Here is a 107500-nt window from a genome sequence, read left to right as displayed (position 1 = left end):
AAAGAGAGTCATGATACGGGAAGGGAGGGGGCGCACCGTGCGGGGGGCGGGGGGGGGCGTAATGTTGTAACAAATAATATTTCTATTATATAGGCTATACTTTGCATGTTAATTAACGTGGGATTATTTTTTGTATTTAGAAATAATAGTACCAACTTTTTTTTTTTTTTCTCCAACAGTTGTGGCACTGGCGTGGTGCCCCCTCATGGACGGCGCCCTTAGCATTTGCCTATACGGTCTATGCCACGGGCCGGCCCTGCCTGTAAGAGTCGAGACCAAGACCAATTTTAGGCTTGTTCAATAATGATTCGTGGAAATGTACTAAATGTGATATTCTATGAGCGAAATGTGCACAATTGGGTGTCATTATAATGTCCCCTGTTTTCTTAAAAGGCATCTCCACTCGTACTGAGTAGGCTATTGGTGTCCTTTCAGTGTAAGAGCACATTTAGATTCTAACACAGGCAGTGACAGACTGAAGTGTTTCAGGTGTGGACATCTATCATGGCTTAGAGCTCTCCCCCCCAAAAAAAGTTGTGTGTCACTGTCAGTGTCATGGACGTATTAAATGATCTCTTCCCCTGTCATTATAAGGACAAACAAAGCACGCCATGCATGAGAGAAACCACACAGTTGTGGTCTTCAGATGAAATCCTGAGTGTGCGATAAAACAGAGTGAGAATATAATTGATTCCGAGATGAGACAGAAGGGAATTTAACCCACGCTGGTGCAAGAAAGTCAGCCCAGTGATTCACGACCCGGCCGATGCCACACAACATTGTGTTTTTTATAGTTAGTTAATGGACGTTAGATAAGATGTTGGAAACAATTAAATGTTATTGGTGCCAGATATATTTATCATTACAGCACAGTAAATGCACGATACGTACAGTATATATATATATATATATATATATATATATATATATATATATGGGAAAAAAATCACAAGGCTATTTCATCTCTACAGGCCTGTTTCATGAGGGGGGGTACCCTCAATCATCAGGAGATTTTAATGGGAGCATTCGCATACCATGGTTTATATAGGGCACAGAGTGGGTGGGTACAGGCTGGCCTAGGGGCGTGGTGATTGGCTCATGTGTTACCTAGGAGGTGTTTCCGTCTATGGCGGCATGTTGTTACAATTTCGCTGCGCTTGTTGAGGGATGACAGGTCTGGACGGTAAATAATAAACAGTTTCTCTTTCAAGCATAGGTTGCATCTTTTATTACCACTATTGTAAGGTGTGCTGGATGCAAGAATTTGCCATGTTATTGAATATTCAACATTATTGTCTTTGAGGTCCCAAATGTGTTTGCTGAGTTCTGTGGTATTTCGCAGGTTTTTGTTCCTGAAAGAAGCCTTGTGATTGTTCCATCTGGTTTTGAATTCTCCCTCGGTTAATCCTACATATGTGTCGGATGTGTTAATGTCCTTGCGTATTACCTTAGATTGGTAGACAACTGATGTTTGTAAGCACCCCCCGTTGAGAGGGCAATCAGGTTTCTTTCGGCAGTTACATCCTTTGTTGGTTTTGGAGTCGCTCTGTCTGGGGGTCGACGGCTCATTGGCAATTGTTTTGTTGTGGTTTGAGATGATTTGTCGTATATTGTTCATACAGCTGTAGCTCAATTTAATGTTGTTCTTGTTGAATACTTTTCTTAGGGTGTTGTCTTTGGGAAAGTGTTTGTCAATCAGATTGAGGAATTTGTATCCAATGTTCGTTGAGACGTTTTTGCTGTATGGGGGGTTGTACCAGATGATGTCGTTTCGTTTTCTGTTCTTTTTTGGCTGGTTTCCTGGCGTGGGTTCATAGGTGAGGGTGAAAATGTATCCGCTTTCATCAAGGGCTTTTTGGTACGGGGGGGTTGCTTGGTCAAATTCAGCTTTGCTAGATGACAGCATCGATAGCCTTTTATTAATTCCGGTAGGTATTCTTTTCGTGGTGGTGGGTGGGTGGTTGCTGTCATGGTGCACGTATTGGAGTGTTGTGTTGGGTTTCGTGAATGGTTGGTATATATATATAAATATATATATATGTATATATATATATATATATATATATATATATATATATATATATATATATATATATATATATATATATATGTGTGTGTGTGGTCAAAAGTTTACATACACTTGTAAAGAACATCATGTCATGGCTGTCTTGAGTTTCCAATCATATCTACAACTCTGTGGTCAGATGAAACAAAAATTGAGCCACAATACCCAGCAATATGTTTGGAGGAGAAAAGGTGAAGCCTTTAATCCCAGGAACACCTTTCCTACCATCAAGCATGGTGGTGGTAGTATTATGCTCTGGGCCTGTTTTGCTGCCAATGGAACTGGTACTCTCACTATTATGTTAGATCCACTATGGACTGGACTCTTACTATTATGTTAGATCCACTATGGACTGGACTCTCACACTATTATGTTAGATCCACTATGGACTGGACTCTCACACTATTATGTTAGATCCACTATGGACTGGACTCTCACACTATTATGTTAGATCCACTATGGACTGGACTCTCACACTATTATGTTAGATCCACTATGGACTGGACTCTCACACTATTATGTTAGATCCACTATGGACTGGACTCTTACTATTATGTTAGATCCACTATGGACTGGACTTTCACAATATTATGTTAGAGCCACTATGGACTGGACTCTCACACTATTATGTTAGATCCACTATGGACTGGACTCTCACTATTATGTTAGATCCACTATGGACTGGACTCTCACACTATTATGTTAGATCCAATATGGACTAGACTCTCACTATTATGTTAGATCCACTATGGACTGGACTCTCACACTATTATGTTAGATCCACTATGGACTGGACTCTCACACTATTATGTTAGATCCACTATGGACTGGACTCTCACTATTATGTTAGATCCACTATGGACTGGACTCTCACACTATTATGTTGGATCCACTATGGACTGGACTCTCACTATTATGTCAGATCCACTATGGACTGGACTCTCACACTATTATGTTAGATCCACTATGGAATGGACTCTCACTATTATGTTAGATCCACTATGGACTGGACTCTCACACTATTATGTTGGATCCACTATGGACTGGACTCTCACTATTATGTTAGATCCACTATGGACTGGACTCTCACACTATTATGTTAGATCCACTATGGACTGGACTCTCACTATTATGTTAGATCCACTATGGACTGGACTCTTACTATTATGTTAGATCCGCTATGGACAGGACTCTTACTATTATATTAGATCCACTATGGACTGGACTCTTACTATTATGTTAGATCCACTATGGACTGGACTCTCACTATTATGTTAGATCCACTATGGATTGGACTCTTACTATTATATTGGATCCACTATGGACTGGACTCTCACTATTATATTAGATCCACTATGGACTGGACTCTTACTATTATGTTTGATCCACTATGGACTGGACTCTCACTATTATATTAGATCCACTATGGACTGGACTCTCACACTATTATGTTAGATCCACTATGGACTGGACTCTCACACTATTATGTTAGATCCACTATGAACTGGACTCTCACACTATTATGTTAGATCCACTATGGACTGGACTCTCACACTATTATGTTAGATCCACTATGGACTGGACTCTCACACTATTTTGTTAGATCCACTATGGACTGGACTCTCACACTATTATGTTAGATCCACTATGGACTGGACTCTCACACTATTATGTTAGATCCACTATGGACTGGACTCTCACACTATTATGTTAGATCCACTATGGACTGGACTCTCACACTATTATGTTAGATCCACTATGGACTGGACTCTCACTATTATGTTAGATCCACTATGGACTGGACTCTCACACTATTATGTTAGATCCACTATGGACTGGACTCTCACAGTATTATGTTAGATCCACTATGGACTGGACTCTCACGCTATTATGTTAGATCCACTATGGACTGGACTCTCACACTATTATGTTAGATCCACTATGGAATGGACTCTCACTATTATGTTAGATCCACTATGGACTGGACTCTCACACTATTATGTTAGATCCACTATGGACTGGACTCTTACTATTATGTTAGATCCACTATGGACTGGACTCTCACTATTATGTTAGATCCACTATGGACTGGACTCTTACTATTATGTTAGATCCACTATGGACTGGACTCTCACTATTATGTTAGATCCACTCTGCACTGGACTCTCACACTATTATGTTAGATCCACTACGGACTGGACTCTCACACTATTATGTTAGATCCACTATGGACTGGACTCTCACACTATTATGTTAGATCCACTATGGACTGGACTCTCACACTATTATGTTAGATCCAATATGGACTGGACTCTCACTATAATGTTAGATCCACTATGGACTGGACTCTTACTATTATGTTAGATCCACTATGGACTGGACTCTCACTATTATGTTAGATCCACTCTGCACTGGACTCTCACACTATTATGTTAGATCCACTACGGACTGGACTCTCACACTATTATGTTAGATCCACTATGGACTGGACTCTCACACTATTATGTTAGATCCACTATGGACTGGACTCTCACACTATTATGCTAGATCCACTATGGACTGGACTCTCACACTATTATGTTAGATCCACTATGAACAGGAATCTCACACTATTATGTTAGATCCACTACGGACTGGACTCTTACTATTATGTTAGATCCACTACGGACTGGACTCTCACACTATTATGTTAGATCCACTATGGACTGGACTTTCACACTATTATGTTAGATCCACTATGGACTGGACTCTCTCACTATTATGTTAGATCCACTATGGACTGGACTCACACTATTATGTTAGATCCACTATGGACTGGACTCTCACACTATTATGTTAGATCCACTATGGACTGGACTCTCACTATTATGTTAGATCCACTATGGACTGGACTTTCACAATATTATGCTAGACCCACTCGAGGTCCATTGCATCCGGTCTCCCCTAGAGGGCGGAGGGGTCACCCACATCTGTGGCCCTCTCCAAGGTTTCTCATAGTCATTCACATCGACATCCCACTTGGTTGTGAGTTTTTCCTTGCCCTTATGTGGGCTCTGTACCGAGGATGTCGTTGTGGCTTGTGCAGCCCTTTGAGACACTTGTGATTTAGGGCTATATAAGTAAACATTGATTGATTGAAGAATGTAAAGCGACCTAAGTTCATATTGGTATATAAAGGTATAGACGAGCAAATATTTTTGGCAATTTAGAGCCTGATCTACAAAAGGTTTGCGTGTATTAAAAACCTGTGCAAACTATATAGCACGTGCAAAGTAGCTCTACTAAGCTTGAGAGGAAAATCATTTAGCACTCACAATGTGATTATTTATTTATTTTAGCCTGAAACTGTTTTGTGTCAATATTTAGCATGTTCGGTGTGCAAACAGGCACAGTTACGCACAAACGGCGCAGAAGGAACGCATCATCTTTGCACAATCAACATTATTTCTGTCATAAAAATTTTAAAAAATGGATATATTGTCTGTCCAGCAATTCCATCTTTAAGCTGTACCATTTGTAATTGTATGTACCGTATTTTCCGCACTATAAGGCGCACCTAAAAACCACAAATTTACTCAAAAGCTGACAGTGCGCCTTATAACCCGGTGCGCTTTATATATGGATTAATATTAAGATTCATTTTCATAAAGTTTCGGTCTCGCAACTTCGGTAAACAGCCGCCATCTTTTTTCCCGGTAGAACAGGAAGCGCTTCTTCTTCTACGCAAACAACCGCCAAGGTAAGCACCCGCCCCCATAGAACAGGAAGCGCTTCTTCTTCTACTGTAAGCAACCACCCGCCCGCGTAGAAGAAGAAAAAGCGCGCGGATATTATCATTTCCTTTGTGTGTTTACATCTGTAAAGACCACAAAATGGCTCCTACTAAGCGACAGGTATCCGGTTCATGAAAAGACGCAATCTCTCCATCCACACACGGACTACTATTTCACAGCAACTGATATTCCTGTGAACCGCACTGTGGATACAACGGGAGCACGTACGGTGAATATTCGCACCACAGGGAATGAGAAGTCATCCTTCACTGTGGTTCTAGCTTGCCATGCTAATGGCCAGAAACTTCCACCCATGGTGATATTCAAAAGGAAGACCTTGCCAAAAGAGACCTTTCCAGCCGGCGTCATCATAAAAGCTAACTCGAAGGGATGGATGAAGAAAAGATGAGCGAGTGGTTAAGGTAAGTTTAAGTTTACGCGAAGAGGCCGGGTGGCTTTTTTCACGCAGCCCCGTCCATGTTGATATACGACTCCATGCGCGCCCACATCACGCTGGTTTTTAATATATTATTAAAGTTTGACTGACCTATCTGACTGTTTTTTTGACATTCCTTTAGCGCAGTTAGATGCGGCTTACAACACGGGGCGGCTTATAGGTGGACAAAGTTTTGAAATATGCCGTTCATTGAAGGCGCGGCTTATAACCCAGGGCGCCTTATGGTGCGGAAAATACGGTATGTTCGATACAAACAATAACAAAACCACGACAGAAGCATAGCATAAAGTATCCAGCAACAAACTTAATTTAATGCGCCGTGAATTAACTTAATTTTTTGTAGTCCCTGGGTGTTGCCAAAAAAAAACAGTCTACCACTCCACTTCAACTTAAAGACAGCATAAGTCCATCCCGGACATTCGTCAATATACACAGGTTAGTGTTTTCCAAACCTATCATTCTTCTCTGTTCGACTAAATTCACTTGATCAAACACTTTTCTACAAAATAATAAAAAATACGGATCATTCGTAGTGACATCGCACCGGCCAATACCCAAAGCTCCGATATCGGTAAGTTGTACGGGGTAGAGATGCGCGGTTTGCGGGCACAACCGCGGAGTCCGCGGATTATCCGCGGATCGGGCGGATGAAATTTTAAAAAAATTAGATTTTATCCGCGGGTCGGGTCGGGTCGGGTCGGGTCGGGTCGGGTCGGGTCGGGCGGTTGAAATAAAAAAAAATTAGATTTTAAATAGATTCAGGCGGGTGGCAGTTAAACCAATTCGGAAATATATATACATAGTTAAATGTTGTTACCCACATACGAAAAACGAGCAGGCACCTGCTGCATATGCCACAATAGAAGAAAGAAAAAAAAAAGAGCTGGACACTTTTACGGAGCGGAGAAGGCCCCCGACGCCTCGCCGGGGTCCGGGACCGAGGCCCCTTCCCCCGAGAGGGCCCCACCGGGAGCCGTAGCTGAGGCGATCCGCGAGAAGGGCCCGACGCACGTCCAGGGTCACCACCGCGCCCACCGCACCGACACCCCGCCGCGGCCGGCGTCACGCGCAGCAGGTAAGCAGCTTACCTGCCCGCCACCCCCGTGGCCGGGGGCTCGTAACAGGGGTCACTCCGCGCGCTCCGCCCGCGCAGCTTACCTGCCCGCCACCCCTGTTGCCGGGGGCGCGTAACAGGGGTCACTCCGCGCGCAGTGCGCTCACGAAAGGGGTGGGGCTCACCCTGGTTGATATAGACAGCAGGACGGTGGCCGTGGACGTCGGAACCCGCTAAGGAGTGTGTAACAACCCACCTGCCGAATCAACTAGCCCTGAAAATGGATGGCGCTGGAGCGTCGGGCCCATACCCGGCCGTCGCCGGCAGCGAGACGCGCTTGCAGGTGTGCTCAGCGCGGCTCCCATATGATTGCGCACTGGTGTGCGTCTGGGTCGTGACAGCGTGGCACGCGAATGTCTCTGCTGCATTGGATCAGTCTCCTTTCTTTAACAGGCAAAAGCTTTATATCCTCACTAATGCCTTGCATCGTCTATATTAGATATATAACAACGGGCGGGTGCGGGCGGATGGCGGGCGGGTGCGGTTCTGATCAAATGTTACATCGGGTGGATGGCGGATGGTTGACGACTTTCTGATGCGGTTGCGGATGAAATAATTGCCTATCCGCGCATCTCTAGTACGGGGCGATCCCTGATGTAAATAGGAGCACATTTGAACACTTCCAGAGGCGAAGCTTGAAAGATGCTGATTAAGCGCTAATGTTGAAAATCTTATTAGCCTTTGAAGTGATTGAATTCCTCATCTAATTAATTAACTGGAGCTCTCAGGAAATCAACAGCCAAAAAAGGCCGCGGGTTATCATCACATTTAGGTGTGTGAAACTGACATTGGGTAATACTCACACAACTGTAATGTTATGTTGCATTTTATTACTATCATATTATTATGGGCCTGCTGCAATGCAAGCAGGCCCATATTTGTATGGCTCATACTTCTAATTGTATTCTTCTTCTTCTTCCGCACGTTTCTCTTACCGCCACTACGCGACAAACCGGCCAACAAACCCCCACATATGTTATACCGTCGGAAAGGTCTCGTTCGCACCGATAGCGGAAATCTAAATCGGGATGCATTTCGTGTCACCATGGCAACGCTTTTCACGAACAAAACGAAAATGGGCCAATTGAATAGGGAATCGCCTTTTGTCTAATACGAGACGAATCAGCCAACGAACCCCCACATATGTTATACCGTCGGAAAGGTGTACTTTCCAGATATAAATGTATTTTAAATGGGGAACATTTCAGGTTACCATGGCGACGCTATTCACAATTAAAACAAACTTTGCGCCAATTTTTTTTTGCTAAAATGGGCCATCCTACTTTGTCTAATACGAGACAAGCCTGCCAACGAACCCCCACATATGTTATACCATCGGAAAGGTGTACTTTCCAGATATAAATGTATTTTAAATCGGGAACATTTTAGGTTGCCATGGCGACGCTGTTTACTATTAAAACAAACTTTGCGCCAATTTTTTTTTTGCTAAAATGGGCCAGCCTACTTTGTCTAATACGAGACGAACCTGCCAACGAACCCCCACATATGTTATACCGTCGCAAAGGTCTCGGTAAGGGCAAAAGCGGTACTTCAAGCGGGGTACCTTTCGTGTCACCATGGCAACGCTATTCATGAACAAAACGAAAATGGGCCAATTGAATAGGGAATGACCTTTTGTCTAATACGAGACGAACCAGCCAACAAAACCCCCACATATGCTATACCGTCGGAAAGGTGTACTTTCCAGATATAAATGTATTTTAATCTGGGAACATTTCTGGTTTTAGTCTGTCCGCTCTGGACAGACTAACCTCCTCCAACCTCCGAGGACAAAGCTACGAACAATGGGAGACCGGGCTTTCTGCTCCGCCGCTCCAAGTCTGTGGAACGCTTTCCCTGACCAGCTGAGGGCACCGCAGACTGTGGATGCTTTTAAAAAAAGGCTTAAAAACCCTTCTTTTTAAAAAAGACTTCTGTTTTTTTTTTAGATATATGCATACTAGTTATAGCTATTAGGCTGTTCTAGTTTTTATTTTTATTTATTTTTTTAATCATTTTATTTATTTATTTTTTAATACACTGTAGCACTTTGAGGTTAATCTGTCCGCTCCGGACAGACTAACCTCCTCCAACCTCCAAGGACAAAGCTACGAACAATGGGAGACCGGGCTTTCTGGCTCCGCCACTCCCAGTCTGTGGAACGCTCTCCCTGACCACATGAGGGCACCACAGACTGTGGATGCTTTTAAAAAAGGCTTAAAAACCCTTCTTTTTGAAAAAAAAAAGAAAAAAGAATCTTTTTTTTTTTTAGATATATGCATACTAGTTATAGCTATTAGGCTGTTCAAGTTTTTATTTTTATTGATTTTTTATTATCATTTTATTTGTATTTTTTTTAATACACTGTAGCACTTTGGGGTTAATCTGTCCGCTCCAGACAGACTAACCTCCTCCAACTTCCGAGGACAAAGCTACGAACAACGGGAGACCGGGTTTTCTGTTCCGCCTCTCCCAATCTGTGGAACGCTCTCCCTGACCACTTGAGGGCACCACAGACTGTGGATGCTTTTAAAAAAGGCTTAAAAACCCTTCTTTTTTAAAAAGCCTTCTTTAGATACATGCATACTAGTTCTAGCTATTAGGCTGTTCTAGTGTTTATTTTCATTTATTTTTATTATCATTTTTTTTTTTTTTTTTTTAATACACTGTAGCACTTTGATATTAGTCTGTCCGCTTCGGACAGACTAACCTCCTCCAACCTCCGAGGACAAAGCTACGAACAATGGGAGACCGGGCTTTCTGCTCCGCCGCTCCCAGTCTGTGGAACGCTTTCCCTGACCACCTGAGGGCACCGCAGACTGTGGATGCTTTTAAAAAAGGCTTAGAAACCCTTCTTTTTGGAAAAAAAAATATATATATTTTTTTTTTAGATACATGCATACTATTTCTAGCTATTAGGCTGTTCAAGTTTTTATTTTTTATTATTTTTATTATCATTTTATTTGTATTTTTTTTAAAACACTCTAGCACTTTGAGGTTAGTCTGTCCGCTCCGGACAGACTAACCTCCTCCAACCTCCAAGGACAAAGCTAAGAACAATGGGAGACCGGGCTTTCTGGCTCCGCCGCTCCCAGTCTGTGGAACGCTCTCCCTGACCACCTGAGGGCACCACAGACTGTGGATGCTTTTAAAAAAGGCTTAAAAACCCTTCTTTTTTCTTTTTTTTTTTAAACATTTTTTTAGATGTATGCACACTAGTTTTAGCTATTTGGCTGTTCTAGTTTTTATTTTTATTTATTTTTTTAATCATTTTATTTATTTATTTTTTAATAAACTGTAGCACTTTGAGGTTAGTCTGTCCGGAGCGGACAGACTAACCTCCTCCAACCTCCGAGGACAAAGCTACGAACAATGGGAGACCGGGCTTTCTGCTCCGCCGCTCCCAGTCTGAGGAACGCTCTCCTTGACCACCTGAGGGCACCACAGACTGTGGATGCTTTTAAAAAAAGGCTTAAAAACCCTTCTTTTTAAAAAAGCCTTTTTTTAGATGTATGCACACTAGTTTTAGCTATTTGGCTGTTCTAGTTTTTATTTGTATTTATTTTTTTAATCATTTTATTTATTTATTTTTTAATACACTGTAGCACTTTGAGGTTAGTCTGTCCGCTCTGGACAGGCTAACCTCCTCCAACCTCCGAGGACAAAGCTACGAACAATGGGAGACCGGGCTTTCTACTCCGCCGCTCCCAGTCTGTGGAACGCTCTCCCTGACCACCTGAGGGCACCGCAGACGGTGGATGCTTTTAAAAAAGGCTTAAAAACCCATCTTTTTAAAAAAGCCTTTTTTTTTTCTTTTTAGATATATGCATACTAGTTATAGCTATTAGGCTGTTCAAGTTTTTATTTTTATTTTTTTTTAATTATCATTTTATTTGTATTTTTTTTAATACACTGTAGCACTTTGAGGTTAATCTGTCCGCTCCGGACAGACTAACCTCCTCCAACCTCCGAGGACAAAGCTACGAACAATGGGAGACCGGGCTTTCTGCTCCGCTGCTCCCAGTCTGAGGAACGCTCTCCCTGACCACCTGAGGTTACCACAGACTGTGGATGCTTTAAAAAAAAAAAAAAGGCTTAAAAACCCTTCTTTTTTAAAAAAGCATTTTTTAGATGTATGCACACTAGTTTTAGCGATTTGGCTGTTCTAGTTTTTATTTTTTTTTTATTTTTTTTTAATCATTTTATTTATTTATTTTTTAATACACTGTAGCACTTTGAGGTTGGTCTGTCCGCTCTGGACAGGCTAACCTCCTCCAACCTCCGAGGACAAAGCTACGAACAATGGGAGACCGGGCTTTCTGGCTCCGCCGCTCCCAGTCTGTGGAACGCTTTCCCTGACCACCTGAGGGCACCGCAGACTGTGGATGCTTTTAAAAAAGGCTTAAAAACCCTTCTTTTTGAAAAAAAAAATAATAATAAATCATTTTTTTAGATATATGCATACTATTTCTAGCTATTAGGCTGCTCAAGTTTTTATTTTTTTTTATTTTTTTTATTATTATTTTATTTGTATTTTTTTTAATACACTGTAGCACTTTGAGGTTAATCTGTCCGCTCCAGACAGACTAACCTCCTCCAACCTCCGAGAACAAAGCTACAAACAATGGGAGTCCCAGTCTGTGGAACGCTCTCCCTGACCCCCCGAGGGCACCACAGACTGTGGACGCTTTTAAAAAAGGCTTTAAAACCCTTCCTTTTTAAAAAAGCCTTTTTTTTTTCGATATATGCATACTAGTTCTAGTTTTTATTTTTATTTATTTGTATTATATATTTTTTTTTTTTTAAGTACACTGTAGCACTTTGAGGTTGTTTACTCAATGTAAATTGCTTTTTTTTTTACAAATAAAATCTATTATTATTATTATTATTATTATAGGCGGTTTATTCCTAGGTATTTTGACAAAGGGATTATGTTAAAGGCATCACAACAGGTAACGAAGCGACTAATAACACACAAAGATGATATCTTGCAGAAGTAAAAATAATATTTCAAATTAACTTTATTTGGTAAGGGAAAAAAAAATAGCCTATTGATTCATTTAAAAAATCTTTAGACTTGAGATACTTCCAGGTGATTCTTTATAGTTGTAGTCAGAGTGCCCCCTGCTGCCGAATGACTGTTATCACCAGTGTTCCAAGTCAGATACACATTCTAATAAACAGAAATAAAACATGTCTTGGTCCAGGTTGATCCTTTTTCTTCAAATACTCAACCATGGAACTTACTCCTCGCCGCTAAAAAAATAAAAACAAATAAATAAAAAATCCACTATATACATTCTATTTTCCGTCGTCCCTTACCTTTTTGTCTCACGGTGTACGTGGCCACCGTGCCGGCCTTGATGTGGTCGGTCACGTGACAGTGCAGCATCCAAGTGCCCGGGTACTGCGGCCGCATTTTTACCGTCTAGGCAGGAAGGAAGGAGACAAAACGTAGGCGTAAAGACGACAACAGCAAATGTAAGTCGTTTTTTTCTGGGGAAATGCTGCTGCACCCAATTGGAGTGTCAGCTTTACCTGGAAGGTGGCTGGGAAAAGCTGGAAGACATCAGTAGTATGCGGGCCTCCGCCCAGCTGGGGGAAAAAAGTACACATGACATATGTGGAACTTGTAATATTATGAATTAGGGTGGCATTATATAGAAAAGTTTACCTGCAATAAGGCGCTTTTGGTAGCCATCCACAAGCTTCTGCTTGACCACTTGACCACAAAATTGGTGCAGTTCAGCTAAATGTGTTGCTTTTCAGACATGGACTTGTTTCTTCAGCATTGTCCGCACGTTTAAGTCAGGACTTTGGGAAAGCCATTCTAAAACCTTCATTCTAAGCCAGATTTAGCCGTTCCTTTACCACTTTTGAGGTGTGTTTGGGGTCATTGTCCTGTTTGGAGGTAATCCTCCTTTTTCATTGTCCCATTTACTCTCTGTAAAGCACCAGTTCCATTGGCAGCATTTTCTTCCTGATCGTGGCAGTGACAAAACTGTGCCATGCATTTTATACTTACCAACAAATGTTCAGTTCAGCTAAATGTGTTGGTTTTCTGACATGGACTTGTTTCATCAGCATTGTCCGCACGTTTAAGTCAGGACTTTGGGAAGGCCATTCTAAAACCTTCATTCTAGCCTGATTTAGCCATTCCTTTACCACTTTTGAGGTGTGCTTGGGGTCATTGTCCTGTTGGAACACCCAACTGCGCCCAAGACCCAACCTCCGGGCTGATGATTTTAGCTTGTCCTGAAGAATTTGGAGGTAATCCTCCTTTTTCATTGTCCCATTTACTCTCTGTAAAGCACCAGTTCCATTGGCAGCGAAACAGGCCCAGAGCATAATACTACCACCACCATGCTTGGCGGTAGGTTTGTTGTTCCTGGGATTAAAGGCCTCACCTTTTTCCCTCCAAACACATTGCTGGGTATTGTGGCCAAACAGCTCCATTTTTGTTTCATCTGACCACAGAACTTTCCTCCAGAAGGTCTTATCTTTGTCCGTGTGATCAGCAACAAAATTTAGACGAGCCTTAAGGTGTGGCTTCGGGAGCAAGGGCTTCCTTCTTGCATGGTAGCCTCTCAGTCCATGAAGATGCAAAACTTTGCAAAACAATTTTCTCTCAGCAGCATTTTCTTCCTGATCGTGGCAGTGACAAAACTGTGCCATGCACTTTATGCCAACCAACAAATGTTCAGTTCAGCTAAATGTGTTGGGTTTCTTACATGGACTTGTTTCTTCAGCATTGTCCGCACGTTTAAGTCAGGACTTTGGGAAGGCCATTCTAAAACCTTCATTCTAAGCCTGATTTAGCCATTCCTTTACCACTTTTGACGTGTGTTTGGGGTCATTGTCCTGTTGGAACACCCAACTGCGCCTAAGATCCAACCTATGGGCTGATGATTTTAGGTTTTAGGCTGATGGTTGCAGGGGGCGGCATGGCGTAGTGGGTAGAGTGGCCGTTTTTTTTGTTTCATCTGACCACAGAACTTTCCTCCAGAAGGTCTTATCTTTGTCCATTTGATGTCAGATGAAACAAAAATGGAGCTGTTTGGCCACAATACCCAGCAATATGTTTGGAGGAGAAAAGGTGAGGCCTTTAATCCCAGGAACACCATGCCAACCGTCAAGCATGGTGGTGGTAGTATTATGCTCTGGGCCTGTTTTTGCTGCCAATGGAACTGCTGCTTTACAGAGAGTAAATGGGACAATGGAAAAGGAGGATTACCTCCAAATTCTTCAGGACAAGCTAAAATCATCAGCCCGGAGGTTGGGTCTTGGGCGCAGTTGGGTGTTCCAACAGGACAATGACCCCAAACACACGTCAAAAGTGGTAAAGGGATGGCTAAATCAGGCTAGAATGAAGGTTTTAGAATGGCCTTCTTAAAGTCCTGACTTAACCGTGCAGACAATGCTGATGAAACAAGTCCATGTCAGAAAACCAACACATTTAGCTGAACTGAACATTTGTTGGTAAGTATGAAATGCATGGCACAGTTTTGTCACTGCCACGATCAGGAAGAAAATGCTGCTGAGAGAAAATTGTTTTGCAAAGTTTTGCATCTCCATGGACTGAGAGGCTACCATGCAACTTTCCTCCAGAAGGTCTTATCTTTGTCCATGTGATGTCAGATGAAACAAAAATTGAGCTGTTTGGCCACAATACCCAGCAATATGTTTGGAGGAGAAAAAGTAAGGCCTTTAATCCCAGGAACATCATTCCTACCGTCAAGCATGGTGGTGGTAGTATTATGCTCTGGGCCTGTTTTGCTGCCAATGGAACTGCTGCTTTACAGAGAGTAAATGGGACAATGAAAAAGGAGGATTACCTCCAAATTCTTCAGGACAAGCTAAAATCATCAGCCCGGAGGTTGGGTCTTGGGCGCAGTTGGGTGTTCCAACAGGACAATGACCCCAAACACACCTCAAAAGTGGTAAAGGAATGGCTAAATCAGGCTAGAATGAAGGTTTTAGAATGGCCTTCTCAAAATCCTGACTTAACCGTGCAGACAATGCTGAAGAAACAAGTCCATGTCAGAAAACCAACACATTTAGCTGAACTGAACATTTGTTGGTAAGTATGAAATGCATGGCACAGTTTTGCCACTGCCACGATCAGGAAGAAAATGCTGCTGAGAGAAAATTGTTTTGCAAAGTTTTGCATCTCCATGGACTGAGAGACTACCATGCAACTTTCCTCCAGAAGGTCTTGTCTTTGTCCATGTGATGTCAGATGAAACAAAAATGGAGCTGTTTGGCCACAATACCCAGCAATATGTTTGGAGGAGAAAAGGTGAGGCCTTTAATCCCAGGAACACCATGCCAACCGTCAAGCATGGTGGTGGTAGTATTATGCTCTGGGCCTGTTTTTGCTGCCAATGGAACTGGTGCTTTACAGAGAGTAAATGGGACAATGAAAAAGGAGGATTACCTCCAAATTCTTCAGGACAAGCTAAAATCATCAGCCCGGAGGTTGGGTCTTGGGCGCAGTTGGGTGTTCCAACAGGACAATGACCCCAAACACACCTCAAAAGTGGTAAAGGAATGGCTAATGAAGGTTTTAGAATGGCCTTCCCAAAGTCCTGACTTAAACGTGTGGACAATGCTGAAGAAACAAGTCCATGTCAGAAAACCAACACATTTAGCTGAACTGCACCAATTTTGTGGTCAAGTGGTCAAGCAGAAGCTTGTGGATGGCTACCAAAAGCGCCTTATTGCAGGTAAACTTGCCAAGGGACATGTAAGCAAATATTAACATTGCTGTATGTATACTTTTGACCCATTTTCAGTAGACCCATAATAAATTCATAAAAGAAGCAAACTTCATGAATGTTTTTTGTGACCAACAAGTATGTGCTCCAATCACTACATCACAAAAAAACAAGAGTTGTACATTGTGACATGACTTACCTTATATTCCACACTATGACCATGCCAGTGTACACCATGTATGTCCACCTCGTTGCCCATCCCCATCAGGTACCAGTAGACCTTATCGCCGACCTCCATGTTCAAGCCGTTGAGGTTGGCATATACCAAACCATTAATGGCTAGCAAATCAATGCATGGACACCAGTTAGTATTGTGAAACACATTTCTGTGAAGGTGGTGTTTGGGTGATGCAGCACAAGAAGTGTTAGCGCACATACAATGGTGTGTTTTTCCTCACCATGCATTTTGTTGCTTTCTATAAAGGTTTCGTCATCCTTCAAGTTCTGTCGTGGGTTCCTGATGTGAGTCCTGATGTTGTCATCCAAATACCTGGTGTGCAAACATTGCAGATAAACAAATATCACCTTTTCAGAATCAGAATCAGAATCAGAATCAGCTTTATCGTCATTACGCAAGGTAACGAGATTGAGGCCATTCCATACAGTGCGATGTGTGCATGCTAGAAAAACAATGTGCAAATATATAGAAATATAAAAAATGTAGAAGTGCAATGAATATGGTGTGAAATGAATATATACATGAAAAAAAAAACAACAACAAAAAAACAGGGTGGTTGGTGGAATGGGTTATTGCACCGAAGAGAAGGCAGTTATGAGGGACAATGGGGCAGTCCGTTCAGGATGGTTATGGCCCTGGGGAAGAAGCTGTTCTTTAGCCTGTTTGTGTTGGTTTTAATGCACCTGTAGCGCTTCCTAGAGGGCAGCAGGTGGAACAGGTCAGAGCCAGGGTGGGTGCTGTCCTTGATGATGGCACTGGCTCTGTTGAGGCAGCGGGAGGTGTAGATGTCCGTCAGAGAGGGGAGAGGGCGGCCGATGATCTTCTGAGCCGTCTTGACCACTCTTTGCAGCCTCTCCCTGTCTGCTGCAGTGCAGCTGCCGTACCATACCGTAATACAGTAGGTCAGCAGGCTCTCGATGGACGAGCGGTAGAAGGTCAGCAGCAGGTCAGGCTTCAGGTTGTACTTCCCGAGGACTCTAAGGAAGTGTAGCCGCTGCTGAGCCTTCTTGATGATTGATGTGGTGTTGACTGTCCAGGAGAAGTCATTAGAGATGTGGACTCCAAGGTATCTGAAGGTGTGGACCCTCTCTACACGCTCGCCGTTGATGTAGAGGGGGGCAGGGTCGGTGCTGCTCCTCCTGAAGTCGACGATGATCTCTCTGGTCTTGCTGGTGTTGAGAGCGAGGTTGTTCTCCGAAGACCAGGCCGTCAGCTTCAGGACCTCCTCTCTGTAGGCAGCCTCGTCACCCCTGGAGATGAGCCCGACCACTGTGGTATCGTCGGCGAACTTGACGGTAAGGTTGTCACTGTGGGCCGGACTGCAGTCATGGGTGTAAAGGCAGTAGAGGAGGGGGCTCAGCACACAGCCCTGTGGGGAGCCGATGCTCAGCGTGCGGGAGGATGAGAGGTGCGGGCCAAGTCTCACATTCTGGGGTCGGTCCGTTAGGAAGTCCCTTATCCAGGCGTTTGTGAGAGGGGGGAGGCCAAGAGTGTCCAGTTTATTGCAGAGTCTGTCCGGGATTATTGTATTGAAGGCAGAGCTATAGTCCACAGAGAGCATCCGGACGTATCAGGTAATGGACTTGGCCATTGAAGAATATAGCATTTATTTTGCCATTTTAAAGCCGGTAAATATGTATTTATTTTTAAAAGTTTCAAAGGGGGGGTTGAATAATTTAGCATATGGCCGCTTGTCCAAATATTTATATTCTTGAAACAGAGGCACACTGCGTGATAAATTGCAAGGGTAAACAACACTGTGGAGGGAGAGTGTGATCAGCGCGCCTGCAGGAGCAAAGGTCACCGCCTCTGTCGATGGCGTTGAGGGCGGAGCACCATCGGATAGGGGCGGGGCATGTGCTGACGGCGAGACACAGCTGGCAGGTGATTAGATTTCACAGGTGGTACGTGTTAATCTAATCTATGGGCGGCATGGCGTAGTGGGTAGAGCAACCGTGCCAGAAACCTGAGGGTTGTAGGTTCGCTCCCCGCCTCTTACCATCCAAAAATCGCTGCCGTTGTGTCCTTGGGCGGGACACTTCACCCTTTGCCCCCGGTGCCACTCACACCGGTGAACTGAATGATGAATGATAGGTGGTGGTCGGAGGGGCCGTTGGCGCAAATTGCAGCCACGCTTCCGTCAGTCTACCCCAGGGCAGCTGTGGCTATGAAAGTAGCTTACCACCACCAGGTGTGAATGATTGATGGGTTCTACCGTATTTTCCGCACCATAAGGCGCCCTGGGTTATAAGCCGCGCCTTCAATGAACGGCATATTTCAAAACTTTGTCCACCTATAAGCCGCCCCGTGTTATAAGCCGCATCTAACTGCGCTAAAGGAATGTCAAAAAAACAGTCAGATAGGTCAGTCAAACTTTAATAATATATTAAAACCAGCGTGATGTGGGCGCGCATGGAATCGTATATCAACATGGACGGAGCTGCGTGAAAAAAGTCACCCGGCCTCTTCGCGTAAACTTAAACTTACCTTAACCACTCGCTCATCTTTTCTTCATCCATCCCTTCGAGTTAGCTTTTATGATGACGCCGGCTGGAAAGGTCTCTTTTGGCAAGGTCTTCCTTTTGAATATCACCATGGGTGGAAGTTTCTGGCCATTAGCATGGCAAGCTAGAACCACAGTGAAGGATGACTTCTCATTCCCTGTGGTGCGAATATTCACCGTACGTGCTCCCGTTGTATCCACAGTGCGGTTCACAGGAATATCAAAAGTCAGTGGAACCTCGTCCATGTTGATAATGTTCTCTGGCCGGATCTTTTTTTCAGCTATCTTGTTTTTACAATATGCATGGAAAGTAGCCAGCTTTTCTTGAAAGTCTTTAGGCAGTTGCTGTGAAATAGTAGTCCGTGTGCGGATGGAGAGATTGCGTCTTTTCATGAACCGGATCCCTGTCGCTTAGTAGGAGCCATTTTGTGGTCTTTACAGATGTAAACACACAAAGGAAATGAAACGTACGGTAATATCCGCGCGCTTTTTCTTCTTCTACGCGGGCGGGTGGTTGCTTACAGTAGAAGAAGAAGCGCTTCCTGCTCTATGGGGGCGGGTGCTTACCTTGGCGGTTGCTTGCGTAGAAGAAGAAGCACTTCCTCTTCTACGGGGAAAAAAGATGGCGGCTGTTTACCGTAGTTGCGAGATCGAAACTTTATGAAAATGAATCCTAATATTAATCCATATATAAAGCGCACCGGGTTAAAAGCCGCACTGTCAGCTTTTGAGTAAATTTGTGGTTTTTAGGTGCGGCTAATAGTGCGGAAAATACGGTACTCAAAGCGACTTTGGGTACTTAGAAAAGCGCTATATAAATCCCAGTTATTTTTTTTATTTTAATTTTATTTTTAATCATCTGTTGTCTTTAACAGTGAGCAGCCGGGAGCAGAGCGAGAGAGAGGATACGGACGTGACTGAAAGGTCGCTTTCTGCTGGAGAAAACTTTTGTGAAAAACCTATGTTTATTAAAACCTTGTTAAAACCTGCACGCTTGGCTCCTGACAGTGGAGCTGCTGGGAAGTGACTTCCACAAACATGTTTCTGTTAAACCTCTCAAAACACCGAATCACATCTTGTATATTTTAGGTTAAATACGTGTTGGTAGTGAATCTTGAAAAAATGTGTTTGTATTGTTTAAACTCTTCCAGCCTTAAGTTTTAATTTTTCGCAGTGATTGACAACACACACTTACTCTTAGGATCCAAAAGGGCCCCTTTCATAAAGGTGTCATAAGTTAAATCAAAATGTTGTTTTACTTTCAATGCTTAAAATCTTTTAACAACTTCATATTTATGTATTAATATACAGTTTTGATGTTTTAAAAAAAAAATGTATTATGGCCTTTTTGTCAAAAATAACAATGCAGAATATGCAATATAATTCAAAAAAATAATTTGCTGAGTAGATTAATTGAGAAATAAACAGATAATTTTGACAGTGCCCACTGAGCTAGAATAAGAGAGAAAACAGGCCGGACTTGGTTGATTTTATTGAATTTTATATACATATATGTATAATAAATACTGTATATATGGTCAAAAGTTTACATACACTTGTAAAGAACATCATGTCATGGCTGTCTTGAGTTTCCAATCATTTCTACAACTCTTATTTTTTTGGTGATATACAGGTAAAAACCAGTAAATTAGAATATTTTGACGCTGGATCTCAGGAAACAGAGTGGACCGACACCAGCTGGACTGCTGCTGAGTGGTCCAAAGTCATGTTTTCTGACGAAAGCAAATTTTGCATTTCCTTTGGAAATCGAGGTCCCAGAGTCTGGAGGAAGACAGGAGAGGCACAGGATCCACGTTGCCTGAAGTCTAGTGTAAAGTTTCCACCATCAGTGATGGTTTGGGGTGCCATGTCATCTGCTGGTGTCGGTCCGATCTGTTTCCTGAGATCCAGGGTCAACGCAGCCGTCTACCAGCAAGTTTTAGAGCACTTCATGCTTCCTGCTGCTGACCTGCTCTATGGAGATGGAGATTTCAAGTTCCAACAGGACTTGGCGCCTGCACACAGCGCAAAATCTACCCGTGCCTGGTTTACGGACCATGGTATTTCTGTTCTAAATTGGCCCGCCAACTCCCCTGACCTTAGCCCCATAGAAAATCTGTGGGGTATTGTGAAAAGAAAGATGCAGAATGCCAGACCCAAAAATGCAGAAGAGTTGAAGGCCACTATCAGAGCAACCTGGGCTCTCATAACACCTGAGCAGTGCCAGAAACTCATCGACTCCATGCCACGCCGCATTAACGCAGTAATTGAGGCAAAAGGAGCTCCAACCAAGTATTGAGTATTGTACATGCTCATATTTTTCATTTTCATACTTTTCAGTTGGCCAACATTTCTAAAAATCCCTTTTTTGTATTAGCCTTAAGTAATATTCTAATTTTGTGACACACGGAATTTTGGATTTTCATTTGTTGCCACTTCAAATCATCAAAATTAAATGAAATAAACATTTGAATGCATCAGTCTGTGTGCAATGAATAAATATAATGTACAAGTTACACCTTTTGAATGCAATTACTGAAATAAATCAAGTTTTTCAAAATATTCTAATTTACTGGCTTTTACCTGTATATTGTGGCCAAACAGCTCAATTTTTGTTTCATCTGACATCACATGGACAAAGATAAGACCTTCTGTGGTCAGATGAAACAAAAACTTTGGCCACAATACCCAGCAATATGTTTGGAGGAGAAAAGGTGAAGCCTTTAATCCCAGGAACACCATCCCTACCGTCAAGCATGGTTGGTGGTAGTATTATGCTCTGGACCTGTTTTGCTGCCAATGGAACTGCTGCTTTACAGAGAGTAAATGGGACGATGAAAAAGGAGGATTACCTCCAAGCTAAAATCATCAGGTTGGGTCTTGGGCGCAGTTGGGTGTTCCAACGGGACAATGACCCCAAACACACGTCAAAAGTGGTAAAAGAATGGCTAAATCAAGCAAGAATGAAGGTTTTAGAATGGCCTTCCCAAAGTCCTGACTTAAACGCGTGGACAATGCTGAAGAAACAAGTCCATGTCAGAAAACCAACACATTTAGCTGAATTTTGTCAAGAGGTGTCAGAATAATTGTATCTAAGTTATCACAAAACCTTGTGTTTCAATGAGTTCCCGGCGAGCAGACAAAAGCTGTCTTTGATCTTACCAATCAAAAGGCTTGTAAAACTCCACTGTGTAGGATGGGCAGCGACATGAAGGCGTCGGTTTCTTTGATCTATTGTAATCCACGGGAAGATTTTGTCTTGACCCGAGATCTACAAAGCGGAAGGGAAGCAGGACCTGACCCCCCTCCAGGCATCATTTCTTTGACCTGTTTTGTAACCAAAGGCGACGGCTGTTTACGACCCCCCTTCCTTTCGAAACAGCTGTTGCCATGTAATCAGGGAAAGTCCAAATAAAAGAGGAGGCGTGCAACCTTTCGTCAGAGCGTGGTGGAAGACAAAGAGTACAGCCCAGGCGTTAGAGATGCGCGGTTTGCGGGCACAACCGCGTAGTCCGCGGATTATCCGCGGATCGGGCGGATGAAATTAAAAAAAATTAGATTTTATCCGCGAGTCGGGTCGGGTCGGGTCCGGCGGTTGAAATAAAAAAAAAAAAGATTTTAAATAGATTCAGGCGGGTGGCAGTTAAACCAATTGGTAAATATATATACATAGTTAAATGTTGTTACCCACATACGAAAAACGAGCAGGCACCTGCAGCATATGCCACAACAGAAGAAGAAAAAAAAAAAGAGATGGACACTTTTACGGAGCGGAGAAGGGACGCCTCGCCGGGGTCCGGGACCGAGGCCCCTTCCCCCGAGAGGGCCCCACCGGGAGCCGTAGCTGAGGCGATCCGCGAGAAGGGCCCGACGCACGTCCAGGGTCACCACCGCACCGACACCCTGCCTCGTCCGCCTTCGCCGCGGCCGGCGTCACGCGCAGCAGGTAAGCAGCTTACCTGCCCGCCACCCCCGTGGCCGGGGACTCGCAACAGGAGTCACTCCGCGCGCTCCGCCCGCGCAGCTTACCTGCCCGCCACCCCTGTTGCCGGGTGCGCGTAACAGGGGTCACTCCGCGCGCAGTGCGCTCACGAAAGGGGTGGGGCTCACCCTGGTTGATATAGACAGCAGGACGGTGGCCATGGAAGTCGGAACCCGCTAAGGAGTGTGTAACAACCCTCCTGCCGAATCAACTAGCCCTGAAAATGGATGGCGCTGGAGCGTCGGGCACATACCCGGCCGTCGCCGGCAGCGAGACGCGCTTGGAGGTGCGCTCAGCGCGGCTCCCATATGATTGCGCACTGGTGTGCGTCTGGGTCTTGACAGCGTGGCACGCGAATGTCTGTGCTGCATTGGATCAGTCTCCTTTCTTTAACAGGCAAAAGCTTTATAACCTCACTAATGCCTTGCATCGTCTATATTAGATATATAACAACGAGCGGGTGCGGGCGGGTGTATGTGCTCCAATCACTACATCACAAAAAGTAGAAATGATTGTAAACTCAAGACAGCCATGACATGATGTTCTTTACAAGTGTGTGTACACTTGTATGTAAACATAGTAATATACTGGGATTACAGTATGTTAAAAATAGCAGTTACAATGGGAGTCAATGGGGTGGAAAGAATTGATAAGAGAGTGTGTGATACTGTATTTGTATATCCTATCCTAACAACGTTGCAATCAGAAACACAATATGATTAAAAAAAACTGATCAATGATATGACAAAACGTGTAAATAAACTACTGCTACTACTCTTTCTTTGTACTGTGAAATATTGGTAGATTGTCACTGTTTCTACTCATATAATCCCAATTTATTTATTATTTAGCATTAAAAGTCAATCTAATTCTGAATTTTTATTAGGTTTTCCATTTCTATAGTATTGTTTTTGAAAAGACTCTTACTCACCAGCTTTCATTCTCATCAAAGACCAGGAACAGCAGCGCAAACTCTTCAATTTCCTTCTTCAGGCCCAAAGTCCTTAAGCAACATAATTCATCAACTTCAGCATAAAGTGGTATTAAATGACGTCACACAACAGATAATTGATTACTGTACCTTTTAATCATTGGGATAATTTAAACTGTGTTTAAACAGAGGTGTCAAACACATTTTCACCAAAGGCCATATTAGCATTATAGGTGCCACCAAAGGGCCGAAAGACAGTAATGAAAGTAAATACAATGTAAAAAAAAAAAAATATATATATATATATATATATATATATATATATATACATATATATATATATATATATATATATATATATATATATATATATATATATATATATATATATATATATATTTTATATATTTATATATATATATATATATATATATGTTATATAAATATATATATATATATATATATATATATATATATATATATATATATATATATATATATATGTATTTTGTAATAACTAAAAGACAGTAATGCAAGTAAATACAATGTAAAATTATATATATATATATATATATATATATATATATATATATATATATATATATATATATATATATATATATATATATATATACGCATGTATTTTTTAATAACTAATAAAAATACATATATATATATGTATTTGTATTAGTTATTAATATATATATATATGTATTTTTCAATAACTAATAAAAATACATATATATATATATATATGTATTTGTATTAGTTATTAAAAAATACATACATATATATATATATATATATATATATATATATATATATATATATATATATATATATATATATATATATATATACATATATATATATGTATGTATTTGTATGTATGTATGTATTTTCAATAACTAAAAGACAGTAATGAAACTAAATACAATGTAAAAAAAAATAATATATATATATATATGTATTTTTAATAACTAACTAAAATACATATATATATATATATATATATATATCATCCATCCATCCATCTTCTTCCGCTTATCCGAGGTCGGGTCGCGGGGGCAGCAGTCTAAGCAGGGAAGCCCAGACTTCCCTCTCCCCAGCCACTTCGTCCAGCTCCTCCCGGGGGACCCCGAGGCGTTCCCAGGCCAGCCGGGAGACATAGTCTTTCCAACGTGTCCTGGGTCTTCCCCGTGGCCTCCTACCGGTCGGACGTGCCCTAAACACCTCCCTAGGGAAGCATTCGGGTGGCATCCTGACCAGATGCCCGAACCACCTCATCTGGCTCCTCTCGATGTGGAGGAGCAGCGGCTTTACTTTGAGCTCCTCCCGGATGGCAGAGCTTCTCACCCTATCTCTAAGGGAGAGCCCCGCCACCCGGCGGAGGAAACTCATTTGGGCCGCTTGTACCCGTGATCTTGTCCTTTCGGTCATAACCCAAAGCTCATGACCATAGGTGAGGATGGGAACGTAGATCGACCGGTAAATTGAGAGCTTTGCCTTCCGGCTCAGCTCCTTCTTCACCACAACGGACCGATACAGCGTCCGCATTACTGAAGACGCCGCACCGATCCGCCTGTCGATCTCACGATTCACTCTTCCCTCACTCGTGAACAAGATATATATATATATGTATTTTTATTAGTTATTAATATATATGTACTGTATATATACGTATTTTTTTATAATTAATAAAAATACATATATATATATGTATTTGTATTAGTTATTAAAAAATACATATATATATATATTTATATATATATTATATAAATGTATATATATATATATATATATATATATATATGAATATATGTAGTTTGTAATAACTAAAAGACAGTAATGAAAGTAAATACAATGTAAAATAATATATATATATATATATATATATATATATATATATATATATATATATATATATATATACGCATGTATTTTTTAATAACTAATAAAAATACATATATATATATATATATATATGTATTTGTATTAGTTATTAATATATATATATATATATATATATATATATGTATTTTTTAATAACTAATAAAAAAATATATATATATATGTATTTGTATTAGTTATTAAAAAATACATACATATATAACATATATATATATATATATATATATATATATATATATATATATATATATATATATATGTATGTATGTATTTTCAATAACTAAAAGACAGTAATGAAACTAAATACAATGTAAAAAAAATATATATATATATATATATGTATTTTTAATAACTAACTAAAATACATATATATATATATATATATATATATATATACATATATATATATATATATATATATATATATGTATTTTTATTAGTTATTAATATATATGTACTGTATATATACGTATTTTTTTATAATTAATAAAAATACATATATATATATGTATTTGTATTAGTTATTAAAAAATACATATAAATATATTTATTTATTTTTTAATAACTAAAAGACAGTAATGAAACTAAATACAATGTAATATATATATATATATATATATATATATATATATATATGTATTTTTTTTAATTTTTTTTTTACATTGTATTGACTTTCATTACCGTCTTTTAGTTATTAAAAATACATACATTTTTTTTTTACATTGTATTTACTTTCATTACTGTCTTTTAGTTATTAAAAAATACACACATATATATATATATATATATATATATATATATATATATATATATATATATATATATATATATATATATATATATATATATGTATGTATTTTTAATAACGAAAAGACAGTAATGAAAGTAAATACAATGTAAAAATAACTAAAATAAAATAAATTTAAAATTACAAAAAAAAAAAAAAAAAAAAAAAATATATATATATATATATATATATATATATATACCACTACGCAAGTTCCATTTAATGGTACGCCAAAGAATCACAGTGTTTTATTTTCCTATCTTCATACACAGTGTTACTGTTCAAACCGTGCGTAATGGTACAGTGACCAAAAATATGGAAAATAATAATTAAACAAAACATTTGCCTTGTTTTAAATGAATACTTAGGCCTACTACGCTACTGTATTTTAATGTTGGTCATTCCGGTGGTACTTGAAGAGCTTAATGAGGTGGTACTTGGTGAAAAAAGTTTGAGAATCGCTGATTTATTTAATCACATTAGCCATAAAACTTATTCATTTAGCAGTCAGATGCTATATAATAAATTGTCCAATTTTGATGAAATTATAAAAATCCCCAAAATTTAAGAAAATGCTTGGAATATTTATTTTATGACGTTAGACTACGATTGCATGGGGTGCAGGGAGGGGTGGGGGTGGAGTTACCTTATGTAACATAGGGGGGAAAAAACACTTTAAAAGGTTTAAAAAATAAGAGTGTCCGCAAAATTGCTATAGAAGTAACACACCTTGCAAGCTCTTGTGGGCCACATAAAATGACATGGCGGGCCACGTATGCCCTGGGGGCCTTGCGTTTAACACATGTGCAGTAAAATAGTTCCTTTTAATCCATTTCCACACGTAACAGTTGCTCAATAATAGAGATGTACTCACCTGGCCCAGCTACGGCGACAGATGACCAAGGGACCAATTAGACCACTGTACAGATCCTGGCAGGGAGGGGTGTAACATGTCAATGTGTGTGTGTGTGTGTGTGTGTGTGTGTGTGTGTGTGTGTGTGTGTGTGTGTGTGTGTGTGTGTGTGTGTGTGTTCTTGTATTTCTACCCATCATGGTCCCAATACGGAAAACCATTGCATCTAATAGAGAGCCAAATACTAGAGTCCGTGAACATTGCTCCAAAGTCAGGATTTTTTGTTGATTTAATGTGCATACAAAAGTAAACATTGACAGGTGCAAAGGCAGCAATATATGATTAAACAAGACTAAAGAAGGACTTCCCTATTCATCCCTGGAAAAAAACGCCAGGTGAACAGCTGATTTTACCACTTCTGTTGCTGCCGTAAGACAACCCGCGTCCCATATGTGACCATAGGATGAACAAATAAACTACGGTACTAAGACTATAGTGGTCATTAACTGTTAGCTTCTACAGCTGGGTTGCCCAAAGTGCGGCACAGGGGCCATCTGTGGTCCATGATTCCTTTGTTATCGGCCTTAAGCGCATTACAAAACACTAAAAATAGAGATCTCATTTGCACCCCTAGTGGTGAAATCCATCAAAATGAGGGTGGTTCTAAAAAGGAGGGATTTTGTCAAATTGACTGTGTCGCTTTTAAAAGTGGTCAACATATGAAATAACAGGTGCGTGTAAAAATTTGAAATGCTCCTCCTCTGGCCAACATATGTAACAACAAGTGTGTGTAAGGAACTGAAATGCGCCCCCTTTGGCCAAAATGTATTGGAAAAAAAATAATATATGTATATAGAGACTTACTGTAATAACTTGAAGTAAATAATGAGGAATAAAAAACAATTACAAACAAAAATCCGAAAAAAAAAACCCATCTTTTTCTCAAAATGTGTCGACTTTTTTCTTATAAAATTGGGAACAATTTCTCATATTCTTTCTGTTTCTGTAATATTGCAATATTTTCTCATAAAATTATTACTTTTTAATGCAAAATGGTGACATTTATCATATAAATTTTGACTTTTATCACAATATTGACAATTTTTTTGTTGTTCTTGTAAAACAGTGACCTTTTTTGAGTAAAAAGATGACTTTTGTCACAGTTTTGCCAAGTAAAATTCCGATTATTATTATATTGCCAAAATGTTAAAGTTTTCTTATAAAATTGTGACTTTTGTCGAGTAAAATTACGAATCTTTTTATAGAATTGCTAAAATGTTAAGCTTTTTTGTTAAAATTGCGACTGTTATTGAGTAAAATCCAACTTTTATCATAATATTGCACACATGTTCCGTTTTTCTTGTAAAATTTTGACTTGCGTTTAGTAAAATGACGACTTTTATTATAATACTGCCAACATTTCAAGTTTTACTTGTGAAATTGTGACCTTTTTCTTGTGAAATTCCAACTCATTTTTCACAACAAGCTTTTTTATATTTGCATAGTATGTATATATTATTAATGTTGTAAATACACGACTAATGCAGAATGTCTCATTTGCACCCCCTGGTGGTGAAATCTATCAAAATGAGGGTGGTCCCAAAAAGGAGGGATTTTTCTAATTGACTGTGTGTCGCTTTTAAAAGTGCTCCCCCTCTGGTCAACATATGAAATAACAAGTGTGTGTAAACATTTGAAGTGCTCCCCCTCTGGTCAACATATGTAATGACAAGTGTGTGTAAGAAATCGAAATGCGCCTTCTTTGGCCAAAATTAATTAAAAAAATGTAATAAATATGTATATAGAGACATACTGTAAAAAGTAAATAATGAGGATTAAAAACCAATTACAAATAAAAATCCGAAAAAAATACATTAACTAAAAGCAGTCTTTTTCTCAAAATGTGTCGACTTTTTTTAAATAAAATTGGGAACAATTTCTCATATTCTTTCTATTTCTGTAATATTGCAATATTTTCTCGTAAAAGTATTACTTTTTTTATGTAAAATTATTACTTTTTTATGTTAAAGTATTACTTTTTAATGCAAAAGGATGACATTTGTCATACAAAATTCTGACTTTTATCACAATATCGCCAATTTTTTGTTGTTCTTGTAAAATAGTGACCTTTTTTGAGTAAAATTATAACTTTTGTCATAATTTTGCCAAGTAAAATTCCAATTATTATTATAATATTGCCAAAATGTTAAAGTTTTCTTAAAAAATTGTGACTTTTGTCGAGTAAAATTACGAATCTTTTTATAAAATTGCTAAAATGTTAAGCTTTTTTGTTAAAATTGCGACTGTTATTGAGTAAAATCCAATTTTTATCATAATATTGCACAAATGTTCCGTTTTTCTTGTAAAATTTTGACTTGCGTTGAGTAAAATGACGACTTTTATTATAACACTGCCAAAATTTCAAGTTTTACTTGTGAAATTGTGACCTTTTTCTTGTGAAATTCCAACTCATTTTTCACAACAAGCTTTTTTATATTTGCATAGTATGTATATATTATTAATGTTGTAAATACACATCTAATGCAGAATGTCTCATTAGCACCCCTGCTGGTGAAATCTATCAAAATGAGGGTGGTCCCAAAAAGGAGGGATTTGTCTAATTGACTGTGTGTTGCTTTTAAAAGTGCTCCCCCTTCCGTCAACATATGAAATAACAAGTGTGTGTAAACATTTGAAGTGCTCCCCCTCTGGTCAACATATGTAATGACAAGTGTGTGTAAGAAATCGAAATGCGCCTTCTTTGGCCAAAATTAATTTAAAAAATGTAATAAATATGTATATAGAGACATACTGTAAAAAGTAAATAATGAGGATTAAAAACCAATTACAAACAAAAATCCGAAAAAAAGACATTAACTAAAAGCAGTCTTTTTCTCAAAATGTGTCGACTTTTTTTAAATAAAATTGGGAACAATTTCTCATATTCTTTCTATTTCTGTAATATTGCAATATTTTCTCGTAAAAGTATTACTTTTTTTATGTAAAATTATTACTTTTTTATGTAAAATTATGACTTTTTAATGCAAAATGGTGACATTTGTCATATAAATTCTGACTTTTATCACAATATTGACAATTTTTTTGTTGTTCTTGTAAAACAGTGACCTTTTTTGAGTAAAAAGATGACTTTTGTCACAGTTTTGCCAAGTAAATTCCGATTATTATTATAATATTGCCAAAATGTTAAAGTTTTCTTAAAAAATTGTGACTTTGTCGAGTAAAATTACGAATCTTTTTATAAAATTGCTAAAATTTTAAGCTTTTCTGTTAAAATTGCGACTGTTATTGAGTAAAATCCAATTTTTATGATAATATTGCACAAATGTTCCGTTTTTCTTGTAAAATTTTGACTTGCGTTGAGTAAAATGACGACTTTTATTATAATACTGCCAACATTTCAAGTTTTACTTGTGAAATTGTGACCTTTTTCTTGTGAAATTCCAACTCATTTTTCACAACAAGCTTTTTTATATTTGCATAGTATGTATATATTATTAATGTTGTAAATACACATCTAATGCAGAATGTCTCATTTGCACCCCTGCTGGTGAAATCTATCAAAATGAGGGTGGTCCCAAAAAGGAGGGATTTTTCTAATTGACTGTGTGTCGCTTTTAAAAGTGCTCCCCCTCTGGTCAACATATGAAATAACAAGTGTGTGTAAACATTTGAAGTGCTCCCCCTCTGGTCAACATATGTAATGACAAGTGTGTATAAGAAATCGAAATGCGCCTTCTTTGGCCAAAATTAATTTAAAAAAAATGTAATAAATATGTATATAGAGACATACTGTAAAAAGTAAATAATGAGGAAAAAACCAATTACAAATAAAAATCCGAAAAAAAGACATTAACTAAAAGCAGTCTTTTTCTAAAAATGTGTCGACTTTTTTAAAATAAAATTGGGAACAATTTCTCATATTCTTTCTGTTTCTGTAATATTGCAATATTTTCTCGTAAAATTATTACTTTTTTATGTAAAATTATTACTTTATAATGCAAAATGATGACATTTGTCATACAAAATTCTGACTTTTATCACAATATCACCAATTGTTTTGTTGTTCTTGTAAAATAGTGACATTCTTTGAGTAAAATTATAACTTTTGTCATAATTTTGCCAAGTAAAATTCCAATTATTATTATAATATTGCCAAAATGTTAAAGTTTTCTTATAAAATTGTGACTTTTGTCGAGTAAAATGACGACTCTTTTCATAAAATTGCCAAAATGTTAAGATTTCCTTGTAAAATTGCGACTGTTATTGAGTAAAATTCCAACTTTTATCATAATATTGCACACGTTCAGTTTCTCTTGAAAAATGTTGACTTGCGTTGAGTAAAATGACGACTTTTATTATAATACTGCCAAAATTCTACGTTTTTCTTGTGAAACTGTGACCTTTTTCTTGTGAAATTTTTCACAACAAGCTTTTTTTTATATTTGCATAGTATGAATATATTATTAATGTTGTAAATACACATCTTTATATATCTAGAAAGGGTGGTCCTAAAAAGGTAGGCATTTTTCAGAGGTCTCAAGAAGGTAAGAAATACAAGACTGTGCATGTGTGCGTGTGTGTGTGTGTGTGTGTGTGTGTGTGTGTGTGTGTGTGTGTGTGTGTGTGTGTGTGTGTGTGTGTGTGTGTGTGTGTGTGTGTGTACAGCACACCTTGGCAACATCCACCGTGGAGTAGTATGCTGACACGGAGCACTCCTCCTGCTCAGTGGTAGGTCCTGTAGTCTTAGTAACATACCACTCATAGATGTGAGTCCCACCTGTGAAGCACATTTAATAATTCATGTTAAGACTTTGTAACAAATATAATATCTCCTCAAAAGGTTGTCTTGTAAGCCACTCTCCAACTTTAATGAATACAAACGGATACCGAGTTATGTTCCTGAAAGAGAACCACATGTTTCTATTAATAATCAAAATTAGTTTTAATGACATTCAGACTTTACTTCAATCAACAACGGAGCAGCGTCTCCTCATCCGGAAACAACAACGCCCGAAATGTGTCCCGTGAAAAACCGTCCGACCGGAACTCTCCAAAAACTAAAGTTCCTTGGGTGAATAATGTAAACTCACTACACCGGTATGTTTTAGCGCTTTCATGGCGAGTTTACTGACAGATATAAGTAAGAACTTTACACTACTTTATATTAGAAATGGCAACAGTGGAGGATGAATGTCACATAACAAGAAGAAGCTTATCCACTACGGGTCGGCACGGACTACACTCTTAGAAATAAGGGTTCTAAAAGGGTTCTTCTACAAGGGCTGAGGTTCTAACTGGAACCATTTGCTTCTGAAAAACCCTTTCCCGAAGAAAGGGTTTTTCAAGGGTTCTTGGTAACGCTAATGGTTCCAGTAAGAACCATTTTGATCCAGAGAACCCTTTAAAACCCCTTTTCTGAATAATTGGTTTTAAAAGGGTTCTCACTAACACTAAGGGTTCCAGTAAGAACTATTTTGATCCAGAGAACCGTTTTTGGAAGAAAGAGTTCTTCAGGGATTGTTGAAAGCATGGGTAAGATCCTGTGTCACCAGGGACATACTTCCTGATAACATGGTGCCTATCTTTAAATAAATGTTTTTCTCATTAAAATGTTTTGAATGTTTGTTCAATGTCAACATGATAAATGACCACAATATAATATGAACTAAACTGATCTGTAGAATACAATATGGTTCTTTATAGAACCCTCAGAAGACAAGACGGTTATCGGTGAAAACCTTTGAAAAGGGATGTTTTTAGAACCCCCTGTGTCAGGTCTAGATGAAACCCTTGAAACATGAAAGAGTTCTTTGTGGAACTCCCTGTGTGGGTTCTAGATGAAACCCTTGAAACATGAAAGGGTTCTTAGTGGAACTCCCTGCATGGGTTCTAGATGAAACGCTTGAAAAAGGAAAGGGTTCTTAGTGGAACTCCCTATGTGGGTTCTAGATGAAACCCTTGAAACATGAAAGGGTTCTTAGTGGAACTCCCTGCATGGGTTCTAGATGAAACCCTTGAAAAAGGAAAGGGTTCTTAGTGGAACTCCCTATGTGGGTTCTAGATGAAACCCTTGAAACATGAAAGGGTTCTTAGTGGAACTCCCTGCATGGGTTCTAGATGAAACCCTTGACAAACGAAAGGGTTCTTAGTGGAACTCCCTGTGTGGGTTCTAGATGAAACCCTTGAAATACGAAAGGGTTCTTAGTGGAACTCCCTGCGTGGGTTCTAGATGAAACCCTTGAAAAATAAAAGGGTTCTTAGTGGAACTCCCTGTGTGGGTTCTAGATGAAACCCTTGAAACATGAAAGGGTTCTTAGTGGAACTCCCTGCGTGGGTTCTTTGTAGAACCTCTCATGGGGGGGTTCTGGGTGGAACCTTACACACACAGTTCTAGGTATAACCCTTCATGTTGGGTTCTAGGTAGAACCCTCCAAAAGGGTTCCAGGTGGAACCTTTATAAAAAGGTTCTACCTAGAGCCAAAAAGGGTTCTCCTATGAGGACGGGCCGAAGAACCTTATATGGTTCTACTTAGCACTTTTATTTCTAAGCGTGTACAAAGGTGGACACGCATACATTTTCAGGACTTATACAGATCCCAAATACAGATCAGCAGGTACCAGAAGGTAAGAAAAGTTGCTTTTGCATAATATTGTGAAACAAAACGCCAGATAATATGTCTTACCTTATACACGCACCATAATAATACTCCTATGTTGAAGCACAGCACAATCCATCAAGTGGTGTGGCTTCATAGCTTACCAAAGTCCTACTAAAACATTTTGATGGATTTTTGAGCGTCATGTGTAATGTTCTATATTTTCAATGGAACATGTAAAATGTTGGTGTCGTTTACTGTATTCATATTGCAGTCTACATGTATCTCTTATGTGTGGCTGCCATCTCCTGGTCACACTTATTTCGCCATGTACCAAATAAAATAGCTTCGAGGTCGGTAAGCACAACCAAAAGTATTCTGTACATAAGGCGCACTGTTGAGTTTTGAGAAAATGAGAGGAAAATACGGTTCGTTTGTGAGAATATTCTGCCTCTTCGGTCTTTTTACATTGCATTCTAATCTTGATTGTGAAGTGAAGTGAATTATATTTATATAGCGCTTTTCTCTAGTGACTCAAAGCGCGTTTACATAGTGAAACCCAATATCTAAGTTACATTTAAAGCAGTGTGGCTGGCACTGGGAGCAGGTGGGTAAAGTGTCTTGCCCAAGGACACGACGGCAGTGACTAGGATGGCGTAAGCGGGAATCGAACCTGGAACCCTCAAAGTTGCTGGCACGGCCACTCTGCCCACCGAGCTGTACTCGTTTGACAAGAGAAGAACGTGTTTTACTTTACATTGTTTCCATCAGTCCATTTTCTACCGCTTGTCCCTTTTGGTGTGACGGGGGGTGCACTCGGGGCGGGAGGCGGGGTACACCCTGGACAAGTCGCCACCTCATCGCAGCTTTACATTGTTTATAAATTGTTATTTTTGACACTTTTATGAAGTGCTGGCTGTCCAGAGTCGGGACCCAGGGTGGACCGCTCTCCTGTGCATCGTTGGGGACATCTCTGCGCTGCTGACCCGTCTCCGCTTGGGATGGTCTCCTGCTGGCCCCACTATGGACTGGACTCACAATATTATGTTAGATCCACTGTAGACTGGACTCTCACACTATTATGTTAGATCCACTATGGACTGGACTCTCACTATTATGTTAGATCCACTATGGACTGGACTCTCACACTATTATGTTAGATCCACTATGGACTGGACTCTCACTATTATGTTAGATCCACTATGGACTGGACTCTCACTATTATGTTAGATCCACTATGGACTGGACTCTCACACTATTATGTTAGATCCACTATGTAATTGACTCTCACACTATTATGTTAGATCCACTATGGACTGGACTCTCACTATTACGTTAGATCCACTATGGACTTGACTCTCACTATTATGTTGGATCCACTATGGACTGGACTCTCACACTATTATGTTAGATCCACTATGGACTGGACTCTCACTATTATGTTAGATCCACTATGGACTGGACTCTCACACTATTATGTTAGATCCACTATGGACTGGACTCTCACTATTATGTTAGATCCACTATGGACTGGACTCTCACTATTATGTTAGATCCACTATGGACTGGACTCTCACACTATTATGTTAGATCCACTATGTAATAGACTCTCACACTATTATGTTAGATCCACTATGGACTGGACTCTCACTATTACGTTAGATCCACTATGGACTTGACTCTCACTATTATGTTAGATCCACTATGGACTGGACTCTCACACTATTATGTTAGATCCACTATGTAATAGACTCTCACACTATTATGTTAGATCCACTATGGACTGGACTCTCACTATTACGTTAGATCCACTATGGACTTGACTCTCACTATTATGTTAGATCCACTATGGACTGGACTCTCACACTATTATGTTAGATCCACTATGGACTGGACTCTCACACTATTATGTTAGATCCACTATGGGCTGGACTCTCACACTATTATGTTAGATCCACTAAGGACTGGACTCTCACTATTATGTTAGATCCACTATGGACTGGACTCTCACAATATTATGTTAGATCCACCATGGACTGGACTCTCACACTATTATGTTAGATCCACTATGGACTGGACTCTCACACTATTATGTTAGATCCACTATGGGCTGGACTCTCACACTATTATGTTAGATCCACTATGGACTGGACTCTCACTATTATGTTAGATCCACTATGGACTGGACTCTCACACTATTATGTTAGATCCACTATGGACTGGACTCTCACACTATTATGTTAGATCCACTATGGACTGGACTCTCACACTATTATTTTGGATCCACTATGGACTGGACTCTCACTATTATGTTAGATCCACTATGGACTGGACTCTCACTATTATGTTAGATCCACTATGGACTGGACTCTCACACTATTATGTTAGATCCACTATGTAATAGACTCTCACACTATTATGTTAGATCCACCATGGACTGGACTCTCACTATTACGTTAGATCCACTATGGACTTGACTCTCACTATTATGTTAGATCCACTATGGACTGGACTCTCACACTATTATGTTAGATCCACTATGGACTGGACTCTCACACTATTATGTTAGATCCACTATGGGCTGGACTCTCACTATTATGTTAGATCCACTATGGACTGGACTCTCACACTATTATGTTAGATCCACTATGGACTGGACTCTCACTATTATGTTAGATCCACTATGGACTGGACTCTCACACTATTATGTTAGATCCACTATGGACTGGACTCTCACACTATTATTTTGGATCCACTATGGACTGGACTCTCACTATTATGTTAGATCCACTATGGACTGGACTCTCACTATTATGTTAGATCCACTATGGACTGGACTCTCACACTATTATGTTAGATCCACTATGTAATAGACTCTCACACTATTATGTTAGATCCACTATGGACTGGACTCTCACTATTACGTTAGATCCACTATGGACTTGACTCTCACTATTATGTTAGATCCACTATGGACTGGACTCTCACACTATTATGTTAGATCCACTATGGACTGGACTCTCACACTATTATGTTAGATCCACTATGGGCTGGACTCTCACTATTATGTTAGATCCACTATGGACTGGACTCTCACACTATTATGTTAGATCCACTATGGACTGGACTCTCACTATTATGTTAGATCCACTATGGACTGGACTCTCACACTATTATGTTAGATCCACTATGGACTGGACTCTCACAATATTATGTTAGATCCACTATGGACTGGACTCTCACTATTATGTTAGATCCACTATGGACTGGACTCTCACTATTATGTTAGATCCACTATGGACGGGACTCTCACACTATTATGTTAGATCCACTATGGACTGGACTCTCACACTATTATGTTAGATCCACTATGGACTGGAATCTCACACTATTATGTTAGATCCACTATGGACTGGACTCCCACACTATTATGTTAGTTCCACTATGGACTGGACTCTCACACTATTATGTTAGATCCACTATGGACTGGACTCTCACTATTATGTTAGATCCACTATGGACTGGACTCTCACTATTATGTTAGATCCACTATGGACTGGACTCTCACAATATTATGCTAGACCCACTATGGACTGGACTTTCACACTATTATGTTAGATCCACTATGGACTGGACTCTCACAACATTATGTTAGATCCACTATGGACGGGACTCTCACTATTATATTAGATCCACTATGGACTGGACTCTAAATATTATGTTAGATCCACTATGGACTGGACTCTCACTATTACGTTAGATCCACTATGGACTTGACTCTCACTATTATGTTAGATCCACTATGGACTGGACTCTCACACTATTATGTTAGATCCACTATGGACTGGACTCTCACACTATTATGTTAGATCCACTATGGACTGGACTCTCACACTATAATGTTAGATCCACTATGGACTGGACTTTCACACTATAATGTTAGATCCACTATGGACTGGACTCTCACACTATTATGTTAGACCCACTATGGACTGGACTTTCACAATATTATGTTAGATCCACTATGGACTGGACTCTCTCACTATTATGTTAGATCCACTATGGACTGGACTCTCACTATTATGTTAGATCCACTATGGACTGGACTCTCACTATTATGTTAGATCCACTATGGACTGGACTCTCACAATATTATGTTAGATCCACTATGGACTGGACTCTCACACTATTATGTTAGATCCACTATGGACTGGACTCTCACTATTATGTTAGATCCACTATGGACTGGACTCTCACTATTATGTTAGATCCACTATGGACTGGACTCTCACACTATTATGTTAGATCCACTATGGACTGGACTCTCTCACTATTATGTTAGATCCACTATGGACTGGACTCTCACACTATTACATTATATCCACTATGGACTGGACTCTCACTATTATGTTAGATCCACTATGGACTGGACTCTCACACTATTATGTTAGATCCACTATGGACTGGAATCTCACACTATTATGTTAGATCCACTATGGACTGGACTCCCACACTATTATGTTAGTTCCACTATGGACTGGACTCTCACACTATTATGTTAGATCCACTATGGACTGGACTCTCACTATTATGTTAGATCCACTATGGACTGGACTCTCACTATTATGTTAGATCCACTATGGACTGGACTCTCACAATATTATGCTAGACCCACTATGGACTGGACTTTCACACTATTATGTTAGATCCACTATGGACTGGACTCTCACACTATTATGTTAGATCCACTATGGACTGGACTCTCACACTATTATGTTAGATCCACTATGGACTGGACTCTCACAATATTATGTTAGATCCACTATGGACTGGACTCTCACACTATTATGTTAGATCCACTATGGACTGGACTCTCACACTATTATGTTAGATCCACTATGGGCTGGACTCTCACACTATTATGTTAGATCCACTATGGACTGGACTCTCACACTATTATGTTAGATCCACTATGGACTGGACTCTCACACTATTATGTTAGATCCACTATGGACTGGACTGGACTCTCACACTATTATGTTAGATCCACTATGGACTGGACTCTCACTATTATGTTAGATCCACTATGGACTGGACTCTCACACTATTATTCCGTCTTTGTTTACCTGGTTTGGTGTGGTAAACATTGGGGCTTTCTGTCTTGACTCCGTGGGCGTGGATGGAGTACGGTCTGGAGGCCATGTTCTTGAAAACCACTTTCACTTTGTCTCCCACGTCAGCGTGGATCATCGGACCTGAGAGAGAAGACGCTGATCTAATCAGAGCCCGACAAAGTAGATGAAATAATATTTACCCTCGCCAAAACCTACCCATGACGCCGAGGTGTTCCATGTCCGCGCCTCTCTCCACCTGCTTGGCGAACTTGTCGTTGGTGAACTGGCGGTAGACCACCTTCTTGTAGCGCGAGCCGATGAAGCCGCCTTGCTGGTCCAGGAAAACAGTGGCCGGACTGAAGTCGAAGAGTCAGATTTCATACAATAGCAACAAATAATGCTTGAATAAATGCTGAATGCAAACCAAGCAATATCAATAATGCCTATAATTGCGATAATTAGTGTGTTAAGATGAATATTTAACCCTTGTGTAATGTTCATATTGTTGTTACTGAGCCAGTGTTTGAGGGTCTGATGGACCCGTTGCATTTTGTGGCTTTTAATGCCTCACAATCAAACACTTTTATGTTAAAATACTGAACAGATGTTTACCTTATCCCAATAAACATCTGTTCAGTATTTTAACATAAAAGTGTTTGATTACTACAATATCACCAAAAATTTAGAAACATCACTGAAAGTATCACTAAAAATGTAGAAACATCATTGAAAATATCACAAAAAAATGCAGAAACATCACTAAAAGTATCACTAAAATATCACAAAAAATGTAGAAACATCACTAAAAGTATCACTAAAATATCACAAAAAATGTAGAAACATCACTGAAAGTATCACTAAAAATGTAGAAACATTATTAAAAAAATCACAAAAAATGCAGAAACATCACTAAAAGTATCACTAAAATGTCACAAAAAATGTAGAAACATCACTAAAAGTATCAATAAAATATCACAAAAAATGTAGAAACATCACTGAAAGTATCCCTAAAAATGTAGAAACATTATTAAAAAATCACAAAAAATGCAGAAACATCACTAAAAGTATCACTAAAATATCACAAAAAATGTAGAAACATCACTAAAAGTATCACTAAAATATCACAAAAAATGTAGAAACATCACTGAAAGTATCACTAAAAATGTAGAAACGTTATTAAAAAATCACAAAAAATGCAGAAACATCACTAAAAGTATCACTAAAATATCACAAAAAATGCAGAAACATCACTAAAAGTATCACTAAAATATCACAAAAAATGTAGAAACATCACTGAAAGTATCACTAAAAATGTAGAAACATTATTAAAAAAATCACAAAAAATGCAGAAACATCACTACAAGTATCACTAAAATATCACAAAAAATGTAGAAACATCACTAAAAGTATCACTAAAATATTACAACGTTACAAAAAAATTTAGAAACATCACAAAAAATATAACAAAAAATGTAGAAACGTCACTAAATTATCATTAAAATATTACTAAAATATCACTACAATATCACAAAAAATGTAGAAACATCACAAAAAATATAACAAAAAATGTAGAAACGTCACTAAAGTATCATTAAAATATTACTAAAATATCACTACAATATCACAAAAAATTTAGAAACATCACTAAAAGTATCACTAAAATATCAATAAAATATTATTACAATATTTATTTATATTTAGTGATACTTTTAGTGATGTTTCTATATTTTTTGTGATATTTTATTAATTTTTAGTGACATTTCTTCATTTTTAGTGATACTTTTAGTGATGTTTCTACATTTTTATGTTAAAATATTGAACAGATATGTACCTTATCCCAATAAACATCTGTTCAGTATTTTAACATAAACGTGTTTGATTACTACAATATCACCAAAAATGTAGAAACATCACTGAAAGTATCACTAAAAATGTAGAAACATCATTAAAAATATCACAAAAAAATGCAGAAACATCACTAAAAGTATCACTAAAATATCACAAAAAATGTAGAAACATCACTAAAAGTATCACTAAAATATTACATCACAAAAAAATGTAGAAACATCACAAAAAATATAACAAAAAATGTAGAAACGTCACTAAAGTATCATTAAAAATATTACTAAAATATCACTACAATATCACAGAAAATGTAGAAACATCACAAAAAATAACAAAAAATGTAGAAACGTCACTAAAGTATCATTAAAATATTACTAGAATATCACTACAATATCACAAAAAATGTAGAAACATCACAAAAAATATAACAAAAAATGTAGAAACGTCACTAAAAGTATCATTAAAATATTACTAAAATATCACTACAATATCACAAAAAAAATGTAGAAACATCATAAAAAATATAACAAAAAATGTAGAAACGTCACTAAAAGTATCATTAAAATATTACTACAATATCACAAAAAATGTAGAAACATCACTAAAAGTATCACTAAAATATCACAAAAAATGTAGAAACATCACTAAAAGTATCAGTAAAATATTACATCACAAAAAAATGTAGAAACATCACAAAAAATATAACAAAAAATGTAGAAACGTCACTAAAATGTAATTAAAATATTACTACAATATCACAAAAAATGTAGAAACATCACAAAAAATATAACAAAAACTGTAGAAACATCACTAAAGTATCATTAAAATATTACTAAAATATCACTACAATATCACAAAAAATGTAGAAACATCACCAAAAATATAACAAAAAATGTAGAAATGTCACTAAAGTATCATTAAAATATTACTAAAATATCACTACAATATCACAAAAAATGTAGAAACATCACAAAAAATATAACAAAAAATGTAGTAACGTCACTAAAGTATCATTAAAATATTACTAAAATATTACTACAATATCACAAAAAATGTAGAAACATCACAAAAAATATAACAAAAAATGTAGAAACGTCACTAAAAGTATCATTAAAATATTACTAAAATATTACTACAATATCACAAAAAATGTAGAAACATCACAAAAAGTATAACAAAAAATGTAGAAACGTCACTAAAATATCACTACAATATCACAAAAAATGTAGAAACATCACAAAAAATATAACAAAAAATGTAGAAAAGTCACTAAAGTATCATTAAAATATTACTAAAATATCACTACAATATCACAAAAATGTAGAAACATCACAAAAAATATAACAAAAAATGTAGAAACGTCACTAAAGTATCATTAAAATATTACTAAAATATTACTACAATATCACAAAAAATTTAGAAACATCACAAAAAATATAACAAAAAATTTAGAAACGTCACTAAAGTATCATTAAAATATTACTAAAATATCCCTACAATATCACAAAAAATTTAGAAACATCACTAAAATATCACTAAAATATTATTACAATATTTATTTATATTTAGTGATTTTTTTAGTGATGTTTCTAAATTTTCTGTGATACTTTATTAATTTTTAGTGATACTTTTAGTGACATTTCTTCATTTTTAATGATACTTTTAGTGATGTTTCTACATTTGTATGTTAAAATATTGAACAGATGTTTACCTTATCCCAACAAACATCTGTTCAGTATTTTAACATAAAAGTGTTTGATTACTACAATATCACCAAAAATGTAGAAACATCACTGAAAGTATCACTAAAAATGTAGAAACATCATTAAAAATATCACACAAAAATGCAGAAACATCACTAAAAGTATCACTAAAATATCACAAAAAATGTAGAAACATCACTAGAAGTATCACTAAAATATTACAACATCACAAAAAAATGTAGAAACATCACAAAAAATATAACAAAAAATGTAGAAACGTCACTAAAGTATCATTAAAATATTACTAAAATATTACTACAATATCACAAAAAATGTAGAAACATCACAAAAAATATAACAAAAAATGTAGAAACGTCACTAAAGTATCATTAAAATATTACTAAAATATCACTACAATATCACAGAAAATGTAGAAACATCACAAAAAATATAACAAAAAATGTAGAAACGTCACTAAAAGTATCATTAAAATATTACTAAAATATCACTACAATATCACAAAAAAATGTAGAAACATCATAAAAAATATAACAAAAAATGTAGAAACGTCACTAAAAGTATCATTAAAATATTACTACAATATCACAAAAAATGTAGAAACATCACTAAAAGTATCACTAAAAAATCACAAAAAATGTAGAAACATCACTAAAAGTATCACTAAAATATTACATCACAAAAACATGTAGAAACATCACAAAAAATATAACAAAAAATGTAGAAACATCACTAAAGTATCATTAAAATATTACTAAAATATTACTACAATATCACGAAAAATGTAGAAACATCACAAAAAATATAAGAAAAAATGTAGAAACGTCACTAAAGTATCATTAAAATATTACTAGAATATCACTACAATATCACAAAAAATGTAGAAACATCACAAAAAATATAACAAAAAATGTAGAAACGTCACTAAAAGTATCATTAAAATATTACTAAAATATCACTACAATATCACAAAAAAATGTAGAAACATCATAAAAAATATAACAAAAAATGTAGAAACGTCACTAAAAGTATCATTAAAATATTACTACAATATCACAAAAAATGTAGAAACATCACTAAAAGTATCACTAAAAAATCACAAAAAATGTAGAAACATCACTAAAAGTATCACTAAAATATTACATCACAAAAAAATGTAGAAACATCACAAAACATATAACAAAAAATGTAGAAACGTCACTAAAGTATCATTAAAATATTACTAAAATATCACTACAATATCACAAAAAATGTAAACATCACAAAAAATATAACAAAAAATGTAGAAACGTCACTAAATTATCATTAAAATATTACTAAAATATCACTACAATATCACAAAAAATGTAGAAACATCACAAAAAATATAACAAAAAATGTAGAAACGTCACTAAAGTATCATTAAAATATTACTAAAATATTACTAAAATATCACAAAAAATTTAGAAACATCATTTAAAGTATCACTAAAATATCAATAAAATATTATTACAATATTTATTTATATTTAGTGATTTTTTTAGTGATGTTTCTAAATTTTCTGTGATATTTTATTAATTTTTAGTGATACTTTTAGTGACATTTCTTCATTTTTAGTGATACTTTTAGTGATGTTTCTACATTTTTATGTTAAAATATTGAACAGATGTTTACCTTATCCCAATAAACATCTGTTCAGTATTTTAACATAAAAGTGTTTGATTACTACAATATCACCAAAAATATAGAAACATCACTGAAAGTATCACTAAAAATGTAGAAACATCATTAAAAATATCACAAAAAATGCAGAAACATCACTAAAAGTATCACTAAAATATCACAAAAAATGTAGAAACATCACTAAAAGTATCACTAAAATATTACATCACAAAAAAATTTAGAAACATCACAAAAAATATAACAAAAAATGTAGAAACGTCACTAAAGTGTCATTAAAATATTACTAAAATATTACTACAATATCACAAAAAAATGTAGAAACATCACAAAAAATATAACAAAAAATGTAGAAACGTCACTAAAGTGTCATTAAAATATTACTAAAATATTACTACAATATCACAAAAAAATGTAGAAACATCACAAAAAATATAACAAAAAATGTAGAAACGTCACTAAAAGTATCATTAAAATATTACTAAAATAATACTACAATATCACAAAAAATGTAGAAACATCACAAAAAATATAACAAAAAATGTAGAAACGTCACTAAAGTATCATTAAAATATTACTAAAATATCACTACAATATCACAGAAAATGTAGAAACATCACAAAAAATATAACAAAAAATGTAGAAACGTCACTAAAAGTATCATTAAAATATTACTAAAATATCACTACAATATCACAAAAAATGTAGAAACATCACAAAAAATATAACAAAAAATGTAGAAACGTCACTAAAGTATCATTAAAATATTACTAAAATATTACTACAATATCACAAAAATGTAGAAACATCACAAAAAATATAACAAAAAATGTAGAAACGTCACTAAAAGTATCACTAAAATATCAATAAAATATTACTACAATATCACTAAAATGTTTCTACATGTTAGTGATATTGTAGTAATATTTTTCACTAAAATATCAATAAAATATTACTACAATATCACTAAAATGTTTCTAAAATGCAGAGGACAAATTTCGCCACACCTAGTGTGTGTGTGACAATCATTGGTACTTTAACTTTAACATTTTTAATGAATGATTCCTTTTATGTGGAAATGTGTTAATTGCAGTTATCCCAATTAACAGCGATAAACAAGGGACGGCTGTAACTGTTTGTTCTTCAATTAAATATTTTGTATAATTTTTAAAAAGCCAATCAATAAATGGACTTTTCAATTGCAAACGCATGTAGAGTTAGTAACCCTTGTGTGGTGTTCGGGTCTGTGCGACCCGTTTTCATTTTTTATTAAAAGAAAAATGATACAATTAATTAATTTTTCAAACTGAGACTCACTGACTTTGGCTCATTTTCTGTGAAGAACATATATCAGAATACATATTTAATGACCACACACCATACACCCCCCCTACACATTTATATTACATATAAGATGTCCGGGTCCACTGGACCCAGGGCTAATAGAAGTGTGGAAATTGATGTTCTGTGTACCACACACACACACACACACACACACACACACACACACACACACCTTGTATTTTTGTCACACTTCATTCTCTAGTTAAGTATATTGTTGTTTGATTATTACATATAATAACTCATAGAGCTTTACTGTCCCTTTGTAGAACTGTGCCGTCACTACTCCTCCTGCTATACGTAACAATAACACCCATTTAGTCACCTTGTATACACTTTTAATCCAATATAGTAATACTGCTTGAGGCTGGGCCAATCAGTGGCCACGATACTGAACAGTGTGCTCTGATTGGTTTGATTTTTTTTTTAAATTTATGTGGCCATGTTATGCTTGAAAATGCTTAAATTAGGCCAAAAATTTTGTAAAACATTTTGAGGGTTTTTAAAAAAATCCGTGATGTGGTGAAGCCGCAATATGTAAATAAATACACTATATTGTCAAAAGTATTTGGCCACCTGCCTTGACTCACATATGAACTTGAAGTGCCATCCCATTCCTAACCCATAGGGTTCAATATGACCTTTTGCAGCTATTACAGCTTCAACTCTTCTGGGAAGGCTGTCCACAAGGTTGGACAGGAATTTTCGACCATTCTTCCAAAAGCGCATTGGTGAGGTCACACACTGATGTTGGTGGAGAAGGCCTGGCTCTCAGTCTCCGTTCTAATTCATCCCAAAGGTGTTCTATTGGGTTCAGGTCAGGACTCTGTGCAGGCCAGTCAAGTTCATCCACACCAGACTCTAGTCATCCATGTCTTTGTGCACCAGTGCACAAAGCAAGGTTCATAGTCATGTTGGAAGAGGAAGGGGCCCGCTCCAAATTGTTACCACAAAGTTGGGAGCATGGAATTGTCCAAAATGTTTTGGTATCCTGGAGCATTCAAAGTTCCTTTCACTGGAACTAAGGGGCCAAGCCCAACTCCTGAAAAATAACCCCACACCATAATTCCTCCGCTGACCCCTCTCTGTCAAGCCTTTGGAATATTTAGGACCGAGGAATTTTCACGTCTGGATTTGTTGCATAGGTGGCATCCTATGACAGTTCCACGCTGGAAATCACTGAAAGCGGCCCATTCTTTCACAAATGTTTGTAGAAACAGTCTCCATGCCTAAGTGCTTGATTTGATACACCGGGCCAAGTGATTAGGACACCTGATTCTCATCATTTGGATGGGTGGCCAAATACTTTTGGCATTATAGTGTATTTCCATTTGGACAAAACAAATGTCTTCCACAGAGGACACTGATTCTCACAAGGCTATTTGGAAGTTCTGGTCAAATGTTCATTGTTTTTGTGTTGAAAATAGTGAGTACTGCACAAGCTGACTGTATACGTTACCTTTGCTGACCTCGGAACATCTCAGCCTCCCAAGTACGGTTGGGAGAGTAGTCCCAGTCCACCTCCATGGCAGCGATGTAGTAGGTCTTAGAATGGAGCATGGTCTCACCCTGTCGCTGGAAGAAGCTGCACTTCTGCACCGTGTAATTGGCTCGCATTCCTCCTCGGTAATGGTTAACCGTCGGAGACGACACTTCAAATTGACCTGTGCAACGCAAACACATAGGTAAACAATCGGGGCCACACCTGGCTAAATTGGGGCTCCCAATGAGCCCCGCTCGTTCCAACATTTTTAAGAATGTTTCTACTATTTCAATCAAACCTGATTTTAATTTGATGCAAGTTCTGTACTAAAAATAATGGGGAATAAATAGCAAAATAACACATTTTACATCAGTAAAACATACATTTTGCAAACCTTCACGAAAAACTCCAATCAAGATTTGAACCAAATACTGTCTTACAAGAATGCACCAACAAGGGACACTTAGGACATGCGGGGAAATTTTCAGTGACAGAGCATAAAGGGGCTAGGAATACGTTTGTGGTAAAAAAATGTCATATGAAGCGCCCTGTCAGTCATTAATTGACATTTTACATGTGCTTCTTTTTGCAAAAAAAGGGCACAAGTTAATGTCAAGCTTTAATTATTTGTATAGTAGTCATTTGAAAACAGCCATTACTGCCCCAAAGTATTGTGCAAATTAAAAAACAGAAATATAAGGAAGGTGACGGCGCCGTGTGAAGGCCTGTCGGAGACGAGGAAGGTGGCGGCTCCGTGGGAAGGTCCGTCGGAGACGAGGAAGGTGGTGGCGCCGTGTGAAGGCTCGCCGGAGACGAGGAAGGTGGCGGCGCCGTGTGAAAGCCCGCCGGAGACGAGGAAGGTGGCGGCGCCGTGGAAGGCTCGCCGGAGATGAGGAAGGTGGCTGCGCCGTGGGAAGGCCCGCCGGAGACGAGGAAGGTGGCGGCGCCGTGGGAAGGCCTGTCGGAGACGAGGAAGGTGGCGGCGCCGTGGGAAGGCCCGCCGGAGGCGAGGAAGGTGGCGGCGCCGTGGGAAGGCCCGCCGGAGACGAGGAAGGTGGCGGCGTCGTGTAAAGGCTTGCCGGAGGCGAGGAAGGTGGCGGCGCCGTAGGAAGGCCCACTGGAGACAAGGAAGGTGGCGGCGCAGTGGTAGGGCCCGCCAAAGACGAGGAAGGTAGCGGCGCCGTGGGAAGGCCCGCCGGGGACGAGGAAGGTGGCGGCGTCGTGTGAAGGCTTGCCGGAGACGAGGAAGGTGGCGGCGCCGTAGGAAGGCCCACTGGAGACAAGGAAGGTGGCGGCGCAGTGGTAGGGCCCGCCGAAGACGAGGAAGGTAGCGGCGCCGTGGGAAGGCCCGCCGGAGACGAGGAAGGTGGCGGCGTCGTGTAAAGGCTTGCCGGAGGCGAGGAAGGTGGCGGCGCCGCAGGAAGGCCCACTGGAGACAAGGAAGGTGGCGGCGCAGTGGTAGGGCCCGCCGAAGACGAGGAAGGTAGCGGCGCCGTGGGAAGGCCCGCCGGAGACGAGGAAGGTGGCGGCGTCATGTGAAGGCTTGCCGGAGACGAGGAAGGTGGCGGCGCCGTAGGAAGGCCCGCTGGAGACAAGGAAGGTGGCGGCGCAGTGGTAGGGCCCGTCGGAGACGAGGAAGGTGGCGGCGCCGTGGGAAGGCCCGCCGGAGACGAGGAAGGTGGCGGCGTCGTGTGAAGGCTTGCCGGAGACGAGGAAGGTGGCCGCGCCGTAGGAAGGCCCGCTGGAGACAAGGATGGTGGCGGCGCAGTGGTAGGGCCCACCGAAGACGAGGAAGGTAGCGGCGCCGTGGGAAGGCCCGCCGGAGACGAGGAAGGTGGCGGCGTCGTGTGAAGGCTTGCCGGAGACGAGGAAGGTGGCGGCGCCGTGGGAAGGCCCGCCGGAGACGAGGAAGGTGACGGCGTCGTGTGAAGGCTTGCCGGAGACGAGGAAGGTGGCGGCGCCGTAGGAAGGCCCGCCGGAGACGAGAAATGTGGCGGCGCCGTGGGAAGGCCCGCCGGAGACGAGGAATGTGGCAGCGCCGTGGGAAAGCCCGCCGGAGACGATGAAGGTGGCTGCGCCGTGGGAAGGCCCGCCGGAGACGAGGAAGGTGGCGGCGCCATAGGATGGCCCGCCGGAGACAAGGAACGTGGCGGCGCCGTGTGAAGGACCGCCAAAGACGAGGAAGGTGGCGGCGCCGTGTGAAGGCTTGCCAGAGACGAGGAAGGTGGCGGCGACGTGTGAAGGCCCGCCGGAGATGAGGAAGGTGGCGGCGGGCGCCATAGGAAGGCCCGCCGGAAACGAGGAAGGTGGCGGCGCAGTGGTAGGGCCCGCCGAAGATGATGAAGGCACCTCAGGAACTTGAGCGGCAGGCGAAGGAAGCAGCCGTGAAGCAGGACCCGGAACTGGAGGGGGACGAGTCAGGTGGCGGCGGCAAACGGAACGGGCGCCGGAAGTTGTCAGACCCGTCAGCGATCCTGTTCTGTCTCCCTGTAATGTTTGTCTGCTCTTGAATGGGATTGTGCTGAAAATCTTAATTTCCCCTCGGGGATTATTAAAGTAGTTCTAATTCTGATTCTTTGATGCGCCTTATAATCCAGGTCGCCTTTCGTATGAAAATAGACCCGAATAGACTTGCCCATCGGCAGTGCGCCTTAGACTCCGGTTAAAGTTAAAGTTAAAGTAGCAATGATAGTCACACACACACTAGGTGTGGTGAAATTATTCTCAAAAAATGTTAGAAACATCACAAAAAATATAACAAAAAATGTAGAAACGTCACTAAAGTATCATTAAAATATTACTAAAATATCACTACAATATCACAAAAAATGTAGAAACATCACAAAAAATATAACAAAAAATGTAGAAACGTCACTAAAAGTATCATTAAAATATTACTACAATATCACAAAAAATTTAGAAACATCACTAAAAGTACCACTAAAATATCAATAAAATATTACTACAATATTTATTTATATTTAGTGATACTTTTAGTGATGTTTCTAAATTTTCTATGATATTTTATTAATTTTTAGTGATACTTTTAGTGACATTTCTTCATTTTTAGTGATACCTTTAGTGATGTTTCTACATTTTTATGTTAAAATATTGAACAGGTGTTTACCTTATACCAATAAACATCTGTTCAGTATTTTAACATAAAAGTGTCTGATTACAACAATATCACCAAAAATGTAGAAACATCAGTGAAAGTATCACTAAAAATGTAGAAACGTATTTAAAAATATCACTACAAATGCAGACACGTCACTAAAAGTATCACTAAAATATCACTAAACAATGTAGAAACATCACTAAAAGTATCACTAAAATATCACTAAACAATGTAGAAACATCACTAAAAGTATCACTAAAATATCACTAAACAATGTAGAAACATCACTAAAAGTATCACTAAAATATTACAATATCTCAAAAAATTTTAGAAACCTCACAAAAAATATAACAAAAAATGTAGAAACGTCACTAAAAGTATCCATAAAATATCAATAAAATATTACTACAATATTTATTTATATTTAGTGATACTTTTAGTGATGTTTCTAAATTTTCTATGATATTTTATTAATTTTTAGTGATACTTTTAGTGACATTTCTTCATTTTTAGTGATACTTTTAGTGATGTTTCTACATTTTTATGTTAAAATATTGAACAGATGTTTACCTTATCCCAATAAACATCTGTTCAGTATTTTAACATAAAAGTGTTTGATTACAACAATATCACCAAAAATGTAGAAACGTCACTGAAAGTATCACTAAAAATGTAGAAACGTATTTAAAAATATCACTACAAATGCAGAAACGTCACTAAAAGTATCACTAAAATATCACTAAACAATGTAGAAACATCACTAAAAGTATCACTAAAATATCACTAAACAATGTAGAAACATCACAAAAAATATAACAAAAAATGTAGAAACGTCACTAAAGTATCATTAAAATATTACTAAAATATTACTACAATATCACAAAAAATGTAGAAACATCACAAAAAATATAACAAAAAATGTAGAAACGTCACTAAAAGTATCATTAAAATATTACTACAATATCACAAAAAATTTAGAAACATCACTAAAAGTATCACTAAAATATCAATAAAATATTACTACAATATTTATTTATATTTAGTGATACTTTTAGTGATGTTTTCAAATTTTCTATGATATTGTATTAATTTTTAGTGATACTTTTAGTGACATTTCTTCATTTTTAGTGATACTTTTAGTGATGTTTCTACATTTTTATGTTAAAATATTGAACAGATGTTTACCTTATCCCAATAAACATCTGTTCAGTATTTTAACATAAAAGTGTCTGATTACAACAATATCACCAAAAATGTAGAAACATCACTGAAAGTATCACTAAAAATGTAGAAACGTATTTAAAAATATCACTACAAATGCAGAAACGTCACTAAAAGTATCACTAAAATATCACTAAACAATGTAGAAACATCACTAAAAGTATCACTAAAATATCACTAAACAATGTAGAAACATCACTAAAAGTATCACTAAAATATTACAATATCTCAAAAATTTTTAGAAACATCACAAAAAATATAACAAAAAATGTAGAAACGTCACTAAAAGTATCATTAAAACGAGGAAGGTGGCGGCGCCGTGGGAAGGCCCGCCGGAGACGAGGAAGGTGGCGGCGCCTTGGGAAGGCTTGCCGGAGACGAGGAACGTGGCAGCGCCGTGTGAAGGACCGCCGCAGACGAGGAAGGTGGCGGCGCCGTGGGAAGGCCCGCCGGAGACGAGGAAGGTGGCGGCGTCGTGTGAAGGCTTGCCGGAGACGAGGAAGGTGGCCGCGCCGTAGGAAGGCCCGCTGGAGACAAGGAAGGTGGCGGCGCAGTGGTAGGGCCCGCCGAAGACGAGAAAGGTGGCGGCGCCGTGGGAAGGCCCGCTGGAGACGATGAAGGTGGCTGCGCCGTGGGAAGGCCCGCTGGAGACGAGGAAGGTGGCGGCGCCGTGGGAAGGCCCGCCGGAGACGAGGAATGTGGCGGCGCCGTGGGAAGGCCCGCCGGAGACGAGGAAGGTGGCGGCGTCGTGTGAAGGCTTGCCGGAGACGAGGAAGGTGGCGGCGCCGTTGGAAGGCCCGCTGGAGACGAGGAAGGTGGCGGCGCAGTGGTGGGCCCGCCGAAGACGAGGATGGTGGCGGCGCCATGGGAAGGCCCGCCGGAGACGAGGAATGTGGCGGCGCCGTGGGAAGGCCCGCCGGAGACGATGAAGGTGGCTGCGCCGTGGGAAGGCCCGCTGGAGACGAGGAAGGTGGCGGCGCCATAGGAAGGCCCGCCGGAGACGAAGAACGTGGCGGCGCCGTGTGAAGGACCGCCGGAGACGAGGAAGGTGGCGGCGCCGTGTGAAGGCTTGCCAGAGACGAGGAAGGTGGCGGCGACGTGTGAAGGCCCGCCGGAGACGAGGAAGGTGGCGGCGTCGTGTGAAGGCTTGCCGGAGACGAGGAAGGTGGCGGCGCCGTAGGAAGGCCCGCTGGAGACGAGGAAGGTGGTGGCGCAGTGGTAGGGCCCGCCGAAGACGAGGAAGGTGGCGGCGCCGTGGGAAGGCCCGCCGGAGACGAGGAATGTGGCGGCGCCGTGGGAAGGCCCGCCGGAGACGATGAAGGTGGCGGCGCAGTGGTAGGGCCCGCCGAAGACGAGGAAGGTAGCGGCGCCATGGGAAGGCCCGCCGGAGACGAGGAAGGTGGTGGCGTCGTGTGAAGGCTTGCCGGAGACGAGGAAGGTGGCGGCGCCGTAGGAAGGCCCGCTGGAGACAAGGAAGGTGGCGGCGCAGTGGTAGGGCCCGCCGAAGACGAGGAAGGTGGCGGCGCCATGGGAAGGCCCGCCGGAGACGAGGAATGTGGCGGCGCCGTGGGAAAGCTCGCCGGAGACGATGAAGGTGGCTGCGCCGTGGGAAGGCCCGCCGGAGACGAGGAAGGTGGCGGCGCCATAGGAAGGCCCGCAGGAGACGAGGAACGTGGCGGCGCCGTGTGAAGGACCGCCAAAGACGAGGAAGGTGGCGGCGCCGTGTGATGGCTTGCCAGAGACGAGGAAGGTGGCGGCGGGCGCCATAGGAAGGCCCGCCGGAGACGAGAAAGGTGGCGGCGCAGTGGTAGGGCCCGCTACTGCATTTGACCCATCACCCTTGATCACCCCCTGGGAGGTGAGGGGAGCAGTGAGCAGCAGCGGTGGCCACGCCCGGGAATAATGTTTGGTGATTTAACCCCCAATTCCCACCCTTGATGCTGAGTGCCAAGCAGGGAGGTAATGGCTCCCATTTTTACAGTCTTTGGTATGACTCGGCCGGGGTTTGAACGCACAACCTACCCATCTCAGGGCGGACACTCTAACCCTAACCCATTTATGCGCCCTATGGCCCGAATAATACGGTACAGCGAGTCACATACCCATGCTGTCTGGCTCCATGGTCACCGTGTGGGAGATGTGTGGGAAAACAGAAATGGTGTCCATTCTGTTTTGGCGGAAGATGAAGCGGTTTCCCTGGAAGTAAAAGCTGTTGATGTCCGTCTCTGAGCCCAGTCCCGACAGGTGCCACGTAACTTTGTCCCCCTTACACATGGTAAGGCCTTTCAGGTTCCCGTATACAAATCCATTGATGGCTAAGGGGAATAAAAAGAATGTTTTAACATTTTAGGTTGAAGTATTTAAGTACAATTAAGATAATACAGTAATTTACTTTAATTTACTTTACCTACCGTGCATTTTGTTGCTGTCAATAAAGCCCTCATCCTCCTTGTTAACCGTAGCGGGAGCCGTGGTGAAGGCCCGGATGTTATCATCTAGATACCAGCTCAGGTTTTCATCGAACACCGTAGCCAGCAGGTGGAACTCTTTATTATAGTTTTTCTATATTGGAGGGATAAAAGAGAAAGTGGAAAAAAAAAATGTTAAAAGCCCTTTATTCTGATTTTTAACACACTTTTCACTTGCGGGCGACAACATGCAGTAAACCACAATATGTCTAGTACTCTGTTTTTCAACCTTTTTTTGAGTCAAGGCACATTTTTTGCGTTGAAAAAATGCGGAGGCACACCACCAGCAGAAATCATTAAAAAACTAAACTCAGTTGACAGTAAAAAGTCGTTGTCGCAAATGTTGGGTATGACTTTTAAGCATTTAAGTCCCATCTTAAAACTCATTTGTATACTCTAGCCTTTAAATAGCCCCCCTGTTAGACCAGTTGATCTGCCGTTTCTTTTCTTCTCTCCTCTGCTCCCCTCTATCCCTTGTGGAGGAGGGGTGGGCACAGGTCCGGTGGCCATGGATGAAGTGCTGGCTGTCCAGAGTCAGGACCCGGGGTGGAACGCTCGCCTGTGCATTGGCTGGGAACATCTCTGCGCTGCTGACCCGTCTCCGCTCGGGATGGTGTCCTGCTGGCCCCACTATGGACTGGACTCTTACTATTATGTTCGATCCACTATGGACTGGACTCTCACACTATTATGTTAGATCCACTATGGACTGGACTCTCACACTATATGTTAGATCCACTATGGACTGGACTCTCACTATTATGTTAGATCCACTATGGACTGGACTCTCACTATTATGTTAGATCCACTATGGACTGGACTCTCACACTATTATGTTAGATCCACTATGGACTGGACTCTTACTATTATGTTGGATCCACTATGGACTGAACTCTCACAATATTATGTCAGACCCACTCGACATCCATTGCTTTCGGTCTCCCCCAGAGGGGGGGGGTTACCCACATATGCGGTCCTCTCCAAGGTTTCTCATAGTCATTCACATCGACGTCCCACTGGGGTGAGTTTTTCCTTGCCCTTATGTGGGCTTTGTACCGAGGATGTCGTTGTGGCTTGTGCAGCCCTTTGAGACACTTGTGATTTAGGGCTATATAAATAAACATTGATTGATTGATTGATTGATTGACTTTAAAGCATAACCAAGCATGCGTCACTATAGCTCTTGTCTCAAAGTCACCACCTGTCACATCACACCCTGACTTATAGAGTTTTTTTTGGTGTTTTCCTGTGTGTAGTGTTTTACTTCTTGTCTTGCGCTCCTTTTTTTTGTTTTGTTGGTATTTTCCTGTCGTAGTTTAATTTCTCCCCTGAGCGCTATTCCCCGCATCTACTTTCTTTTAGCAATCAAGAACATTCCAGTTGTTTTTATCCTTCTTTGTGGGGACATTGTCGATTGTCATGTCATGTTCGGATGTACTTTGTGGACGCCGTCTATGCGCCACAGTAAGTCTTTGCTGTCGTCCAGCGTTCTGTTTTTTGCTTACTTTGTAGTGTTGTACATCGTGTGATGGGTGATGAGCCAAGGAGACGCCAAGAGGAATCGTCAAACAAAAAGCTTTATTTTGTTTCAACGAGCCTCAGACTAGAACTGCAGCTCTAGGAGAAGAAGTGCCAGATCTCTTCATTCTGCTGTCTTGTCGGAACATTGTGTTCAGAGGTGGGTAGAGTAGCCAGAAATTGTACTCAAGTAAGAGTACTGTTACTTTAGAGATTTATTACTCAAGTAAAAGTAAGGAGTAGTCACCCAAATATTTACTTGAGTAAAAGTAAAAAGTATGTTGTGAAAAAACTACTCAAGTACTGAGTAACTGATGAGTAACATACACACTCATATCATATATATATATATATATATATATATATATATATATATATATATATGTATATATATATATATATATATATATATATATATATATATATATATATATATATATATATATACTGTATATGTATATATATATATATATATATATATATATATATATATATATATATATATATATATATACTGTATATATATATATATATATATATATATATATATATATATATATATATATATATATATATATATATACATATACATTGATATATACAGTATATAATTTATATGTATTTATTTTGATGTTTTTGTTTACATGTTAAAGGTGTTTTAATGAATATACATGCATGTTTAACATATAGATTCCTTTCTTTCATGAAGACAAGAATATAAGTTGGTGTATTACCTGATTGTGATGACTTGCATTGATTGTAATCAGACAGTAGTGATGATAACGTCCACGTTTTCAAATGGAGGAGAAGAAAAGTTCCTCCTTTCTGTCTAATACCACATGAAAGTGGTGGGTTTTTGGCATCTTATTTGTCCAGCTTCCATATTCGTTTTTATACACTTTACAAGAAATATATTGGCGTCAAACTCCTTAGCTTGCTAGCTTGTTTGCGCTGGCTTTCGTAGACTCTTATTTTGAAAGCGCAGGCGCGATGGAGCGGCACTTTTATTGTGAAGACAGGCTTTTGACGGGATGTACGGTTGAAATAAAAAAGTATCTTTTTTCCTTCACACTTTTGATTGATTGATTGAAACTTTTATTATTAGATTGCACAGTACAGTACACATTCCGTACAATTGACCACTAAATGGTAACACCCCAATACGTTTTTCAACTTGTTTAAGTCAGGTCATGTGACCACCTGGCTCTGTTTGATTGGTCCAACGTCACCAGTGACTGCATCTGATTGGTGGAACGAAGTGAAACGTCACCAGTAAGGCAGGCACTTTGAAGGTCTGTCTGACAGACCAAAACAAACAAAGCGTGCATTAACAGATCGATAAAAATTAGTAGCGAGCTGAATGTAGATAAAAGTAGCGGAGTAAAAGTAGCGTTCCTTCTCTATAAGCAGATGACATGGCACCCCAAACCATCACCCAACCATGCAAATTTTGCATTTCCTTTGGAAATCGAGGTCCCAGAGTCTGGAGGAAGACAGGAGAGGCACAGGATCCACGTTGCCTGAAGTCTAGTGTAAAGTTTCCACCATCAGTGATGGTTTGGGGTGCCATGTCATCTGCTGGTGTCGGTCCACTCTGTTTCCTGAGATCCAGGGTCAACGCAGCCGTCTACCAGCAAGTTTTAGAGCACTTCATGCTTCCTGCTGCTGACCTGCTCTATGGAGATGGAGATTTCAAGTTCCAACAGGACTTGGCGCCTGCACACAGCGCAAAATCTACCCGTGCCTGGTTTACGGACCATGGTATTTCTGTTCTAAATTGGCCCGCCAACTCCCCTGACCTTAGCCCCATAGAAAATCTGTGGGGTATTGTGAAAAGGAAGATGCAGAATGCCAGACCCAAAAACGCAGAAGAGTTGAAGGCCACTATCAGAGCAACCTGGGCTCTCATAACACCTGAGCAGTGCCAGAAACTCATCGACTCCATGCCACGCCGCATTAACGCAGTAATTGAGGCAAAAGGAGCTCCAACCAAGTATTGAGTATTGTACATGCTCATATTTTTCATTTTCATACTTTTCAGTTGGCCAACATTTCTAAAAATCCCTTTTTTGTATTAGCCTTAAGTAATATTCTAATTTTGTGACACACGGAATTTTGGATTTTCATTTGTTGCCACTTCAAATCATCAAAATTAAATGAAATAAACATTTGAATGCATCAGTCTGTGTGCAATGAATAAATATAATGTACAAGTTACACCTTTTGAATGCAATTACTGAAATAAATCAAGTTTTTCAAAATATTCTAATTTACTGGCTTTTACCTGTATATATATATATATATATGTATGAAATACTTGACTTGGTGAATTCTAGCTGTCAATATACTCCTCCCCTCTTAACCACGCCCCCAACCACGCCAGGCCCCACCCCCGACCACGCCCCCACCCCCCACCCCCCGAAATCAGAGGTCTCAAGGTTGGCAAGTATGCCCTATGGTCCGGAAAATATGGTAGATTTTTTTTCCCCCACATTCTACACAAGTCCATACAGTTAAAAAAAATAATAATACACACTCGGTTTTTGTACTCACCTGTGTTCCTTTCTTGAGCGATCCGGGTCGACAGACAAGCATTGGTCCAACTAGCCCGGAGCTGGTGTCTTTGACAGGGTCTACTCCGGAGTAGTACAGGTAGGTCAGACAGTCCGCCTCCCTCTGCACAGGCCCGGCACCAACAGGCACCAACCACTCGTAGGTGTGCGTCTTCCCTGGTGCTACCAGAGCAGCTGGAGGAGGAGTCACTGTTCCTGTTGCAGTATCAACATGTGGAACACTCCTCAATCAACATTAACATGTGATGCATGTTGTCACTTACGTCGTTCTCCTTTTAATTCCCTGAGTTTTTTTGCGGAGTAGGACTCTGTAAATGAATGCCAAAGCAGAGTGGATATATACATATAAACATACATACATAAGGTTTCACAATTAAATACATCGCTCATAATGCAGTCGCAGTGTTTTGACCTTCGAGCTCATTGTGATAGAGCGTCCCATCCTGCTCAATAGAGTACTGGACACCGTGAGCCTGTATTGAGTAAGGCCGACTGGCCTTGTTCTTAAACACCACCTTGATGGTGTCTTTCTCTTCAGCTCGCATCACGGGACCTAGAGGGGTCACAAAATGACATATATATACATATATATATATATATAAAATAAATACTTGAATTTCAGTGTTCATTTATTTACACATATACACACACATAACACTCATCTACTCATTGTTGAGTTAAGGGTTGAATTGTCCATCCTTGTTCTATTCTCTGTCACTATTTTTCGAACCATGCTGAACACCCTCTCTGATGATGCATTGCTGTGTGGCACGCACAAAAGTGCTTTCATCAAATGCACTAGATGGCAGTATTGTCCTGTTTAAGAGTGTCACAACATTGCTGTTTACGGCAGACAAACTGCTTTACGGTAGACGAAAACTTGACTGCTGTTGTTGTGTGTTGTTGCCGCGCTGGGAGGACGTTAATGAAACTGCCTAACAATAAACCCACATAAGAAACCAAGAACTCGCCCTCCATCATTCTACAGTTATAACGTGATTGGGCAGGCACGCTGTTTATATTGTGGACCTGAGTCCGTCTGAATTTCGGGAGATTTTCGGGAGAAAATTTGTCCCGGGAGGTTTTCGGGAGAAGCGCTGAATTTCGGGAGTCTCCCGGAAAATCCGCTTATAGTCAATGTGCAATCTACTAATACAAGTCTCAATCAATCAATCAATCAACACAGCTAATCACAAACCAGCCGACATTACCCAGAATTCCGAGGTGTATCTCTTCTGGGCTGCGTAGCATCTGTGTTAGAAAGCTGCCGTCAGTGTATTCCACGTAGCGAACCTTCTTGTAGCGACTTCCGATACGATCGCGACCTTTGGTCACGAACATGTCCGCTTCACTAAGCACACAAACACAAAAGTTCCCGTTAGAAAAAAAATCCAAAATAACCAAATGTGTGTTTGTGTGTGTGTGTGATGACGAACCCGTCAGTGGGAAGTGTCGGAGCGTAGTCCCAGACTTCTTCTTCTGCAGCAATGAAGAATTGTCTGAGCTCGCCGTACGGACGAGGTTTATGAACATTGGGGAAACATTTCCTGACCTCAAACATAGCCTGCATACCACCTTTGATTCATGATTAGAAAAAAAACAACATCAGTCCAAGAAGTCATTCCAAAAAAAAGTCCATAGGATGAAAGCCACACCCGTTAAATGGTCGTTAACAGTGCAGGTCAGCAGCCAGTGTCCGGGATTGTCTGCTACCATCTCGGCTGTGGTGCTGGAGCCCGGGAAAAGACTAACTGTGTCCGTGTGGTGATTTTCGCTGGAGAGGATCTGGCCGTGGAAATGAACTGAATGCATGTCCACCTGTCGCGAGAAAAAAAAATTTTTTGGGGGTCTCACTACAGTAAAGAATGCATCTGAACCCTGCGATATAGTACCCGAGCACACCTTTATGAACGGTACCATTACCGAGTCATACCAAAGACCAGAGGTGGGACCAAGTCATTGTTTTGCAAGTCACAAGTAAGTCTCAAGTCTTTGCCCTCAAGTCCGAGTCAAGTCCCGAGTCAAGACAGGCAAGCCCCGAGTCAAGTCCAAAGTCAAGACTGGAAAGTCTCAAGTCAAGTCCTAAGTCCTGCATTTTGAGTTTCGAGCCCTTTCAAGTCCTTTTAACCACAGACTAATATATTAACACAGATTGTGTATGCTTTTCAAACGCTGTATTTATTTATTAAAACAAGTGCATTTTAAATTGCAGGAAAGAAAATTGTGCTGACATTGCACTTTATAATAGCACTATTAACCAGTCATTTTAAACATTAACTCATTCCTTTACAGAACAAACACATTGAAAAATAAAGTGCAAATGTACTTATTTGTACAAAAGTGTTAACATTGACAAAACATGACATATACGTGAACATAACAAAAAAGTTTTACTTTTTATATGTCAGGGCCCTATGCTGCATTGCATTTGCAAAAGACCAAATTAGCCAAGAGTCTGTCAGTCATTTGTGCACGATGGGGGCGTAGTATGATGCCACCATGGCTGAAAACTCGCTCCACTGGAGCACTGGAGGCAGGCACTGCCAAGACTCTCATGGCCACTCGGAACAGTGAAGGAAGAGTCTTCATGTTCAATGCCCAGAACAAAAGGGGGGAGAGAGTTGTTTTGGGTTGGTGCACTACTTGTAAGTGTATCTTGTGTTTTTTATGTTGATTTAATTAAAAAAAGAAAAGAAAAAAAAATTATTTCTTGTGCGGCCCGATACCAATCGATCCACGGACCAGTACCGGGCCGCGGCCCGGTGGTTGGGGACCGCTGAGGTAAACAACCAACAGTATGTCAGAAAGCTAGCTAAAACAGTACACATATTCATAATATAGTATACATTTTAACTGACCTTTATTTTACTATTTTTGTCTTTTTTTAGGTTGCTAAAATACGCGGTGCTGCTGACCGCCGTCTAACGTTACGTGTGATATATTGACTAACGTAACCCTGCTTAAAAAAAATCACTGAACAAAAAGTATGAATAAGGTAGTGAACTGCAACAGATTCCCGTGTTTGCAATAACGTTATAACGTTAGCAGTGAGTTTACAGCCTCACTGATTTAACTACACAGCAAATAAAAGTCACGTTACTTAGCCAATAAACGTTATCTTACATTCAAAACTTACCGTTCTTTGTGCAACTTCAAATGCCGGACGAAGTTGGAAGTTGTTGCCTCTCCATCAGTCATTTTCGAACCGCATGTGTTACATACTGCAAACCGTTTTGTGTTGACCACCTCGTAATTTTTATACCCAAACAAAATTATTTTAGGTATCATTTTTTGTTCACTGGCGTGTGGTTTGGACATGTCTTCTTCGTTGGTTGTCCTGCAATTTGATTGGATGAATGCTGTGTGATGAAAACAAAGTAGATCTAATTTGATTGGCTGTTGTACTGAGAGCACACCAGCTGACACACGCAACGCTGATAGACAAGTACACAATGAAAAATACGGAGCGCTCCCGAATAACTTTTTCATCTTTGGGTTTTGGGGAAAGTAGCAAGTCATGTCAAGTCATGTCAATTCAAAAGGCTCAAGTCCAAGTGAAGTCACAAGTCATTGATGTTAAAGTCTAAGTCGAGTTGCAAGTCTTTTTACATTTTGTCAAGTCGAGTCTAAAGTCATCAAAATCATGACTCGAGTCTGACTCGAGTCCAAGTCATGTGACTCGAGTCCACACCTCTGCCAAAGACTATTAAAAATGGGAACCTGTCATGTCTGTGTAATCATGTTTTGTTTTAGTCATGTTTTGTTTAGTTATTGGACTCTTTAGTTTCTGGCTTTTCACTCCCTTGTCTTGTTTCCATGATAACCCATGAGTTTCACCTGTTCCACGTTTGGACTCATTGTGCACTCTTGTTTGTCACCATAGCAACCCATTAGTTTTCACCTGTCACGTCACGCACCTGTTTCACGTTTTGAGTCACGCACCTGTTTTCGTTAATCATGTCTGTAGTATTTAAGTTCATTGTTTTCAGTTTGTCTTTCTGGTGACATCCCGCATTTATGCTTCTGCACACTCTCCACACCCTTATGACCCTTGCTGCTCTTTTTTCATGCCCGTTCCATGCCAAGTAAGTTTTGTTTATTAAGCCACAGTTGGTGTTTTTTGTTGTTCATAGTTTCTTCCTTTGTGCAAGTATTTGTTTTCATAGCCAAGTCGTTTCTCCGCCACTGTGCGTGCTTTTCGTTTGTACTTTTTTGTAGTTATAGTGTTTAAATAAATCATGTATTCACCTTCACGCCACATCTGGTCCATTTCACTTGCACCTCGGGAGAACAAACCAAAGCCATAGTCCAAGTCTTGACAGAACCATTATCTCCCTGCCTGGCACTCAGCTTCAAGGGTTGGAATTGGGGGTTAAATCACCAAAAATGATTCCCGGGCGCAGCCACCGCTGCTGCTCACTGCTCTCCTCACCTCCCAGGGGGTGATCAAGGGTGATGGGTCAAATGCAGAGAATAATTTTGCCACACCTAGTGTGTGTGTGACAATCATTGGTAAAGTTAAAGTCCCAACGATTGTGTGGTGAAAGTATTCTCTGCATTTGACCCATCACCCTTGTTCACCACCTGGTTAGGTGAGGGGAGCAGTGAGCAGCAGCGGTGGCTGCGCCCGGGAATCATTTTTGGTGATTTAACCCCCAATTCCAACCCTTGATGCTGAGTGCCAAGCAGGGAGGTAATGGCTCCCATTTTTATAGTCTTTGGTATGACCTATCGATCTTAGGGTGGACACTCTAACCACTAGGCCACTGAGTCAGCAAAGTAGTTTGTCAGAAGTGGGATTCGAACCCACGCCTACAGAGTAGACTACGACCTGAACGTAGCGCCTTAGACCGCTCGGCCATCCTGCCTACCACTACTACTACATCCTGACCATCCTGGTACTGTGTTCATATTGTTGTTACTCAGCCAGCGTTTGTGGGTCTGATGGACCCGTTGCATTTTGTGGCTTTTAATGCCTCACAATCAAACACTTTTATGTTAAACTACTGAACAGATGTTTACCTTATCCCAATAAACATCTGTTCAGTATTTTTAGTTGTTTATGTGAGAGGATTTCAGTAGTGTGTATAAGAGTGTTTCAGTAGTGTGTACAAGAGTGTTTCAGTAGTGTGTGTGAGAGTGTTTCAGTAGTGTGTGTGTGTGAGAGAAAACATTTTAGTTGTTTATGTGAGAGCATTTCAGTAGTGTGTGTAAGAGTGTTTCAGTAGTGTGTGAGAGAAAACATTTCAGTTTATGTGAGAGCATTTCAGTAGTGTGTATACGAGTGTTTCAGTAGTGTGTGTGTGTGTGTGAGAGAAAACATTTTAGTTGTTCATGTGAGAGCATTTACTACTGAACAGATGTTTACCTTATCCCAATAAACATCTGTTCAGTATTTTAACATAAAAGTGTTTGATTGTGAGGCATTAAAAGCCACAAGATGCAACGGGTCCATCAGACCCACAAACGCTGGCTGAGTAACAACAATATGAACGTTGTCCTGACTTAAACATGTGGACAATGCTGAAGAAACAAGTCCATGTCAGAAAACCAACATATTTAGCTGAACTGCACCAATTTTGTCAAGAGGAGTGGTCAAAAATCCAAGCAGAAGCTTGTGGATGGCTACCAAAAGTGCCTTATTGCAAATTATTCCCGAGCGTGGCCACCGCTGCTGCTCACTGCTCCCCTCACCTCCCAGGGGGAGGAACAAGGGGGATGGGTCAAATAATAGGATAATTTCTAATGACTATCAGTGGTACTTTACCTTTTAACTTTAACATGACATGAAGAGAATATGAATACTTTTAGATATTTAGGGAAAGTCAATTAAAAACATAATTGCATCTTTAATTATAATCATGATTTCTGGTTATGTTAGGCCAGCAGAGAAGGCTTTGGCACACCACCGCTTTATTCACACAGTCTTTGTGGTAAATGAGCTCCAGTTCTGTAGATGTCAAGAGGGGGCGCCATAACGAGTCTGCCGGTGAAAAGGAGGCGTTCCAAGTACAGTTAGTTACAAATGTATAAATATAAAAATGTGACATATAAATAAATCAAGAATTTGTATAGATAAACGTGTATTCGTAAATATATTTTTGAGATTTGAATATGAATATGCTTGATTTTGTATTTGTATTGAATTTGCATATGTGGATCGCTTTTTTGCTTTTGTGTCGATGAGACATTCCTCCCACAAACCAGATGCACGAATAAATGTGACCTACACACTCCCCTGAACATCCAGCAGAGGGCACTGCAGCCAGAGCGGTCTGGGTCACGGACATGGTCGGACACTGGCGAGCCAATCAGAGGCACACTAGGGAGGGTCATATGATGATTGATATATGATGATGATTTGACACACATTGCACTGATAAGAGATCAGTATCTACATCGGGACAAGGTCATGAAACGGCATTGATACAATAAAATAAGCAGCGAGCGCGGTCTTTCAGATGAACTGGATGAATTAGCACTAGCTAATACAACGCTAACGTTAACAAGCTCAGGCCCGTTGCGTGTTCTCTCTGTAAAGACGTGGATTGTTTTTGTGCAGAGAACTCCGGGCATTTTGCATATAATGCTTATAATGCTCTGTGACCCAGACCGCTCTGGCTGCAGTACCCTCTTCTGGTTGTTTAGGGGAGTGTGTTTTGAAGTAATATACTGTACTGCGCACTAAAAAAAACATGAATGAATCACCTCATTGCCTAAGCCAAACATATGCCAGTGGATTTTGTTCCCTTGGCACATAGTCAGTCCAGGAAGATTGCCGTACAGGAATCCGTTGATACCTGCAACACAGTTGGCATGTATTTATCTTTTGAAAAAACAAAAAACAGACGCTCTCGTCTTACCGTGCATCTTGTTACTCTCAATGAAGTCTTCATCCTCTTTCAGACCTCTAGCAGGGTTTGTGATATGCGTCCTGATGTTTTCATCCAGGTACCAGCTGAAGTTCTCATCCGACACCAGGAACATGAGAGCGTAAACGTAGTCCGCCGCACTGTCCCCGTGCACGTCCAGGGTTCCTATGTGAGTGAGATCAGAAACGTTTCCAACTTGATCAATAACTCCAAGGCATGTAATCAATATGTTAAAATACAAACAGGTTGTGTCGCTAGAAATGTGTGAAGGTGCTCAGTAGTAGCAGAAAACTGGACATTACACCGAATTGGTCATTTTTCAACCATCAATCTGATAATACACATGTTGAACCACTCAAAATTGGTAAATGTAAATGCTAAATGTAAACTGTGGTCAACCTGCACATCAATGCAGTTTCTATGCCGCTAGACAAAGCTCATGACAGCCATGACATTATGTTCTTTACAAGTGTATGTAAACTTTGGACCAGGACTGTACCTGTCTTACAGACGATGAGGGGCCCGATCAGTCCTGAGTTGATATCTTTTGGCGTGGCGACATGGGAGTGGTAGAATCTGGTCAGGCAGTTGCTTTCAGTGACTGTGGGGCTGTGGGACTGCGGCAGAGACCACTCATACGTGACTGCTGCACCAGGAGCCACCGAGTCGTCTCGCTTCAGGTCCGGTGAGGTAGCATCTGGGTACAACGCTCCTAAGGGTCCGGAAATAAGACAGTGGACGTGTTGAACGTTGTGTATGAGGGGCCGTTAGGGACATTATTTAGAATGACCTCTTACATACAGTACCGAAATGCTCTCATACAAACAACTGAAATGTTTTTCTCTCACACACACTACTGAAACACTCTTATACACACTACTGAAATGCTCTCACACAAACAACTGAAATATTTCAGTAGTGTGTGTGAGAGAAAAACATTTCAGTTGTTTATGAGAGCATTTCCGTAGTGCGTATAAGAGTGTTTCAGTAGTGTGTATAAGAGTGTTTCAGTAGTGTGTGAGAGAAAACATTTTAGTTGTTTATGAGAGCATTTCAGTAGTGTATATAAGAGTGTTTCAGTAGTGTGTGTGAGAGAAAACATTTTAGTTGTTTATGAGAGTATTTCAGTAGTGTGTATAAGAGTGTTTCAGTAGTGTGTGTGTGTGTGTGTGTGTGTGTGTGTGTGTGTGAGAAAACATTTTAGTTGTTTATTAGAGCATTTCAGTATTGTGTATAAGAGTGTTTCAGTAGTGTGTGTGGGAGAATACATTTTAGTTGTTTATGTGAGATCATTTCAGTAGGGTGTATAGGAGGTTTTCAGTAGTGTGTGTGTGTGAGAGAAAACATTTTAGTTGTTTATGTGAGAGCATTTCAGTAGTGTGTATAAGAGTGTTTCAGTAGTGTGTATAAGAGTGTTTCAGTAGTTGTGCGAGAGAAAACATTTTAGTTGTTTATGTGAGAGCATTTCAGTAGTGTATAAGAGTGTTTCAGTAGTATGTGTGAGAGAAAAACATTTCAGTTGTTTATGTGAGAGCATATCAGTAGTATGTATAAGAGTGTTTCAGTAGTGTATGAGAGAAAACATTTTAGTTGTTTATGAGAGCATTTCAGTAGTGTGTATAAGAGTGTTTCAGTAGTGTGTGTGAGAGAAAACATTTCAGTTGTTTACGAGAGCATTTCAGTAGTGTGTATAAGAGTGTTTCAGTAGTATGTGAGAGAAAACATTTTAGTTGTTTATGAGAGCATTTCAGTAGTGTGTATAATAGTGTTTCAGTAGTGTGTGAGAAAACATTTCAGTTGTTTATGTGAGAGCATTTCAGTAGTGTGTATAAGAGTGTTTCAGTAGTGTGTGTGTGAAATAAAACATTTCAGTTGTTTATATGAGAGCATTTCAGTAGTGTGTATAGGAGTGTTTCAGTAGTGTGTGTGTGAGAGAAAACATTTCAGTTGTTTATGTGAGAGCATTTCAGTAGTGTGTATAAGAGTGTTTCAGTAGTGTGTGTGTGTGTAAAAGAAAACATTTCAGTTGTTTATGTGAGAGCATTTCAGTAGTGTGTATAAGAATGTTTCAGTAGTGTGTGAGAGAAAACATTTTAGTTGTTTATGTGAGAGCATTTCAGTAGTGTGTATAAGAGTGTTTCAGTAGTGTGTATAAGAGTGTTTCAGTAGTGTGTGAGAGAAAACATTTTAGTTGTTTATGTGAGAGCATTTCAGTAGTGTGTGTAAGAGTGTTTCAGTAGTATGTATAAGAATGTTTCAGTAGTGTGTGTGAGAGTGTTTCAGTAGTGTGTGTGAGAGAAAACATTTTAGTTGTTTATGTGAGAGCATTTCAGTAGTGTGTGTAAGAGCGTTTCAGTAGTGTGAGAGAAAACATTTCAGTTTATGTGAGAGGATTTCAGTAGTGTGTATAAGAGTTTTTCAGTAGTGTGTGTGTGAGAAAACATTTCAGTTGTTTATGTGAGAGCATTTCAGTAGTGTGTATAAGAGTGTTTCAGTAGTGTGTCTGAGAAAACATTTCAGTTGTTTATGTGAGAGCATTTCGGTAGTGTGTTTTTTAGAGTGTTTCAGTAGTATGTATAAGAGTGTTTCAGTAGTGTGCGATAGAAAACATTTCAGTTGTTTATGTGAGAGCATTTCAGTAGTGTGTATAAGAGTGTTTCAGTAGTGTGTATAAGAGTGTTTCAGTAGTGTGTGAGACAAAACATTTCAGTTGTTTACGTGAGAGCATTTCAGTAGTGTGTATAAGAGTGTTTCAGTAGTGTGTGTGAGAAAACATTTTAGTTGTTTATGTGAGAGCATTTCAGTAGTGTGTATAAGAGTGTTACAGTAGTGTGTGTGAGAAAACATTTCAGTTGTTTATGTAAGAGCATTTCGGTAGTGTGTATAAGAGTGTTTCAGTAGTGTGTATAAGAGTGTTTCAGTAGTGTGTGCGAGACAAAACATTTCAGTTGTTTACGTGAGAGCATTTCAGTAGTGTGTATAAGAGTGTTACAGTAGTGTGTGTGAGAAAACATTTCAGTTGTTTATGTGAGAGCATTTTGGTAGTGTGTATAAGAGTGTTTCAGTAGTGTGTATAAGAGTGTTTCAGTAGTGTGTGCGAGACAAAACATTTCAGTTGTTTACGTGAGAGCATTTCAGTAGTGTGTATAAGAGTGCTTCAGTAGTGTGTGTGTGTGTGTGTGTGTGTGTGTGTGTGTGTGTGTGTGTGTGTGTGTGTGTGTGTGTGTGTGTGTGTGTGTGTGTGTGTGTGTGTGTGTGTGTGTGTGTGTGTGTGTGTGTGTGTGTGTGTGTGTGTGTGAAAGAAAACATTTTAGTTGTTTATGTGAGAGCATTTCAGTAGTGTGTATAAGAGTGTTTCAGTAGTGTGTGTGAGAAAACATTTCAGTTGTTTATGTGAGAGCATTTCAGTAGTGTGCATAAGAGTGTTTCAGTAGTGTGCGAGAGAAAGCATTTCAGTTGTTTATGTGAGAGCATTTCAGTAGTGTGTATAAGAGTGTTTCCGTAGTGTGTGTGTGAGAAAACATTTCAGTTGTCTATGTGAGAGCATTTCGGTAGTGTGTATAAGAGTGTTTCAGTAGTGTGTATAAGAGTTTTTCAGTAGTGTGTGCGAGACAAAACATTTCAGTTGTTTACGTAAGAGCATTTCAGTAGTGTGTATAAGAGTGTTTCAGTAGTGTGTGTGAGAAAACATTTCAGTTGTTTATGTGAGAGCATTTCGGTAGTGTGTTTTTTAGAGTGTTTCAGTAGTGTGTGTGAGAGGTCATTCTGAATAGTTGTGTGTGACATCATCCATTCCTCACCTTCGCTGCCCTTGCTGTAGTTCAGTCCGTGTGGGTGGATGCTGTACGGTCTCGATGCGGCGTTCTTAAGGTGGACAACCACCGTGTCCCCCTGCTCCGCCATCAGCAGGGGCCCCAGATATCCCAGCCAGTCTTGTTTCTTCACCTCGGTCCTGTACGCGACGTCGCTGTACTGCTTGTACACCGCCTTCTTGTAGGTGGGGCCGATTCGCTGGGGGCCTTTTTTAAGAAAGACCGCAGCTTCTCTGCAGAGACGTTTAAGGACTGAGTATATTCGTACGCTACTACTAAAATAAATACTGTGGTCCTTGAAGATTGGGGGACTATTGCAGATGGGATTCATGGCTCTTTGGAGCCGTATCTTGAGGAGCCATATAGTAATATAGTTGTTGTTTTTAATTATTATTATTATTGTTTATTAATCAAGGAAACATTTTTTACAGCTTGTCCTTTACAATTTTAACAAAATAATAGAATAGAAAATACATAACATGTTAATGCATACGTCAGCAGACTAATTAGGAGTCTTTGTTTGTTTACTTACTACTTTAAAAATGTTCACTATTTTATTAAGGACTACATTGTTATTCGATTGCAATAAGAAACTTATGTTTAATGTACCCTAAGATTTCTTTTCAAAACAAGAAAAGCCCCAAAATACATTTTAGTACCGGTACCAAAATATAGTTATCGGGACAACCCTAATTCCAATTAAATAATAAGAATAATAATAATATATTTTATTTGTAAAATCACTTTACATTGAACAAACAATCTCAAAGTGCTATAGTGCATTTAAAAAACAACAACCACAAATAGCTGCCCCCGAGTGAAATAAATAGTAAAATAAAATAAGAACTAGAACAGCCTAACTAGCACACATAAATCTATCAAAAGGCTTTTTTTTTTTTTTTTTTTTAAAGAAGGGTTTTTAAGCTTTTTTAAAAGCATCCACAGTCTGTGGAGCCCTCAGGTGGTCAGGGAAAGCATTCCACAGACTGGGAACGGCGGAGCAGAAAGCCCGGTCTCCCATGGTTCGGAGCTTTGTCCTCAGAGGTTGGAGGAGGTTAGCCTGTCCGGAGCGGAGGTGTATTAAAACAAATATTACTCTATTTGTGGGAATTACTCTAAAACATTGCCTATAAATGTATTTTTGTTGTGTTTCCATTGCAAGCATTCCAAAAGCGACATCACGAGTTAGAATTTCCCCCCCGCCCAATAAACATAGTAGCAAAAGAGCATTTTAACAATGCAGAATAAAATACATAAATAATTACCGTATTTTCCGCACCATAAGCCGCCCTGGGTTATAAGCCGCGCCTTCAATGAACGGCATATTTCAAAACTTTGTCCACCTATAAGCCGCCCCGTGTTATAAGCCGCATCTAACTGCGCTAAAGGAATGTCAAAAAAACAGTCAGATAGGTCAGTCAAACTTTAATAATATATTAAAAAACCAGCGTGATGTGGGCGCGCATGGAGTCGTATATCAACATGGACGGAGCTGCGTGAAAAAAGCCACCCGGCCTCTTCGCGTAAACTTCCCTTAACCACTCGCTCATCTTTTCTTCATCCATCCATCCCTTCGAGTTAGCTTTTATGATGACGCCGGCTGGAAAGGTCTCTTTTGGCAAGGTCTTCCTTTTGAATATCACCATGGGTGGAAGTTTCTGGCCATTAGCATGGCAAGCTAGAACCACAGTGAAGGACGACTTCTCATTCCCTGTGGTGCGAATATTCACCGTACGTGCTCCCGTTGTATCCACAGTGCGGTTCACAGGAATATCAAAAGTCAGTGGAACCTCGTCCATGTTGATCATGTTCTCTGGCCGGATCTTTTTTTTCAGCTATCTTGTTTTTACAATATGCACGGAAAGTAGCCAGCTTTTCTTGAAAGTCTTTAGGCAGTTTCTGTGAAATAGTAGTCCGTGTGCGGATGGAGAGATTGCGTCTTTTCATGAACCGGAAACCTGTCGCTTAGTAGGAGCCATTTTGTGGTCTTTACAGATGTAAACACACAAAGGAAATGAAACGTACGGTGATATCCGCGCGCTTTTTCTTCTTCTACGGGGGCGGGTGGTTGCTTACAGTAGAAGAAGAAGCGCTTCCTGTTCTATGGGGGCGGGTGCTTACCTTGGCGGTTGCTTGCCGTAGAAGAAGAAGCGCTTCCTCTTCTACGGGGAAAAAAGATGGCGGCTGTTTACCGTAGTTGCGAGACCGAAACTTTATGAAAATGAATCTTAATATTAATCCATATATAAAGCGCACCGGGTTATAAGCCGCACTGTCAGCTTTTGAGTAAATTTGTGGTTTTTAGGTGCGGGCTAATAGTGCGGAAAATACGGTAATATATTTTATTTGTAAAAGCACTTTACATTGACCAAACAATCTCAAAGTGCTATAGTGCATTTAAAAAAAAACAACCACAAATAGCTGCCCCCAACGAGTGAAATAAATAGTAAAATAAAATAAGAACTAGAACAGCCTAATAGCTAGAACTAGCACACATAAATCTATTAAAATTTTTTTTTTTTTTAAAAGAAGGGTTTTTAAGCTTTTTTTTAAAAGCATCCACAGTCTGTGGAGCCCTCAGGTGGTCAGGGAAAGCATTCCACAGACTGGGAGCGGCGGAGCAGAAAGCCCGGTCTCCCATGGTTCGGAGCTTTGTCCTCTGAGGTTGGAGGAGGTTAGCCTGTCCGGGGCGGAGGTGTATTAAAACAAATATTACTCTATTTTTGGGAATTACTCTAAAACATTGGCTATAAATGTATTTTTGTTGTGTTTCCATTGCAAGCAGGGGCGCCGCTAGGGATTTTGGGCCCCATGAAAAGAATCTTTACAGGGCCCCCAACACAGTGTCATTATTTTTTTCTGTATTATAATTTCATCATCATTAGGGGCCTCTCTGGGCCCCCCTCCATCATGGGCCCCTAGAATCCGTCTCCTTTACCCCCCCTTTTCGGCGCCCCTGATTGCAAGCATTCCAAAAATGACATCACGAGTTAGAATTTCCCCCCCGCCCCCGCCCAATAAACATAGTAGCAAAAGAGCATTTTAACAATACAGAATAAAATACATAAATAGTTAGTAGAAAAATAAATGTATAAAAGTATAAACAAAACTAGAATTGGGACGTAATAACAATGTGAATACAACATACTACCCACCTAGTGTGAATCTAAATTAAAAAAAATATATATATATATATATACAATTTAAAATAAGTAGTTAAAGAAATAACTAAACCTAGCGGCATTTGGAATCGCTTGTTTGTCACACATGCTAATTCATCCCGACAAGCCTTTTTTGCCCGTTTCCCTGCTCTTCAGGGGAAAATCCCTGCGAAATAGGCTTGTAGGGATGATATAGCATCTGTGTTTTTTCCTGACCTAACGTACATACATACATACATACATACATACCAGTGACGTGCGGTGAGGTTGACGGCTGGTGAGGCACTGACTTCATCACAGTCAGATTTACAAACATATGAACCCTAAAGAGTATCTTATTCACCATTTGATTGGCAGCAGTTAACGGGTTATGTTTAAAAGCTCATACCAGCATTCTTCCCTGCTTGGCACTCAGCATCAAGGCTTGGAATTGGGGGTTAAATCACCAAAAATTATTCCCGGGCGTGGCCACCGCTACTGCTCACTGCTCCCCTCACCTCCCAGGGGGTGATCAAGGGTGATGGGTCAAATGCAGAGGACAAATTTCATTTGTGTGACAATCATTGGTACTTTAACTTAACTTTAACTTTACACATACAAACTGTAGCACACAAAAAAGCACATTTACTGAAAAAAAAAACGTTATTATGGTCTTACCTTTACTTATAAATGAAGTCCATAACTAAAGCCCTCACTTCAACTTTCCACGTGCAAGATTGAATCTATTTAAAAAAGTGTAACCGAGGGTTTATAAATGTCGCCTATACTGTATGAAACCACAAAATAACAAACACGGAGGCTCCAGTTCACACGAGGACCACTTTATTTACATTCTTTCAAAAACCTCCGCTCCACTCCAACGTGTCATCACTTCCGCTCTTAGCGCCTTCAAAATAAGAGCTCAAGGCATATACTGTATAACAGCGCATAACAGGAACTTAACATCACAAAGAGGAAAGCCCATGAAAATAGGTTACAAAAGTTATTTAATAAGAAGCCAAAAAGTGCAAAAACAATAATGTTCGTGTTGGAGGAGTTGTGAATTAGGTACACCTGCAGTCTGCAGGTGTACCTAATGTTGTGGCCCTGCAGTCATTCACAACTCCTCCAACACCAACATTATTGTTTTTGCACTTTTTGGCTTCTTATGAAATAACTTTTTTTAAATAGATTCAATCTTGCACGTGGAAAGTTTAAGTGTGGGCTTTAGTTGATATAACAATTCTACGGCGGGGGTGCAGGAGGCGAGCCTCACACAGTGCGTCTTTTGCAGCCGTTTTATGATCGCTCAGCACAAGAAATACGTTACCCACATACAGTTGTTGACAAAATACACTGTACATTATATACCTCAGCTAACTAAACTATGGAAATGTATAATATAATTCATATAGCAATACAGTCTCACTGCACAGCAGGCCAGCAGTTAGCCGAGTCATTGCGCAATCCATGTTGAGGCACTGAGTGACGTGCCTCAACTGGCTGCTGTTCACCGCACCGTCTCTTCTCGGTATTTGAACGGCAAATGTGAAAATTCAGCGATTTTGAATAAAAATAATCTAAAACTGGTGAAGTTAAATGGAAAATAACTTTATAGTATAATCACTGGATACATATAACAATTTAATTAATTTTTTTTCTTTTTACATTTTTTTTTCTTTCCATGACTGCACGTCACTAATACATACATACATACATACGATTTCAATCCCAGGAACACCAGGCCTACTTTTGACCCAGCACATTTGCTCACATTTTCAGTAGAGCCATAATAAATTCATAAAAGAAGCAAACTTCTTGAATGTTTTTTGTGACCAACAAGTATGTGCTCCAATCACTACATCACAAAAAAACAAGAGTAGTAGAAATGATTGGAAAGTCAAGACTACAGTAACCTGGACGCATTTCTGAATATTTGGCATTCTTAAGCTTACTCATCCTCCTGGAGCGAGCGGTTGTGTATGAGGTTCATTCCAGTCGGCGCATAGTTCCACTCAACTTCCTCGATCCTGAGGAAATACTCCCTCTTCATCCCAGAAACACAAAGCGATCCACAGCACAGCAGACAAAACAGACCCAAGGCTAACGGCGCCATTTGGACCAAGTAGTTGTGACTCTTCAGAGTGTCCAAAACTGAGCTGAGGGCAGACGATCCAGACCACCGAGTGTTCCCGGTCGCTTTCTCATTGATTTTTGGGTGCACTTTGTCTTTATACTTGCTCAACTGACGGTCAATAGTGGTCAGAGAGGGTCACTGACTCATGTCTGACTTACATAAGATATGGAATTATCTGTTAATTCTGTGCTTTGTTTTCTCTCGAAGAAATGTTATGTTTTTTAAAAAAAACACAAAAAAAAGTCAACAACACCCGCAGCCCGTCTTCAAATAGTACTTAAAAAAAATCTGCAAAAAAAACGGTCATCTACTGGCAGCTACGGCTGCCAAACGAAAACCATACAATTAAAGTAAAACATTGTAAACCAAATAATGATCAAAAACATTATATTTACAGAAATTTTCATGTAACGTTTTGCGGAAAAATATCATAATTTTACAGATTTTTACTAAATTATTCAGATCAACCACCTTTAATAAAGTGACGACGCAAACAGTTCTGCAGAAAAATACCTTTATTCTACATTGTCAGTATGGACATAGACTTTTATATAACAAGCTACATATTTAATGAAAGATAATTACTGCAATTTTACATGAATTTGAAAGTAATTTAAGAAAACAGAAAATGCTATGTATAATTAATTTGGTATTTTTCTGTAAAAAAATAGAAATATACATAGTTTGTCATTACTAGCATATTACTTAAAATAACAGGCAAACTGTTTATTTACAGATAGTCTTCAATTCTACAGTGTCATAAACTATTTAAAAAAAATTGAAAAATTACAGTAGAAATTTAGAGTAAATTAACCATAAAAATAGGAATTTTTTTTACAGTGTATGGAGGTACATGCCGTGTTGTGGACACTCATGAACACAAACAAAAGCTTCATCTCTACAACTTGTGGTTATTTCTTTCCTGTTCGTGTTCATGCTGACTTGCTCGTGACTTACTGTCGAAGGTTTCAAAGGACGGTGAAAAGTCAACAACACCCGCAGCCCGTCTTCAAATAGTACTTAAAAAAAATCTGTAAAAAAAACGGTCATCTACTGGCAGCCAAACGAAAACCATACAATTAAAGTAAAACATTGTAAACCAAATAATGATCAAAAACATTATATTTACAGAAATTTTCATGAAACGTTTTGCGGAAAAATATCATAATTTTACAGATTTTTACTAAATTATTAAGATCAACCACCTTTAATAAAGCGACGACGCAAACAGTTCTGCAGAAAAAAACCTTTATTCTACATTGTTAGTATGGACATAGACTTTTATATAACAAGCTACATATTTAATGAAATATAATTCCTGCAATTTTACATGAATTTGAAAGTAATTTAAGAAAACAGAAAATGTTTAATTAATTTGGTATTTTTCCGTAAAAAAATAGAAATATACATAGTTTGTCATTACTGGCATATTACTTAAAATAACAGGCAGATTGTTTATTTACAGATAGTCTTCAATTCTACAGTGTTATAAACTATTTAAAAAAAATTTAAAAATTACAGTAGAAATTTAGAGTAAATTAACCATAAAAATAGTATTTTTTTTTTACAGTGTATGGAGGTACATGCCGTGTTGTGGACACTCATGAACACAAACAAAAGCTTCATCTCTACAACTTGTGGTTATTTCTTTCCTGTTCGTGTTCATGCTGACTTGCTCGTTACTTACTGTCGAAGGCTTCAAAGGACGCTGAAAAGTCAACAACACCCGCAGCCCGTCTTCAAATAGTACTTAAAAAAAATCTGCAAAAAAAACGGTCATCTACTGGCTGCCAAACGAAAACCATACAATTAAAGTAATACATTGTAAACCAAATAATGATCAAAAACATTATATTTACAGAAATTTTGCGGAAAAATATCATAATTTTACAGATTTTTACTCAATTATTAAGATCAACCACCTTTAATAAAGTGACGATGCAAACAGTTCTGCAGAAAAAAACCTTTATTCTACATTGTTAGTATGGACATAGACTTTTATATAACAAGCTACATATTTAATGAAAGATAATTACTGCAATTTTACATGAATTTGAAAGTAATTTAAGAAAACAGAAAATGTTTAATTAATTTGGTATTTTTCTGTAAAAAAAAATAGAAATATACAGAGTTTATCATTACTGGCATATTACTTAAAATAACAGGCGGATTGTTTATTTACAGATAGTCTTCAATCCTACAGTGTTATAAACTGTTTAAAAAAAATTGAAAAATTACAGTAGAAATTTAGAGTAAATTAACCATAAAAATAGGATTTTTTTTTTTACAGTGTATGGAGGTACATGCCGTGTTGTGGACACTCATGAACACAAACAAAAGCTTCATCTCTACAACTTGTGGTTATTTCTTTCCTGTTCGTGTTCATGCTGACTTGCTCGTGACTTACTGTCGAAGGTTTCAAAGGACGGTGAAAAGTCAACAACACCCGCAGCCCGTCTTCAAATAGTACTTAAAAAAATCTGTAAAAAAACGGTCATCTACTGGCAGCCAAACGAAAACCATGCAATTAAAGTAAAACATTGTAAACCAAATAATGATCAAAAACATTATATTTACAGAAATTTTCATGAAACGTTTTGCGGAAAAATATCATAATTTTACAGATTTTTACTAAATTATTAAGATCAACCACCTTTAGTAAAGTGACGACGCAAACAGTTCTGCAGAAAAATACCTTTATTCTACATTTTTTTTAATATAACAAGCTATATATTTAATGAAAGATAATTACTGCAATTTTACATGAATTTGAAAGTAATTTAAAAAAACAGAAAATGATATGTTTAATTAATTTGGTATTTTTCTGTAAAAAAAAAATAGAAATATACATAGTTTGTCATTACTGGCATGTTACTTAAAATAACAGGCAGATTGTTTATTTACAGATAGTCTTCAATTCTACAGTGTTATAAACTATTTAAAAAAAATTGAAAAATTACAGTAGAAATTTAGAGTAAATTAACCATAAAAATAGGATTTTTTTTTTTACAGTGTACGGAGGTACATGCCGTGTTGTGGACACTCATGAACACAAACAAAAGCTTCATCTCTACAACTTGTGGTTATTTCTTTCCTGTTTGTGTTCATGCTGACTTGCTCGTGACTTACTGTCGAAGGTTTCAAAGGACGGTGAAAAGTCAACAACACCCGCAGCCCGTCTTCAAATAGTACTTAAAAAAAAATCTGTAAAAAAAACGGTCATCTACTGGCTGCCAAACGAAAACCATGCAATTAAAGTAAAACATTGTAAAACAAATAATGATCAAAAACATTATATTTACAGAAATTTTCATGAAACGTTTTGCGGAAAAATATCATAATTTTACAGATTTTTACTAAATTATTAAGATCAACCACCTTTAATAAAGTGACGACGCAAACAGTTCTGCAGAAAAATACCTTTATTCTACATTGTTAGTATGGACATAGACTTTTATATAACAAGCTACATATTTAATTAAGGTAATTACTGCAATTTTACATGAATTTGAAAGTAATTCAAGAAAACAGAAAATGTTTAATTAATTTGGTATTTTTCTGTAAAAAAAATAGAAATATACATAGTTTGTCATTACTGGCATATTACTTAAAATAACAGGCAGATTGTTTATTTACGGATAGTCTTCAATTCTACAGTGTTATAAACTATTTAAAAAAAATTGAAAAATTACAGTAGAAATTTAGAGTAAATTAACCATAAAAATAGGATTTTTTTTTGGAGGTACATGCCGTGTTGTGGACACTCATGAACACAAACAAAAGCTTCATCTCTACAACTTGTGGTTATTTCTTTCCTGTTCGTGTTCATGCTGACTTGCTCGTGACTTACTGTCGAAGGTTTCAAAGGACGGTGAAAAGTCAACAACACCCGCAGCCCGTCTTCAAATAGTACTTAAAAAAAATCTGTAAAAAAAACTGTCATCTACTGGCAGCCAAACGAAAACCATACAATTAAAGTAAAACATTGTAAACCAAATAATGATCAAAAACATTATATTTACAGAAATTTTCATGTAAAGTTTTGCGGAAAAATGTCATAATTTTACAGATTTTTACTAAATTATTAAGATCAACCACCTTTAATAAAGTGACGATGCAAACAGTTCTGCAGAAAAATACCTTTATTCTACTTTTTTTTAATATAACAAGCTATATATTTAATGAAAGATAATTACTGCAATTTTACATGAATTTGAAAGTAGTTTAAGGAAACAGAAAATGCTATTTTTAATTAATTTGGTATTTTTCTGTAAAAAAAATACAAATATACATAGTTTATCATTACTGGCATATTACTTAAAATAACAGGCAGATTGTTTATTTACAGATAGTCTTCAATTCTACAGTGTTATAAACTATTTTAAAAAAATTGAAAAATTACAGTAGAAATTTAGAGTAAATTAACCATAAAAATAGGATTTTTTTTTTACAGTGTATGGAGGGAGGTACATGCCGTGTTGTGGACACTCATGAACACAAACAAAAGCTTCATCTCTACAACGTGTGGTTATTTCTTTCCTGTTCGTGTTCATGCTGACTTGCTCGTGACTTACTGTCCAAGGTTTCAAAGGACGGTGAAAAGTCAACAACACCCGCAGCCCGTCTTCAAATAGTACTTAAAAAAAATCTGCAAAAAAAACGGTCATCTACTGGCAGCCAAACGAAAACCATGCAATTAAAGTAAAATATTGTAAACCAAATAATGATCAAAAACATTATATTTACAGAAATTTTCATGTAACGTTTTGCGGAAAAATATCATAATTTTACAGATTTTTACTAAATTATTAAGATCAACCACCTTTAATAAAGTGACGACGCAAACAGTTCTGCAGAAAAATACCTTTATTCTACATTTTTTTTAATATAACAAGCTATATATTTAATGAAAGATAATTACTGCAATTTTACATGAATTTGAAAGTAATTTAAGAAAACAGAAAATGCTATTTTTAATTAATTTGGTATTTTTTTGTAAAAAAAAAATAGAAATATACATAGTTTGTCATTACTGGCATATTACTTAAAATAACAGGCAGATTGTTTATTTACAGATAGTCTTCAATTCTACAGTGTTATAAACTATTTTTAAAAAATTTAAAAATTACAGTAGAAATTTAGAGTAAATTAACCATAAAAATAGGAATTTTTTTTTACAGTGTACGGAGGTACATGCCGTGTTGTGGACACTCATGAACACAAACAAAAGCTTCATCTCTACGACTTGTGGTTATTTCTTTCCTGTTCGTGTTCATGCTGACTTGCTCGTGACTTACTGTCGAAGGTTTCAAAGGACGGTGAAAAGTCAACAACACCCGCAGCCCGTCTTCAAATAGTACTTAAAAAAAATCTGTAAAAAAAACGGTCATCTACTGGCTGCCAAACGAAAACCATACAATTAAAGTAAAACATTGTAAACCAAATAATGATCAAAAACATTATATTTACAGAAATTTTCATGAAACGTTTTGCGGAAAAATATCATAATTTTACAGATTTTTACTAAATTATTAAGATCAACCACCTTTAATAAAGTGACGACGCAAACAGTTCTGCAGAAAAATACCTTTATTCTACATTGTTAGTATGGACATAGACTTTTATATAACAAGCTACATATTTAATGAAAGATAATTACTGCAATTTTACATGAATTTGAAAGTAATTTAAGAAAACAGAAAATGCTATTTTTAATTAATTTGGTATTTTTCTGTAAAAAATTAGAAATATACATTGTTTGTCATTACTGGCATATTACTTAAAATAACAGGCAGATTGTTTATTTACAGATAGTCTTCAATTCAACAGTGTTATAAACTATTTAAAAAAAATGGAAAAATTACACTAGAAATTTAGAGTAAATTAACCATAAAAATAGGAGTTTTTTTTTACAGTGTATGGAGGTACATGCCGTGTTGTGGACACTCATGAACACAAACAAAAGCTTCATCTCTACAACTTGTGGTTATTTCTTTCCTGTTCGTGTTCATGCTGACTTGCTCGTGACTTACTGTCGAAGGTTTCAAAGGACGGTGAAAAGTCAACAACACCCGCAGCCCGTCTTCAAATAGTACTTAAAAAAAAATCTGTAAAAAAACGGTCATCTACTGGCAGCCAAACGAAAACCATGCAATTAAAGTAAAACATTGTAAACCAAATAATGATCAAAAACATTATATTTACAGAAATTTTCATGAAACGTTTTGCGGAAAAATGTCATAATTTTACAGATTTTTACTAAATTATTAAGATCAACCACCTTTAATAAAGTGACGACGCAAACAGTTCTGCAGAAAAATACCTTTATTCTACATTGTTAGTATGGACATAGACTTTTATATAACAAGCTACATATTTAATGAAAGATAATTACTGCAATTTTACATGAATTTGAAAGTAATTTAAGAAAACAGAAAATGTTTAATTAATTTGGTATTTTTCTGTAAAAAAAATAGAAATATACATAGTTTGTCATTACTGGCATGTTACTTAAAATAACAGGCAGATTGTTTATTTTTTTATTTTATTTATTTATTTATTATTACAGTGTTATAAACTATTAAAAAAAAAATTGAAAAATTACAGTAGAAATTTAGAGTAAATTAACCATAAAAATAGGATTTGAATAAGTCCGAAACATGAACTTGATCACTTTTACCGAACAAAAAATATTATTTTAAACAAGAAAGGGAACAAAGTAGCTTTATCATCGGCACTCATTTCTTAATAATGTCTTCGATTCATTTCACAGTACACAGAATCAGTGTTTTCCATATATTCTAGCGTTGTCCCCGTACCAATATTTTGGTACCGGTACCTGTACCAAAATGTATTTCGATACTTTTCGGTACTTTTCTAAACAAAGGGGACCACAAAAAATGGCATTATTGGCTTTATTTTAACAAAAAATCTTAGGGTACATTAAACATGTGTTTATTATTGCAAGTTGTGTCCTTAAATCAAATAGTGAACTTGTCTTTTAGTAGTAAGTACAAACCCCGTTTCCATATGAGTTGAGAAATTGTGTTAGATATAAATATAAACGGAATACAATGATTTGCAAATCCTTTTCAACCCATATTCAGTTGAATATGCTACAAAGACAACATATTTGATGTTCAAACTCATAAACTTTGGGGTTTTTTTTGCAAATAATAATTAACTTGGAATTTCATGGCTGCAACACGTGCCAAAATAGTTGGGAAAGGGCATGTTCACCACTGTGTTACATGGCCTTTCCTTTTAACAACACTCAGTAAACGATTGGGAACTGAGGAAACTAATTGTTGAAGCTTTGAAAGTGGAATTGTTTTATGTAGAGCTTTAGTCGTTCAACAGTCCGGGGGTCTCCGCTGTCGTATTTTACGCTTCATAATGCGCCACACATTTTCGATGGGAGACAGGTCTGGACTGCAGGTGGGCCAGGAAAGTACCCGCACTCTTTTTTTTTACGAAGCCACGCCGTTGTAACACGTGCTGAATGTGGCTTGGCATTGTCTTGCTGAAATAAGCAGGGGCGTCCATGAAAAAGATGGCGCTTAGCATATGTTGTTCCAAAACCTGTATGTACCTTTCAGCATTAATGGTGCCTTCACAGATGTGTAAGTTACCCGTGCCTTGGGCACTAATACACCTCCATACCATCACACATGCTGGCTTTTGAACTTTGCGTCGATAACAGTCCGGATGGTTCTTTTCCCCTTTGGTCCGGATGACACGATGTCGAATATTTCCAAAAACAATTTGAAATGTGGACTCGTCAGACCACAGAACACTTTTCCACTTGGCATGAGTCCATCTTAGATGATCTCGGGACCAGAGAAGCCGGCGGCGTTTCTGGGTGTTGTTGATAAATGGCTTTCTCTTTGCATAGTAGAGCTTTAACTTGCACTTACAGATGTAGCCACCGACTGTATTTAGTGACAGTGGTTTTCTGAAGTGTTCCTGAGCCCATGTGGTGATATCCTTTAGAGATTGATGTCGGTTTTTGATACAGTGCCGTCTAAGGGATCGAATGTCACGCTCATTCAATGCCGCTTACGTGGAGTGATTTCTCCAGATTCTCTGAACCTTTTGATGATATTATGGACCGTAGATGTTGAAATCCCTAAATTTCTTGCAATTGCACTTTGAGAAACGTTGTTCTTAAACTGTTTGACTATTTGCTCACGCAGTTGTGGACAAAGGGGTGTACCTCGCCCCATCCTTTCTTGTGAAAGGCTGAGCATTTTTTTGGGAAGCTGTTTTTATACCCAATCATGGCACCCACCTGTTCCCAATTAGCCTGCACACCTGTGGGATGTTCCAAATAAGTGTTTGATGAGCATTCCTCAACTTTATCAGTATTTATTGCCACCTTTCCCAACTTCTTTGTCACGTGTTGCTGGCATCAAATTCTAAAGTTAATGATTATTTGCAACAAAAAAAAAATGTTTATCAGTTTGAACATCAAATATGTTGTCTTTGTAGCATATTCAACTGAATATGGGTTGAAAAGGATTTGCAAATCATTGTATTCCGTTTATATTTACATCTAACACAATTTCCCAACTCATATGGAAACAGGGTTTGTAAACAAACAAAGGCTATGTGGAGGGCGGTGTGGCCAGCGCGCCTGCAGGAGCAAAGGTCACCGCCTCCGTCTATGGTGCTGAGGACGAGCACCATCGGATGGGGGGGGGGGGGGGGGGGGGGCGGGGCATGTGCTGACGGCGAGACACAGCTGACAGGTGATTAGATTTCCCAGTGTCTGTGTGATCATGTTTTGTTTTAGTCATGTTCGGTTTTGTTTTTGGACTTTTTGTGCACTTTTGTTTTGTTTTGTCACCATAGCAACCATTTCACCTGTCACGTCACGCACCTGTGTCACGTTTTGAGTCACGCACCTGCTTTCACTAATCATGTCTATAGTATTTAAGTTCATTGTTTTCAGTTTGTCGTTCTGGTGACATCCCACATTTATGCTTCTGCACACTCTCCACACCCTTAGGACCCTTGCTGCTCTTTTTTCATGCCGGTTCCATGCCAAGTAAGTTTTTGTTTATTATTGCCACAGTTAGTGTTTTTTGTTGTTCATAGTTTCTGCCTTTGTGCAAGTATTTGTTTTCATAGCCAAGTTGTTTCTCCGTCACTGTGCGCGCTTTTCGTTTGTACTTTTTTTTTTGTAGTTATAGTGTTTAAATAAATCATGTATTCACCTTCACGCCACATCTGGTCCAATTCACTTGCACCTCGGGAGAACAAACCAAGCCATAGTCCAAGTCTTGACAGGTGGTACGTGTTAATCTCATCATCTGTTGTCTTTAACAGTAAGCGGCCGGGAGCAGAGAGGGAGAGAGGATACGGACGTGGCTGAGAAGTCGCGTCCTGCTGGAGAGAGAACTTTATTTAAGACCTTGTGATCATTAAAACCTTGTTAAAACCTGCACGCTAGGACTCCTGTGCCGTGTCTGACAGTGGGACTGCAAGGAAGAAACTTCCACAGTGTGGCGCATTATGAAGCCTAAAATACCACAATTTAAGCAAGAATGGGAAATAATTCCACCTGAGAAGCTTCAAAAATGTGTCTCCTCAGTTCCCAAAACTTTACTGAGTGTTGTTAAAAGGAAAGGCCAACTAACAACTTTTTTGCAATGTGTTGCTGCCATTAAATTCTAAGTTAATGATTATTTGCAATAAAAAAAATAAAGTTTCTCAGTTGGAACATTAAGTATCTTGTCTTTGCAGTCTATTCAATTGAATATAAGTTGAAAAGGATTTGCAAATCATTGTATTCTCTTTTTATTTACCATTTACACAACAATTACGGGATAGCGGGGAGAATATCTGGTAACTGTGGAAACTCCCGGACTTCAACTTTGACCCAAAAATGTATTACAAAACACTGTGCAGTCCCTAAACTGCAGCAACACACAGACAAACACACGCACGCAGACATAAAAGGTCAATATTTTTTTATTCAAAGCAGCACAAACAAACACCATAGAAAAAAATAAGTCACTAAATTATATATATATATATATATACACAAAAAAACAACTTAACTAGCAGTTTTGGGAGGAATGCACATAGAATACTTCCAATAATAATAACATATGTACAAACACACACAATCATGTTGTAGAAAGAAGTAATACTTCCGGCACACTGACGTCAAACTTCAACTAAAACCAAGAAATGGTTTTAGGACTCAGTCATTCTTCTTTCAGTCTCGTCTTCCAGCTTGTGAAAAACAGAAGCCATTATTGTAATGATAGAGAGAGAAATAGGATGTGTTATTGCTTCTTTATTCCAAATCTCAGTGGTGCTACCGTCTAAAGCAATTATTGTGACTCGGGGGCCACATTTAGAGAAAAAAAATGTGTCTGGGGGCCGGTATATCTATTTTTAGGAACACTAATACAAAACCTCACAATAAAGTCTGATTGAATGCTAAAAATGTTATGACAGATCGACTTACAAATGGAATGGAATTGTATTTTTTTCTATGAAGGATAAAACGCTGAATATTGAGAACATATGACTGTCACACCATACTTGCCAACCTTGAGACCTCCGATTTCGGTAGGTGGTGGTGGGGTGGGGTGGGGGTGGGGGGGGGGGGTGAATTGGGCGTGGTCGGGGTGGGACGGGGCGTGGTTGGGGGCGTGGCTAAAAGGAGAGGAGTATATTTACAGCTAGAATTCACCAAGTCAAGTATTTCATATATATATATATATATATATATATATATATATACATATATATATATATATGTACCGTATTTTCCGCACCATAAGCCGCCCTGGGTTATAAGCCGCGCCTTCAATGAACGGCATATTTCAAAACTTTGTCCACCTATAAGCCGCCCCGTGTTATAAGCCGCATCTAACTGCGCTAAAGGAATGTCAAAAAAACAGTCAGATAGGTCAGTCAAACTTCAATAATATATTAAAAACCAGCGTGATGTGGGCGCGCATGGAGTCGTATATCAACATGGACGGAGCTGCGTGAAAAAAGCCACCCGGCCTCTTCGCGGAAACTTCCCTTAACCACTCGCTCATCTTTTCTTCATCCATCCATCCCTTCGAGTTAGCTTTTATGATGACGCCGGCTGGAAAGGTCTCTTTTGGCAAGGTCTTCCTTTTGAATATCACCATGGGTGGAAGTTTCTGGCCATTAGCATGGCAAGCTAGAACCACAGTGAAGGATGACTTCTCATTCCCTGTGGTGCGAATATTCACCGTACGTGCTCCCGTTGTATCCACAGTGCGGTTCACAGGAATATCAAAAGTCAGTGGAACCTCGTCCATGTTGATAATGTTCTCTGGCCGGATCTTTTTTTCAGCTATCTTGTTTTTACAATATGCACGGAAAGTAGCCAGCTTTTCTTGAAAGTCTTTAGGCAGTTGCTGTGAAATAGTAGTCCGTGTGCGGATGGAGAGATTGCGTCTTTTCATGAACCGGAAACCTGTCGCTTAGTAGGAGCCATTTTGTGGTCTTTACAGATGTAAACACACAAAGGAAATGAAACGTAATATCCGCGCGCTTCTTCTTCTTCTACCGGGCCGGGTGGTTGCTTACAGTAGAAGAAGAAGCGCTTCCTGTTCTATGGGGGCGGGTGCTTACCTTGGCAGTTGCTTGCGTAGAAGAAGAAGCACTTCCTCTTCTACGGGGAAAAAAGATGGCGGCTGTTTACCGTAGTTGCGAGACCGAAACTTTATGAAAATGAATCTTAATATTAATCCATATATAAGGCGCACCGGGTTATAAGCCGCACTGTCAGCTTTTGAGTAAATCTGTGGTTTTTAGGTGCGGCTAATAGTGCGGAAAATACGGTGTATATATATATATATACACACATATATATATATATATATATATAAGAAATACTTGACGTTCAGTGAATTCTAGATATATATATTTATTTTAATATATATATATTTAATTTTATATATATATATATATATATATATATATATATACATATATTATATATATATATAATTTCAATGTTCATTTATTTACACATATACACACACATAACACTCATCTACTCATTGTTGAGTTAAGGGTTGAATTGTCCATCCTTGTTCTATTCTCTGTCACTATTTTTCGAACCATGCTGAACACCCTCTCTGATGATGCATTGCTGTGTGGCACGCACAAAAGTGCTTTCATCAAATGCACTAGATGGCAGTATTGTCCTGTTTAAGGGTGTCACAACATTGCTGTTTACGGCAGACGAACTGCTTTACGGTAGACGAAAACGTGACTGCTGTTGTTGTGTGTTGTTGCCGCGCTGGGAGGACGTTAATGAAACTGCCTAACAATAAACCCACATAAGAAACCAAGAACTCGCCCTCCATCATTCTACAGTTATAACGTCATTGGGCAGGTACGCTGTTTATATTGTGGAGGACCTGAGTCCGCCTGAATTTCGGGAGATTTTTGGGAGAAAATTTGTCCCGGGAGGTTTTCGGGAGAGGCGCTGAATTTCGGGAGTCTCCCGGAAAATCCGGGAGGGTTGGCAAGTATGCGTCACACCCCCTCTCCATCCACATATTTTACAATCAAGCCAAATGCAACAAAAATGCAACAAACACAGCAAAATATAAACTTTTTAATCTACAATCTCATATTTGTGATACATCACTAAGCTTTACAGCGTTCTTGTAAAAAATCTCCTTCCACGTCTGTCCCTCACACCCACATTTCACAAACACTCTGTGGAAACGCTCCCCACCCACACTGCTTGGTGCCTCGTCTCACCTGCTGCGACGTAGATTACCATAGCAACTAGTAGGGTTGTACGGTATACGGGTATTAGTATATTACCGCGATACTAATGAAGCATATTCGGTACCATACCGCCTCTGAAAAGTAATGGTCCAAAACACCCTAAGATTGTTGGTTAAAATAAAGCCAATAATGCAAATTTTTCTGGTCCCCTTTGTCATGTCTGTGTGATCATGTTTTGTTTTAGTCATGTTCGGTTTTGTTTTTGGACTTTTTGTGCACTTTTGTTTGGTTTTGTCACCATAGCAACCCATTAGTTTTCACCTGTCACGTCACGCACCTGTTTTCGTTAATCATGTCTGTAGTATTTAAGTTCATTGTTTTTCAGCTCGTCGTCCTGGCGACATCCGTATTCATACCCCCGTCACACTCTGTCTACCTCTGCGCACTTCATGCCATGTCCAAGTAAGTTTTTTTTCTATTAATGCCACAGTTAGTGTTTTTATTTAATTGTTCACAGTTTTTTGCCCCCGTGCAAGTCTTTTTGTTTCGTTAGTCAGGTTTGTACTTCCGCCTTGAGCGCACTTTTTGTTCCTTTGAGTGTTATAAATAAATATGTATTCACCTTCACGCCATGACCAGTCCAGCTTTACTTGCATCTCGGGAAAACAAACACACCATAGTCCACGTCTTGACACCCTTTATTTAGAAAAGTATCGAAAAGTACCGAAAAGTATCGGAATAATATTGGTATCAGGACAACAGTAGTCACTAAAATATCATGCAAAAGTGCAGATTACAAGCATTGAAATTAGAGATGTCCGATAATATCGACCGATAAATGCTTTAAAATGTAATATCGGAAATTATCGGTATCGGTTTTCTTATTATCGGTATAATTTTTTTAATTTTTATTAAATCAACATAAAAAACACACTTACAATTAGTGCACCAACCCAAAAAACCTCCCTCCCCCATTTACACTCATTCACACAAAAGGGTTGTTTCTTTCGGTTATTAATATTCTGGTAGGTTCCTACATTATATATCAATACAGTCTGCAAGGGATACAGTCCGTAAGCACACATGATGCTGCTCCACTAATAGTACTAACCTTTAACACTTCATTTGACTCATTTTCATTAATTACTAGTTTCTGTCAAGACTTGGACTTTGGCTTGGTTTGTTCTCCCGTGGTGCAAATGAGCATTTGGACCAGACATGGCGTGAAGGTGAAGACATTATTTATTTTAAACTATCAAAAAAGGAATAAACAAAAAGCGCGCACAGTGGCGGAGAATAAAACTAGACTTTAAACACAAAACTTGCACATTGGCAGAAACTATGAACAATTAAACAAAACACTAACTGTGGCTTAACAAACAAAAACTTACTTGGCATGGAACCGGCATGAAAAAAAGAGTAGCAAGGGTCATCAGGGTGTGGAGAGTGTGCAGGAGCATAAATGTGGTGATGTCGTCAGCACGAACAACAGAAAATGAATGAACTTAAATAATATGGACATGATTAGTGAAAGCAGGTGCGTGACTCGAAACGTGAAACAGGTGCGTGACGTGACAGGTGAAAACTAATGGTTGCTATGGTGACAAGAGTGCACAATGAGTCCAAACGTGGAACAGGTGCGTGACGTGACAGGTGAAACTAATGGTTGCTATGGTGACAAAACAAAACAAAAGTGCACAAAAAGTCCAAAATTTAAACCGAACATTACTAAAACAAAACATGATCACACAGACATGACAAGTTTCTATGTAACTGTTTTTATATTGTTTTACTTTCTTTTTTATTCAAGAAAATGTATTTATCTTATTTTATTTTATGATTTTTTTTTTTTTTAAAAGGACCTTATCTTCACCATACCTGGTTGTCCAAATTAGGCATAATAATGTGTTAATTCCACGACTGTATATATCGGTATCGGTTGATATCGGTATCGGTAATTAAAGTGTTGGACAATATCGGAACATCGGTTATCGGCGAAAAGCCATTATCGGACATCCCTAATTGAAAGACTTAGTATAGTTCAGGGGTCGGCAACCCGCGGCTCCGGAGCCGCATGCGGCTCTTTGATCACTCAGCAGCTTACTTGCTGAACCCCCCAATTTTCCCGTGAGACTTCCGGATTTCAGTGCCTCTCGCAGAAAACTCCCGGGATTAATATTCACCGACTTTCACCCTGACGGCTATAATAAGGGCGTGCCATGATGATACAACATTTGGCGCCCTCTACAATCTGTATTAACAGAGTGCCAGCCCAACACTTGTTATACAATATACATCTTCTGCTTGCACACGTACGTGACAGCAAGGCATACTTGGTCAACAGCCACACAGGTTACACTGACGGTGGTCATATAAAACAACTTTAACACTCTTACTAATAATGCGCCGCACTTTGAACCAAAATCAAACAAGAATGACAAACACATTTCGGGAGAACATCTGCACCTTAACACAACATAAACACAACAGAACAAACACCCAGAATCCCATGCAGTCCTGACTCTTACGGGCTACATTATACACCCCTGCTAACACCAAACCCCGCCCCCACCCCAACCCTGCTCCCTCACACATCAACCCCCCACCCTGTGCGTCGGTTGAGGTGGGCGGGGTTTGGTAGCGGGGGTGTATAATGTATCCCGGAAGAGTTAGGGCTGCATGGGATTCTGGGTATTTGTCCTGTTGTGTTTATGTTGTGTTACGGTGCAGATGTTCTCCCGAAATTTGTTTGTCATTCTTATTTGGTGTGGGTTCACAGTGTGGCGCATTATTAGTAAAGTGTTAAAGTTTTTTTTTTTATACCACCACCGTCAGTGTAGCCTGTGTGGTTGTTGACCAAGTATGCCTTGTTGTTACCTACGTGAGCAAAGCGGGAGCCCCATACAACGTGAGGCTGATCAGGCACGCTGACTGTAGTGGGTGCTATATGCTGTACCATCACGGCACGCATGACGTTGTCAGGCGCCATTCAATTAAAACCCGCGTGCCGCACCAGCTTTCAAATTCAACATAAAGGTTTGGGCAGCGTGTCTGAGACACCTGGTTTATACATAGCACAAAGCAAAAAAAATAAAAACTTCGTATGCAGTGTTATTTCATTTAAAATTTCCAAAAAAAGATCATGGGTACAAGCGGCCCAAATGAGTTTCCCCCGCCGGGTGGCGGGTCTCTCCCTTAGAGCATGGGTGTCAAACTCTGGCCCGCAGGTCAAATTTGGCCCGCCGTGTAATTAGGGCCCGCATGGCCCATTGCATAAGGACTCCCAAAGGGAGTCCTTATGCAATGGGACATAAGGACCTATTGAATTTGTAAGGTTTTATTATTATTATACCGGCCGCCTCTTTGAGCACTAATTTGACCCACTTAACATGCTTCAAAACTCACCGTATTTGACCCACACATCAGGACCTGCGAAAATTGTCTTTTAATAAAAAAACCGAACCGCAAAAATCAAAATTGCGCTCTAGCGCCCCCTAGGGAAAAAAAAAAAACAGACTGCCTGTAACTCCCACTAGGAAGGTCGGAGAGACATGAAACAAAAACCTATATGTAGGTCTGACTTACACCTACCTTTCATAATTGTACATCCTCGGGCAAAAATCAACAGGAAGTTGGCAATTCCCCCTTCAGGACAAAAAAGTACTAAAAACAGTCACTTTTGCCTCTTTGAGCTGTAATTTGACCCCCTTAACATGCTTCAAAACTCACCAAACTGAACACACACACATCAGGACTGGCAAAAATTGCGATCTAATAAAAAAAACCTAACCCCAAATCTCAAAATTGCGCTCTAGAGAAATTTTTGAATAAAACGGAGAAAAAAACTGCTCCTCGGAAGAAAAAAATGACAAAACTGCCTGTAACGCCCACTGGGAAGGTCAACCTACATTTCATAAATTGACAACCCCCAGCAAAAATCAACAGGAAGTTTGCTATTCCCCCTTCAAAACAACATTTTTGTAAAAACCGGTCACCTTCCTTCAAAAACTATCTCCTCTGAGCGCGTTTGTCGTTTCGGCTTCAAACTAACACAGGAGAGAGATTGAACCCTTGTGTATAAAATAACAGAACAGCGTTTTTCTAACTGCTCCGGTTTTGATTTTATGAGCCTTCAAAGAACCGCTGCGCTGATGCTGCTGCGCAGCTCTTTTTTTAAGATGGCTGCTTAAAAGCAGGAAGCACCAGCGTGCCTACACAATGCAGACAAGGTAGGTACACTAGACAAAAGTATTGGGACACTTATGACTACCACCGGACAAAAGTATTGGGACACTTAGGACTAAGGCTGAAACGACGCGTCGACGTAGTCGACGTCATCGGTTACGTAAATACGTCGACGCCGTTTTTGTGCGTCGGCGCGTCGCATATTTACGTCACACTACTTTACTGTCATGGCGGAGCGCAAAGCAGACGATGCGAGCGAGGGGAAAAAAGCACGGCAAAAGTCGTCAAAAGTGTGGGAGTATTTCAATAAACGGCCTAATAATGTTGTTGTATGCACACTGTGTCGAGCGGAAATGGCCTATCATAGCAGCACAACGGCTATGAACGAACATTTGAAAAGAAAACCCCCGACAGCGTTCTTGCCATCACCATCAACAAGTCAATCGTCCGCGTGCGTATACGTTGTCATTATTACACAAAAACATGAATGTGTCATTTGTATCTGCGTTGTAAATTCATAAACTAAAGCACCGTTTCGCTCTGAGAGGCGCGTTTGGCGTGCCTGTTCAGTGTTTACAAAGACGCGCTCCTCTTTAACGCTGTGGAGAGGCGGCGGCGGCGAGCGAGTGGCGAGGCGGGGCGCGCCGGGAGCGACGCCGCAAACGTGCCCAGGTGCCCGATCCGCGCAGTTGGAAGAGAAAAGACTTTGTGTAAAATTAAAAGATTGTAAACCTGGCAAAGCCGTCTGGCGTTCAGTCTGTCGGTCCTGAAAGAACCCCACGGCACAAGACGTGTCACAAACGCTAACGTTAATTAGTTGTGCAAATACCTTTTACAACATTAACAGTTACATATACTATGTACAAACCAACAATTAACTTTCACTTTAATCATACTATCATTGTTGTGTTATTAAGCAAAATAAGCAATACTTTTACTTTTGTTGAAATGTTTACACTGTACACTTTTTTGTATTGGATGTTTAGCTTTATTTTTGCACATTTTAGCAAATAAGCAATACTTTTACTTTTGTTGAAATGTTTACACTTGTTACAGAATATTTCCGTTTTGCACTTTTTTGTATTGGATGTTTATCTTTATTTTTGCACATTTTAAAGCAAAATAAGCAATACTTTTACTTTTGAAATGCTTATACTATTCCAGAATATTAAGATTTGCACTGGATGTTTACTTTTATATTTGCACATTAAAAAGCAAATAAGCTACTTTTAATTTTGTTAAATGTTAAAAGTTTTAAATGTTTACATTGTTACAGAATATTTTGTCATGTTGTTGTCAATGTTGACTGACTAGTGGCCATACTTTTTTTTTTGTAAATAAAAGCCATGCCTTTTGAAAAAACTGGCCTACATTTATTTTTTCCTCTTCATTTTAAATTTAAAAAAAAAATCGGTAAAAGGAAAAATAATCTATAGATTAATCGAAAAAATAATCAATAGATTAACCGATTAATAGAAAAAATAATTTATAGATTAATCGATAGAAAAATAATCGTTAGCTGCAGCCCTACTTAGGACTAGCACCTGCCAAATATGCGGGCCCGACCAACGCTGCTTGCAGCTTTAATTTCAATTGTATTTAATATACCATTGATGTTTTTTTGTTTGTTTTTTGAAAGTTGATTTTGCACTATTAAGTTATATAAGCGTTGCACTACTATGTTATATAAGCGCTGCTTGTTCCATATTCAGTGTTAAAGCAAATCAGTGTAGCAAATAATTAGTTTTATTCATGCACTTTCTCTTGCTACTTCAAGGCTCGAATGTTTGATTCATTCATTGTTATTTTATTTTCAAATTTATTATTAGCCTGTGGAAAAAGTTTATTTTGATATTTACCTCAGAAGGCTGCAAATAGAAAAGAGGCATTACATTTTTATTAAAATTTTATTTGATATGCCATTGATATTTTTTAATTATTATTATTTGAAACTGGATTTTGCATGTCACTATAAAGTTATATAACCCTTGCTTGTTCAATATTCAATGCAAAACTTGTTTGGGTCACTATTAAAAGGTTCATTTGTTCAACCTTGGCCCGCGGCTTTGTTCAGTTTTACATTTTGGCCCACTCTGTGTTTGAGTTTGACACCCCTCCCTTAGAGATAGGGTGAGAAGCTCTGTCATCCACATGGAGAGGAGCCAGATGAGGTGGTTCGGGCATCTGGTCAGGATGCCACCCGAACGCCTCCCTAGGGAGGTGTTTAGGGCACGTCTGACCGGTAGGAGGCCATGGGGAAGACCCAGGACACGTTGGGAAGACTATGTCGCTTCGGGATCCCCCGGGAAGAACTGGACAAAGTGGCCGGGGGGGGAGGGAAGTCTGGGCTTCCCTGCTTAGGCTGCTGCCCCCGCGACCCGACCTCGAATAAGCAGAAGAAGATGGATGGATGGATGAAATACCCCAACACTGGATATTGTTCAGATAAGTTACATTCATGCGATGAGTGGCGACTTGTCCAGGGTGTACCCCGCCTTCCGCCCGATTGTAGCTGAGATAGGCTCCAGCGCCCCCCGCGACCCCAAAGGGATTAAGCGGTAGAAAATGGATGGATGGAAGTTACATTCAAGAACAAAGCAACACTGGAGGTGACTATGACGTGCGCATTTTTCATTTTTCCGCACATGCGTACTAGGTCGCGTTGCGCCGACAGACGGAGGGGGGGGGAGGTTGAGGGGGTCTTAAACGACAAGGATAAGACATACCTGCCAACTTTTGGAATCAGAAAAACCTAGTAGCCAGGGTCCAGGGGCCGCAGGACCCGGTAGGTCCAGGACAAAGTCCTGGTGGGGGGTTCAGGCCGACGCAAAATGATTGATTGCATTCCGACAGGTTAAAATGTTGCTAAAACCATCACTTTTCTATCAGTCACAGTGACTTTTCAAAACAAAAATATTACAGCAAAAATCATATGGGTTGATTGACATGTTTATTCTGTAAGCTAACTTCAATAGTTTGAAATTATTTTGACAGTTAATGCCAGTTATCCTGTCAACCTTTCACAAGACTCCAATTTGTTAATTGAAAGTATAAACAGTATAAACACTTTTTACAGTAAACAAATGGTAAAACAGTACTAAACAATTCCATAAAAAAAAAAAATTGAGATGGCATCGTCTAATGGTTCCCTGCACGCGGTGATTTGCTCACAGCTACCATTATGTTCATTGGGGACCTCCCTAAACCCAGTTGTTAAAAATACCATTAAAATTTGGACTCAATTTAGGAAACATCACGGCTTGCACAAGGCTTCCAGCGGTGCTCCGATTTTGAACAATCCCGCCTTTCTCCCTGCCTGCTCTGATTCTGCGTTTCGAACTTGGTCGACTAACGGACTTAAAATTCTCAATGACCTGTTTCCACGATGGAGTGTTCTCTTCCTTCGCTTCTCTGTCAACAAGATAAAATCTGCCTAATACTCATTTCTTTCGATACCTCCAAACAAGGCATTTTATTAAAAAACAATTTCCTCATTTTCCCAACCGCCCCCCAGAAGCAGAAATTGATCGGTTTCTCTTCTTTGACTCTGACCAACGACGTTTAATATCTGTCATATATAATGAAATCGGCCTTCTGAATCCACTTAATACTTCACCTGTCAGAGAATCATGGGAGCATGACCTTGGAGCACCTATACCTGACGGGAGGTGGAGAGAGGCTTTGAGGCTGGTACATTCATCGTCCATATGCGCTAGGCATGGCCTAATACAATGTAAGGTATTACATAAAGCACATTTCACCAATGCTAGACTGGCTAAAATATACCCCAACCACAGCGACACTTGTAACCGCTGTAGACAATCCCCAGCTGACCATTTGCATATGTTCTGGACGTGCCCAAAACTCTCAAGTTTTTGGTCGGCTATTTTCGACACTGTTGGGCAGGCCCTCGATAGAACAATAACACCTGACTGCCCTTTTTGGCGTTCCCCAGGTGGACGGTTTACCTGCAACCGCTCGTCATGTCATTGCGTTAACGACTCTGCTGGCTAGGCGTGCAATTATTTTTAAATGGAAACTTGCGTCTCCGCCGAGCCATAACAGTTGGATACAAGATGTCTTGCGGTGTCTCCAGTTAGAGAAGCTTCGGTTCTCTCAGAAAGGATCTGTGTCATCTTTCTTCTGGAATAGTTCCAGTAGAGTTTAAACATGCAGTGGTACGACCTCTACTTAAAAAACCCAGCCTCGACCCCTCTCTCCTCTCTAACTTCAGACCTATCTCTAATCTTCCATACATTTCCAAAATATTAGAGAAGGTTGTCTACAGTCAGTTGCTGCCCTTCTTAGAGGATAATGGTATCACTGAGCTGTTCCAGTCCGGTTTTAAAGCCCTCCACAGCACAGAGTCAGCGCTTCTAAAAGTTTTTAACGATATCCTCCTGTCCACTGATTCTGGTAAATATGTTGTCCTGGTGCTTTTAGATCTGTCTGCTGCGTTCCACACCGTCGACCACGCCACCTTAATCACTCGTCTTGAGAACTGTGTGGGCATTAAGGGCGCCGCCCTCAACTGGTTCCGGTCGTACCTAACCGACAGGAGTTTTTGTGTAAAAGTAGACAGTTTTATGTCGTCCACAGCTCCTTTACCACATGGGGTCCCCCAGGGCTCAATCCTTGCCCCAATTTTATTTGCGCTTTACCTTCTCCCCCTTGGTTCTATTTTTAGGAAGTACAGTATTGCATTTCATTTTTATGCCGATGATTGCCAGATTTATTTTCCCATGGCACAAAATAACACGGTTCAACGTCTTATTGACTGCCTGCACGACATCAACGTCTGGCTTTCAGCTAACTTCCTGAGCCTAAATGAAGATAAAACAGAAGTTATGTTGTTCGGTCCAAGTCGCTCTCCCTCCCCCAACGTTGACCTCGGCACTCTGACCCCGTTTCTCAGCGACTGTGTCACAAACCTGGGGGTAAAGTTTGACTCAGATTTTAAATTCGAAAAACAAATCAGCAGCATCGTTCAAAAAAGCTTTTATCAATTACGCCAAATAGCGAAAGTGAAACCGCTTCTATCAAGACATGATCTTGAGAAATTAATCCACGCTTTTATCTCGACTCGTCTTGATTATTGTAATGCCCTGTATGTTGGCATTAGCCAGGCCTCCCTCGCCCGCCTGCAGCTCGTGCAGAACTCTGCTGCTCGTCTGCTAACACAGACCCGCAGACGTGAGCACATCACCCCTATTTTAGCGTCCCTTCACTGGCTCCCTGTGCGTTACCGTATCAATTTTAAACTCCTTTTATTTGTTTTTAAATGTCTAAACAACCTCGCGCCAACCTATCTCTCCGACCTCCTTCAGCCTTACTGCCCCACCCGATCCTTAAGATCAGCCGATCAGCTGCTGTTGACGGTCCCTGACACAAGGCTGAAGCTTAGAGGTGACAGAGCTTTCGCCGTTGCTGCTCCCAAGCTCTGGAACGACCTACCCCTGAGTGTTAGACAAGCCTCCTCTCTTCCTGTTTTTAAATCTCTCTTAAAAACATACTTTTATTCCATGGCTTTTAACACTGAGTGATATCCATCCTGCAATGGCGCCCCATAATACACCTGCTGTGATCCTGTTTTTATGTTTTTATGTTTTTATTAATTCTATTTTAATTATTTATTTTTTATCGTGTTCTGTTTGTGTTGTGTTGTGTTTGCTCGGTACTCGTTTTATCTTTTAACCTGTTCATTGTACAGCACTTTGGCTACCCCTGTGGTAAATTTTAAATGTGCTTTATAAATAAAGTTGATTTGATTTGATTTGATTTGATCTTTCCATAAAACTTGGGGCCCCCTCCTAGACCTTATTAGAGACAAGCTTGACATCACCCCAAGCGATTCGAGTAACACAACTTAGACAGAGCTGACCGCTGAAGCCCCCCACAACTTTTACGTTATATTATTATTATTATTAATTTTGTTTTGCACATCTTATGTAGTATTTATTTATTTATTTACCTTATTTATTTTTTGTTTATCTTTAATATATTTGTTTGATTGAATCTAAGTTTGCATATATTCATGTGTGTCTATATTTGTTGTGGGCACTAGGTGACAATTACCTTGGGAATTAAAGTGGGTGGGTACTGTAAGGGGTAGGGTTTACTACATATTGTAAAATGTGCAGACGCCTCAACCTGCTGTTGCCATGATCCATCATACTGTACTGTCTGCAAAATTCAATAAAAATATTTGAAAAAATAAAAAATAAAAAATAAATTGGTGTCATTATTAACTTTCTGTCCAAGCTTGTATAATCTACTGCCTTGTTCAATTGTAAAAAATATTCTGTGCCTAAAATTCACATTTCTATCACAATTATCATACTGTAAACATGGTAAGCTAACTTCATTAAAATTAATAGTCCTGTCAATAGCACGGAATTACAATTCAAATGCAGTTTTTTTGTAAGCCTTTCAAAAGAATTCAAAATATGAAAAATGAATGAAAATTAATTTAAGCCATCAGATACTTGAAAAGTGGCACATCACATCTCTAATGTACCGTATTTTCCGCACCATTAGCCGCACCTAAAAACCACAAATTTACTCAAAAGCTGACAGTGCGGCTTTTAACCCGGTGCGCTTTATATATGGATAAATATTAAGATTCATTTTCATAAAGTTTCGTTCTCGCAACTTCGGTAAACAGCCGCCATCTTTTTTCCCGGTAGAGCAGGAAGCGCTTCTTCTTCTACGCAAGCAACCGCCAAGGTAAGCACCCGCCCCCATAGAACAGGAAGCACTTCTCCTTGTACTGTAAGCAACCACCCGCCCCCGGAAGAAGAAGAAGAGCGCGGTGCATGCTGGGATATATGACGTTTCATTTCCATTTGTGTGTTTATGTAAAGACCCCAAAATGGCTCCTATTAAGTGTGTTGTCTGTCTAATTATAAATAATGCAGACGAGGCGTGTTAACAGAGTTCTCAACGTTTACTCACAGCGTGCTCATAACCACATTCTAACTGCCAGCATACAACAACGCTTCTCAGGGCTACCGCGCATGCTCGTCACTATCGTTGCATGCTGGGTAGTGTAGTTGTTATATTTGCTAGCTCATAACATCACATTAAGAGACACGCTTACGCGCTTAATTCAATACTCGCCGTCATTCCGGGTGGATTGACAAAAGACCTCCAGCCGCTAGATATTGGTGTCAACAGGGCATTCGAAGCTAGACTGCTAACTGCGTGGGAACAATGGATGACAGAAGGCGAACACACCTTCACTAAGACGAGGAGGCAGCGCCAGACGACGCCAACATCTGCCAGTGGATCGTAAATGCCTGGGCAGATATTTCGGTCACAACTGTGGTCCGAGCTTTCCGGAAGGCAGGATTCACAGAACTGCTGGATAACAGTGACACTGACTCCGATGACTTCGACGAGACGGAACCGGCCATTTTGGATCTCACATTTGCCCAACTTTTCACTTCGGACACCGAAGACTAAGGATTTACGAATGAAGAATAACTTCAGAAAGTGAGCGCTATGTTTATTTTGTGTGTTGTGACATTAACGTTCGAGCAACATTATGTTGCTATTGCTCTGCACTATTTTGAATTTTACTATGTTTGTGATTGCACATTTGCGTACATTTTGGGACAGAGTTGTTAGAACGCTGGTTTTTAATATATTATTAAAGTTTGACTGACCTATCTGACTGTTTTTTTGACATTCCCTTTAGCGCAGCGTAGGCGCGGCTTATAGTCCGGGGCGGCTTATTGGTGGACAAAGTTATGAAATATGCCATTCATTGAAGGTGCGGCTAATAATCCGGTGCGCCTTATAGTGCGGAAAATACGGTACTTTTACGTTATATTATTATTATTATTAATTTTGTTTTGCACATCTTATGTAGTATTTATTTATTTATTTACCTTATTTATTTTTTGTTTATCTTTAATATATTTGTTGGATTGAATCTAAGTTTGCATATATTCATGTGTGTCTATATTTGTTGTGGGCACTAGGTGACAATTACCTTGGGAATTAAAGTGGGTGGGTACTGTAAGGGGTTAGGGTTTACTACATATTGTAAAATGTGCAGATGCCTCAACCTGCTGTTGCCATGGTCCATCATACTGTACTGTCTGCAAAATTCAATAAAAATATTTGGGAAAAAAAAATAAAAATAAAAATTGGTGTCATTATTAACTTTCTGTCCAAGCTTGTATAATCTACTGCCTTGTTCAATTGTAAAAAAATATTCTGTGCCTAAAATTCACATTTCTATCACAATGATCATACTGTAAACATGGTAAGCTAACTTCATTAAAATTAATAGTCCTGTCAATAGCATGGAATTACAATTCAAATGTAGTTTTTTTTTGTAAGCCTTTCAAAAGAATTCAAAATATGAAAAATGAATGAAAATTAATTGAAGCCATCAGACACTTGAAAAGTGGCACATCACATCTCTAATGTAATCATTTGAACTTTTCAACAGAAATAGCACTGCACAAATATTAAGGACATACTTCTGTATTTTGGTAGTTATGCTGTCAACATTTAACAAGATTTCTTCAACTTGGACTTGAAGCGCATAAATAGTATAAACACTTTTAACAGTATAACAGTACTAAACAATTCCAATAGATAACATTGGTGTCATTACCTTTTTGTGGCTAAAATCCAAATGTATCCAAAGAATCTGTTTGGGCGACGAAAAACGTTGAAAGTTTTCCACTTGTATCGCTAGCAACGGCATTAGACTTGTGTTTTTTTGTCCCAACGTTGTCAGAGTTTGTAGGTGACGAACCCCAAGATGCAGAGAAGGCGGAAGGCATTGTACGAGAAAACATGATTTAATTAAACACTAAGGCAAAACAACAAACGAAAGGGTAACAAAAGGCGCGCACAAGGCGGAGAACAAACTTGGCTATGAACTAAAAATAGCACAGAGGCTAACTGTGGACAAGAAACCACAAACACTTACTGTGACACGAAGGAACTAGGACATGGGCAGAGTGAAACAAAAGTAGACAGAGCTACAACGACAAGTATTAAGAACAACGACACGACAGGTAGGAACGACAATGATCCAGCAATGACTGGAGGAGAAGGCAGGTTTAAATAGTAGCTGGCTGATTGACACCAGGTGTGGCCAGGTGCCAATCAGCCACAGCTCAGGGAGACACTCAGGAAATGAAGACAAAATAAAAGCGCTGACAGGAAACTAAGACAAACAGAGAAAAAACTAAAACACAGTCAAACTGTCAGGGACAAGCCTGACAGTAGCCAACCTTCCTATAACGGATACCAGACGTTCTAGAACCCCCCCCCCCCCCCCCCCCAAAAAAAAGTCCAAAGTCAAGGGAGGGTGGAGGGAGGACAAGGAGGTGGGCCACCAGGCCAAGTGTCCCCGCAACCAGCAATTCGCGTAGTTTTCACCCTTTTTGGAACGGATAATTATTCCCGGATAGGCTTTTGAATATTCTTCACGGAATGACCGCAGTTTTCTTTTCGGTTTAAGACTCGTTTGCGATTTTTCTCCGGCTGACTCCATGATCGTTCGCTCGTTTGGAAACAATGGGCAACTGGTTCCTCGTGCTATAAATAGCCTCGCGCATGGCATTCGGAATGGCTCGATAGGAAGTTACGGGAAGCAGTGTCGATTGTCATTGTTGTTACGCGATTTCATGAATAAAACTTTTAAAAAAATAACTAATTTAATTAATGAAAAACCGTATTTTTTATCACTGCAACCGTAACCCGGAATAGGTTGATGAAAACCGTACTAATTACGGGAAAACCGGAGTAGTTGGCAGGTATGATAAGGTTAGGTGGGATTTACCCGGCTTAGTGTCGAAGGGGCCTAAGCGTTCAAACTGTACTCCTGCTTGTAGCAGCAAGGCCGACAGACGGCGTTCACCACGCCGCTGCCGAGCTGAAGGAGGCAGAGGACGAACTCCAGCACCGCCAGGCCCAACAGCACGCACAGCAGAGTCACGTTCCACTCCACGATGCGGACGGGCTGGAGGCAGAGAGACCACATCTCTGGCTGCAGCAGATACCTGCAACGGAGGAGATCGGTTCGCAAAGTGAAAAAGACAAATAACACAACGTCTGTGTACTTTAATATAGCATTTATGACCGGGGGGGGCATGTTGGTTTCCTAGCAACAGGCGTACACTTTCCACTCGTCTGAGTGTAGTTATTAAAGTGTTGCCAATGCTGGCTTTTCAACTTTGCGCATAGAACAATCTGGATGGTTCTTTTCCTTTACAAGTACACTCTTAGAAATAAGGGTTCTAAAAGGGTTCTTCTACAAGGGCTGAGGTTCTAACTGGAACCATTTGCTTCTGAAAAACCCTTTCCCGAAGGGTTCTTGGTAACGCTAATGGTTCCAGTAAGAACCATTTTGATCCAGAGAACCCTTTTAAAACCCCTTTTCTGAATAATTGGTTTTAAAAGGGTTCTCACTAACACTAAGGGTTCCAGTAAGAACTATTTTGATCCAGAGAACCGTTTTTGGAAGAAAGAGTTCTTCAGGGATTGTTGAAAGCATGGGTAAGATCCTGTGTCACCAGGGACATACTTCCTGATAACATGGTGCCTATCTTTAAATAAATGTTTTTCTCATTAAAATGTTTTGAATGTTTGTTCAATGTCAACATGATAAATGACCACAATATAATATGAACTAAACTGATCTGTAGAATACAATATGGTTCTTTATAGAACCCTCAGAAGACAAGACGGTTATCGGTGAAAACCTTTGAAAAGGGATGTTTTTAGAACCATCTGTGTCAGGTCTAGATGAAACCCTTAAAACATGAAAGAGTTCTTTGTGGAACTCCCTGTGTGGGTTCTAGATGAAACCCTTGAAACATGAAAGGGTTCTTAGTGGAACTCCCTGCGTGGGTTCTAGCTGAAAGTCTTGAAATACAAAAGGGTTCTTAGTGGAACTCCCTGCGTGGGTTCTAGATGAAACCCTTGAAATACGAAAGGGTTCTTAGTGGAACTCCCTGTGTGGGTTCTAGATGAAACCCTTGAAATACGAAAGGGTTCTTAGTGGAACTCCCTGCATGGCTTCTAGATGAAACCCTTGACAAACGAAAGGGTTCTTAGTGGAACTCCCTGTGTGGGTTCTAGATGAAACCCTTGAAATACGAAAGGGTTCTTTGTGGAACTCCCTGTGTGGGTTCTAGATGAAACCCTTGAAACATGAAAGGGTTCTTAGTGGAACTCCCTGCATGGCTTCTAGATGAAACCCTTGACAAACGAAAGGGTTCTTAGTGGAACTCCCTGTGTGGGTTCTAGATGAAACCCTTGAAATACGAAAGGGTTCTTAGTGGAACTCCCTGCGTGGGTTCTAGATGAAAGTCTTGAAATACAAAAGGGTTCTTAGTGGAACTCCCTGCGTGGGTTCTAGATGAAACCCTTGAAATACAAAAGGGTTCTTAGTGGAACTCCCTGTGTGGGTTCTAGATGAAACCCTTGAAATACGAAAGGGTTCTTAGTGGAACTCCCTGTGTGGGTTCTAGATGAAACCCTTGAAATACGAAAGGGTTCTTAGTGGAACTCCCTGTGTGGGTTCTAGATGAAACCCTTGAAATACGAAAGGGTTCTTAGTGGAACTCCCTGTGTGGGTTCTAGATGAAACCCTTGAAATACGAAAGGGTTCTTAGTGGAACTCCCTGCATGGGTTCTAGATGAAAGTCTTGAAATACAAAAGGGTTCTTAGTGGAACTCCCTGCGTGGGTTCTAGATGAAACCCTTGAAATACGAAAGGGTTCTTAGTGGCACTCCCTGCGTGGGTTCTAGATGAAACCCTTGAAATACAAAAGGGTTCTTAGTGGAACTCCCTGCGTGGGTTCTTTGTAGAACCTCTCATGGGGGGTTCTGGGTGGAACCTTACACACACAGTTCTAGGTAGAACCCTCCAAAAGGGTTCCAGGTGGAACCTTTATTAAAAGGTTCTACCTGGAGCCAAAAAGGGTTCTCCTATGAGGACGAGCCGAAGAACCTTATATGGTTCTACTTAGCACTTTTATTTCTAAGAGTGTACACAACGTCCACAGTTTCCAGAAACAATCTGAAATGTGGACTCGTCAGACCACAGAACACTTTTCCACTTTGCATCAGTCCATCTTAGATGATCTCGGGCCCAGCGAAGCCGGCGGCGTTTCCGGGTGTTGTTGATAAACGTCTTTGTCTTTGCATAGTAGAGTTTTAACTTGCACTTACAGATGTAGCGACCAACTGTAGTTACTGACAAGTGGGTTTCTGAAGTGTTCCTGAGCCCATGTGGTGATATCCTTTACACACGGATGTCGCTTTTGATGCAGTACCGCCTGAGGGTCCGTAATATCATCGCTTATGTGCAGTGATTTCTCCAGATTCTCTGAACCTTTCGATGATATTACGGAGCGTAGATGGTGAAATCCCTAAATTCCTTGCAACAGCTGGTTGAGAAATGTTGTTCTTAAAACAATTTGCTCAGGCATTTGTTGACAAAGTGGTGACCCTCGCCCCCGTCCTTGTTTGTGAATGACTGAGCATTTCATGGAAGCTGCTTTTATACCCAATCATGGCACCCACCTGTTCCCAATTAGCCTGTGGGATGTTCCAAATAAGTCTTTGATGAGCAAATTTCTCGGTCTTTTTTGCCACTTGTGCCAGCTTTTTTGAAACATGTTGCAGGCATCAAAGTCCAAATGAGCTAATATTTGCAAAAAATAAAGTTTCAGAGTTCCAACATGAAATATCTTGTCTTTGCAGTCTATTCAATTGAATATAAGTTGAAAAGGATTTGCAAATCGTTGTGTTTTGTTTTTATTAACCAACACAACTTCACTGCTTTTGGGTGTTGTACTTTTATAGTTTTCATTTAGAAACAAAAGGTCGCGCTCCGCATTGAGCTTAAAAGGGATGCACTTTGACTTGTGTTACTGTGAGAATCAAAAACAATTTATCAGTTAATGAATGAATGCTGTGAAAAAAAAGGGTTGAAAATGGAAAAAGATAGGGGGGGAAATTATTTTTTTCTTTTAGTATGTTTTTTGTTTGAGGACAACCATGACACAAACCTTCCCAATTGTTAGAACTACCACTGTTTAATATGTTTGTGTGTATGCTTCACTGATGACACTATTTGGTGAACATCGTTTTGTCCTACTGATTTCGGTGGTTCTTGAACTCACCGTAGTGTGGACTGTGACGCGACAGTTTGTTTACATGTAAAATCTTCCACTCCTTCTTTGTCTCATTTTGTCCACCAAAAGTTTTATACTGTGCGTGAATGCGCTTTGTTTGATGTTATTGACTTTTTGGAGTGCTAATCAGGCATATTTGGTCACTGCATGACTGCAAGCTAATCGAACTATGCTAACATGCTATTTAGGCTAGCTGTATGTAAATATTGAACCATTATGCCTCATTTGTAGGTATATTTGAGCTCATTTAATATATTTTACTTGTATCCTCTTTGTATATATATATATACATACATACATACATACATCCATACATACATAAATATATAGGACAAAGCTACGAACAATGGGAGACCAGACTTTCTGCTCCGCCGCTCCCAGTCTGTGGAACGCTCTCCCTGACCACCTGAAGGCACCACAGACTGTGGATGCTTTTAAAAATGGCTTGAAACCCTTTATTTTAAAAAAAGCCTTTTTTTTTTTTTTTTAGATATATGCATATTAGTTCTAGCTATTAGGCTGTTCTAGTTTTAATTTTTTTTAATTTTTATTATCTTTTTAATTTTTTAATACACTGTAGCACTTTGAGGTTGTTTACTCAATGTAAAGTGCTTTTTTTTTTTTTTTACAAATAAAATCTATTATTATTATTATTATTATTATTATTATAGTTTATATTTGCATGTCTCATGACACATTATCTGTATGTAATATTGGCAGCATTTCTGATAGTTGTTTGTGTGTCATGTTGTTCCAGACCACAGCAAACATTACCTAGCTTGCCAAAGATTGTAATAAATCTATTAAAAGAAGACAGCCTGCAGTTTCCTTCAACTTGGACACACTCATCTATACCTTTGGCCATTAAAAGCCAGTAATTCCAAGGAGTTATCTCACCCTCTGAGTAGCCTCTGATTTACTAATGTTTTCTAATGTTGTAAAAATGTGTAGAATAAATATTACATTTCACGAAGATTTGCTTCAGCCTGCGACACAGTCATTTTGATAGTAGGCTATTATAGCTAATATAGACACTTACATCATGTGACTTATACACTATATTGCCAAAAGTATTTGGCCACCCATCCAATTAATGAGAACCAGGTGTCCTAATCACTTGGCCCGGTGTATCAAATCAAGCACGTAGGCATGGAGACTGTTTCTACAAACATTTGTGAAAGAATGGGCCGCTCTCAGTGATTTCCAGCGTGGAACTGTCATAGGATGCCACCTGTGCAACAAATCCGGTCGTGAAATTTCCTCGCTCCTAAATATTCCAAAGTCGGCTTTATTATAAGAAAAAGGAAGAGTTTGGGAACAACAGCAACTCAGCCACCAAGTAAACTGACACAGAGGTCAGCATAGTGCAAAGACTTTCTGCACAGTCAGTTGCTACAGAGCTCCAAACTTCATGTGACCTTCCAATTAGCCCACGTACAGTACGCAGAGAGCTTCACGGAATGGGTTTCCATGGCCGAGCAGCTGCATCTAAGCCATACATCACCAAGTCCAATGCAGAGTGTGGGATGCAGTGGTGTAAAGCACGTCGTCACTGGACTCTAGAGCAGTGGAGACGCCTTCTCTGGACTGATGAATCACACTTTTCCATCTGGCAATCTGATGGACCAGTCTGGGTTTGGAGGTTGCCAGGAGAACGCTACATTTCAGACTGCATTGTGCAGAGTGTGAAATTTGGTGGAGAAGGAATTATGGTGTGGGGTTCTTTTTCAGGAGTTGGGCTTGGCCCCTTGGTTCTAGTAAAAGGAACTGTGACTGCTTCAGGATACCAAAACATTTTGGACAATTCCATGCTCCCCAACCTTGTGGGAACAGTTTGGAGCGGGCCCCTTCCTCTTCCAACATGACTGTGCACCAGTGCACAAAGCAAGGTCCACGAAGACATGGTGTGGATGAACTTGACTGGCCTGCACAGAGTCCTGACCTGAACCCGATAGAACACCTTTGGGATGAATTAGAACGGAGACTGAGAGCCAGGCCTTCTCGATCAACATCAGTGTGTGACCTCACCAATGCGCTTTTGGAAGAATGGTGGAAAATACCTATAAACACACTCCGCAACCTTGTGGACAGCCTTCCCAGAAGAGTTGAAGCTGTAATAGCTGCAAAAGGTCATATTGAACCCTATGGGTTAGGAATGGGATGGCACTTCAAGTTCATATGTGAGTCAAGGCAGGTGGCCAAATACTTTTGGCAATATAGTATATAAGGCTTTTCATTTTTTGAGGCTCCAAACATATTTTTTGGGGGGTATTTTTGGTCCAATATGGCTCGTTCAACGTTTTGGGTTGCCGACCCCTGACTTAGAACAACATTCTCGCAACTTTTGCCGCAACTTTCTGAAAAATCTGCCGCGAATTCAGCCGTTAAAAGAAGAAAAAATAAACCCCGCAGGGACTGGCGTCTTCCTACCTGCCCCCCTGATCTGCGAAGGGGTACGACCACCCGAGAGAGGTGAAACACTGCGGACCCTGCATCAAGGCGAAGCCGGAAACCACGAAGCAGTAGCCGGACCCTGCCAGGCCGACCACAGCAGCCAACACCGACCCACACATCTGGAGAGCAAGGTCAAGATTATTATGTGAATCTTTGTATTATTGTTACAGCGACGTATCATTCTTTCCTCCATGTTGTCATGCAAGAAACAAATAAGGAAAGGCAGCTGCACACACACACACACACACACACACACACACACACACACATACATGTCTTGCCTACTTTGTGTGGACCCACGTTTGATTAGTAGGTTGTGAGGGCCCCCCTTTCCACTATAGCTAGAATATTGCTTTTGTTACAGCGACGTATTATTCTTTCCTCCATGTTGTCATACAAGAAACAAATAAGAAAAGGCAGCTGCACGCACACACACACACACACACACACACATGTCTTGCCTACTTTGTGTGGACCCACGTTTGATTAGTAGGTTGTGAGGGCCCCCCTTTCCACTATAGCTAGAATATTGCTTTTGTTACAGCGACGTATTATTCTTTCCTCCATGTTGTCATGCAAGAAACAAATAAGGCAGCTGCACACACACACACAAACACACACACATACATGTCTTGCCTACTTTGTGTGGACCCACGTTTGGTTAGTAGGTTGTGAGGGCCCCCCTTTCCACTATAGCTAGAATATTGCTTTTGTTACAGCGACGTATTATTCTTTCCTCCATGTTGTCATACAAGAAACAAATAAGAAAAGGCAGCTGCACACACACACACACACACACACACACACACACACACACACATAGATGTCTTGCCTACTTTGTGTGGACCCACGTTTGGTTAGTAGGTTGTGAGGGCCCCCCTTTCCACTATAGCTAGAATATTGCTTTTGTTACAGCGACGTATTATTCTTTCCTCCATGTTGTCATGCAAGAAACAAATAAGAAAAGGCGGCTGCACA

General features: G+C 39.4%; 2 protein-coding genes and 1 non-coding gene across 3 annotated transcripts in view; all 3 read right to left on the bottom strand.

Annotated features, from left to right (window-relative positions):
- Window positions 1-12397: 12397 nt before the first annotated feature.
- On the bottom strand, window positions 12398-74037 carry cp (ceruloplasmin). Its single transcript, XM_061975495.1, has 24 exons — window positions 73789-74037; window positions 68682-68926; window positions 65381-65593; window positions 64873-65046; window positions 64718-64809; window positions 59665-59827; window positions 59446-59584; window positions 59221-59360; window positions 58422-58562; window positions 58273-58317; window positions 57990-58204; window positions 53862-54012; window positions 53553-53765; window positions 47088-47292; window positions 39279-39418; window positions 39075-39203; window positions 32023-32129; window positions 27353-27408; window positions 23781-23852; window positions 16585-16676; window positions 16326-16465; window positions 12948-13004; window positions 12732-12837; window positions 12398-12665 (listed from the first exon to the last, which is right to left on the bottom strand). The coding sequence occupies exons 1-24, from the start codon at window positions 73947-73949 to the stop codon at window positions 12640-12642; spliced, it is 3222 nt and encodes a 1073-aa protein (XP_061831479.1). The 5' UTR covers window positions 73950-74037; the 3' UTR covers window positions 12398-12639.
- trnal-cag (transfer RNA leucine (anticodon CAG)) lies at window positions 62795-62877 on the bottom strand. Its single transcript has one exon. It is a non-coding gene; the product is annotated as a tRNA-Leu (tRNA).
- Window positions 74038-100197: 26160 nt separating the features above from the next.
- Window positions 100198-107500, bottom strand: part of tm4sf18 (transmembrane 4 L six family member 18) — a 32695-nt gene continuing 25392 nt past the window's right edge. Inside the window, exons 3-4 of the mRNA XM_061975503.2 lie at window positions 106499-106641; window positions 100198-100924 (exon numbers count right to left, since the gene is read on the bottom strand). Coding sequence (XP_061831487.2) covers window positions 100726-100924; window positions 106499-106641 — 342 coding nt within the window. The 3' untranslated portion in view covers window positions 100198-100725. The remainder of the gene's footprint in view (window positions 100925-106498; window positions 106642-107500) is intronic.

Source organism: Nerophis lumbriciformis, linkage group LG14 (assembly GCF_033978685.3).
Source record: "Nerophis lumbriciformis linkage group LG14, RoL_Nlum_v2.1, whole genome shotgun sequence".
Classification (NCBI taxonomy): Eukaryota; Metazoa; Chordata; class Actinopteri; order Syngnathiformes; family Syngnathidae; genus Nerophis; species Nerophis lumbriciformis.
This window is presented reverse-complemented; position numbering and strand designations above follow the sequence as displayed.

What these genes read in the sequence shown, in the direction of transcription:
- cp (XM_061975495.1), bottom strand. Translation starts at nt 73,949, where the DNA reads ATGGCGCCGTTAGCCTTGGGTCTGTTTTGTCTGCTGTGCTGTGGATCG. An exon ending in GATACACCTCGGAATTCTGG is followed by an intron (nt 58,563 to 59,220) that starts GTAATGTCGGCT and finishes TGACCCCTCTAG; the next exon opens with GTCCCGTGATGCGAGCTGAA. An exon ending in CCACGGTGGATGTTGCCAAG is followed by an intron (nt 27,409 to 32,022) that starts GTGTGCTGTACA and finishes CCTCCCTGCCAG; the next exon opens with GATCTGTACAGTGGTCTAAT.